This window comes from Hyperoodon ampullatus (assembly GCF_949752795.1).
Source record: "Hyperoodon ampullatus genome assembly, chromosome: 13".
NCBI classification, from domain to species: Eukaryota; Metazoa; Chordata; class Mammalia; order Artiodactyla; family Ziphiidae; genus Hyperoodon; species Hyperoodon ampullatus.
The window spans coordinates 23735026-23879204 of NC_136926.1; the positions used below are offsets into that span (position 1 = coordinate 23735026).

General features: G+C 40.7%; 1 protein-coding gene and 1 long non-coding RNA gene across 2 annotated transcripts; both read left to right on the plus strand.

Moving 5' to 3' along the window:
- Positions 1–52174: 52174 nt before the first annotated feature.
- MTMR3 (myotubularin related protein 3) lies at positions 52175–109501 on the plus strand. The gene is made up of 19 exons (XM_079716970.1): positions 52175–52186; positions 61807–61892; positions 66919–67008; positions 67437–67553; positions 75223–75305; positions 77553–77719; positions 84445–84541; positions 87085–87198; positions 92059–92264; positions 92800–92931; positions 93921–94032; positions 97005–97200; positions 97998–98183; positions 100789–100959; positions 102182–102327; positions 103094–104510; positions 105607–105717; positions 106189–106277; positions 108902–109501. Exons 2-19 carry the CDS (start codon positions 61890–61892, stop codon positions 109071–109073), a joined length of 3609 nt encoding a protein of 1202 aa, XP_079573096.1. The 5' UTR covers positions 52175–52186; positions 61807–61889; the 3' UTR covers positions 109074–109501.
- A 7671-nt stretch (positions 109502–117172) lies between these two features.
- LOC307061705 lies at positions 117173–121214 on the plus strand. The gene is made up of 3 exons (XR_013811198.1): positions 117173–117291; positions 120484–120548; positions 120772–121214. It is a non-coding gene; the product is annotated as an uncharacterized lncRNA (long non-coding RNA).
- Positions 121215–144179: the final 22965 nt, after the last annotated feature.

The following is a 144179-nucleotide window of genomic DNA, read 5'->3' on the forward strand; positions in this document are numbered from 1 at the left end:
ATATGTGTATACCTCTGACTTTTTTTTCTGCTAAGTGCGGGGGGAAAAAGCATCACTGAGGTATAATTTGCACAAAATTTCACTTTTTTTTTTTTTCCCGTGCCAAGCAGTGTATGGGATCTTAGTTCTCCCACCAGGGATTGAACCCACGCCCCCTGCAGTGAAGCCTGGAGTCTTAACCACTGAACCGCCAGGGAATTCCCCAAATTCACTCATTTTTAACTATGTAGTTTGAGTTTTTAAAATTGTATAAGGTCATATAAATACTCCTATTCTTATCACCCCAAAAGGTTTGGATCACTTTCCTTCCCCCATCCCTGCCTGTGGCAGTTACTGATAACTTTCTATAACCATAGTTTTGCCTTTATTCTAAAATGTCATATAAATGGAATCATACAATACATACTATTTTGTGTCTGCCCTCTTTTTTTTTTTAATCAATTTATTTTTGGCTGTGTTGGGTCTTCGTTGCTGCCCGAAGGCTTTCTCTAGTTGTGATGAGCGGGGGCTGCTCTTCATTGAGGTGCATGGGCTTCTCATCACGGTGGCTTCTCTAGGTACGGGGGCTTCAGTAGTTGTGGCTTGCAGGCTCTAGAGCACAGGTTTGGTAGTTGTGGCACACGGGCTTAGTTGCTCCGCGGCACGTGGGATCTTCCTGGGCCAGGGCTTGAACCCGTGTGCCCTGCATTGGCAGGCGGATTCTTAACCACTGCGCCACCAGGGAAGCCCTTGTCTGCCCTCTTTGACTTAACATAATGCTTTGAGATTCATTCCTGTTGTTAAAAGTAGTAGTAGGTTGTATTTAATTGTAGTATTCCATTATATGGATATTCCATAGTTTCTTTATTCACTAGTTGATGGATATTTGGGTTTCTAGTTTGTAGCTGTAATGAATAAAGTTCCTTATAAATATATGTATACAGGTCTTTGGGCATTTGTTTTAATTTCTCTCAGTTAAATACCTAGAAGTGGAAATTGGAGTTATGTAGTAAATGTATGTTTATAACTTTATAAGAAACTGCCCAACTATTTTCCAAAGTGACTATACTGTTTTGTATTCCTACCAGCAATGTATGAGAATTCCAGGTGTTCCACATCCTTGTTAACACTTGGTATAGTCAGTCTTTATTTAGCCATTCTTGTGGGTCTGTAGTGATATATTACTGTAGTTTTACTTTGTAATTTCCAGATGATTAACATTGATCATCTTTTTGTGTGCTTATTTGCTATTCATTTACCTTCTTTGAAGTGTTCTTTAAAATCTTTTGCCCAGGGGCTTCCCTGGTGGCGCAGTGTTTGAGGGTGCACCTGCCTATGCAGGGGACGTGGGTTCGTGCCCCGGTCCGGGAGGATCCCACGTGCCGCGGAGCCACTCGGCCCGTGAGCCATGGCCGCTGAGCCTGTGCGTCCGGAGCCTGTGCTCCGCAACGGGAGAGGCCACAGCGGTGAGAGGCCCGCATACCGCAAAAAAAAAAAAAAAAAAAAAAAATCTTTTGCCCAGTTGAAAAATCAGGTTGTTTTTTAAGTTGCAAGAGTTCTTTATGTTTTCTGGATATGAGCCCTTTATTACAGGTTTTGCAAATCATGTTTTGCAAATATGTTCTCATAGTTTGTGGGGTTAGCCTTTTCATTTTCTTAACGGTATCTTTCAAAGTTTGAAAAATTTAATTTTTATGAAGTCCAAGTTACTGATCTGTTATTTCTTTTATAGTTAATGTTCTTTATATCTTATCTAAGGAATCTTCTGTAAGCCTAAGGTCACTGATATTTTCTTAAATTTTTCTTTTGCAAGTTTGTGGTTTTACATTTGGTTCTGTGAAACACTTCAAGTTAAAGTCTGTTTAATGAATGAGATAAGGGTTGAGGTTCATCATTTTGTATATAGATATCTAAAATTTCCTCTAAGCAATGCTGTAGCTGCATCCCACAAATTGATATACTATGTACTACCATTCAGTTTGAAATATTTTCTAATTTCTCTTGTAATTTTTTTTTGCTATGGATTATTTGGAAGTATGTTGTTCAGTTAACAGATATTTGGAGTTTTAGTTATCTTATTGTTACTGAATTCTAATTTAATACTGTTGTGATCAGAGAACATACTGTATAGGATTTCAGTCTTTTGAATTTGAGGTTTGTTTTGTGGTGAGGCACATGATGGTAAATATTGTATATGTCCTGAGAAGAATGTGTATCCTGCAGGTAGACATCAGTTATTGGTTGATAGCATTATTAGTCTTGTATACACTTATATATTGTTTTGTTCTACTTGTTCTATCAGTTACTGAAAGAGGAGTGCTAAAATCTCAAACTACAATTATGGATTCAGTTCTGTCAGTTTTTGCCTCATGTTTTTTGAAGTTCTGTTTTTAGGTGCATATATATTTTAGGGTTGTTATGTGTTCTCAGTAAACTCGCCCTTTTATCATAATGACTTGTCCTACTTTATCTTGGTAATATTTGCTCTTCCCAAGGCAACTTTGACATGAATATGGATAGCTCTTGTAGCTTTCTTAGGACTAGACTGGTATTTGAATGGTGTATCTTTTTCCATCCTTTACTTTCAACCTGTCTTTGTCTTTATATTTACAGTGTGTTTCTTATAGTTAGCACGTAGTTAGATCTTGATTTTTTAAATTTAGTCTGACAGTCTCTGCCTTTTAAATGGTATCTTTTAAAAAGTCTGTTAACATTTAAGTATTGATATGGTTAGGTTTAAGTCTACCAGCTTGCTCCTTGTTTTCTGTTGTGGGGATCCACTCGGACCTCTAGAATTGATATATGATTATTTTAAACTAAAGGCATTTGATATTCAACAATTCAGAAGGAAGCCTTCCTGGAACTTCCCTTTTCTCAAAGCAGAAACTTCTGGAGTGAGGCTCCCATAAGTCTCCTCTCCAGAGAAATTTATGGCCATGAAGAAAAAATGGCTAAGACCACTTACACCTGCATAAACATTACGACAAACTTTCTTCTGTTTATTCCTCTAGAAATCCATTTGTTGTTCCCCATAGAAGCCTTTTCATCTCCTACCTTTTCTATTAAATTAGGTATATAAGCCTCCATCTTTAGCTGTTTAAAGAGCCACTTCTTTTGTGCATTTTTCATATGCATATGAATAAACCTAGTTTTTTCCCCTTGTTAATCTGTTTCAGTTTAATTTGCTGGCCTCCAGTATGAAACTTAAGAGTAGAGGAAGTTTTTCCTCCTTGACACTCTTCACCCCATCTTTTCTTTTTTTTTTGCGGTACGCGGGCCTCTCACTGTTGTGGTCTCTCCCGTTGTGGAGCACAGGCTCCGGACGCGCAGGCTCAGCGGCCATGGCTCATGGGCCTAGCCGCACCGCGGCATGTGGGATCTTCCCGGACCGGGGCACGAACCCGTGTGCATCGGCAGGCGGACTCTCAACCACTGCGCCACCACGGAAGCCCCACCCCATCTGTTCTTTATTTTTATTGCCATTTTTTGGGTTAAGTATTTTGTAATATTTAACTTATCTCTTATTTTAGTATATTAACTGTGCTTATTTTTCTTCCTATTTAGGGTTTACAATAAGCCCCTTTAACTTACCACAGTCTACCTTCAAATAATGTTATATATACCATTTGATGTATAATATGAGAGCTGTTTGGTAGTGTACCTCCATTTTCCCTTCCTTCTGTCCTTTGTGTTATTGTTATACATTTAGCTTCTAGATATGTTATAAAACCCATAATTCACTGTTATATTTGCTTTAAAGAGTCAACTGTTTTTTTAAAGAAGAAAAGATAATTTATACTTATCCGAATTCCTCAAAATTTGTTTTTATTTAAAGCTTTGTTAGGGTGGGCCAAGAGAAGTCTTTGCCCTAGGGCTAGTTTAGCTCTGCCTGTAAGGTTTCAACTGAATGCTGGAGTATTTAGTAATATCTCTTCACTCTGGTTGAGGTTGGTTAGAACCCCACATCTGTGTAAAATAAACTCCAGTACTTGTTCGGACGTAGTTGTTCATTACCCAGTGATTCTTCTTTGCCCAACTTCGTGGAATCTCATTCTATGCATGTACAGCTTAGTTCAGTAAAGACAGAAGCTCAGTGAATATAGCCAGTATTTTATAATAACTTTATATGGAGTATAATGTATGAAAATATTGAATCACTATGTTGTACACCTGAAATTAATATAATGTATAGTCAACTATATTTAAAAAAAAGGATACCTCAAATTACAGCTGTCTCAGACTTTTGAAACTCATAATTGAGTTTCTGATTGGATTTCTACTGTGCTTGGATTTCCGCTTTTTGGCCAGGGTGTGCAAAGTACTTTGAGGCAAAAAGCTTGGGCAGTCAGAGGTCTGAGGTAGTTTATTTCCCTTCTCTCAGGGATTGAAGTTCTGTGCTGTCTGTTGTTGATCGTCCAAGAATTTTGGTTTATATATTTTGTCTACTGTTCTAGTTGGTTATGGTGGGAGGGCTAGTCCCAAACCATTTACTCCATCATGACCAGACTAATATTTTAGAAATGCAAGATTCTGCATGATAAAAGTTCTTATAGCCTTTAAATAATGTATTGCATTTTGCAGGCAATCTTTTGCAGCAGCTTTCCTGGCTTAGCCAGTATCCATGTTGTAATTACACATTAAAGAATTTTATGTAAATTAAGAAATGTTTGGCCTTTATAGTAAGATTGTAAATAGTACCCTGGATCTACCAATTGCCTCCTAATGCCTACAGTTGATAGCTGGAACTGTCTCATTGGCCACTGCAACGACAGTAGTTTGAGCTTTGAGGTATAATGTCACTAATCAATGACAGTTTATTCTGTTCTTGTTTTATAATATCCCAACATCTTTAGAAAGGATTTTGTATTGGCTTCCACCAGCTGGTATTCATTAGAATATGGAAATAACTCAAACAAGAGGACTAGCCTCTTAAAAACCCACTTTACTTTTTTTTTTTTTTTTTTTTTTTTTTAATTTATTGCGGTACGCGGGCCTCTCACTGCTGTGGCCTCTCCCGTTGCGGAGCACAGGCTCCGGACGTGCATGCTCAGCGGCCATGGCTCACGGGCCCAGCCGCTCCGCAGCATGTGGGATCTTCCCGGACCGGGGCACGAACCTGCGTCCCCTGCATCGGCAGGCGGACTCTCAACCACTGCGCCACCAGGGAAGCCCTTAGAAACCCACTTTAATGTTAGAGGAGGAAAGATGATTCTCAGTGGCTGTTTTTTCACATGAAGGTGGCATTACATTTTCATATTTATTGCTTAAGGAAAAAATTATGTGGCCAAAGATTATCTCTTATAGTTTGGTCATTATCTAGGACTGCGGACTTCAGTTTTGTTTTCTTAGTAATATTATTCTCTACTTCCTCATCATCTAAGAGAAGACCCTTCATATAAGATTTAAAAAATCATACTGGGATTTGCATTAAAAGTTGCATTGTATACCTAGTAGACTTTATAGTCATAATGTGTAATTTTCCCCTACTAAATAGGGCCATCTTCATTCACCAGAACCTTTATTTCACTGGAACAAGTCTTTGTGCCAGTTTTGGCACCACTCAAGGAATAGTGGCAGCCTTTAAATATTGACAAAAGATGTCAAATAATTTCCTGTCATTTTATTGTCGTTATTACTACTGGGTAAAAGATAAAAAGTTATAAAAATATTGTGCATTTATTTAATACATGTTTTTGCTTTCCTTTTACAGTTTTTAAAGTCTTGGTAAAAAGTGATTTTTGGGGTAAATTGACATACTGTGTCTATGATATATATGGATAGTAAGATCCTCGTGTAGCTTGAAGACAGCTTATGGAGTAAATAATATTTGCTAACAATTAAATGGGATTTGAATAACTGGCAAGGGATCATTTGATACAGGGAGGTTGCTTATTTATCTTGAAATTGTATAATACTTTTTCTCATCTGAAATCATCAAATGTCTTATGTGGCTAATGCAGACAGTTTAAGTGTTTAATTTAGCAAAGATTAGTAACTGCTGGTGTTACCTGGCTTGAGATGACCTTGAAGGAAGTGTTGGGAGCATGATCTGTACTGGACTGTTGAGAACTTTCTTTAGAGATACATACATAGTTCTTTCTTACACTGATCTCCCAGTGTATGCCAGAATAAGGTCTTACTTCTTGATGTATTGAAAAATAAGTCCATGATGTTAAGCAAGCATCTTTACATTGGTCATATAATTTAAAATAACTTCCATGTGGTCTAGTTAATTTTGAACTTTAAGTTTTGCATTTTGGTAGCAGATAGGAGCTCTCTGAAGCATTTTCTCTGCCTTGAAACATCTTCCTGTTTATTATCTTTGCCTATTTCCTTTACAGGATTTGGCTTAGGTTTATTAATATAATAAATATTTACCAAGTGCCACCTATTTACTAGACACTGTTATGCTCTAGGCCTGTGGATGCAGTGGGGAACAAGATTACTTGGTGTCTGACCTCATTCAGTTTGTAGCCTGTAAAGGAAAAGGAATAGGAGTTGGGGAATTACTTATGTATATGTCTTTTTTTTTTTTTTAATAAAATGGGCAAACTATGCTGAATGGTTAAGATAGTCTTCTGCTTTGTTTTGGTACATTGGGAGTTTCACCAGAATCTGTCTCAATCAACTGTTAATTTAAAGGGACTATATCATGTCATATGTTAAGAGTAAAGTGAACTTTACCTAAAATGATGCTGTTGGTTGTGGATTCTAAAAGGTAGAGGTACACAATATTATTTGCTTTTAAGAATACAAAGAAAGGATTGTCGGTTTGTACAGTATTATTTCTTTCCTTCCCACAGGAGACATTTTAGTATCAGCCTAAAATCTAAAATTATAGCTCTTAAAGTTTTGGGGAAGCGTATTATATGACTACATAGTTTTGCTAGTAGTCACTGGGTGATTAATTAAGTTTTCCTCATTTTATGCTTCCAGTCCTTTTTCTTTTCTAGGGGGGAAAACAGTTTTCTCTAGGTCCCACCTCTTCCCAATTCTTGTAGCATGGCATATTTTTATTCTTTATACCAAAAGTGTACATATTTAAGAGTGAATGATATTCTGTCATGCCATGGATTTCTCACTGACACGTTTGGTGAAGTGGTTTTTAAACTGCCCAATTTTATGTACGTTGACAGCAAAAGCTAGCCAAGAAAGGAAGAAAGGAAGTTTTTATCAAGAGGTTAATAAAATTATTGTTGTAAAACAGTGATATACGCCCAGTAAGAAATTTGGCTCTTGAAGTATAATAAGTGTTTCTGGATTACTAGTTTATATTGACGTTTGGACATGTTTCCAATTCTGGTTTTAATCTGTAGGAAATATTTTTCTAGATTAAACTCAACCCAGTATAATTACGTTTATAATTTATTTTAGATATCTAACTTTATTAGGCTACTGATTGATAACTTTATGTGTGCATTTTATTTCACCTGTGCTTTTCTTATTCTTAAGATTTAGGTAATTTGCTTTAAAAAAATTAGATGACTCAGGAGGGGGTGAGGGAGAGAGGGATGGACTGGGAGTTTGGGGTTAGTAGATGCAAACTATTATATTTAGGATGGATAAACAACAAGGTCCTACTGTATAGTGCAGGGAACTATTTCCAATCTCCTGGGATAAACTGTAATGGAAAAGAATATAAAAAAAGAATATATACGTGTATAACTGAGTCACTTGGCTGCACAGCAGAAATTAGCACAACACTGTAAATCAACTATACTCAATAAAAACACTCAAAAAAATTAAATGCATGAGAACACTAAAAAAATTAGACAACTCAGGAATTCACTAGTTATTCCTTATTTAAAAAATTATTAGATCACATATGCTCATTGACTCATTTCTGCTAATTAAATCATCTGTAATAGGCTAGAGAAAAGAACATTTTGTTGGAGTCTTACTATGTAAAAACTAAGCCATCAGTAAATTCATGGCTAAGATTAAGACTTTAGGAATACAAGGTTCTTAAGTTGAAGTCTGAATATGGGCATTTAGCAAACAGTATTCTTGCTAAATTTGTCTATTCAGTTTTGGTTCCTGCTAGTATTTAGAATATTTGAATATTGTGTTATATTCATTTGGATATTTATTTTTGCATCTATGTAACAAAAAGGAAGTGGTTGGTATTTAAACTTTTTGAATGGTAGGAAAAGGATCTTAGAGGCAAAGGAAATCATTTCAAGACCAGTGTTGTACACCTACTATGAACAAAATTTTTTTTAACTTTATGTATAAATAATTCTCTAGCATAGAGATTGTTCAAGCTTTGATACAAGGCACAGTTAGTAATTGCATTTGGCCTAAAGATTGATGCTGACCAAAAGTTAAACCTTGTGAGTTTTGCTTCTTCTAATTTTTTTTTGCTTCTTGATATTCTTTGAAAATATATGAATGACTACTTAATTTCTTCAGCATTTACTAAATTTTGTTTAAAGACTTAAAAAAGCTTACAAGTTTAATATGTCAGAGTTAAAACAAAAACTCCGCAGGGTTTTGTGTGTGGATTTTTTGCTGGGGTGGGGGGATGGGTTGTCCTCTTGTAATGCTGCAATAAGTTAATGAACATCCTGTTAATATTTTGGGGGATTTCTTTTACGGGAGCTTAGGATTTTTTTTAACATTTTAATTCATAGTTCATTATTTTCTGAAATTCTTATTTCACTTTACTACTTTTACTATATATGTGCATATATATAATTTTATTGTGGTAAAATATACATAACATGAAATTTACCATTATAGATGTACCATTCTGTGACATTTAGTACAATCACATTGTTGTGCAACTATCACCTGTATCCATTTCCAGAACTTTTTCATCTTCCTCAGCGGAAACTCTACGCATTAAATACAAACTTCTCATTCATCCCTCTCTTCAGTCCCTAGCAACCACCATTCTGCTTTTTATCTTCCTGAATTTGACTACCTTAAGTACCCCATAAGTAGAATCATACAATATTTGTTCTTTTGTGACTGGCTTATTTCACTTAGCATAAAATCATTGGTTTATCCATGTGGTAGCATATGTGAGAATTTCCTTCCTTTTAAAAGCTGAATAGTACTTCACTGTACGTATATACTACATTTTGTTTATCCATTCATCCATCTGTGGATACGTAGGTTGCTTCCACCTTTTGGCTATTGTGAATAATTCTGCTATGGACATGGGTATACAAATACCTGTTCAAGTCCCTGCTTTTACTTCTTTTGCGTATGTACCCAGAGGTGGAATTGCTGGATCATATGATAATTTTTTTTTTTAAATAAATTTATTATTTATTTTTGGCTGTGCCGGGTCTTTGTTTCTGCGCGAGGGCTTTCTCTAGTTGTGGCAAGCGGGGGCCACTTTTCATCGTGGTGCGCGGGCCTCTCACTGTCGCGGCCTCTTTGTTGGAGAGCACAGGCTCCAGACGTGCAGGCTCAGTAGTTGTGGCTCACGGGTCCAGCTGCTCCGCGGCACGTGGGATCTTCCCAGACCAGGGCTCAAACCCGTGTCCCCTGCACTGGCAGGCAGATTCTCAACCACTGCGCCACCAGGGAAGCCCCCATATGATAATTTTATGTTTAGTTTTTTGAGGAATTGCCATACTGTTTTCCACAGTGGCTGCACCATTTTACATGCCCACCAGCAATGCACAATTTCTAATACATCGTAATACTTTATGAATTTATTTTTTTGTTTTAAACAATAGCTATTTTAATGGGTGTGAAATAGTATCTCATTGTGGATTTGATTTGCATTTCCCTAATGACTAGTGATGTTGAGCATCTTTTCGTGTGCTTACTGGCCCTTTGTATGCCTTCTTTGGTTTGGAACAAAGTCTAAGTCTTTAGTAGCCACAAAATACCTTAGAATGGGTGCCTTAAACAACAAAAATTTATGTTCCCACAGTTCTGGAGGCTGCTAAGTCCTAGATCATGGTTATAGCAAGATTCAGTTTTTGGTGAGGGCTCTCTTCCTTGTTTTCAGAAGAGCACTTTTTCTTCATATGGCCTTTCCTCTGAGCCATATGAAGGATGGAGGGAGCTCTCTGGTGTCCTTCTTATAAGGATATTAACCCTATTGGATCAGAGCCCCACCCACCCCTTATGACTTCATTTAACCTTAATTGCTTTTGTAAAGGTTCTTTCTCCAAATACAGTCACTTTGGGGATTAGGCTTCCACATTGTAATTTTGAGGGGACACAGACATTCAGTTCATAACAAAGTATTTTGCCCATTAGAAATTATTTTTGGTTGTTGTTGAATGTAGGAGTTAAAAAATACATATGTATATGTACACACAGACTAGATATTAATCCCTTATCACAAATGTTATTTGCAAATATTTTGTCTCATTCTGTGGGCTGCCTTTGTACTCTTTGCATCAAAGGACATTATCAACAAACGATTTTCATTTTGATCAAGTGCACTTTGTTAATTTTTTTACTTGTTGCCTGTGCCTTTGATGTTATATCCAGGAAATCATTGCCAAATGCAATGTCATAAAAATTTCTTCCTGTGTTTTCTTCTAAGAGTTTTATGGTTTTAGCTCTTTGATCCATTTTGAGTTAAATTTTCTATATAAAGGGTCCAACTTTATTCTTTTGTATGTGAATATCCAGTTTTCCCAGGACCATTTGTTGAAAAGACTGGGTTTCCTGTTGAATGGTCTTGGTACCTTATGTGCCCCATATATGCAAGGTTTTATTTCTGAGTTCTCTGTTCTAGTCCATTGGTCTTTATGCTAGCACCACACTGTTTTGATTACCATAACTTGGTAGTAAATTTTGAAATCAGGAAGTGTGAGTGTTGTTCATCTTTTTTCCAAGATTGTTTTGTCTGTTCATGGTACTTTGAAATTCCACATGAGTTTTAGGATGAATTTTCCTATTTCTGCAAAAAACATCATTGGGATTTTGATAGAGATTGAGTTGAATCTGTAGATCACTTTAGGTAGTATTGACATCTTCACAGTGTTCAGCATTCCAATCCATGAACACATGATATCTTTCATTTATTTGTGTTGTCTTTAATTTCTTTTAGCCCTGTTTTTGTAGTTTTTAGTGTACACGTCTTTTGCTTCCTTGGTTACATTTATTCCTAAGTATTCTTTTTGATGCTATTGTATGTAGAATTGTTTTTTTAATTTCGTCTTTGGGTTGTTCATTGTTATGTATTCTATGTCTTTATAAATTTATTTATTTATTTTTGGCTGCGTTGGGTCTTTGTTGCTGCGTGCAGGCTTTCTCTAGTTGCAGTGAGCGGGAGCTACTTTTCCCTGCGGTGCATGGGCTTCTCATTGCGGTGGCTTCTCGTTGGGGAGCATGGGCTCTAGGCACACGGGCTTCAGTCGTTGTGGCACGTGGGGTCTAGAGTGCAGGCTCAGTAGTTGTGGCACACGGGCTTAGTTGCTCTGCGGCATGTGGAATCTTCCCGGACCAGGGATCAAACCCATACCCCTGCATTGACAGGTGGATTCTCAACCACTGCACCACCAGGGAAGTCCCTGTATTTTATTTTTGTGTTTTGGACCAAGAATATAAATTTCTAGCTTTCCTAGCTGGTAACTAACTTGGTTATCCATACTGATGTTCGTAATTGATTTGGTAGTCTTAACAGTTTTTAAAAATGTTTGGATGAGGGGTTCCCTGGTGGTGCAGTGGTTGAGAATCCGCCTGCCAATGCAGGGGACATGGGTTCAATTTCTGGTCCGGGGAGATCCCACATGCCATGGAACAACTAAGCCCATGCGCCACAACTACTGAGCCTGAGTTCTAGAGCCCATGAGCCACAACTACTGAGCCCGCGTGCCACAACTACTGAACCCTGCGCACCTAGAGCCTGTGCTCCGCAACGAGAAGCCACCGCAATGAGAAGCCCGCCCACTGCAATGAAGAGTAGCCCCCGGCTCATCGCAGCTAGAGAAAGCCCGCCCACAGCAACGAAGACGCAACACAGCCAAAAGTAAATAAATAGAGTAAATTTAAAAATGTTTGGATGAAATAATTTGGAAAGCAATTTTTCTTCAATTTCTTTTGATGCCAGTAGTAATTTGTGTGCGCTTTGTTCTGAATATTAGGGTAGTAGCTTGGGAGTGGCCTGAGCCTTGGAGATAAGGTGATTAAAATTAAGAGTAATTGTAGTGAATAATTCCAGACACATCTTTTTTTTTTTTTTTTTTTTTTTTTTGCGGTACGCGGGCCTCTCACTGTTGTGGCCTCTCCCATTGCGGAGCACAGGCTCCGGACGCGCAGGCTTAGCGGCCATGGCTCATGGGCCCAGCTGCTCTGTGGCATGTGGGATCTTCCTGGACCGGGGCACGAACCTGTGTCCCCTGCATCGGCAGGCAGACTCTCAACCACTGCGCCACCAGGGAAGCCCCCAGACACATCTTAAAGGGTAAATCTTGTGATGGTTAGTTTTGTATGTTAACTTGACTGGGCCCAGGGGTGCCCAGATTAAACATTTTTTCTGGGTGTATCTGTGAGGGTGTTTCTGTATACGGTTAGTGTTTGAATAGGTGGACCTAGTAGATTGCCCTACCCCCCACCCCCAGTGTGGGTGGGCATCATCCAGTCCTTTGAGGGCCTAACTAGAACAAAAAGGTGGGGGAAGAAGGAATTTGCCTGTTTTTGCTTCCTGCCTGTCTGCATGAGCTGGGACATTGGTCTTCTGCCCTTGGACTGGGATTTACACCATCAACTCTCCTGGTTCTCTGGCCTTTGGACTTGGATTGAAATTATACTGCTGGCTTTCTTGGGTCTCCAACTTGCAGATGGCAGATCATGGGACTTCTCATCTGCTTTAATCCTGTGAGCTAATACCTCATAATAAATCTCTTCATATATGTAATTTATTGGTTCTGTTTCTCTGGAGAACTCCAGCTAGTACAAATCCCATTTTTTTAAAAAGTAACCAAGGAGTAAGAGTGGAAACATATTATGTTCCTTTTTGATTTCCTTTTTTTTTAAAAAAAATGACAGCTTTGTTTAGATAATTCACATACCATAAAATTCACCCTTTTAAAGTGTACAGTTCAATAAATTTTAGTGTATTCATGGAGTTCTGTGGTTATCACCACTAATTTAAAAATGTTCTCAGCACCTCCAAAAGATACCTCATACCCTTTAGCAGTTCCTCTCCTTTCCCACCTCTTTTCAGTTGCTGGCAAGTACTAGTTGACTTTATTTCTGTGAATTTGCTTACTCTGGATATTGTATATAAATGGATTTATATGTGGCCTTTGTGTTTTACTTCTTTCACTCAGAGTAATGTTTTTAAGGTTCATCCATGTTGTAGCATGTATTAGTACTGTGTTCCTTTTCATGCCTGAATAATATTCTATTGTGTGGATAATACATTTTGTTTATCCATTCATCCATCAATGGACATTGGGTTGTTTGTACTTTTTCACTATTATGAATACTGCTATTATGAACATTTATGTGTAGGTTTTTGTGTGGACACATATTTTCAGTTCTTTAGGGTATGCTCCTAGGAGTGAAATTGCTGAGCCATATAGTAACTATAGGTTTAGCTTTTTAAAGAACTGCCAGACTATTTTGAACAGTGACTGTGCCATTTCACATTTGTACCATCAGTATTTTAGGGTTCCAGTATCACCACATCCTTAACAATACTTGTTGTTACCTGTCTAGCCATCCTTAGGGGGTTTGAAATGGTATATATTGTGGTTTTGATTTGCATTTTTCTAATGACTAATGATGCTGAGCATCTTTTCATGTGCTTATTGGCCATTTGTATATCTTCTTTGGAGAAATGTTTATTCAGATCATTTGCCCATCTTAAAGTTTATTATTTTTAAAATTGTTGAGCAGCATTCTTTATATATTCTGGATACAAGTTCCTAATCAGATATATAATTTGCAAAAATTTTCTCCCATTCTGTGGATTGTCTTTTCTTTTTCTTGATGGTGTTCTTTGAAGTACAAATATGCTTAATTTTGATGAAATCCCATTTACCTATTTTTTTTCCTTTGGTTACGTATGGCATTGGTTTTTTATCGAAGAAGCCATTGCATAATGCAAAATCATGAGGGTTTTACTCCTTAGTTGTAGAAGTTTGATAGCTTTATTTCTGACATTTAGTCTGTGATCAATTTTGAGTTAATTTTTGCATATGGTTGTGAGGTAGGGTTCCAGCTCGATTCTTTTGTACATGGATATTCAGTTGTCCTACCACCATTTGTTGAAAACAGTCTTCTTTCCCGATTGATATGTTATGGCATCTTTGTCAAAAAATCAGTTGACCGTATGTGTCTGGGTTTATTTGTGGACCTGTATTTCTATGACATTGATTTACATGTTTATTCTTAAGTTAGTGCCACATTGTTTTGATTACCCTCGCTTTGTAGTAAGTCTTGAAATTGAGAAGTGTGAGTCCTTCAACTTTTATCCCTTTTTTCAAGATTATTTTAGTTATTCTGGGTCCCTGGCATTTCCTTATAAGTGTTAGGATCAGCTTGTTACTGTATGCAAAAAAGCCAACTGAGGGGCTTCCCAGGTGGCGCAGTGGTTGAGGGTCCACCTGCCGATGCAGGGGACACGGGTTCGTGCCCCGGTCCGGGAAGATCCCACATGCCGTGGAGCGGCTGGGCCCGTGAGCCATGGCCGCTGAGCCTGCGCGTCCGGAACCTGTGCTCCGCAACGGGAGAGACCACAGCAGTGAGAGGCCCGCGTACTGCAAAAAAAAAAAAAGCCAACTGATATTTTTAGAGGGATTTCATTGAATCTGTAGATCAGTATGTGAGTAGTATTGCCATCTTAACAAATTAAATCTTTAGATCCATGAACATGGTGGGATGTCTTTGTATTTGCTTAGGTCATCTTTAATGTCTTTCAATGGTGTTTTGTAGTTTTGAAGTTATTTGTCCTAAATTCTTTTTTTCATTTTCTGTTCTAGATTTTGAAGTGTATTAAAGGGTAAAGTTCATCCTTAGTGGTGGTAGTTTATTAGAAAGAAAATTTGAGTATCGCTGTATTTTCCAAAGCAGCATGTGATATGATGCATGCAGTAGGCAACAGCAACACGTGTAAAATGATAGTGATATTTCTCAGATGAGATCATTTAAGGGGTGAAACGTATTAATTTCTTGTTTGCCTCAGTGCCTTCCAAAATAAGATTTCAGTACTCAAGTAGGTGAATAAATTCTCCTTGTAAAATATTAAAACATTGGGGCTTCCCTGGTGGCGCAGTGGTTGAGAGTCCGCCTGCCGATGCAGGGGACACGGGTTCGTGCCCCAGTCCGGGAAGATCCCACATGCCACAGAACGGCTGGGCCCGTGAGCCATGGCCGCTGAGCCTGCGCGTCCGGAGACTGTGCTCCGCAATGGGAGAGGCCACAACAGTGAGAGGCCCACGTACCGCAAAAAAAAAAAAAAAAAAAAAAAAAAAAAAATATTAAAACATTAACGATAAGACTAAAATTACCTTAACCATCTTTTTCAATACTGTTTTTTTCTCATTTTCTCTACACATAAGCCACTGTAATTAGTTTTGTTTTTTTCTTCCAGGCTTTTTCCTTCATGCCTTTGTGTATATATGTACCCCTAAATAATATATATAATAATAATATATACCATTATAATATATATAATAATATTATATACCAAATAATATTATATACCAATAATATATATACCATTCTTTTTTTTCAATTTTATTTTAAATTTTTATGGTAGACAATAATCATTTGCCCATCTGAGGCCAATAGTCTTGATTAAAAAATCACAAAGTTGTATAAATGTTCTCTTCCTTCTCAAAAACCATGTTCATTTTCTCTCCATGAAACAGGGCTGCCTGGAAAGCCTTGAACCACAGTGTAACCCACAGAGCTTAACTTTGGCTCATCAAAGCAGTGTCACAGCTGTTCCAAGAGGAGGCATTTCTTCTCTGGAAGTATGAAGCCAGTGATTAGTATACACAAATCAGCTTTTGCCACCACTGTCATTGGCTGAGGACAGCAGTAGGTTCATATGAAATCATTATTTTTGTTAGAAAGTGATGGAGCGAGCATAATTCCTAGTAAATTTCATGATTTTTCTGCCAGAATACTGAGGTGAATGACCTTGAAGTCCAGTTTCTTCATAAGCGTCTTTACCCAGTGATGATAATAATTTCCCTGGGAATTGGGGTTCTCCTCTGCTCTCAGCAGATCCTGGGCAAACCAAGTAACCTCACTGATGCCTCAGCTTCCATATCTTGCTCTTGAAAGATTCACAGGCACAAGAAGGAACCAAGCTGTGGGCAGAGGGGGTAGGGAGGAGGCACGAGTCCAGACTCAAGTTTCTTCCCTCATTTCATAATATATTGTACATTTCTCTCTATATCTTACATTTTCCTCAGTAATATGTCTTAGAGACATTTGCTTAAATATTATATAACATTCCCTAATATGAACATTGCTTTGTTTTTATTACCTGTTGCAGTGAAGATTTTTCTTACATTTCTGTCAGTGCACATGTGACTACTTCTCTGAAGTATACTAAGAGAAATAGAGTTGCTGGGTTATATGATATACATACCTGTAGTTTTAACACACTGCCAAAATGCTCTTCAAAGTAGCTATAATAATTTTACTTCTATCAAAAGTGTATGCAAGCAGTCATTTTCTATGCACATTCCAGTATTTGAAATTAAACAGTATCTTTTTGCAAATCTTACAGATGGAAAGTAGTTATTGTCATTGTTTTCATTTGTATTTTTCTGATTATTTGAGGTTGACCATACTTTCATATGTGTGTTGAACGTTTGCATTTCTTCTGTGATTTCCCATTATCGTTTGTCTGATTTTTTCAGTTGGGATTTTTTTCCTCTCTCATGGATTATAGGAGGTTTTTAAAAGAATATGCTCAATTCCTTTCAGATTATTGCAATCTGATCTTCCTTTTACCATAGATTAGTTTTACAGAATTTAATATAAATGGTCATTCCCAGACCTTTTATGTGGACTTCTGAGCTTATTATATTCAGTTTGTTATAAGAAAGGGAACTTAAAAAATTGAGTTGTTGGCTAAAACATTTTGAATTAGAGTTGAGTGGTTTCCAAATAGTGACTTGGGAACTTTACTTCACTGTTTAATTAGAAAAAAATTTTGTTTTAAATTCTATAGTGGAAACACTGACACAACAAGGTTAACAGTACTCGAATCTCTGAAATGAGATATAGCCCAGTGGAAGGAAGATAGCAGTAGCTGATCTACCCCTATCTGTTTCCATACTTGCCTCTTAAATGTTAGTTTCATGGTACTCTTTACCATTACATACATTGATTTTGGTTTATATTGTCTTGTACACGCAGAGATTGTTTTGATAAAGGACAACATCCAGAGTGATAGTGTTTTAGTTTTTGCCAAAGCTATATTTAAAAAAAATAATTTTTATTCCCATAGTCCCCCCAAAAGCGGAAAAAACCTCCAAGTTTATTTTTTTAAGCAGACTAAGTCAGTAGAGGGGAGGATGTCTAACCTGATTTCTAGCCTTTTTGTAACGCAGTTAATGTTACAGATTCATCAAGATTTCATGTTATTTGGTGGGAACTCCTGACAGCCAGCTCTTCTTTCTTCCTTGCTTGTGCCTTGATCTCATTGCACACCTTCTACTTAAAGTTCTGCAGTGGTTATTCTTTTAAAAAATACCCATCTCAGAGCTCTGCTCATGTTAACTAAGATTACAGGGACTGGTTAATAAATCTGAATGCCAGTGCAATATATGTCAGTCTGTTGCATTGTAGGTTTGTATTTAAGCTGAGAACTTCTCTGTTCTCTGAAAGCACTTCTTGTTTTAACTTAAAAAAATTGAGATATGATATACATATAATAAAGTGTAGTAACCTTAAAGTTTGACAACTTTTTAACCTATGTAACTATACCCAGATTGAGATGAACATTTACAGCTCTCCTCCATTAAGACTCTCTCCCACCCTTTCCCAGTCAATACGTACCCTAAAGAGATAATCACAATTTTGACTTCTGTTACTATAGTGCCTTTGCTTTTGTGTTTAGTTCCATGGTAACAGTTCTTTTTTAAATGTTCCTTTTTTTGGTTGTGAATTTAATAGAACACTGGAGTGGCATACCTAACCTATTAGTAAAGTTATAATCAGAGATTGCTTGGAAGGCATGGAAGTAAGCAAGGTGAATTGTATGATTCAGATGATTAATAGTATCATTCTAGGGTAGTCTTATGCAGCCTTCCTCATGGTCAATATACTTTACAACCTCCTTTTTCATTTTGATTTTTTTTATAATAAGGAGAATAAAGAATGATGAATGTTCATGTACCTACAGACTAATTTAACAATATTAATCTTTATCATATTTATGTCAGACTTAACACATTTTTTGCTTTGATATTATTTCAAATTTAAGAAAATCTACAGAAGTAATATGAGGAATTTACCAATGCCCTTCACCAATTGTTTATATTTTGTTTCTTATGCTTTATAATTCTCCATTTTTTTTTTAACCATTTGAGGGTAAGCTGGAGGTGCTGTGCCCCTATGTGTCTTTAGAGTTTATTTCTTAAGAATAGGGTAAGGAACATTCTCTTGTATAACCACAGAGCAATCCTTTATGGGTTCTTATAGTTTAATTTTGAGGATAATTTTATATCTGAGTTCTTGCATACACCTCTTAGTTGGCAAAATATTCACGTTTCCTCAGGTTCCTATATCATCAGAATTTTTAGTATATTTTTAAGTGTCTTATAACTAAATGCAGTTGTTGTTTGTTTTGCTGTTGGTTAAGACATTTTGACATTTGAGAATTAAAATACATCTTGCTGACTTCTGCTTGTATTTCATTGTGTTGTCACCAGGTGTACTGTATTCCAGTATCTTCACATAATTTTTGAACCGAGAGGTGCTAATCAGACTTCAGTCTGTCAGTGTCCATTGCACATTCATACCATAAAGTATCAAAGATGATACTATAAACCCAACAGAGCATTTTTTATTTTCCCTTACCACCAGCTCCCACAGAGGTGATGTACTTATGCTTGTCTGAGCCACATTTATTCTCCTCCTTGTTCTCCTTATATAATAGTACACACTTTTAGGGCAGTTGATTTGTGGATAAAGACATTTCCGTTGTTTATAAAATTTATGGAAGTGAGTAAATTTGCTTGTGAAAATTAAGCTCTGGACACTATAGGTCTTGGCATACATCTAACCAACTGAGCAACTATCTGTGTTGGAGTACTTGAAGAAGGTGGTGGTTTCCCTCATGCCCTGTTTGGATAGTCTGGATAATTTTTCTTTTATACATGTAACGTCTGGAATTTTCTCTTGTTTTATTTGCATGTTAAAATCTATAATATACTTTTTTTCCTTAGTACCTAAGTTTCAGTATTTTATTATACATTGTTATATTGGTAGAATTTGAAAAATCCTATCATTGTTTTAGGGGAAAACTCGATTCGGGTGATCATTCACATCATGGTGAGGTGTCTACTCTGGTATTTTAGAATCTAGAAATGTACTAGCTCTTTGACCTTGGGCAAATTACTTAATCTTAGGGAGACTTGGAGTACTCTCTCTGAAATAGGGATGAGCAACCTATGAAGATTAAATGGGATAGTGTATGAAAAGTACATTGGCACATAGTTCAGTAAATACAAGCTCTTAAATATAAAGATAATGGTGTTTATTCAGAGTTTGGTTTTGTTTAACAAAATAATAAAATATCCCTTTACACTAGTTTTACTAAGCCTATATTATCCTATTATAGTGTTAAAACAGAGCTCTGGGGGCTTTCCTGGTGGTCCAGTGGCTAAGCCTCGGTGCTCGCAATGCAGGGGGCCCAGGTTCGATCCCTGGCCAGGGAACTAGATCCCACAACTAAAAGATCCCGCACGTGGCAATGAAGATCCCTCGTGCTGCAACTAAGACCCGGAGCAGCCAAATAAATAAATAATAAAATAAATAAATTTTTTTTAAAAAAGAGCTCTGTATGCAGTATTTTAACTGTGGTTCTCTTGTGAACAGCGTAATGGATACTTCTGTATTGAAGACCTTTTAAGAGTTTTTTATGTATATTAATTCTCCAATAATTCATGAGTTTGGTCAGGGGAGGTAATTAAATTTTTTTGAGAGCTCAAGAATGATAACCAGAGTGTGTGGTGTAACTAGTTATTGATACGTATCAGGACGTTAGTGATAAAGCTACTATGTATGTGATTACTAAGTGCCAGGTACACTTCTAATTGCTTCTGTATATTAGATCATTTAATCCTTAATACTCTGATACATTGTTGCCATCAGAAGCTTGTTAATGAAGAGTGACCTGTTGAAGATTACAGAACTACCTGAATTCGGTTTTGAGGCAAGGTCAGGCTGACTCTAAAGCTGTGCAAGAATGCCTAAAAACTAACACTGTAATGCTAGTGTATGTTTTTTTTTTTTTTTTTTTTGTGGTACGCGGGCCTCTCACTGTCGTGGCCTCTCCCGTTGCGGAGCACAGGCTCCGGACGCGCAGGCTCAGCGGCCATGGCTCATGGGCCCAGCCGCTCCGCGGCATATGGGATCCTCCCAGACCGGGGCACGAACCCGTATCCCCTGCATCGGCAGGCGGACTCTCAACCACTGCGCCACCAGGGAGGCCCTAGTGTATGTTTTAAATTCTATTTATTTGTTTGTTTATTTATTTATGGTTGTGTTGGGTCTTCGTTGCTGTGCGCAGGCTTTCTCTAGTTGTGGCGAGCGGGGCTACTCTTCGGTGCGGTGTGCGGGCTTCTCATTGTGGTGGCTTCAGTAGTTGTGGCTCGCAGGCTCTAGAGCACAGGCTCAGTAGTTGTGGTGCACGGGCTTACTTGCTCATGGCATGTGGGATCTTTGCGGACCAGGGCTCAAACCTGTGTCGCTTGTATTGGCAGGCGGATTCTTCACCACTGCTCCACCAGGGAAGTCCCTGTTTTTAATTCTTAAACATTAACATTCCCCCTGGAGGCTTTGTTTAAAACAGGAGACACTGAAGAGATATTACACAGTAAAAGGGGAAATCATATCCCTTCACTCTGCCACAAGCTGTTGTAGGAAGTAGAACAAAGGAAGGAAAGCAGGAGCTTTAGTGTTAAATATGGACTTTTACAAAAGAATTTGCCTTTCCGATTAGGTTTATTGTCTGGTTGATAATCCTTTCTCCCTTGTACCCTTTCCAGGGAGAAGTTTAGAAGCAGTAGACAAAACCACCTGTCCACTCTGAAACTCCTTAGATGGGTTTGCATCTCTTCCTATTCTATAGTCTACAATTATAATTTGGAACAAAATTAGATTTAAGAATAAAAGATTCTTCTATGGTTTTGTTATAGTACTGACCTTAACACCCTAATAAATTTTCTTTGAAAATCAGATAATTTGGGTATGCTTCGGAACTTTTAGGTAGTTGTAGTCTGATTAATACACTGATCACATGGACCAAATTCTCTAATCCGGTCAGTTTTTTGCTTCTTTGCCCTTACATTTGCTCTATTGTGCTGGTGCCCATAACAACACAAGCTTACAGCCCAGTGATGCAGGGCAAGTAGACTTCCTTCCTACCCTGAAGTTTTTTCCTGTACTAGATGCCAGCCCTGAGGATGGTGAGCCTGGGAGTTTAATGGAAAAACCTTATTTCCTGACTTTCTCCCATTAGATTAGATTGTCTCAGTGCTGAAGTAAAAAGTGGGTAGAAAGCAGTGCCTGGCTTGAGGATATTTAATAAATGTTCAGCTTTAAAGTGAATGGATTTGTTGCTTTAACATCTCAGAAAATGTCAGTGGCTTGAATGTTGGGTTGGCTAAAAAGTTGGTTTGGGTTTTTCCATAAGATGTTATGGAAAAACCTGAACGAACTTTTTGGCCAACCCAATACTATTGAATAATAATCTGTAGTGGAACATTATTTAGTGACACCAAGTTTTCAATTTAATAGTCATTTATTTGCCTTGGTAAATTCTCTGTATTTTCCCATATTCTCCAAAACTTGCTTCTCTTCAGTTTTCTCAGTTAATTTCTTTAAATAGAATATAAAATTGTAACATATAAAAAATGACCCCCTTCATCCTTTCCATTTGAGTTTTTAAATGCTTATTTTTTTTGATATAACCGACTTGGCTAAAAGACATCCTGGATGATTTGATTTTTTGGATTTTAAAGGCTTATATTTTGCCCCTTTTCCAGAACCTTTTGTCAAGCATCCGCTTCTACAGCTGAAAAAACTTAAGATACTTCTTGATAAGTATCTTAAGTAAGGATTAAGCTTCCTTATTATGTAACTTCTTATTCTCTATGTTACCCTTTTAGTCATTTCTACTAATTTTTCAGCTTCACTGTATTTTCTCTTCTAACTCATTTGGACTTGGGATTTTTAATACCCTTATCAGCAGGGCTGAATCTTTTTTTTTTCTGAGGAGAATGCTGGCACTTTAAATGGTTATAAAAATTAGATGTTTGAGTGCCTACTGAATGCCAAGATATCCTTTTCTGGAGACTTCTTTCTTAACCACACACTGTTTACCTTTGATCACAGCATTCTTTAGGCTCAGGAGCTGCTTGCTCTCTCTTCTTTTTGTGCCTGTTTACCTTTTCTTTCTTAAAAGTTTGAAGACTTTTTTTTTTAATACTAGTTTTTAGAATATAAAGTTTGATGAATAATAGCACTACATATAATTTTGGAGTCCCAATGAAGTACACATCAAAATGCATTTCATAAATGTGTATAAAAGGATCTAAAATCATTGAATGATGGAATAAACTTCCCAAAGCCTGTTTTTTTTTAGTTATGATGCTTCAGTAGGTACAGACGTTTTGAAATCTGAGTCTCTGATTTGGAACCATATATACACTTCTGGTCATAATGAGAAAAAAGAGTTTTATTGATTTGTGAGCCCAGAAGTAAATTTTTCTTGGTCACTAGAGTACTGGTGTTTGTAAATTCTTTTCCGTTTTTCCCATAGAATCCTAGCACAGGACTGGATATGTAGTTGGCAGGGTCTCTTTTTCAAAAATTAAAAATTTCAGAATGGCTACAACAGAGCATTAAACCAAGTGTGGAGTCCCATGTGACTGCACAGGTTGCACACCCATGAAGCTGGCCCTGTCCTGGCTAACGTGTTCAGTTCTTCAACAGATGACTTAGAAAAACTGTACATTTCCTAATTTTGGGGCATAATTGTATGTTTTACTATCTTCATTCGAAGGAAACATGTCTGTACTGTCAGTAGAATCTAAAATATCTTGAACTGGTTTACATTAGTTTTATTTTCTAATGTAAGATCTGGTTGAGGAGTGTTACAACTCAAATTTTTATTACAGGTTTAAATAAAATAAAAAACACAAAAGACTAAGCATCTGAAAGATGGGAAAGGGACTTAATTGGAGCTGAGAGTTTATTCAGACATTGAGATCTTATAGAGAGAGACTTGAAATGGATGGTCCTGGGTTGTGACTTGAAGTCATGTGCTTATCTTACTCTTGAGATAACCTTATAAACCATTTCAGGCATGCTAATTGAGGTTAGCTAAAACTACTTTTAGCAAAAGCCATATGGTGCTTTTCCTAATGAGCTAAATCGAGCCTTAAAATCCAAAGATACAGTTTTTTGTTTTTTGTTTTTTGGGGTTTTTTTTGCAGTATGCAGGCCTCTCACTGTTGTGGCCTCTCCCATTGCGGAGCACAGGCTCCGGACGCGCAGGCTCAGCGGCCATGGCTCACGGGCCCAGCCACTCCGCGGCATGTGGGATCTTCCCGGACCGGGGCATGAACCCGTATCCCCTGCATCGGCAGGCGGACTCTCAACCACTGCGCCACCAGGGAAGCCCCAAAGATACAGTTTTTTAATGAAATCACTTGAAGGTTTCAAGGTAGACATTATTCTGGGATGATTATGTGTGTGGTGGTATTACTTGGCTATTTTATACAGAAGATTAACAATTGATGTGGACTTTCAGATGATGCTGTACTATTGATAATAATATTGTATTTTAACAGGTGAAAAACTTGATGGGAGTTGAAACTAGAACCCCCTTTTTCTTCTAAGTAGGAAATTGGAACATTCTCAAAGATCCAACATTTCTTGTTTTTTCTTTTATTGTTCCTTGTTGCCAGTAGGCTAGTGAGTAGTTAAACAATTTCTTTGACAAAAGCTGCAAGGTAACTGACTGAAGCCATCATATAACACATGCCTTTGATCATGTCATGAACTTTTTTTTTTGAATTTATTTTTTTATACAGCAGGTTCCTATTAGTTATCCATTTTATACATATTAGTGTATATATATCAATCCCAATCTCCCAATTCATCACACCAGCCCTCCTCCCCCCCGCCACGTCCCCCCTTGGTGTCCATACGTTCGTTCTCTCTGTCTTTGTCTCTATTTCTGCCTTGCAGGCAGGTTCATATGTACCATTTTTCTAGATTCCACATATATGTGTTAATATACGATATTTGTTTTTCTCTTTCTGATTTACTTCACTCTGTATGACAGTCTCTAGATCCATCCAGGTCTCTACAAATGACCCAATTTCGTTCGATTTTGTGGCTGAGTAATATTCTGTTGTGTATATATGCCACATCTTCTTTATCCATTCATCTGTCGATGGACATTTAGGTGGCTTCCATGTCCTGGCTACTGTAAATAGACCTGCAGTGAACATTGTGGTACATGACTCTTTTTTTTTTTTTTTTTTTGCTGTACGCGGGCCTCTCACGGTTGTGGCCTCTCCCGTTGCGGAGCACCGGCTCCGGACGTGCAGGCTCAGCGGCCATAGCTCACGGGCCCAGCCGCTCCGCGGCATGTGGGATCTTCCTGGACCGGGGCACGAACCCGCGTCCCCTGCATCGGCAGGTGGACTCTGAACCACTGCGCCACCAGGGAAGCCCCATGACTCTTTTTGAATTACGGTTTTCTCGGGGTATATGCCCAGTAGTGAGATTGCTGGGTCATATGGTAGTTCTATTTTTAGTTTTTTAAGGAACCTCCATACTGTCCTCCATAATGGCTGTATCAATTTACATTCCCACCAACAGTGCAAGAGGGTTCCCTTTTCTCCACACCTTCTCCAGCATTTGTTGTTTGTAGATTTTCTGATGATGCCCATTCTAACTGGTGTGAGGTGATACCTCACTGTAGTTTTGATTTGCATTTCTCTAATAATTAGTGATGTTGAGCAGCTTTTCATGTGCTTCTTGGCCATGTCTTCTTTGGAGAAATGTCTCTTTAGGTCTTCTGCCCATTGTTTGATTGTATTGTTTGTTTTTTTAATACTGAGCTGCATGAGCTGTTTATATATTTTGGAGATTAATTCTTTGTCCGTTGATTCGTTTGCAAATATTTTCTCCCACTCTGAGGGTTGTCTTTTCGTCTTATTTGTAGTTTCCTTTGCTGTGCAAAAGCTTTTAAGTTTCATTAGGTCCCATTTGTTTATTTTTGTTTTCATTTCCATTACTCTAGGAGGTGGACCAAAAAAGGTCTTGCTGTGATTTATGTCAAAGAGTGTTCTTCCTATGTTTTGCTCTAAGAGTTTTATAGTGTCCAGTCTTACATTTAGGTCTCTAATCCATTTTGAGCTTATTTTTGTTTATGGTGTTAGGGAGTGTTCTAATTTCATTTTTTTACATGTTTTCCCAGTACCACTTATTGAAGAGACTGTCTTTTCTCCATTGTATATCCTTGCCTCCTTTGTCATAGATTAGTGGATCATAGGTGCGTGGGTTTATCTCTGGGCTTTCTGTCCTGTTCCATTGATGTATATTTCTGTTCTTGTGCCAGTACCATGTTGTCTTGATTACTGTAGCTTTATAGTATAGTCTGAAGTTAGGGAGTCTGATTCCTCCAGATCGGTTTTTTCCCTCAGGACTGCTTTGGCTATTCAGGGTCTTTTGTGTCTCCATACAGATTTTAAGATTTTTTGTTGTAGTTTTGTAAAAAAAAATGCCATTGGTATTTTGATAGGGATTGCATTGAATCTGTAGATTGCTTTGGGCAGTATAGTCATTTTCACAGTATTGATTCCTCCAATCCAAGAACATGGTATATCTCTTCATCTGTATCATCTTCAATTTCTTTTCTCAGTGTCTTACAGTTTTCTGCATACAGGTCTTTTGTCTCCCTAGGTAGGTTTATTCCTAGGTATTTTATTCTTTTTGTTGCAGTGGTAAATGGGAGTGTTTCCTTAATTTTTCTTTCAGCTTTTTCATCATTAGTGTATAGGAATGCAAGAGATTTCTGTGCATTAATTTTGTATCCTGCAGCTTTATCACATTCATTGATTAGCTGTAGTAGTTTTGTGGTGGCATATTTAGGATTCTCTGTAGTATCATCATCTGCAAGCAGTGACAGTTTTACTTCTTCTTTTCCAATTTGTATTCCTTTTATTTCTTTTTCTTCTCTGATTGCTGTGGCTGGGACTTCCAAAACTATGTTGAATAATAATGGTGAGAGTGGACATCCTTGTCTTGTTCCTGATCTTAGAGGAAATGCTTTCAGTTTTTCACCATTGAGAATGATGTTTGCTGTGGGTTTGTCGTATATGGCCTTTATTATGTTGAGGTAGGTTCCCTCTATGCCCACTTTCTGGAGAGTTTTTATCGTAAATGGGTGTTGAATTTTGTCAACAGCTTTTTCTGCATCTGTTGAGATGATCATATGGTTTTTCTCCTTCAATTTGTTAATATGGTGTATCACATTGATTGATTTGCGTATACTGAAGAATCCTTGCATCCCTGGGATAAATCCCACTTGATCATGGTGTATGATCCTTTTAATGTGTTGTTGGATTCTGTTTGCTAGTATTTTGTTGAGGATTTTTGCATCTATATTCATCAGTGATATTGGTCTGTAATTTTCTTTTTTTGTAGTATCTTTGTCTGGTTTTGGTATCAGGGTGATGGTGGCCTCATAGAATGAGTTTGGGAGTGTTCCTTCCTCTGCAATTTTTTGGAAGAGTTTGAGAAGGATGGGTGTTAGCTCTTCTCTAAATGTTTGATAGAATTCACCTGTGAAGCCATCTGGTCCTGGACTGTTCTTTGTTGGAAGATTTTTTTTTTTCCCCAGTATGTGGGCCTCTCACTGTTGTGGCCTCTCCTGTTGCGGAGCACAGGCTCCGGACGCGCAGGCCCAGCGGCCATGGCTCACGGGCCCAGCCGCTCCACGGCATGTGGGATCTTCCCGGACCGGGGCACGAACCTGTGTCCCCTGCATTGGCAGGCGGACTCTCAACCACTGCGCCACCAGGGAAGCCCTGTTGGAAGATTTTTAATCACAGTTTCAGTTTCATTACTTGTGATTGGTCTGTTCATATTTTCTGTTTTCCTGGTTCAGTCCTGGAAGGTTATACCTTTTTAAGAATTTGTCCATTTCTTCCAGGTTGTCCATTTTATTGGCATAGATTTGCTTGTAGTAGTCTCTTAGGATGCTTTTTATTTTGCTGTGTCTGTTGTAACTTCTCCTTTTTCATTTCTAATTTTATTGATTTGAGTCCTCCCTCTTTTTCTTGGTGAGTCTGGCTGATGGTTTATCAATTTTGTTTATCTTCTCAAAGAACCAGCTTTTAGTTTTATTGATGTTTGCTATTGTTTTCTTTGTTTCTGTTTTATTTATTTCTGCTCTGATCTTTATGATTTTTTTCCATCTACTAACTTTGGGTTTTGTTTGTTTTTCTTTCTCTAGTTCCTGTAGGTGTAAGATTAGATTGTTTATTTGATATTTTTCTTGTTTCTTGAGGTAGGCTTGTATTGCTATAAGCTTCCCTCTTAAAACTGCTTTTGCTGCATCCCATAGGTTTTTTTTGTTTGTTTGCTTGTTTGTTTGTTTTTTTTGCCATACACGGGCCTCTCACTGTTGTGGCCTCTCCCGTTGCAGAGCACAGGCTCCGGACACGCAGGCTTAGCGGCCATGGCTCACGGGCCCAGACGCTCCGCGGCATGTGGGATCTTCCTGGACTGGGGCATGAACCTGTGTCCCCTGCATTGGCAGGTGGACTCTCAACCACTGCGCCACCAGGGAAGCCCTGTTTTTTTTAAAATTAATTGCTTAATTAATTTGTTTTTGGCTGTGTTGGGTCTTCATTTCTGTGCGAGGGCTTTCTCCAGTTGCAGTGAGCGGGGGCCACTCTTCATCACGGTGCGCGGGCCTCTCGCTGTCGCGGCCTCTTCCGTTGCGTAGCACAGGCTCCAGATGCGCAGGCTCAGTAGTTGTGGCTCACGGGCTTAGTTGCTCTGCGGTATGTGGGATCTTCCCAGACAATGGCTCAAACCCGTGTCCCCTCCATTGGCAGGCAGATTCTTAACCACTGCGCCACCAGGGAAGCCCCATCCCATAGGTTTTTTTTTTTTTTTTTTGCGGTACGCGGGCCTCTCACTGTTGTGGCCTCTCCCGCTGCAGAGCACAGGCTCCGGACGCGCAGGCCCAGCGGCCATGGCCCACGGGCCCAGCCGCTCCGCGGCACGTGGGACCTTCCCAGACTGGGGCACGAACCCATGTCCCCTGCATCGGCAGGCAGACCCTCAACCACTGCGCCACCAGGGAAGCCCCCCATCCCATAGGTTTTGATCATTGTGTTTTCACTGTAATTTGTCTCTAGATATTTTTTTATTTCCTCTTTGATTTCTTTAGTGATCTCTTGGTTATTTAGAAACGTATTGTTTATCTTCCATGTGTTTGTGTTTTTTATGTTTTTTTTCCTGTAACTGGTTTCTAATCTTATAGCGTTGTGGTCAGAAAAGATGCTTGATATGATTTCAGTTTTCTTAAATTTACCAAGGCTTGATTTGTGCCCTAAGAGATGTGATCTATCCTGGAGAATGTTCTGTGCGCACTTGAGAAAAAAGTGTAATCTGCTGTTTTTGGATGGAATGTCCTATAAATATCAATTAAATTTATCTGGTCTGTTGTTACATTTAAAGCTTGTATTTCCTTATTTCTTTTGTGTCTGGATGATCTGTCCATTGGTATAAGTGAGGTGTTAAAGTCCCCTACTATTATTGTGTTACTGTTGATTTCCTCTTTTTTTTTTTTTTTTTTTTTTTTTTTGCAGTACGCGGGCCTCTCACTGTTGTGGCCTCTCCCGTTGTGGAGCACAGGCTGCGGACGCGCAGCCTCAGCGGCCATGGCTCACGGGCCTAACCGCTCCACGGCATGTGGGATCTTCCCAGACCGGGGCATGAACCCGTGTCCCCTGCATCGGCAGGCGGACTCTCAACCGCTGCGCCACGATTTCCTCTTTTATAGCTGTTAGTAGTTGCCTTATGTATTGAGGTGCTCCTGTGTTGGGTGCATATATGTTTGTAATTGTGATATCTTCTTCTTGGATTGATCCCTTGATCATTATGTAGTGTCCTTCCTTGTCTCTTGTAACATTCTTTATTTTAAAGTCTATTTTATCTGATATGAGTATTGTTACTCCAGCTTTCTCTTCATTTCCATTTGCATGGAATATCTTTTTCCATCCCCTCACTTACAGTCTTTATGTGTCCCTAGGTCTGAAATAGGTCTCTTGTAGACAGCATATATATGAGTCTTCTTTTTGTATCCATTCAGTGAGCCTGTGTCTTTTGGTTGGAGCATTTAATCCAGTCACGTTTAAGGTAATTATCGATATGTATGTTCCTATTACCATTTTCTTAATTGTTATGGGTTTGTTTTTGTAAGTCCTTTTCTTCTCTTGTGTTTCCCACTTAGAGAAGTTCCTTTAGCATTTATTGTAGAGCTGGTTTGGTGGTGCTGAATTCTCTTAGCTTTTGCTTGTCTGTAAAGCTTTTGATTTCTCCATTGAATCTGAATGAGATCCTTGCCAGGTAGAGTAATCTTGGTTGTAGGTTCTTCCCTTTCATCACTTTAAATATATCATGCCACTCCCTTCTGGCTTGTAGAGTTTCTGCTGAGAAATCTGATGTTAACCTTATGGGAGTTCCCTTGTATGTTATTTGTTGTTTTTCCCTTGTTGCTTTCAATACTTTTTTTGTCTTTAATTTTTGTCAGTTTGATTACTATGTGTCTCGGCGTGTTTCTCCTTGGGTTTATCCTGCCTGGGACTCTCTGTGCTTCCTGGACTTGGGTGACTATTTCCTTTCCCGTGTTAGGGAAGTTTTCGACTATAATCTCTTCAAGTGTTTTCCTGTGTCCTTTCTCTCTCTTCTCCTTCTGGGACCCCTATAATGTGAATGTTGTTGCATTTATTGTCCCAGAGGTCTCTTAGGCTGTCTTCATTTCTTTTCATTCTTTTTTCTTTATTCTGTTCCACAGCAGTGACTTCCACCATTCTGTCTTCCAGGTCACTTATCTGTTCTTCTGCCTCAGTTATCTGCTATTGATTCCTTCTCATGTATTTTTCATTTCAGTTGCTGTATTGTTCATCTCTATTTGTTCTTTAATTTTTCTAGGTGTTCTTCAGTTCTTCTAGGTCTTTGTTAAATATTTCTTGCATCTTCTCAATCTTTGCCTCCATTCTTTTTCCAGGGTCCTGGATCATCTTCACTATCATTATTCTGAATTCTTTTTCTGGAAGGTTGCCTATCTCCACTTCATTTAGTTGTTTTTCTGGGGTTTTATCTTGTTCCTTCGTCTGGTACATAGCCCTCTGTCATTTCATCTTGTCTATCTTTCTGTGAATGTGGTTTTTGTTCCACAGGCTGCAGGGTTGTAGTTCTTCAATCATGTCAAGAACTTTATCTCCTTGGAGACGAGTTTACTTCATGGAAATTTTAGTACCTTAGAAGACACCTTGGACTTTACCCAAAACACTACTCACCTGTAAATGTATGCTTTTTGGTTATAGGGGGGATCAGGAGTTCATATGCATACCCTCAGAAAGAGAGAGTCTGGTGACATTGGGAGGGTGATGCATATGATCTCATTGTACAACCTTTTCTAAAGACAGTATACTACTTTTGGATGGGGGTTAGAGACTGCTTTAGGATACTATTTTAGGATTTTTTTTAAGTTAAAATAGAATTTATTTAGTGAAATACACAGATGGAAATGTGCGGTTTGTTTCAGTAAGTATTTATAGCTGTGAAGCCACTGCCTCAATCCTGATATAGAACTTATACATTGCATTAGAAAGTTTTCTCTTGCCCCTTTCTGGTTATTTCCCTGTCTCCTGCCCAAACTACTGTTCTTGTTTCTGTCACTACAGATTAGTTTTATCTGTATTTGAACTTCATTTAAATGGAATCGTGTAGTATTCTTCTGTAACTTGCTGCTTTGAGTCAACATAATACTTCTGAGATTCATCCCTGTTGCTGCGAGTATCGGTAGTTCATTTATTGCTGAGTAGTATTCCATTGTAGAAATACACTACAGTTTATCTGATGACCTGTTACTGAACATTATGAGTTCTTTCTAGTTTGGGGCTATTATGAGTACAGTTGCTGTGAATATCTGTGTCCAAGTCTTTTTGTGATCATGTGTTTTCCCTTCTCTTGGGTTAATACCAAGGAATGAAATTGTTGGGCCATAGGACAGATGTACTTTTAACTTAATAAGCAATTGCCAAACTGTCCTCCAAAGTGGTAATGTCAGTTTACATTTCCATGAGCCATGTATGAGTTCCAGATACTCAACATCTTAGCCAGCATTTGTTCTTGTCAGTCTCTTTAGTTACTTACTGGGTGTGAAAGGTTATCTTATTGTGGTGGTTTTTTTTTTTTTTTTTTTTTTTTTTTTGCGGTACGCGGGCCTCTCACTGTTGTGGCCTCTCCCGTTGCAGAGCACAGGCTCCGGACGCGCAGGCCCAGCGGCTGTGGCTCACAGGCCCAGCCGCTCCGCGGCATGTGGGATCTTCCCGGACCAGGGCACAAACCCGTGTCCCCTGCATCAGCAGGTGGACTCTCAACCACTGCACCACCAGGGAAGCCCTTATTGTGGTGTTTTCACATGCTTTTTGCTGATGACTGACAATGCACATTTTTTAATGTGTTTATTGGCCAGTTGTATATCTTTTGTGGGATTTCTATTAAAATCTTTAGCCCATTGAAATTTTTTTGTTATTGATTTTTTGGGAACACTTCTTATATTGAAATATGACAGAGTGCATGAGATGTAATTGTACAGTGTAATGAGTGATTATAAAGTGAACATTCATTTCACTACTATCCAGGTTAAGAAATAGAATACCAGCCCCCCAAAAGGCTGTCCAGGTCTCTGTTCCTTCTAATGCTTATCCCTTTCCTTCCTTCTTAGAAATAACTAATCACTCTCCTGGCCTTTATGGTAATCACTGTATGGCTTTTATTTGTATTGTTATCCACGTATACATTCATAAACAATAGTTTTTGCCTGTCTTTGAATGGAATCGTACTGTACACATTTTCTGTCTTGCTTCTCTTGCACATTCCTATGTGTTGTGTGTTGATCTAGTTCGTTTTTATTGCTGGTATATTGTACAGATATGCTACAAACTATCCATTTTATTGTTGCTGGACAAGTGGGTTGTTTCTAGGTTTGGACTACTATGAACAATGCTGCTGTGAATATTCTTAAACATTTCTTTTGGCGCAGTATCTGCATTCTAGGGTTTATTCCTAGGAGCACAATTTCCAGGCCACAGGGTATGCATATCTTCGACTTGAATGCCATGTTGTTTTCTAAGTGGTTTATCAATTCATATTTCCATTAGTAATGAATGAGAGTTCTTGTTCCATATCCTCATCAACACTTGATATTGTCAGTGTTTTCAGTTTTCAAAACCTGGGAGGTGTTTAGTAGTATCTTGTGGTTCTAATTTGAATTTCCCTGATGATTGTTTTTGAGCATCTTTGCCTATGTTTATTGGCAATTTGGATTTCCTCTGCAATTGCTTATTCAAGTCTTTCATCCATTTTTCTAGTGGATTATTTGTCTTATTTAAAAAAATACTAATTTGTAGTTCTTTGTATATTCTGGATACCTTGTTGGTTAAGTTTGGGCAAATACTTTTGTCCATTTATTTGCCTTTGTTTTCACTGTCTTTATGATCTGACTAATAGAAATTCTTAACTTTAATGTAGTCAAATTTAGTTTTTTTGCTTTATGGTTACTTTTTATGTCTTATTTTAAAAGTCTTTCCATACCTAGAGATCATAAAAATATTTTCTTAAGCAGTTTTTGAAAGCTTTATACTTTTGCCTTTCACAGTTTTGTCCGTAACTCACTTGATGTTGCTTATAGTGTATGAAATAGGGGCCAATTTCATTTTTTTTCCATGTGGATATCAATTGTCCCAGCATACTTTATTGAAAGGCCGGTCCTTCCCCTACTGTTTTATATTATCTCTTTTCATAAATCAGGTGTCCATTATATGTAGATATGTTTCTTGGCTCCCTGTTCTGTTCCATTGGTCTCTCCCTGTGACAGTGCCACACCATCTTTAGCTAGTATGGTCTGATCTTCATATCTGTCTTATTGAATCTTCACATCTTGATTCCTCTCCCCCTTTGAAGGGCATTTTAGCTATTCTTGAACTTTCATGATTTCAGAATCATTTTATCATCTCCTTCATAAGAAAAGAAAAGAAAAACACCTGCTAATATTTTGATTGGGATTGTATTGTATTATCAGTTCAAATTGAGAGAACTGATAATTTACAGACTTTGTAATTTATTGTGGTGGTCTTTACTGTCTTTCAGTACCTCCTCATAATCTATCTTCATTGAATTTAGTCCTGGGTGCTTGATAGTTTTTGATGCTGTTATACATACATTGTCTCTTTTCTCTAAATTTTTTTCTAACCTACAGTCTTGCTAAATCTTTGTAATCCTTTGCTTTTATATATTTCTACATTATGTTATTAGGTTTATATAATACAGAATCATTGTTTTCCTAATTTGAACATTTTATCATTATGAAAGGTTTTATTTCTAGTAATGCTTCTTGCCTTAAAGTCCTTTTTTTTTTGTATAAGTATAGCCAAACCAGTTTTTCCTTTGTTAATACTTGCTTGACATGTTTCTTCATAATCTGTTTTCCAATTTTTTTGTTTCCTTAAATTTTCAGTTGTGTGTTTCTAACAGTGTGTAGTTGGATTTTTTTTTTTTTTTCGGCCGAGCCGAGTGGCTTGAGGGATCTTAGTTCCCCAACCAGGGATTGAACCCAGGCCACCACAGCGAAAGTGCTGAGTCCTAACCACTGGACCACCAGGGAATTCCCTTGTAGTTGGAGTTTTAAATTTGGGGGCTGCTGGGACAGTACAGCTCAGTCTGTCTTCAGTTTTAGCAAGTTATTCTGGGGAAACAAGATGGTAGATTGTTTTCTTTAGATGGTGGTAGTAAAGTGACGTTCATTGAGGAGCAAGTTCATTGTTAGGATTTTTAGCTAGTGTGACAAAGGCAGAATACTCCATTAGTAGTAGAACTGTTGAATGTTAGTCAGCTGATTAGTTATTTTTCTTTCTGATAAAACTTTATTTGCAGTAAGTCTATATAAATGCTTTATCACAGAACATAAAAATTAGCTGTAACTGCATTTTTTTAATTGCCATTTTTAATTGGTATAGTTCTGATTTAAGCTTTTCTCACTTTTGAAATGTTTACTTTTATCTCAGTTACAATGAATGAAGTATAAATTGTCCTCATTGCTGAAATCACTGCTGTCTTTGATTTATATTAAAAGCAGATCTCACCATAAAGTAAATATAAGCTCTACATTAATTTATTTCTGGAAATGAATTAATTATTATTTAAGAAAATATTTGACTTAATATTCATAAATTGAATGTTTTACTTATTCTTTAAAGCTGTAATTTGAGTATAATAGTTTGATTACTTAGAAATTTTTTAATTTCCAATGTTAGTGTGAAAGAAAAAACATGGTATGGTTTATATTATGTGAAAAATTAATTCAAATGAGTATTTTTGTCAAGAAATCTATAAAACTTTAAAACTAAATTTTAGTATGCAGTGTCTAATAGTATCCTTTGTTCAGCTGATACAAGAAACAGTAAACAGAATGATTTATATTTGAGTTAAAGTAATGCCCTATGTAAAAAAAACAAAAACAACTCTGATATACATTATTCAATTATGATTTTACTAAGGAAATAAGGCTGAATGTTTGAATCACGTGATTTTGTTATCAGGACTCTGGGTTGCTGGTGATAGAAACTGAATTAGAGCTTAAATGAACGACGAGAAGGGGTGGCTTTATTGGCAGAACACTGGAGCGGCTCACATAATTGAAGAACTGTGGCAGGCAGCTTGGGGACTTTGAGGACTGGAAGTGGGGGTAGAGTGTCTCAAGTATTCTAGCTTTGCATCTCTCTGGGCATTGGTGTGGGATCCTTTCACGTTTCTCCTGGTTCATAGCTGCACAGTCCAAAGTCTCTTCTTAGTGTCTCAGTAATATTTTTCATGGTGCCCATAGGCCAAAAAAATAACTAACAGTTCCATTTATAAAGTGGTTAGGGCCAAACATCCTAAGTATTTATTTCCTAACAATTTAGTTATTTGAAAAGTTGATACATGCAATTTGAAAGAGAACGTTTTAATTTCCATATATATGCACGTTGGATACTGCACAGATTCTCAAGCCTTAGAATCAGATCAGACATTACACCTCTGTTTCCTGTTCCACACTGATTGTTACATGGTGCTTGTTTTTTATCATAGCAACTGCTAAAACTCCTGCTTCTTAAAGAAATGTCACTGAAAGGAATGTTCTGTGAGTTAATGTTGAAATTATGAATGATCTCAGATAGTCGTTTGTGTGGTCCACTAGATGTCAGTTATTGCCATTTCCCTTAAAAACTAGAAATAGTCCTGTAGGGACCCTGTGAACTTACTGTGGTAGGCCCAGGGTGACTCGGTGTACAGTGAGGGGACTGAGTCTAGTAGAAGAGAAGGATTCTCATTGGTTCCCCCTTGGTTCATGTGGTTGAGGGAATAGGCTATGACTTGGTTAACCTGGGTTACTCACCCAACTCCTATGCTTAGAAGGGCATAATATTCCATTGTATGGGTATATCAGTTTACCTATTTCCAGTTGTTTAAAAATTGTAAACAGGGTGTAAATTAACATCTTGTATATCTGTGACTATTTCTATAGCATATAGATTCTATTAAGTCTCACCTAACACTTAAACTTGAAAAAAGTTTTATGGATTTGAAAACATGATTATTTGTGCTTTAAAATTATCTGGGTAATTGAGGATCAGAGACCTAAACCTAAGAGCTAAAACTATAACACTCTTAGAAGAAAATGTAGGGGAAAAATCTCATGACGTTGCATCTGGCACTGATTTCTTGGATATGACATCAAAAACACAGGCAATAGAAGAAAGAAATAGAATACACCATCAAGAGAGTGAAAGGCAACCCAAAGAATGACAGAAAATATTTGCAAGTCATGTCTGATAAAGGATTAATATCTAGATATATAAAGAACCACAATGCAACACCAAAAAACAACCCAACTAAAAATGGGCAAAGGACTTGAATAGACATTTCTTCAAACAAGTTATACAGATGGCCAGTAAGCATGTGAAAAGAGGATCGGTATCACTGATCATTAGGGAACTGCAAATCAGAACCACGGGATACCACTTCACACCCATTAGGATGGCTATTGTCAAAAAGTGGAACAGTGTTGATGAGGATATGGAGAAATTAGAATCCTGGTGTATTGCTGATAGGAATGTAAAATGGTACAGCTGCTGTGGGAAACAATGTGGTGGTTCCTTAAAAAATTAAACACAGAATTACCATGTGATCCAACAATTCCATTCCTTGGGTATCTAGCCAAAAGAAGTGAAATCAGGGACTCTTAACAGATTTGTACATCAGTGTTCATAGCAGCACTATTCACAGTAGCCAAAAGGTAGCAACAACCTAAATGTCCATCAGTAGATGAATGTATAAACAAAATGTGGTACATATAGTCATCCCTCGGTATCCATGGGGGATTGGTTCCAGGACCCTGTGGTGAATACAAAAATCCAAGGATGCTGAAATCCCTTGTATAAAATGGCATAGTATTTGGCATAGTATTTGCGTATAACATACACACATCCTCTGGTATGGTTTAAATTGCTTCTCGATTACTTGTAACACCTAATATATATAATGTAAATGCTATGTAAATACAATGTAAATGCTGTATAGTTTCTGGCAGGTGCAAATTTTTTTGCTTTTTGGAACTTCCTGGATTTTTTTCCACCTGAATATTTTTGATCTGCAGTTTGTTGAATATGCTGATGGGGAACTTGAGGATATGTAGAATCTACTGTACATACAATGAAGTATATTTGGCCTTAAAAAGGAAGTTTGGGATGATAAAGTTCTGGAAATGGATAGTAGTGGTGATTGCACAACAGTGTGATATACTTAAGGCCATTGGATTGTACACTTAAAATGGTTAAAATTGCAAATATTATATATTTTGTACCACAGTAAAAATAACCCTGAAAAAACTACCTTAAATTTGTACTTTGTTATATTTCAACTATACCTTAATAAAGCTAAACAAAATCTTGGAATAATCTAAAAAATTTGTGAAGACTTTAAAGATGATGAAACAATAAACTGCATAGTTTTGAAAGACAATTTGTTCTACAAAGTATTATTCTTATGGAGGCAGATCTGTTTAACAGAGGCAAGAAACTGATATATTTTAACTTTAAAAAAATTTTATTAATTTATTTTTGGCTGCGTTGGGTCTTCGTTGCTCCGCGCGCGGGCTTTCTCTAGTTGCAGAGATCAGGGGCTACTCTTTGTTGAGGTGCACGGGCTTCTCATTGTGGTGGCTTTTCTTTGTTGTGGAGCACGGGCTCTAGGCGTGCGGGCTTCAGTAGCTGTGGCTCACGGGCTCAGTAGTTGTGGCTTGCAGGCTCTAGAGCACAGGCTCAGTAGTTGTGGTGCACAGGCTTAGTTGCTCCGTGGCACGTGGGATCTTCCCGGACCAGGGCTTAAACCCATGTCCCCTGCATTGGCAGGCGGATTATTAACCACTGCACCACCAGGGAAGTGCCGATATATTTTAACTTTAGGAAAACTTTTAATTATCCCTGGTGGCACCTTCATCCATATGGGATGAGAATATGTCTTATTGCTAAATGGTGCAGAACAGATTTGGAGGGTCATATTTTAGAGGGCCATATTTATTGTTACTGGTGGTTTGCTGTCAGAAGAGAGAGAGAACAAATTTTTTTTTTTTTATAACGGGGTTAGGATTAGGCTCTCTACTTACCATATAGGGTTCTTACTAGTGATAGAGATCAAATGGGGAGTATGCTTATTAAGTTCACAGATGACTTGTAAGCTCCTTGGAGGATAGACTTAGAGTTCAGAATTACCTTGACAAGTGAGAAGATGTTGTAAAGAATAAAGATTTTAAGGAACATGTGTCAAATAGTGTACTTTAGAGAGTGGATAATAAAACACTGATGAAAATCTGTAGTTTTGTGGGAGAATGAAACTGAATAAAACCTATACTGTTCTTTGAAAAATATAGTTGAACACGTAGTAAGTGTATAAGAAATAAACATGCTCAATATTACAGGGGTTCCTTACTTGGATACTCTTTATGAGCAGTAAAGTTAACATCAAGTTTTACTGTATTAGCGAACTTATTTAATGGAGAGGCAGTGTGGTATAGATACTTAAAATGTAAACTGTGGAGCCAGAATGCCTAGGTTTGAATTCTGGCTTCTCCACTTAGCTGGTATAAGTTTAGGAAAGTTACTTGTTTGTGTATCTTTTTTCAACTGTAAATGGTAACAATAATGGTTACTACTTTATATGTGGGGTTAATTGAGTTAGTATACATAATACTTTTAAAACAGTGCCTGACAGAGGGAAATGCTCAATAAAAGTTAACTGTTAATAAAACAAGCTTGACAGCTGGCCACTGTTGACTCATTAATAGGAGATTATACTTGTTTCGTTTGACTGTTTTCTCTCCCTGTTCTTGCTGTTACTTAAAAAATTATTTAAAATAATTTGGACTTGTTCTTCCTACACAGCATGCCAAATAGTATTTCCATATTTTTTGATGCTATAGAGTCAGCTATTCATGTGGATGCAGTACTATTCAGGTTCTTTGCCAATTATCAAAAAGCATTAAATGTATATGACGAAAAATTATCTTGGCTTCAAATTGGAAGAAACTGCTTTATTTCACCTTTGTCATTTCAAGAAAGGTTGAGAAAAGGAAAGAGGAGGAGTCCAGTTTTGGGGGTAGAAGCAAAATTATTACACAAAGAATGGGACATAAAAAGGATGCTTTAGAAGTGGCTTGATCAAGGATTCCTACTTTTATATGATGGCCTCAGAGATCAAAGAGGATTAAGACCACCTCTTTCTTGCTGTCACTTTTGTATTCCATATCTTTGTTTTGAAGCAGTATTTCTAGCTTGACAGAAATGACCCTCATTTTACACAAAAGCAGCATTCTGTTAATAGCAATTCAGGACTGATATTACAGTTGTTATCAAGTTCCTGTTTGCTTCAAGAAGATTTACATGTTAGTGAAACTATAGTTACAGTTTTCTGGTCACATATTATCTATTTTTAGTGTAATACTGGAACGTGAAAGTAGAAAGCACTCCAGTTTTCCCATGATTGTAATGAGAATTATCACCTATAGTTATCTTTAATTGCTTATGAGAAAAACTTTTATGGTATCTCAAAACTCTTAAGCTTGGGTACATATCTGAAGAAAATGAAAACATTAATTTGAAAAGATATATGCACCCTAGTGTTCATAACAGCATTATTTACCATAGCCAAGATACGGAAGCAACCTAAGCACCCATCAACAGATGAATGGATAAAGATGATGTGTATATACACAATGGAATATTACTTAGCCATGTAAAAGAATGAAATCTTGCCATTTGCAGCAGCATGGATAGACTTGGAGGGTATTGTGCTTAGTGAAATGTCAGTCAAATACTGTATGATGTCATTTATATGTGGAATCTAAAAAATTAAACATACTAGTGAATATAACAAAAAAGAAACAGACTCACAGATACAGAGAACAAACTAGTGGTTACTAGTGGGGAGAGGGGCAAGTTAGGGGTAGGGGACAAAGAGGGAGAAACTACTAAGCATAAAATAAATAAGATACAAGGATATATTGTACAAGACAGGGAACATAGCCAATATTTTATAATTATAAATGGAGTATAACCTTTAAAAATTGTGAATCACTGTGTTGTACATCTGAAACTTATATAATATTATAGATTATACCTCAGAAAACCTCTTAAGGAGAGAAATTTCATTGATCAAAACATTTTGAGTACCTCTTGAGGGAACTTGCCTCTGTGTGTTTGAGAGAGAGAGAGAGGAAAAAGGAGAAGGAAGGAGGAGGGTGAGAGAGTTGGGGGAGGGAGAGAAGTAGACCTAGGTAAAAGAGAATAAATGTTAAATCATGTGTACTTGCAAAAATGCAGTGAAAGTTTAGTGGTTTGGAATACTAGAGGAGCTCTAGGGATCTGGTTGGTGGAGAAAGGGCCAGTCTGGGTATAGGAAATAACATAAGCAATGGCAAGGAATTTGGAATGGACACAGAATGTCCTAGAGGGAAGAATAAGATTTTCATGTGGGGGAGACCTTGTCATTAAGAAGGAAGGTCCTCATTTTGGGGAGGTCTTGTTGAGAGGTATGTTTAGATCTTGACAACTACTACGATAGTATCCTGAGAATTGAGAATGTGTAGAGAATAATGGTTAACATTGCTTGGCTCAGTCAGTTAAGTGATTTCTTCTTGGTTAGCCTCAAATGCCTACGACTAAAATTTTTGCTTCAGCAAAATCACGTTACTTTTTTTATTTTGGACTTTGAAAGTTTTTAATGAATAATGGAAACTTATACATCTTTCAATCCTAAGGATTTATTCTGTATGAAGAAAGGCAGGTAGAAATGTTGGATTTATGGTAAGAACTAGAATATAGAGGTTTTAAATGGGAATGGGTGTGCTTGAAACATTTATTCAGTGGGTAGGTAATAGGAGGCTCTGGTTAATTTCTTGTATTGACCTAAATTATGCTTGTTTTTTAAATCTAGAAAACAGTTATTGAGCATGTTTCTTGTCCTCATCAGAATTAGTATTCATTGAACATTGATTAGAAAACTATTAATGTTATCTCCATTTTACAGATGAGAAGACCATATCACTTTGGGAAGTTCACTCAGTTTGGAGCCAAAATTCACATCCAAAACAGTCTGATTGCAGAACCTGTGCTCTTACCTAGTAAGCTATATCGTAATGCCTCTTGTTAAGCGGTAGTGGTAAGGCTCTTGGGTTCAGGTGTTGAGTGTTGAGTGGGAAAATCACCTATATAGATAATCACGGTCTAGACAGTTAGAAATGTAAATAATTATAATGACATGTAGTAAGTTATAAAATAGAGCTGTATTGAAACTGCACAGTGAACTCTGAAGGGAAAGTTTTCACGGTGAAATTAATGTTTTCAAGCCAAGTATTGAAGGATATGTTGGATTTATCCAAATGGATTAGGTGGTATGAGTAAATCAGGCAGAGGTAGTAGCAGTGACAAAAGCTCATGCATGAAAAATTTTAAAGAAGCCTCAAGTCGTTCATTCTGGACATGTATGCCATAGGGCATATCTTTTTTGAGCAGGGACGTTTTATGGAAATGTCTGTTGATAGGATCGATATGCCAGGTGATGTTTAAAGGGGAATTGACCAGAATCAGTTCTAAGTTCAGTTGTAACTGGTTATTTTGTTTCATAGGTAATAAGGTCTAAATAAATTTAATTCAGCAAATGTTTTGAGAACCGGTTTGCTAGACCAGTGGTGGTGGCCCTGGTGGCATGGAATGGAAAGATGGAAATTGAGCATTTCAAAGAAAGCAGTGGGAGATGGTGTCAGATTTTGTTATTGGAAAGAGTGTCAGATGGTTTCCAGTCTTGAAGACCTAGGCTGACCAAGATTCCCAATGGAATATTAAGAAAGAAGATTTGGTGGGGGAAGGGAAGGGAGGCCAGTGATGGCTTCTGTTTGGAATATGTAGAGTTGGAGGTGCTTCATTGACAGTCCAGAGGAGATCTGCTATTCTGCTCGTGTGCCAGCAATAGCAGTCAGGATTGGGGAAGCTGTGGGAGCTCTCATGTAGTAGTAGCAGAAACCTTGAGAGAGGCTATCATTTCTATGGGGTAGGACTGGATATTGTTGTTTATGGCACTGCTCAGGCCTGCTTTGAATGGTTTTCAGACTTTTAATGGATTGGAAAAATAGGTCTTATGAAGCAAAATGAGAGAATAAAGCAGCCCGAGGAAAGACAGGTAGCAGTTTGTCTTATGAAGGATTTGTATTAGCATATAGTGCAGTATAACCCAAATCTCATATTAATATATTGCCTACACGATTTTTTGCAGTATCTGTATACCAAATGATAATGCATCTTTTTTTTTTTTTTTTTTTTTTTTTGCGGTACGCAGGCCTCTCACTGTTGTGGCCTCTCCCGCTGCGGAGCTCGGGCTCCGGACGTGCAGGCTCAGCGGCCGTGGCTCACGGGCCCAGCCGCTCCGCGGCATGTGGGATCTTCCCGGACCGGGGCACGAATCCGCGTCCCCTGCATCGGCAGGTGGACTCTCAACCACTGCGCCACCAGGGAAGCCCGATAATGCACCTTAAAATCAAGTTTTTTTCTTTCTTGGTGATGTGTAAATTTAATAGTGTGCCTTGACTTCGGTGGCATCTCAGAGTCAATAGAATGCAGAATGTTTTTTCCAGTGCTCATTAGCATAAGTATATAGTTTTGTTTTTTAAAGGCCTTTGTGTTACATTTAAGTCCTCTTAAATATCACCAATGGTATGTATACCATACCATGGAAATAATTGAAAAAATACCTATATGTTGTAGAATATAGGTTTTAGGTTAGATGTTGAACAGTAAAATCAGTAGAAAATGTAAACTCTCTTCCCAAGGTTTTTATATTTCTTTGCATTTTAGCATATGTGTGTGCATTGTGTTGTCCATTCATAGGCCTGATGTTTACCAGAGAGCTTGGGTAAATGCATTATTCCTTACACCTCTTTTAGACTTCAGTTTCTTTCACAAACTATTTTCATGTTGGAAAATGCAAGAAACATGAGTGGCTCAGATTGACCTTGAAAGTGTGGTATTATTCTTAGTAGTTATGTTCACATGCTTATTGGAAACTTGAGAATTCCGGTCACTTGTCTGTGTGGATTTTTTTTTTTTTTTGGCCGCACCGCGCCACATGCAGGATCTTAGTTCCCGACCAGGGATCGAACTCCTGTCCCCTGCAGTGGAAGCTTGGAGTCCTAACCACTGGACCACCAGGGAAGTCCTAGTACTTAGGTTTTTTGATGTATAAACAATATATTTAGAATACTCAGTATGTTTAGAATAGGTTGATATAAGGCTGTATGTTTGAGCAGTTTTTCATCTTGTTTTAGAGAATATTTTACCTATATTTTTATTTATGTATTTATTTTTTAAATAAATAAATTTATTTATTTGGCTGTGTTGGGTCTTTGTTGCTGCATGTGGGCTTTTCTGTAGTTGCGGAGAGCAGGGGTGGCTACTCTTTGTTGTGGTGCGTGGGCTTCTCATTGCGGTGGCTTCTCTTGTTGCGGAGCACGGGCTCGAGCGCAGGCTTAGCAGTTGTGGCGCACGGGCTTAGTTGCTCCGTGGCAGGTGGGATCTTCCCGGACCAGGGCTCGAACCCGTGTCCCCTGCATTGGTAGGCAGATTCTTAACCACTGCGCCACCAGGGAAGTCCCTTACCTATATTTTAATGTGCTTACTATGAATATAAGTAATTTACCCAGCATGTTTTTTAAAAAAGCTCCCGCCTCCTTCCTTTTCTGATTAATGGATTAAGCAAATTGATAGCTTAAGAATTTTTAAAATTCAAGATTTGGTTTTTGTCTTCAGTTTGAACCTATGACTTGCCTTGAGGTTTTCAGAGTGGTTAATTTAAGTGCAGTTACTTAAGGACAAAGGAGAACCCTCTTTTCTTAATAAGACTTTATTTCTTATTAGCTTAGGACTTTTGCCATCCTTAAGTAAAGCATGTTCATGAATTCTGCTTTCTGACTTTAGCTGAAAATTTTTTCTTCCTGTGTTTTTTTTGTTTTTTTTTTGTTTTTTTTTTTTTTTGCGGACGCGGGCCTCTCACTGTTGTGGCCTCTCCCGTTGTGGAGCACAGGCTCTGGACGTGCAGGCTCAGCGGCCATGGCTCACGGGTCCAGCCGCTCCACGGCATGTGGGATCTTCCCGGACCGGGGCACGAACCCGTGTCCCCTACATCGGCAGGCGGAGTCTCAACCACTGCGCCACCAGGGAAGCCCCCTTGTGTATATTTTGATGGCAGTTACATGTTTCCCTCTGTTAACATGAGATAAATATTACTAGTTTAAAAGGGTGGGTCTCTTTCTGGGGATCTGTTGAATTATATTGGTCTTAAAAGGATTCTTAAGAAGATGGTCTGGTTCTGGTTAAGACGATTTCTGGTCCTTTGGCTACCTAATAATTGAGAATTGAGGAGATTATTGGGTTTTTATTGGCTTGTTTTCAAAAATATGAGTAGCCCCCTACCTAATTGCCAGAATATAAATTTTAACTAGGCTAGCAGGAAGAAGAGTGGATTCTTTTTCTTGCACATATAGCTTCTACTATTGGAATTTTGTTTCTCTTTTCTGAATGTACCTATTGGCTAGTTGGAGTTGGACAGTTTATAACTGAGATGACAGCAGTTAAAAATTTAAATCCGTTTCTTCTCTTCATTGTTAAGTTTTATGCTTAAAGGATGGATTTGGGGCTTCCCCGGTGGCGCAATGGTTGAGAGTCCGCCTGCCGATGCAGGGGACACAGGTTCGTGCCCCGGTCCGGGAATATCCCACATGCCGCGGAGCGGCTGGGCCCGTGAGCCATGGCTGCTGAGCCTGCGCGTCCGGAGCCTGTGCTCCGCAACGGGAGAGGCCACAACAGTGAGAGGCCCGCGTACTGCAAAAAAAAAAAGGATGGATTTGCATTTTCATTTAGCTTTCTGGTCCTTGTCCATTTTGATGCCAGTTACTCTGCATAAAACTAAGTGGAGTGAACCAGAATTTTTCTGAAGAATCTGTTTACAGATGGGTAGAGAAACATTAACATTCCTATATATTATTAAAAAACTGATAAGCAGTATGCAGATTAGCTAGGTTTGGGATACTGATAGCTATTTTTTGAGTGTAGTTTAATTCCAGATTTTTCCTAGAATTGGTGTTGAATATCCCAAGTACCTAGGCATAATGGGAAAACCATGTCATTTATACATGGGCATACACTTCTGACTTCCTATGGTAAGTAGACCTTCAAAGTAAGTTGCTTGTCTTTCTAGAAAAGAAACCTCTTTCAGCAGTGAGGGCGGAGGGTTGGTGTAAAAAGGGTGGGGTTTAGAGAGTCTGTTTTTGCCACTCTAGGGCAGGGTGCAGAAGCAAAGCATATTAGAATAAACACTGTAAATTTGCAGATTTCAAAATGACATTGGTATATTGAATTTTGCATAATTTTTTAGTTGTCTTTAACAAAAATAAGTTTTTGGTCTTTGCTACCTAAATGATTTCTTTTTCTGAGTACATAAGACATAGGAGCTCATAATTTAAGCCTCATTAAAAAACCTTTTGAGAACCTATTGTAAAACTGCTCGTCTTCATAGGGATTGGTCATTTAAGTGTTTTGTCCAAGAAAATGTAGTTATAATTTTATTCTTCAAACAGTAGGAGACAGGGACAGAGTGCAGTCTCATGTTGAGATAATCGTGATTTTTTAAGAGGGGCAGAAGTCATTACAGGATTACAATTAGGAAAATTTAAGTTTCCATGAAGAGGTATGCACCTCGTGATTAGGAATCTTTCTTTTTTTAAAAATAGGACATTTGACCTATGCATTGCCCATGAGAACTTTGATTTGTGACAGTAGGGGAGAAAGGAGGGGGAAACAAAATTACTTCTTTCCTCTTCATCAGAGGTTAACTGAGAGCTAGTGGCAGGACATTAATGAGCATACAAAAATTTACCTTCTCTTAATTTCCCAACAGTAGACCTTGGAATTAGTCAACGAAACAAAAGTCAGGAAACGTTTTTCCAACACTGGGGCTAGTCTTTCTGATCTTTCCATAGCAGTTATAAATATTGAACTACCTCTGGCACTTAGATGAAATGATCCTGCTTGGCTTTTAATTTAATTAATTTCTAGTGCTTTGAATGCCTGGATTTTCTATCTCGATAACCGAGACTTAAGTATTTGGTTTCTGTTAAGAGTTTTTTTTCTTAGGAGATAGGGAACATTTCTTCATTTACCATGGTGAATCTAAATGCTGTCTTATAAAATTAGATTTAAAATCCTTAATTTCAGTAGTAAAATGATACCTGCCTTGTGACTTTTCATGGAGGATATAGAGTCAGAAAATAACGTTGCAAATTACTCATAGAAATTCCTTATAATCCTATTAATGATTTAATATATCTGAGTTAGTAGTATGAAGTGAATGTTTTCTTTTTTTTTTTTTAATAAATAGTATTTATTTATTTATTTGGTTGCACCAGGTCTTAGTTGTGGCTTGCTGGCTCCTTAGTTGCAGCACATGGGCTCCTTAGTTGTGACAGGCGGGCTCCTTAGTTGGGGCATGTGAACTCTTTGTTGTGGCATGCATGTGGGATCTAGTTCCCTGACCAGGGATTGAACCCAGGCCCCTGGCTTTGGGAGTGTGGAGTCTTATCCACTGCGCCAGTAGGGAAGTCCCGTGAATGTTTTCTTTATAGAAGTGATTATAAGGAGCAAGTCAAAACATTAAAAAAAACCTTTTTTGAAATTATTTTTACCCTTTTTAGCAGATTGTATTATATCTTCGGTTTTAATCCTTTCTGGTCACCACCAGAAAATGTCTTCACTAAGACATCATGTATGACTTATGCTCCCCCGCCCCCCTTTTGTATAAGGATTAAGTTTAAAAGGGAAACACTTGTAAAATAAATGATTTTAAAAGGTACAAATCAAATTTGATAAAGTTGGTTTGATCACAGCTGATCTTTCTGAGAACATGGTCAGGGCTTCCTTTTGCCCACTTGAGATGTGAAAAGCAAAAAGGTGCATCTGAAGTACAGTCAGATCTTAATGTCTAAAAATACTAGAGCACAGTTTCTTTGCTTTTGACTTCTCACATTTTTGGGTCCCATTTGGAAAAGCAGCTATCAGTATTTCAGCCACTTAAATGAAGACAAATGATCTTAAGTATTGATCGCTAACCAACTGTTTGAAATTCTGTCTATTGCAGATACTCCTTTGAGGAATGTATTCAGAACTTCTCCCACATGAAAACAAAACAAAACAAAACAAAACTCCTCATAGAATGAACCACACTCTGTACCACTAATGTAGTCACAGAATTATTCAGGATTGATCTTCGGTCATTATCTGTTGAAACAGAATTTTACTTGTTAGAGTGAACATTATCATTAATGTTGCTGGTTCAAGAGACTTACTGCTAGTAAAAGGCTCTTTGATACAGAAATTTGATTATAACATGGAGTTCATCTGACTGTTTTTGACAACTTACTGGATTTTTGTTTTTCAAGAAGATGGTTGTTTTTTGCTTAGGAAATGATAATATTTTAGCTGCTTATCTGTGTCCTACAGCTGGCAGAGGAGTGCAGTACTCTGACCATGAATTTGCGTCTGGATCCCTGAAAACACACAGAACTTACTTAGTGTTTTCAAAAGAGGTAGAAAAGACATGTGGCATCTTTTTAAAAGTTTTTTTTTTGTTTTTTTTTTTAAGTAAATTACCTTGTTTGGAAAACTCACTGAGTTTTCCAGGACACTGACTCAATTTTGTATTTAGTTTCTTTCTACTTTTTTTTTTTTGAAACATGGTTCTAATAAGTAGGAGGGGAAAGTCCAACTGAGAGCATTCAGCCATACTTTTTATTTTATTTTTTAACATCTTGATTGGAGTATAATTGCTTTACAATGATGTGTTTCTGCTTTATAACAAAGTGAATCAGCTATACAGCCATACTTTTTTTTTTTTTTTTTTTTTTTTTTTTTTTTTTTTTTGGTTGTACGCGGGCCTCTCACTGTTGTGGCCTCTCCAGTTGTGGAGCACAGGCTCAGCGGCCATGGCTCACGGGCCCAGCCGCTCCACGGCATGTGGGATCTTCCTGGATCGGGGCACGAACCCATGTCCCCTGCATCGGCAGGCGGACTCTCAACCACTGCGCCACCAGGGAAGCCCTACAGCCATACTTTTTGAACTGTCTCTCGGTTTTTATTTTCATTTACAGTTGACTTCAGCAGCAAAAGTTTAGAAAACTTGAGGTTTGGTCTACTGTACAGGGAGTAAGACCAAACCACAGTAGTTTTACTCAGTTGCTAAATGCTTGGGTTTTGGGTAATACTAGTGATTAAATCATCTCCCACCATGGAATAATCTCCCCAACATGCCATAGAATCCTAGTTTGGGAAGGTCATATCATCCATCAGATATCCGAAAAGTTACTAGGCATAAATGAGGAAACACTAAGGGAAAAACTTGCCCAAAGTCGTAGCAGTTGTAAAGTCACTTCTTAAAATTTAACATCTCTGAATTACTTTATGACCTCCACACTCAAGTTTTGCTGTCAGTGTTTCTTACTATGCAGTGCATGTGCAAGAAAAGCCATTTCTTTCACATACAGTGAAAATAAAAGATTCCTTTAAAATTACTCAGTGTTGCCTTCTTAAAGTTTTGAACCCTCAGTCATTCCTGTATTTGAAAGTGAGACAGGGCTGTAAAAAAAATACTTCATAGGGTGGAATAGGGAGTGTGGGAGGGAGACGCAAGAGGGAGGGGATATGGGAATATATGTATATGTATAGCGGATTAGCTTTGTTATAAAGCAGAAACTAACACACCATTGTAAAGCAATTATACTCCAATAAAGATGTTAAAAACAAACAAAAACTCCATTGTTCTTTTGAAGTTAAAATGTACCCTAGGCAAAAAAGTGCTGCTTTAACCACCCTTCTCCACCCTGGACAACCCCCCCCCACACACACACACACATTTTTAGGAGGCCTGGCCTGAGTCTCTTAGGTTTTTCCTTGTGAATTTGGTTTGACCTAATTAGTTTTTGTAGTTTGGATTCACGTATTATATAAATGGCCCAAATTGGTGTGCCTCTTTGTTGAAGCTGATCTAGTAGGTGGCATACACATAATAACAAACTATTCCATGTAGGTGTCCCTCCATGCCCTTCCTCTTAATCAGTATCTCATTGTCTTCCAGTAAGACATTGACTGTGCTTTGCAGATGCACAGTAATATCTAGTATTTTAGTATTTAATAATCAAGTATGTTTTTATTCTCTTTAGGGTTTCCTCTTGAAATAGATAAAATTCTATCCATAGTATAATACATGATTGTAAAAAAATTTACCTTTTTTGGATAACTGCAAATTCTTTTTTTTTCTTTTAACACTATCCCCCAGATGGAACTTAAGGGTGACCATAGTTAACCTTTGCCCCACACTGCTGCCCTGGCTGGCTGTTCATTAGTGTTTTATGTGTTTAAGAATCCCATGTTATTAGACACTTTAGGTAATTGCTTAGATTTAACGTAACCACTTTACATTCTACCTCTTCAAATATATGACTGTTCAAGGTCATCCAAACATAACTGTTCCTACTCGGATGTGTACATAAGTGGTATCACAGGGTATCATCTGGCTTCATGAGAAGGTAGCTTGTGGCACCAAAGAGCTTCTTTCAGACTTACTTCTACATGGCCTTTAACTGGCAAATAGTCCTAAGAGGCATGGGCAGTTTTTAAAATTTTGTTGGCAGTGTTTCACAATGGCATACTTGTTTCCAACTAAGTAGATGTTTGGTTGTGGTTAAGAGGAGTCATTGCTGGCATTGAAGCAGACCTGCCTGAACCTTTTTGTTGAATCTTCTGTTGTTTGGTCTATGTCTTGGAGCTTTACACCTGTGGAAACTATACAGAAACACTTTTGTATTAATGGACTTATATCTTTGACAGAATAAATTACCAAGTAATTTCTAAAACATGTCAGATGATCCTTGTAGTAGATGTAGTGATTTCTTTGAAGTGAATGTAACACCATCAATTCATTCTTACCCCTAGACTTAACCTGTCTCTTGAATTTAATCCCATTTCACCCCTAATTACTGGCTGGACATACATCTACTTGGGAGACCACCTTTAAAGTCAGTGTATCATATCTCGTGTTGCTTCCTTGGAATCTACCCTTCATTTCTTAACAATACCATTCTTTTTCTACTCACCACAGGCCTTAGAGTTTTGCAGTTATCTTTGACAACTTTCTCTGCCCCCTTTTTTCCATTCCTAATCAACTACCAAGCTCAGGCAATTAATGCTTTCACTCATTTTGGTGTCTTCTTCTGCATTTTTACTATGGTTGAGATACTGGGCCCTTAGCAGTTCATATCTGCACTACTAGTCTAGGAACATCCTAAGTGACTTTTCCCCTCCAAACCATCCTACTTGCTGCTTTTTAATACCACCATTTTCATGTTGTTATTCTCCTGCTCATAAAGCGTTTGGTTTAGTGCCATCGAATGAAATCTAGATTCCTTAGCCTGGCATTCAAGGCCCACAGTGTGTCCTATCTTTTTAGTCTTATTTTCCTGAACATGATTGGTATTCTGACCCATTCTTTATTTCTCAAAAATGTGCTTTCTTCCCACTGTGGTATTAATAGTCATCCTTACTTGGCTTCCATCCCCTCTTTCTCTTTATTTAAATTCCACCTAATCTGTAGGACTCAAGTTGAAGTTCTCTACCTCCTGTGAAGCTTCCCTGGGGTTGTCTCTCCTCTGAACTCTGAGTACTTGCATGTCATTGGACAGTTAACCATGTAGTACTCTGATACTTCTTGGGTTACAGTGAACTATGTCTCATCATTTTCTGCATTTAATACCTAAGTGAAATGTGCCTTCATATATTGTTTTATCTGGTTCTTCTTTTAACAGCTAAGGACAAAGAGACCCAGTATCTGTTCTTTTTAACAAATGTTTTCTTATTATCCTAAATAAAATTCATAGATGATATAATGTACCTACAGCCATAGTTTTAAAAAAATCAACAATAACCTTACTATAGTATAAAGGAAAAATGAAAAAAATTTGTAACTTGTATTTCAGTTTTCAAATACTCAGCAAAAATTATACTCTAGAAAGAAAAGTTCTTACAGATTTAAAACCCCTGAACTTCCTGCTGTACTGTGTTGTACCTCCTTAAACAACTTAACAGGACCAATCTTGATACTAACACGATTTGTATCTGAAGTTGCAAGTTATGAATAGCCTTAGTTCCTTTCCCATACAGCATGTGGTCAATACAGCCCAGCCTGTATTAAACTAAAATTAAATTTTACAAAATTTAAATTAAAAGTTACTGGGAGACAAAAATACTACTTGTAAAATGGTTAAAACACTTTATTATTACATATTTACCCTCCTCTTATATGGTTCTTACTTGTTTAAAAAATGGTTCCAGAGGTTATGGCAATAATGTGATATGTTGACTGACTCTTTAATTTTAGGACTTTGATATTTTGTACAGTCTTGTTCATATATGTGACTTTATGTCACATAAACAGCTCAAAAGGATGAGTTGCCTGCAAATTCTGAGAGAAGTCTTTACAAAGGAATCAGGTTGATAAGGTCTTTTATCTCTAAAGGTCAGATTGTTGCCTGGTTGTGACAAGAATTCTTTGTGTTTAGACTATACTCCTGCCTCTCTGATTTTTTTCTTACATAAAAAAGACCCCTTGATAGAAGCCAATTATGTGTACAAATTAAGCTACCAAGTCCAAACCTAGATCTCCTGTGATCTTCTTAGTTGTTTAAAGTACTTGTTCCTTTAGTGGCAAAGGTTTACCTGAGAAGCCATCAGAAATGATGCTAGATTGATAGAGAAAAACTCTTAAAGAGGAGTATTTATAGGTTCTTGGAAAGTTCTATCTGTGCAGTTCTGTAATTTCTAAAAGCGTGCTAAGGCCTGACTTGGCCCGTTTTGCACAATTAAACATTCTAAAACCTGTGGTTGACTAAATAGTTTACATTGTAACAATTTAAAAAATAATGTATTGTCATGGCATTCTAACTTGTAGAGAAAAGTCTTGTGGGGAGATCTAAGTGGCTTAACTTGATTCTTAGGATATTTGTCATTGTAAAACTACTGGTTTTTCTTTCGCAGATTTTCTTGTGAAACGTTCCAGTAGAAAAAGTTCTTGGGACGAACTTCATTTGGTAAGTTTGTCCCCTACCTCCTGCCCCCTACTGTACTCTCTGCTGTTCTGAGGCAGCAAAAGGTAATTTGTAGATGAATTTTGGGGGCCTGTTTTGTCTTTGGACATAATTATTTAGGTGAACCCTTGTATGTTCACTTTAATGTTAAATCTCAATATTTGGTGGTTTGGTTTTTTTTTTCCCCGTTAGGACTCAAGCCAGATTACTTTTCCCATATATAATTGTGCCATAGTATAATATACTATGCCTAGAAACTTGTATTTAAGTTGAGATTAAATGAGTTGTGGCCCTAATTTTTTGTTTAAAATGGTTCTTAACATGATGTTCTTTTAAATGGAAACTTGATTCTTACTTTGAGTTTTCTTAAATTGTTAAATCTGTGTGAAAATCGAGGCCTCATTACTAGCATTAGTGGTACTAATGTGACGTTCTACTAGAAAATAACTTCTAAAAAATTTGTTAGTCCTGCCCCCAGTGTGGATGTTAATCCCTGTCCTGTCCTTTTTTTCATAGACCTGTGTGGATCTGTTATTACCTAAGTCTTTATTACTTCCTCTTTTTTCTGCCATCTGTTTAATGGAGGAAATTATTATCTAAGTTTATTGAAAAGAGAAGTTGCTGTTTTGTTTTTAAGTTTCTGGATCCAAATCATTCCCTTGTTCCAGAACCTTTAGCTTGGCATTGCCTCCAGATTAAGGATCAAGCTCCTTAGCATGGCATTTTAGGCTCTTTATAAGTGAGCTTTAAGCACATCTACTGCAACTAGGCACTCATTTCCTCCATACATCTAGAACGTCTTTTGCTGTAGCCACCCTGACCTACTTACTGTCCCTCAAATACTGTCCAATATCTTGCCTTTTTTTTGGTCTCATTCTTTGCTTGTGCTGTTCCTGTCCCCACTTTGTCTCAAAATCTGTCTGGTTCAGCCATTAAAAGTGTGAGTGTTCCACAAAGCCTTACTTGAGTGCCCAGTTCAGAATCCATTTCTCTGTCTTTTGCATCCCCATGGTATTATATTTCTACATCTGTCATCACACTCTGCCTTATTAGTTATGTTTGTCACTCCACAGGATTGTGAACATCTTGAAGGCAAGAACTATCTTCATGTTTGAATTTTCAGATCACACAAACGTTCCCTGAGTCCTGGGATACTAGTGTCTTCTCAGTATAATTTCATTTTAATTAGGATTTTTGTTTTGTTGTGTGTGTTTGGTTAAGAATAAGGGAGAAGAATTAGATTCTTTTGTTCTAGTAGAGAAGAATTAGATTCTTTTGTTCTAGTAGAGATTAGTTATCATCTTGTTGATTCCGGATACTGTTTTTTTCCTTTCCATATAGGAAGGATTTATATAGTACATATAATGTGTCCTTGTAGTCCAAGTTGCTCAGTATCTCACTTGGCTGAGTTATTGTTGGCAAGTGTGAGTTTTAGTTACTGATTAAGGAATTGAGTAATTTCTTGTTAACAGGTGCCTGAAAGAATGAGATTCCATGTTAAGTAGGAAGATAAATGTCTTACTTCGGTAAAGATTTCTCAGAAGTCACATTCTGAGACTGACACTGGAGACCAGTGAAGCCTGCAGATCCCAACTGTCAAATTCTCATACATACATTAAGAAAAGAGAAATCATTTGACTTTGCTTCAAATAAGAATTTTACCCTTCATTTGGCCTAGCAGGGTGCATATTAGACCTTTGGAGAGGAAATGTAATCCTAATGTATTACTTGACTCTTCAGTGTTTAATTTTTTTAATTTTTAAAATATTTATTTATTTATTTATTTTTGGCTGCGTTGGGTGGGTCTTCGTTGCTGTGCACAGGCTTTCTTTAGTTCTGTTAGGCGGGGGCTACTCTTCTTTGCAGCGTGCAGGCTTCTCATTGAGGTGGCTTCTCGTTGCGGAGCCCGGGCTCTAGGTGCCTGGGCTCAGTAGTTGTGGCTCATGGGCTTAGTTGCTCCGCGGCATGTGGGATCTTCCCGGACCAGGGCTCAAACCCGTGTCCCTTGCATTGGCAGGCGGATTCTTAACCACCACGCCACTAGGGAAGCCTGATGTTAGATTATTAAATTAATTTTGATACCAGGAAACATATTATTGGAATTAATATAATGTGGGTTCCAAATTAAAAGACTGAAGAAAGATGACAGCTAGATCCAATGTGATCCTAGACTGGATCCTTTTATAGAGGGGGGAAAAATCTCTGTAAAGGATGGAATTGGTTGACCAAATTGGAATATAAAAAGTAGATTAAAGTACTATATCAGTGTCAAGTTTCCTGAATTTGAAAACTAGTTCTGTGGTTATATAAGAGATTATTTTTGTTCTTATAAAGTATATATTGAAGTAGTAAGGGGTAAAGAAGTAGCATGACTTGCCTTAAAGGTCCCAAAGGTCATAGAGTTTAGTGAATGGCAGACTCAGGACTCTTGTCTCTTCTGCCCTCAGAACCATTGCTTTACATCCCTGATTATTTTTTTTGATGGCTTTATCTTCACACTCTGTCTTAGGTCAAGTGAAAAGCTTTTATGCAATATTATTTTGAATTTCCTTTTTAAAAATATCTTTGTGGAAAAGTTTATTTTTCTAATTACAAGGGTAAAGTAATTCTAAAAGTGTAAAAACAAAGTCCCTATTGCCACTTTCTTCCTTAGAGTGGTAACCATTGTTAACAATCATTATATCATTTTTCTGTACATGTACAAACATGTTTCTGGATTAATACAAATAATGCTTATACGTATTTTTATTTTAACCTTTCAAATTACAGAACATTAGGACTTCTACCAAGTTGTTGACTGAGTTAGTGAATTATAGTTTCATGAATGGAATTAGTATGTGTAGTCTTTGGCAATAATGATCCCCCCCACCAAGTGTGTATCTTTTCACCTAGTAAATTTATTTTTAAGAATCTGGGCTGCAGAAATAGTGACTTGTGCAGAGATATGGGCAAGGATGGTTATTGTGGCTATTTTGATTGTAATAGAAAAGTGAAAATAACCTAAATGTCTCAGTAATTGATGAATTGTTAGGTTATGGTGTATCAGAATATAATGGAATACTGAGCTGCCATGTTGAAAGTATGTAGTGACACAGGAAGGATTTGGTACATGGAGGGAAAATGTGCAGAACAATGAATACAGTATGATCCTCCCCCCTCATTTTTCGGGGGTAGATTATGTATGTCTTTGTATATGAATAAAGTGTCCCGGACAGAATTATAAAATATTAACAATAGTTGTTATTACATGCAGTTGAAGTGAAGGGCAGCAAAGAATGAGAAGGGAAGTTCTACTTATTTACTTAAAAAATAACAGATTTGAGATATAATTCATATATCATACTATACATTTGACCCATTAACGTATACAGTTCAGTGGTTCAGTATATTCATTGTGCTGTGCAACCATCACTGCAGTCAATTTTAGAACATTTTATTACTTCAGAAAGAAGCTTTCCATACCCTTTAGCTATCACCCCACCCTTACCTTCCACCTCACCCAGATCTAAGCAGCTGCTAATCCCCTTCCTATCTCTATTAATTTCCCTGTTCCATTTCTGTGAAGTATGATATGTGGACTTTTGTGACCAGCTTCTTTTACTTGGTATAATGTATTCAAGGTTCATCTATATTGAAGCATGTATCAGTACTTCGTTCCTTTTAATTGGCTGATTAATACTGCATTTTGGGATATACAGCATTTTGTTTATCCATTCATCTGTCAGTGGACATTTGGGTTGTTTCTGTCTTTTGACTACCTTGAATAATGCTGCTATAAACATGTGTATACGAGTTTTTCTGTAGATATGTTTTTGTCTCTCAGACAAAATTCTACTCTCTTTAGGAGTGGAATTGCTGGGTCAGGTGGTAGCTCTATGTTTAATCGTTTGAGGAACTGCTAGGCTGTTTTCCAAGGAGGCTGAACCATTTTACACTCCCACAGCAGTATCTGGGGACAGTTGCTTAGTTTTTACACCTGTATATTAAATTTTCTTAGAAGGAACATTCATTACTATTACAACTAAAAAATTAAGAAGTGTTAAATTACTTCTCTTAGGCTAACAGTAATGACTCAGTTTCTTCCTTTTGGTGATAGTATAATTACCATTCTGGAACGCAAGTTTTGCAAGTCAGTTGTTGACTATTTTTTAATGATTGGCTATATCTGCTCTTTGTAGTATTAATATTATAAGGACCTCCAGCGGCTTCGTGATTCATATTGGTTGCAGAGTTACCCATGATCTTGGCTTTTTCTTATGAACTTGGAATTCCTATAGAAAGTTTACCTTTCCTCACATGTTTAAAGCAGCACCTCTTATTTTGAACTATGTTATCTGTTTTCTTATCTCCCCTCTTGCACCATAAATTCTTTAATCTTCCTTAGCCCCCACATCTAGGCCTTTACCTATTACTGTCAGTTATACTCTAAAATAACTTATATTCTTATGCTTTTATTCCATCTGCACTGCCTCCATTCTAAATCAAGCCACCATTTTCCTCCCTGTGATTGTCTCCTGATTCTCTTTATTCTTTTTGTTCTCTAATCCATTCACCACACAGTAATCAGAATTATTTTAAAATCAAATCATATCACTCGGCTGTTTAAAATCTGTCAATGAATTTTTGACACTTGGAATATAATCTGTTGCCCTTGGAATATAATTTATACTCCTTACCATCTACATTATCCTCTTGTACATTTCTCCATCTTCAAGTTGGGCCACTCTTCTTTCTGACTCAGTACATTTTAGCTATACTGGCTTCCTCTTTTTAATCCTTCAGAAATGCCAAAGTCTTTTCCTTGTCAGGAACACATGCTGTTTTCTGTACCAGAAACTGGCCTTGCTGCACAGAGAGGCCTTTTCTGACCACCTTATCTAAAGTAGGACTCCCATACCCCCACCCTCTCAGTCTCTGTCTCAGCATCCTGTTTGTTTCCTTTATCACATTGAGCACAATTTGTAATTATAATTATTTCTTTCTGTCTTCCACACTGGGATATGAGCTCCTTAGTGCAGGAACCAGCACAGTGTCATAGTGTTTGACACGTAGTTAGTTCTCAGGTAATTGTTGATTGACCAAAGTGCAGCACACCATTTTACAATCTTTATTTGGTGTAGAAATGGAAGACATCAGGGACTTCCCTGGTGGTCCAGTGGCTAATAAGATTCTGCACTCCCAGTACAGGGGGCCCAGGTTCGATCCCTGGTCGGGGAGCTAAGATCCCACATGCCTCGCGGCCAAAAATCCAAAACATAAAACAGAAGCAATATTGTAATAAATTCAATAAAGACTTTAAGAATGGTCTACATCAAAAAAATAAAAGAAAAATAAAAACTTTGTGAAAATTTCAAATGTATAAAAGTAGAGAAAATAGGTTAATCTCCATTTACTTATCTCATTGGGCTTCAAAAACTATCAACTCATGGGCCCATCCTGTTTCATAGATATATACTCCTACTCATTCTGCCTGTTCCATGATATATTACTTCATGTGTACATATTTCAATTGTATATCTAAAAGAAACTTCTAAAAAGCCATAACCACAGAAACCTCCTAACCACTGTGACATTGTCAGTTATACAGAAAATTAATAAATAACATCAAATATTATATGGGCAGATTTCCCTAAGTGTCTCAAATTATTTTCATACTTTGAATTAGGATCCAAGCAAAGTCCATATATTGCAGTTGGTTGACATGTCACTTACATCTCTTTTTAAATCTGAGTTTTCCTTTGATCTCTTCTGTCTTGCAGTTTAAAGAATTTGGGTTATTTTTATATTTTTATAGCTTTCTCTAGACTAGATCATTATGTTCATCCTATATTTCATTAGCAGTTGTAAAATGGTGATACTTATTTGTGTCTTTCCTTGTTTGTATATTAGGTGAAATACTACCCCCATCAACTACTTGGTTGTACAGAGGTTCAGTTTATATAGGAAAAGCAAGATAAATACTAATTCTTTGCCTTTATTTACCAGTTTCAAAAATAAGAAGTTGCTTACTTAGCATCCTCCAGTGGTGACCAATGAGAGGGAGAGAGAGAAATATTATGAACTTATAATTAAACATATTGAAATTCAATACATAGCACTTATTATTTTTGTTCAAATTATTCCATTTTCACCAGTGATTCTGTTTAGATTGGCTCTGGAGTCCTTTTGTTATACCCTTAGTAGTCTTTGATAGTTTCCTTGCTTTCCAATTTAATGTTCCAGGATCAACTTACACATTTTCTGTTCTAGACCTGTAATTGGCTATTTCTCAGGAGCCTTGGCTCCTTTTGATGTGAGAATTAGTATTTAGATACCATGGTCTAGATGCTTAGAATGCTCATTGCTGCTGGGTCAGTTCCATAACTTTTTTGCAGTAAGATTATTTTTAGTATTTCATGAAGAGTTTGATTATATTCATACTCCTCATCTACACATCACATAAAACTTACCCTTTAAAAGCATACAGTTCAGGAGTTTTTAGTATGTTGTGCTAAACCACCACTAATCTGTTTTCTGTCTCTACCTAGATTTACAATTCTGGGCAATTCATATAAATGAAATTGTACAATATGGTATTTTGTGCCTGGCTTCTTTCAGTTAGTATTAAGTTTTCAGAGTTCATCCGTATTGTATCGTGTCAGTATTTTAGTCTTTTTTTATTGCTGGATAATATTCCATTGTGTGGATATACCACATTTTATTCTTTCATCATTTGATGGACATTTGGGTTGTTTCTGCTTATTGGCTATTATGAAAAATGCTGCTGTGAACATTAACACACAAGTTTTTGTGTGGATATGTTTTCAGTTCTCTTGAGTATATACCCAGGAATGAAGTTAATGACTCATCGTGACTTTTAAAGGAACTGCTAAACCATTTTCTACAGCAGTGCGTGAAGGTTTCAAATTCTCCATATTCCACTACCTTTTTTATGTTAATATCTTCATCACTGGAGTTGCACTTTGTTATCTGTTTTGAAAAACTTCAAATCCACTTCTATTTGAGTTATTTAAAATATAGCAGTTTGAATATGTATATGATACTGTCATTAGACATTTAATTCTAAAACAAATATCTTTTGCACAACATTAGGACAGTTTAAAAATAAAATTCATCCAGTAGGTGTTTCTTTTTAAAGTGATCTTTAAGAGATTTTTTTCTAATAAGTTCATACCCTCAGGAATAATTTCTTTGCCTTTCCTCCTTTCCTTTTTAATTAATTCCAACAGGTGGCCTCTTTACATACCCTTGCCACCTCATCTAAAACAGCAGTTCTTTGTTACTCCTTATCCCTAAACCCTGCTTTATTTTCTTTGTAACACTTACCAGCTACCTAATATAAAGATATCTATTTATTTGTTTCTAGTGGGGAAGGCAGGCAGTAAAATTTTTATTTTATTTCATTTTTTAAATTTATTTTTGGCTGCGTTGGGTCTTCGTTGCTGTGCGCGGGCTTTCTCTAGTTGAGATGAGCGGCTCTACTCTTTCTGTGGTGCACAGGCTTCTCATCGTGGTGGCTTCTCTTGTTGCAGAGCACAGGCTCTAGGCATCCAGGCTTCAGTAGTTGCAGCACGTGGGCTCAGTAGTTGTGGCACATGGGCTTAGTTGCTCCGTGGCATGTGGGATCTTCCTGGACTAGGGATCGAACCCGTGTCCCCTGCATTGGCAGGCAGATTCTTTCATTTATTTATTTATTTATTTAGGCTGCATTGGGTCTTCGTTGGTGTGCGCGGGCCCCCTCCAGCCGCAGCGAGCAGGGGCCACCCTGTGCCGCGGGGCGTGGGCTTCTCACTGCGGTGGTCTCTCTTGCCGTGGAGCGCAGACTCTAGGCGCACGGGCCTCAGCAGCTGCAGCACACGGGCTCAGTAGCTGTGGTGCAAGGGCCCAGCTGCCCCAAGGCACGTGGGAGCTTCCCAGACCAGGGATCGAACCCGTGTCCCCCGCAATAGCAGGCGGACTCTCAACCACTGCGCCACCAGGGAAGTCCCAGGCATTAAAATTAAGCTCCATGACTTTTTGGTTACAGTTGTCTCCCCTAGATCTAGGGCAGTGCCTGGGTTATACTAGGTGTTGAATAATTATTTATTGAAATGAATGAATAAATGAGAATTTTATGCTAATCTGTGTTCTTGAGCTAGGTTATATCACAAAGACTTGTTTTAGGTTTGAATAATGGTAAGAATGATGACTCTGACTTGATTTGTTACTAAACCACTTGGTTCTTCCTCATCCTTCTAGCCTCTGAACAATGGAGTACCCCAAACCACCACTTGGTCCTCTTAGTTTCTCCATCTGTACTTGCCCTGGAATTTACTAGCTTTAATGCCATCCACACACTTATGGCTCCCACATTTATGTTACTATCTCTAGCTTCCATCTTCTTCATCTCCAGGCTAGTTTGTTCAGCTTTTACTTGGTGTCTGTCTTCAACGGGATATCTGATAGGCATCTCAAATATAACGTGTCTAAAACGGAACCTTTGATTCCCTGTTCCCCCTCCTGTACCTCTGCACAGAGTGGATAATCCATTTTTCTTAATGTTTTCCCTCATCAGTAAATGGGAAATCCTTGCTTCTAGATGCTGAAGCCAGAAAGTGTGACTTCTTTTATTTAATGAATTAGTTCAAATCCTGTGGGTGGTAATTTCAAAATATATCCAGAATCCAGCAGTGTCTCACCATTTCCATCACTACTTCTTATGGTGATTATTTCCTTCTGACAGGTCTTCCTGTTTCCTCCTATGCTCCCTCAGCTCCCCCAACAATCTAGTCTGTTCCCACCCTATAGCCAGAGCCATCCTTTAAGTCACCTCATGTCGCTCCTGTGTTCATAACTGCACAAGGCTCCACATGTTCTGGGCCCTGCTACTTCTTTGATGTCCTCTGTTCCCTCACTTTCACTGCTCACAAAGAGTTTACTTTGAATATTGAATCCCAGACTGCCTAAAATATCCTATATTCATGGAAGTTTAGTGAACTAGAAATGCTGGCTTTGCATGAAATGTATCTATTTTTTTTAAAAAAAGCTACTTATTAGAGATGATAGTGTTCTTACTAGCCTGTCTTTGAGTTTCTTGTTAGGTATTCCTCCCCCACTCTTATACTTGTTTCTGAAAACCAAGTAAAGGTATTAGTGCAGTTTATGTGAGTTTTCAGTGAGCATAGGATATTGGGGCAAAAGGCAGTTTTTTCATATTCTTTTACTAAGCCAGTTTGGTTCCCACAGATGGGGGGATACATTTTGAATTTACACATAACCACAAAAACATACTGTAATATTACAAGAATGTTGTGTTTGCATTTGCAGGTCAGTTTTAGTTATTGCTTTATTATTTTCATCTAAGGTTTATAATATTTTTTGTATTGCTATCAACATTAAGAACATGAGCCTTTGCTACTTTTTTGCTCAAATAGTTTACGACCAGGAGGATTTTCACAAGGGAGTTAAGGAGTTTGGATTTGACTAGTGGGGATTGGCTGGGTGATATTCATCTTTTCCTTGGCTGACTGGTCAGGTCTTTAGGTCCTTGTGTATGCAGTTTCTTTAATTAGGGTATGGCCAAACAGGACGGGGTGTGTGTGTGGGAATTGCCAATTTTGTCCTTGTTTTTTTTCTTTTTCAAGATCCAGGCATAAAGGAAAGAAAAGCCTTGCCAAGATACTGAAGAAAGGACGGGGATCTCTCCTCCTAATCTGGGCCTCCTGTCATGGTAAGTTAAGAAAATTGAACTTGAACTCTGTCCTGACAATTAAGTGAATACTAATAAGTTCAGTTACCCATTTTTGTTATTGTGAGAAATCATTTCACTTTTTCTTTCCCAGAACTCTCTTGTCTATTTTCTTTTATTGTTTACTTAGTAGTAATAATTTTAGAATATTCTAGTGTCTTAGAGCAGTTTTGCTTCTATTAATTTTAATCCTGTGAGTCACATATTGTCTCTTTTCAGTCAGATAGTAAATGGAGTCAAGACTAAAACCCATGTTTCTTGCACTACAGGGTTCTTATTCCTTTTCTAGGAAGGAAGGTATCATGAAAAGCTTTTTCTCTGTGTGTGTGTGTGTGTGTGTGTGAGAGCACGCGCATGTGTGTGTTTTCTTGTGTGTAGGAGAATTATATGGTCATACGCATATTCTTTATGAATTTACCTTTCTGGATAGAAGCAATTCCCTGTCTTCCCTGTCCTGTCTCTTTAAGGCATTATTTTTATCCCAGAGAAGATGAAGTAGCTCTGTACAGTCCCTACCTACGTCTTTGACTAAAATGAGTGTATTTCAGTGACTTGTGGCCCATTTAGGACCCAGTTCAGGCAGAGATGATGGAGCAATGAGCCAACCACATTTCTGTCAATCCTGAGAACACGTAAACCGTGCTCCAAGGCTTAAAAAAGAAATGGTCCTCTGTAATATTGTCCCGCTTCTATCTTGGTGATGTTTTCTAGAACCAAACTCTGTCTCATGCTGGTGCACAAAGAAGGAATTGAAAAGGCCATGTTAATTTCAAGCTTCATTAGGAACATGGGTGGAAAATGCTTTTCAAAATTAAAAACAAACTAAAACAAAACAGAAAAACTAGTTGTATAGAAGTGTCATATTAAAACGACGACAAAGGTAACTGCTCTCATCTTAAATCTTTGCCAGTTTTTTCTTAGTTTGTGGGCATAAGAACTTTCTAATGTATCCTGTACCCAAACACTGATGAGCTTTTCTTTAGACTATATTTTATTTTATTGGTTTTCACGAGTTTTTAATGAATTGAAAAAGTGTTTGCCTAATATTTTATGGTATGTATGCCAATGCTAATGAATAGCAAATGGTGGGCTTATGAAAGCAGCTCTGTTCTGTACTGGGGGGTTGTCCTTTACTGTGTACCACATAGCTACAACGGTGTGGTCCTCATTCTGGTGCTACTGGGGTCTCTGGTGCCCTGCAGACAGTCTTCCTGGTGCGCTCTGGAGATACTTCTGTGTGCAGTATTTGGGGAGCAGTATGACCGTGGGTCTTTTTTAAAAAATCTGTCATAAAATAGCATTATAACAAGTTTTTACAAGTACTTATTTACAACTCTTCCACCAAAACCCATGGTTGTGTTCCTTTCTAACTAGTTTATGTCCATATGTATATTTTACTTAGTTGGAATTAAAACATAATTATTTTGCTTATTTCACTAAATGAATTAAACACTTTTTCCTTCTTGACTCATTGGATTCCTAATGATTTTTTACTAGCTGCATATCATTTTGCAAGTTGTTGAGTCATTGATTTAAGTAATATTAATATTTTCTTTTGTTTTAGAATTTTGGTTCTGTGTCCTTAACCCTTATTATTATTATTTATTTATTTATTTTTTGCGGTACACGGGCCTCTCACTGTTGTGGCCTCTCCTGTTGCGGAGCACAGGCTCTGGACGTGCAGGCTCAACGGCCATGGCCCATGGGCCTAGCCGCTCTGCGGCATGTGCGATCTTCCCGGACCAGGGCACGAACCCGTGTCCCCTGCATCGGCAGGCGGACCCTCAACCACTGCGCCACCAGGGAAGCTCATTAATCCTTATTTTTTGTATAGAGAATTCAGAAGTACTGGTTTTTCTTTCTTTTTTTAGTGTATACTTCTATACTAATTTGAGTAATATCCTCATACTTTTAAAAGTTCTTAAATGAGATTGAGTTTTTTTGGGGAGGTTAAGCATTAGGAAGATGTTTTCATGTTTCATTATGGAAAATCTCAAGCCTGTGCAAATCGAGAATAGTATGAACCCTCATAATTGCATCAACCAGCTGCAGTAATCATCAGTTCATGGCCACACTTGTTTCTTCTGACTCCCTCACCCATACCTCTTTGTATTATTTTGAAACAGATCACAAACATTATATCAAAGGAAATTTATTTATTTATTTATTTATTTTTTTATGCGGTACGCGGGCCTTTCACTGTTGTGGCCTCTCCCATTCTGGAGCACAGGCTCCGGACGCGCAGGCTCAGCAGCCATGGCTCAGCGGCCATGGCTCACGGGCCCAGCCGCTCCGTGGCATGTGGGATCTTCCTGGACCGGGGCACGAATCCATGTCCCCTGTGTCGGCAGGCGGACTCTCAACTACTGCGCCACCAGGGAAGCCCGGGAAATTTATTTTTCATGGCCTTTAATACCAGTCTTAAGAATGATAAATTGACAGACTGACAATCACTTTAACTTTTACATTTGTCAAATGTTCCTACAGATATTTCACTCTTAAGTATAGTTTTTTTTTTATCCTGGAAAGCTGTATATAAATTCAGTTTATAGGCATTTCCACTGGTCAGCCTCTACTCGCCATGTTCTTTAAATATTTATCTCTAAGGTATAGACTTAAGTCTCTTACCTGCATAGTTTAGTGAATAGCAGAAATTAGCCTGGAACTGTGGTGACTGATCGATCCCTTTTCAAGGTTTTATAGGTGAGCCCATATGGCGCTGGTGGAGATTAACTAACACCAGATTCCACAATGCCTGGTGTTCCTCAGCAGTAGCAGGAAATTGACCATGTGGAATACATTCTCCTACTAACAAACTACTGCTTATAGCTAGCCTAGGAGAAATTTGTTTTCAAGCCTCTTATCAGGGTAACACTTGACAGACTTTTTCTTTTTTTTTTGGTTAGTTTGTTTGTTTATTTATTTATTTATGGCTGCATTGGGTCTTCATTGCTGCGCACGGGCTTTCTCTAGTTGTGGCGAACGGGGGCTACCCTTCGTTGCAGTGCATGGGCTTCTTATCACGGTGGCTTCTCTTGTTGCAGAGCACCGGCTCTAGGTGTGCAGGCTTCAGTAGCTGTGGCTTGCCGGCTCTAGAGTGCAGGCTCAGTAGTTGTGGCCCATGGGCTTAGTTGCTCCACGGCACGTGGGATCTTCCCGGACCAGGGCTTGAACCCGTGTCCCCTGCCTTGGCAGGCGGATTCTTAACCACTGCTCCACCAGGGAAGCCCCGACAGGTATCAGTTCTTTGGTTAGTTGCAGTGTGGAATCTGAAGTGAACTTTTTGTATTATGTTGAAACCATAGGTCTGTCTTGCACTTTAAATTAATCTTTTTCCATGCATAATTTTGTAACATCAAGAATAGGTCATTTAGGGGCTTCCCTGGTGGCGCAGTGGTTGAGAGTCTGCCTGCCAATGCAGGGGACACGGGTTCGTGCCCCGGTCCAGGAAGATCCCACATGCCGCGGAGTGGCTAGGCCCGTGAGCCATAGCCACTGAACCTGCGTGTCTGGAGCCTGTGCTCTGCAGCGGGAGAGGCCATAACAGTGAGAGGCCCGTGTACCGCAAAAAAAAAAAAAAAAGAATAGGTCATTTTGAAAACTATGAGGAATGAGAAAATAATGAGTAATGCAGATCTTCCAAATGTAGACATATTTCGCGGTAAAATTTCTTTAAAAAAATCACCCTTGGGGGCTTCCCTGGTGGAGCAGTGGTTAAAAATCTGCCTGCCAGTGCAGGGGATACGGGTTCGATCCCTGGTCCGGGAAGATTCCACATGCAGCGGAGCAGTTAAGCCTGTGTGTCACAACTGCTGAGCCTGTGCTCTAGAGCCAGTGAGCCAGAACTACTGAGCCCGGGTGCAATGACTACTGAAGCCCATGCGCCTAGAGCCTGTGCTCCACAACAGGAGAAGCCACCACAATGAGAAGCCTGCGCACCGCAACAAAGAGTAGCCCCCACTCTCCGCAACTAGAGAGAAAGCCCGCATGCAGCAACGCAGACAAAAACAAACAAAAAACCTTGAGTATTGTTTGTTTATAGATAGGATTTTTCTTTCTTTGAGATTAAAAAATTGTTAAAAGTGTGATAAGTAGAATGTGTAGAAATGTCCACTAGTGGTTGTAATTCTTACTGGTGCTGTCAGTTTAACATGATATGGTTTTGCTTATATAAAATTTGCTGTGTAAACAGATTCCATCATAATTTACAGTCAGACTTTCCAACAGATTGCTTTTTCCCCCTGGTCTTCCTATACCATAAAAATTCATAATGTAAAAGGCTACTTTTTAATATAAATTATAATTAGTTCAATTCACGTGCCATTTAGATTATAATTTATTGCTTCTTTGAAATTGCCTTAATAGAAATAAATCTAATTTGTAATATAAAGCAGATTATGCTGGGGGTAGTGGTTCACACATGTTTTCAGTTTGAGAATTCACTTCTTAAGTTTACATTAAAAAGAAAAAATCTTTCTGTTATGGAAAGTTCACATATAACCAAAGGAGACACAATGGTATAGTGAACTCTCACTTAAAAGTTGCATGAATTATCCCTCATGGACAGTTCTGTTTCATTTATGCCCCATTCCCTTCCCTCTCCAATTATTTTGAAGCAAATTCCAGACGTGAGTCACATCATTTCATTTTTATATAATGCAGAATGTATCTTTCAAAAATAAGAATTAAAGGTTATAACTTAAGAGAAAAAAGCCACTGTATCTTGGTTTCTCTTAAAAGTAATATACTAACAACTTATTAGTGCTTAATAGAAATGTTCTTAACTTCTTTGACTTTTTTTTTTTTTGGCATTGGTGTGTTCTCCATCTAAAGGCGCCTAATGTATTAGATGGAACACTTTTGGGGGTGAGTATTTTTTCATTGAGCTTTCTGCCAGTCCACCTTGGTCACTGGACTCTCACTGTTATTATGCTCCTAGACATGGCAGAAAAACCCAATATGGATGAGTAGGAGCTTTGAAATTATTTAAACATTTGGGTTTTTCCAGGATGAAGAGACTCGGCACAGCCTTGAGTGCATCCAGGCCAATCAGATCTTTCCCAGGAAGCAGCTGATCCGGGAGGATGAGAATCTTCAGGTAATTTCAGGCCACTTTTGATTGTGAAATAAGTATTAAGCATCATAGTAACAATGTAGCAGAGCTAATGGATTCAAGTAATGTACTATATATAGGAAAATATGTATTAGAAAAATATATTTTTTCCTGAGCCATACACATAATAGAAATTTAAGCTGGAAAACATCTCTCCTGTTAGAAAGACTTTTTTTCCTGAGAATTCACTGAGATGATCATCTCTGTGTCATTCCTTCTGTAGTCTAGAATATGAATAACTAGGTTTTATGAATCTTGAATCATGTGGGTATAAACCCATCCTTTTTAGGTCCCTTACCCATTTATGTACTGTTTTTGAGTGACAGTGTTTATCGTCCATTCACCCGACCCGTGTTTGAACACTTTGCTTTACTGCTTCAAAACTCTGAAGGGTTTCTTCTTCCATTTTGAAGGTTCCTTTCCTTGAACTTCATGGAGAAAGCACAGAGTATGTGGGCCGTGCTGAGGATGCCATCATTGCCCTTTCTAATTACAGACTTCACATCAAGTTCAAGGAGTCTCTGGTTAATGTAAGTGTTTCTCAACTGTTCTCCCACTAAAGTAGATGGAGAAAGGAAGTATTCCAATAAAAAAACTTGTTAATGTTCTCAAAGAGAGGAGAGTTATATGGGGTTTGGTTTGAAAACCTTGTGTGCTCTGCTTTTCTCTCACTTAATTTAAGCACTCAGGGACACTAGGTTAGCAAGCAACTCTTGTGCTTGATTTAAAATGATACATGTAGTTGTCAGCTAAGGTGTCCATTGTCTACTAACACTGCAGTAGGTAATGCTGTACCATTAAGCTTTGTAAGGGTGCAAAGGCTGTGTAGGCTTTTATTCCTCAATTTTTAGTAGCTGCTGACTGCCTCAGTTGAGAGAATTTCCTTGACCTTAATGTCAAATGTTGAGTTGTACTTTGAGCTCAGTGCAGGCTTCTGTTATAGGATGAAGTTATTCTAATGGCTCCTTAGTGGTGTAAGTATAGATGTTAAGTACAATGTGTATTTGCATAATGGACTATACATTGCTGAAGAGAAGGAAGGCTTTCACTTTTTGAGTGCATTTACCCTTTTCAGTTATTAGTGTATTCCCAGTGAACTGGTTCTTCCAGCACACTTGCCATCATTAATAGTTTTCAATAAACGTGCCTTTTACCACAAAAATGTGAAGGTTCATGTATTTCAACCAAATGAATGCCTTCTTCCTTCCTCACTGGAAGGAGGCTTTTTGCACTTTGGTTCTGGCACAAAGAAGTGTATTATGACATCTTGTAAAAGCTCAGGACTGGACTTTCATTCAGATTGTGTGTTTTGGGGTTCATTTTGGGATTCTTAGAAAAAGTTTACTCAGCCATCCAGAAGTTACCCAATTCCTTCATCATATTTTTCCCTTGTCAAGACTCAAATGGCTGACATTTTCTTTGTGGTTGGCATTTATTATTTTAGTATTTATTATTATTCTTTGTAGTTAAGCATTTACATCCAGGAATCATTGTGGCCTGAATTCCTTCTGGTTTCTAGATTTGGGCTATGATCATATCTGTTATGTTAGTTTTCTGCCTATCAGCTAAAAATACACTGGATTCATCAAGGAAAGAGGCATGTTGTGCTTTCTTACCATATAGTACTGTATTCAGAAGGGCCCATTTGGAATTGGGTGGCTGTGATAGGAGGGGACAGGATTGAATCTCCTATAACATTCCAGCAACCAGAGGTTTCCTACCAGCTGCTGTGGAAATAATGACAGTAATAATTAGTAGAATTGCCCAATTTAATTTTGTGTTTAAACTGTGTTTAAATGTCTAGAATTGATAAAATTGTAATTAAATTGCATGTGGAGATAATTTAGTTTCATATCATTGCATTTTTCCATACAGTCCTCTGTCTCTCAGCTTTTTGGTTTATGGCGAAGTATTTCAGAGACTATTTTTAGATCTATTTGGGAATATGGTCTATTGGAGAGAAAGCATGGATTTGATCATGTCATTCACCAGCCTGAAGCCCTTCAGTGTTTCTTAACTACTTCTAAGATGAAATTACTTAGCATTGTATGATCCTTGGTCCCTGACAGCTTTTCTGTATCCCTCTTTTCCCCCTTCTTCCCTTTGTATTGGTAAAACCACCCTCCTAGGAATCTCAGACATAATTTACACCTCTGAGTTCTCTCTTCTCCTACCCAGGGAACTTCTCTTCATCTGTCAAAACCCAGTTCAGGTGATAAATTCTTCTGTGAAGCCTTTCTCAATCCCAGTTCCCTCCCTGACAGTTTATTACCCTCTCTTCTGGCTTTTTCTGTATCTTGAACATACCTTTACAACATTTACCAGATACGCTGTAATTTTTTGTTTATTCATCTTTGTATCTTCAGGATCCAGCGTGTTTACTGGTGCCATGGTATTCAGTAAAAACTAAAGTGAATTGAAGTTAATAGGGGTTTGAAATTGATATTAGACCATTTTTAAACCTCCTTTAGGTTTAAAGTTCATTTTAAAACATACTTCTGTGTAAATATGCCTGTGTCATCTTGTCTCTTAACAGTAGCTGTATGAGTAGCTTGTCTACTGGAATTGTTGGTCCCCCATTGTGCTTAAGAAAACTTACCCCGTTCTTACTTTTGACTCATTTCTTCACCTAAAAGTGCTTTCCATTTAGCATTATAACCCTCTAAGGCATAGAGCCTGCATGTCACATTTTAAAAAGCCCAAGATAATGGTTTTGCACAGAAGAATTGTTGTGCAAAAGTATTTTGGCGTTGCAGTGACTTTAAACATTTCAGGTTGAGAGCGACTAGGACTTCTTCATACAAGTACGTTAATCACATCACAGTTAGTGCTAAGGTTCCTAAAACCTGTGGTTACTCCCGGAAACAATGGCTCCTCCTACACTAGGTCCTCCCTCAGCAGATGAGTATTTCAGTAAAATCTGTGAGATTAAGAGACCCCCCCCCTTTAAAGGTCATTATATCTAAATCAAACATAAATCAACCATCACCCAGATGTGCCAGTATATATTGTGGCATGCTCCAGTTTGCATCATTTTGTATGCTTTTGAATCAACACATTTAGCACTTCAGAGAATGACTTACTGACAAGCTTTCAATAGCTACCTGATAATCATATATTCTCTGTTAATTTCACAGCAGCGCTGAGATACATCATTACTTTAATGCACACACATTCACTGGATATCAAGTTTCCAGTTTCTAGGGTAAAGAACCTCTAGTACAGTTCAGTTGTAGCATTTAAGGTATGAATTGCTCCTATTCTGTGCGTTTCCCAAACTATATTTTTATATATGTACAGGTATTTGCTTAACTAATTTATAAACAAGTAAGTGTTCAAGTGGAGTTCATGAAATTTTTAAACAATTCTTGTTGTGTAATTCAATAGACCGCCTCTCAATCTGCTGCTTCTGCAATCCCAGTAAGTAGCATGAGAATTCTAGGCGGTTGTTGCACCTGTGCTTGGAACAAACTGGTTTTGAGTGTCAGATGCTCACCTTGCAAATCAGCAAAGTGTGTCATCTCTGCATGAGTCCCTTCCCTCATATTAGACAAAGTTCTAGTGGTTTCCTATATGAGGACAATTTGTGGGGTGGGGATAAAGCCACACAGTTTAAACATAAGCGGGTGGAATTGTGACCTTCAAAAAATGTAAACTGAATTTCAACCAGAAATAATTTGTAAAGTCAATGTGAGTATTTAAAAGGACATTAAAACTCCATTTCCAGACTGCTGTGTTAATGCTTCTTAGGAACAAGCTGGAAGTATACTTGGAAACACTTCCCTTAGCATTTTCCTAGATTCTTTCCATTGCCTAACTATTGTACATCAAAAATCTTCATTCCCCAAGCATCAATAGGAGGTTATTGTTAACAATGCACTTTGGCCTTAGCATTCATAAATCAGAAGAGCTTCTGAAACCAGTGCTGGAAGAGTATCTTGTAAATACCACAGGTGAGCAATAAAGAGTTTGGGTCTTTAACCTGTGACAGTCTTCTTCCTCTGACTGGTTTTTAAGTCATAGAGTTAGAGCCCAGATATTCCAATGTGTTACAGATTTTAGGTTAAGACTCATTACATTATTTTTTACTCTGCTATTGCCAGTTTTACTTCACATGTGTATGCAAGATTAGTACTTCCCATTCATGCTATAAAAAGGGCATTTGTTTTTAAAAGGTATACATTATCCCACTTTTAAATTCTGGTGCTTAAAAAATAATTCACACACACACCCCCACCCACCCAGAATGAATTATGGTAAATATAGTAGGATGTGATGATATAAAATTCCCTCTGGAATGAGACAGTACTGTGGGTCTTTTATACTTATGCATGTCTATTAAATTTTTAAACTGCCGCTCTTCTGCTTTTTTGGATTGATGCTCTTATGAGTTTTGGTATACATGATATAACTTTTGACCTTTTGAGGAATTGATTAACAGCACTGAGTGTGTTTGATGTATTTTGAGCATGAGTTTGGTGGGTTTTATAAGAGGAAAAGCACTGTGATGGGAGATAGAATTGCCTGGCAGGTAGAAGGCAGAGGAGAAAAGAGCAAAAAGAAAATGAGTTGCTACAAAACACTGAACCAGTGGGTAAGAGAGGATTTGAATGTGACTTTAGATTTCTTCGAATTGCCTCTAAGGAATCTTGGTTTACATTCTGTTTTCCTCTTGAAGATCCCTGGTGAAGAGGCTACTACTTAATTGTGAAAGAAAAACTAAAGTAGAGCTCACACAGAAGGGAAGGGCATCTTAGAGGAAGAAAGAAGGGAGTACCATATGTAATGGAAGGACCCTGAGCTAGAGGACAGCCATGGATTCTGGTCCTGACTTGCCACTAGCTTTAGTGTAGTGGCTTAACCTTCCTGGGCTATAAAATGGTCTGGCTCTTGTGTCTGTAATTCTTTGTTATAAGGTTGAATATTGGGTATGTCTAGTTACGGAAATGGTAAGAGATCCTCCTAATATATGATGAAAGTTGAGAAACCTAAATCAGTGGACTTGCCTTTAAAAAAGTAGAGAACCTTATGTTTTGGTTGGATGTATGAAGAGGAAAAGAAGCCTATCTCTGGCTTTTTAGAAGAGGAGGCAGTCTGGGGGCAGGGGTGCATTGAAGAGTAACACTGAGGTGAAAGGGGAAGAAAAAAGGGAGATACTCATTTGATATAAAATCAGGTATTTCCCTTTTAGGTCCTTATTCTTGCTGCATATTAAACTTCCTTGCATGTGACAATCTGCATGATCATTAAAATCTGTTTTCTGTGTCTATGACTTGAGTACACATGGTTGTTTCTGGTGACTTGCTAGTATCTGTATACTAGCAACCAACATTTTTATCCTTATTCCTTAAATTTTCAGTGTTAAAATACATGAAAGTTTGTATATTGAAAGCATTTAGGTAGCATATGTTTTGCATGCTCTGAGGTGTTGCATATTTGTATTTTGGAAGTCTGGACATAGGCTCTTGGGCTCTAGTCCAATAGTAGGGATGTAAAACTTACCTGTTCTTTGTAGCAAAATAGCACAGACTGGTCCACTCCCTCCAGCAGCTGCTAATAGCGTTAGTTGGTTTTCAAGTTTTCTAGCTATAAGGAAAGGTGATAGAAGGGGATCTGGGATGCGGGTGACTGCTGAGAGAGCACGTGGATTTGTAAAGCTCACTCTCACTCTACCCCAGACTCTTCCCATTCCCTGTCCCTGGGACTTCCTAAGTTGTGACCATCCGAGGTTGAGAAAGCAAAGGCTTGTGTCATGTAGGAAGGTTGGAAGGTTGTCCAAGGAAGTCAGGAAGCATGCAAAATTTTGGCTGGTAAAATTTTAGAAAATTGAGATAAGAACTCAGGCCTCTTAATTGCCACTCTGGCAGCTCTTTTTTGTTTGTTTGTTTGTTTGTTTTGTTTGTGGGGTGGGGGGAGAAGGGGGTTGTAGGTTTAAAAACAAAGAAACCCAACATGAGTCTGTTATAGGATACCCAGAGGACTGGCCTGAGAACACATCAGTGTTCTCTTCTGATCTCTTAATCTCCTATTACTTCTTCACAATTTATCCCCACCGATACATTGTTGGTTTTTTTTTTTTCCTTCTTAGACGTACAGGTCTTGAAAGAATTTTTAGCTGCATCAACTCCAGTTTCTCACAGCACCTTGGGGTTAAGGAGTTAAACAAAAACAGAGGGCCAAAGCTCCTTTTTTTTTCTCAGAACACAGGCAAGAATTCTTAGTCTTTCTCTTACTTCTGGTCCTATTACAAGTGTAAGGGAATTTTGTTGATTAATCAGGAAGGCTCGGGCTTCCCTGGTGGCGCAGTGGTTGAGAGTCCGCCTGCCGATGCAGGGGACACGGGTTCGTGCCCCGGTCCGGGAGGATCCCATGTGCCGCAGAGCGGCTGGGCCCGTGAGCCATGGCTGCTGAGCCTGCGCGTCCGGAGCCTGTGCTCCGCAACGGGAGAGGCCACAGCAGTGAGAGGCCCACGTACTGCAAAAAAAAAAAAAAAAAAAAAGAAGGCTCTAGTCCTGAGGTAGAACTCCCAGCCATTACCTGAGTAATATTATTTTGCTTTCTTCCCCTTTTTAATCCCTGCCCCAGTTTGTTTGTTTATTTGTTTGTCTAAGATGTCCGGCATTGGGCTTCTTTTTGATCTCCACATCCTTGTTCTGAGAGTTCTCAGCTGACTCTGGCAACTGCATGGTGGGGCAGCGTTTGCCAGAAGCCTGTTTCTGAAACTGGTTCAGCTAACAGGAGGGCCACCCCGTGCAGGCAGGACTCTCTTGTTTCTGTCTGTTGGAAGAGACTGCCTCCTTCTCATGCAAAATATGAATTGTTGGAATGCTCCTTGCAACTCCCAGAGCCACATTTTGGTTGGGCTTGATACAGTGTGAAAAGACCCTTTTCCAATGAGTGAGAGTATCTACTATTATTTTTACCAGGCTCTCTTTAGAAGTTTTGGAAATTGCTTTTTGAAGCCAGGGGTTGAATCAGGATAAGATGAGGGACAGAGGGAGGATTCTAACAACCGCTTAAGGATTTGTCACCCTGTTCAGATGCTTTCCCTCCTGTCTGCCTGCCTTCTTTGATCCCTCTCCACTGTCATACTTATCCTGTGTTCAGTAGTCTGCTGACCAGATTGGCAGGGAAAGAACCATCCCAGCTTACTCATACCTTGAGCCCCACTTGGCAAACAGGGCTCCTCAGCTTGTCTTTTTCTTTTTTTTGGCTGCGTTGGGTCTTCGTCGCTGAACGTGGGCTTTCTTTTCTCAAGTCGTGGAGAGCGGGGGCTACTCTTCGTTGCAGTGCGTGGGCTTCTCATTGCGGTGACTTCTCTTGTGGCAGAACATGGGCTCTAGGCGCACGGGCTTCAGTACTTGTAGCACGCTGGTTCAGTAGTTGTGGCTCATGGGCTGTAGAGTGCAGGCTCAGTAGTTGTGGTGCATGGGCTTAGTTGCTCTGTGGCATGTGGGATCTTCCTGGACCAGGGCTTGAACCTGTGTCCCCTGCATTGGTAGGCAGATTCTTAACCACTGTGCCACCAGGGAAGTCCCCTCGGCTTGTCTTTTGAAGCAAATTAGACCTAGCTAATTAGGCCACTGTGAGACCTGCTCCCTTCTCCTCGATACCTAGTCTACTGAGCAGAGAGCCTGACCCACAGCTCTGTCTACTCTCTTGTCTTTTTTTGTGCAACCTGCAGGCAGTTCAGACCTCCAGTCTTTTTCAAGATTCTCCTTTGCTGACACAAAGCCACAAGCCCACCTTGTCATTTGGGGCAAGTGACAACTGTAGTCCCACTAGCCTCTTGATCTGCAGCTCTTTTCTGTCAACAAGACAGGATAACTGTTCTGGTTCCCTTTAGCTTCTGTGTCATCACAAATCACAGCTAGCTCTAACCTTGTAAAGTAGTACTTTGAGAGATGAGTTTGAAAGTTTGTTGCCAGAAAGATGGCGTATTTCCCTGTTCTTCCAGATGTGGTGCCTCCTCTTTGTTAGCTTTGTGCTATGACATGACTTGAGGGCGCTGATTAGAGGTTGAGAAAGGGAAACCCTAAATCACCCAGGAAATCACTTGAGCGCTATTGATTTAGGTGAATATGCAGTTCTGTGCTTCTTTTTCCTGCAGAGCTTTCTAATCACTCTTGTTGGACACACTGAAGAACTGCAGGGTCAATACCTTTTTGACTAAGGGAACTTCATCTTTTTTAATTGCAGGTTCCATTACAGCTTATAGAAAGTGTTGAATGCCGAGATATATTTCAGCTTCATTTGACTTGCAAAGACTGCAAAGTTATCAGGTATGTGACGAGTTTATGCTATTGTTTCGTGTGGAAAATACTTCTTAAAGGATGGATTCATGATTTGATAACAGAAAAACAGCTTTTGAGGGTCAGCCTAGTTAGTATTTTCGGAGTAGTTAGTCCCTGAAATGTTTTATCTTTAGCCTACTTTTCTATTGGAAAGGTGTTTTTTATTTTTTATTTGGACATGATTTTAAATTTACAAAACAGGTGCAAACATAAAAATAGTAAAGAGCACTAGTATTGTTAACATTTTACCCTATTTGCTTTATCGTTTGCAGGGGGCGTGTGTGTGTGTGTGTGTGTGTGTGTACGCGCACGCGTGCGTGCATGCGCTAGTGTGTGAAATTCTTGTTCTGAACGATTTGACAGTAAGTTACATAATCATGGCTCTTTGCCCTGAAATACTTAAGTGTGCTTTCTTAAGAATAGGGGTATTTTCTTACATAACCCACAGTATCATTGTCAACTTCACAATTTTACACTCATAATACTTTTTATCCAATCTACTCTCCATGTTCCAGTTTGTCAGTTGACTTAATAATGCCCTTTATAGCATTCCCCCTACCTCGTTCAGAACAGGATTCAGTCAAGGTCACATATTACATTTAGTTGCCGTGATTCTATAGCTTTCTTTAATCTGAAATGTTTTCTACCACCTTTCTTTATCTTTTATGACATTAACGTTTTGAAGAAAAAATCTTTTATTGTAATAGAAAGTTTCTTATTTTGTGTCCAGTGTTTCCTTGTGATTAAATTGAGGTTGTGCGTTCTCAGCTGAATACTGTACGTATGAGGCTGTGTCCTTTTCAGGAGATTGTATTACAGCTGGAGGCAAACAATGTCCATCTGTCCCTTGCTGATCACTCTTGTCAAGGAGTCACCCGCTTTCTGTGTAATTTCTATATTTTCTCCCTTGCAACTAATCCACAGTCTGGGAGGCACTTTAAGACACTAGAAATGTCCTGCTTCTCATCACATTTCTCCAGTGTTGGCTTTATCTGATCTAGTCTTTACTATAATGGTTGAAAAGTGATGCCTAAAATGCATTTTAAATTTAGTAGCTCTACCAGTTTTTAATTCCCCAAGTTTTTACTTTATTTCTTTGATCTATTCTGGAGTGCCAGTAAACATTGTGTGTGGGCATATTGATGAGCCACACTGATTGGGACAAGGGAGAGGTTTAAGTGACCTCCTTGTTTTTTTTTTTTTTTTTTTTTTAATTTTTTTTGGAGTATAGTTGATTCCTTCTTGGTTTTAAGGTAAATATTTAAGTTGCTTTTTAGCCATTGAGATTTGGCTTGCTTTTGATAGATACTAGTTATAACTCACAGTTTTAAAAGGTTGCTTATTAATTACTCAATTTTAGATACTGCATTTAAAAATATAAAGTATTTTTTACACTAATTATTTTAACCTCCTAGTTATATATACTGAAAATTGCACTTGATAATAGAATTGTTTTGTTCTCTACATGGTAACATCTGAAAGTTTCAGTGTAATGTATCTTATTTTCGATTTAAAGTTGCTGATTTATTCTAATTGCTAAATAGATAAATTTTGAAATTATTCCCTAATTGGCTAAAAGTACTGTGAACTATGTTTGAGCTTGCTGTAATAATGTCATAACAAAACAAAAAGAACTTCTTTAAACATATTCTTTGAGAAGGACAACCATAAAGCTTTGGTGGAAGAAGTGGAATAAAACCCCATTCCTGGAAGAGAATGACTGCCATTTTACTTTAATAATTGTCAGTCTCAGAAGAGATTTTATTAGTCTAAAAAAATAGGTTTTCCACATGTCCAGCTTTCTTCTTGACATTTAGCACCATTGGCTAAAATTTGTTGGACATATTTTGTCATTATAAATCATAAACATTAGACCACCTCTAGTGCTTTTTTTTTTTTTTTTTTTTTTTTTTTTTGCGGTACGCGGGCCTCTCTCTGTTGTGGCCTCTCCCGTTGTGGAGCACAGGCTCCGGACGCACAGGCTCAGCAGCCATGGCTCACAGGCCCAGCCGCTCCACGGCATGTGGGATCCTCCTGGACCGGGGCACGAACCCATGTCCCCTGCATCAGCAGGCGGACTCTCAACCACTGCGCCACCAGGGAAGCCCCTTCTAGTGCTTTTTTGACTGTAGTTATCATTTCACTGTGAGTAGGCACTCTTGAAATGGTGGCTACCCTTAGGTTTCATTGTCAGCTGTCTTCTGATTACATTTGTACTTGTTTGGCTTTACAAAGGTGTCAGTTCTCAACCTTTGAGCAGTGTCAAGAGTGGCTGAAGAGACTGAACAATGCAATCCGACCACCTGCTAAAATAGAAGATCTCTTCTCATTTGCATACCACGCTTGGTGCATGGAGGTCTACGCCAGTGAAAAAGAGCAACATGGAGACCTGTGCAGGCCAGGTAGGCCTTTCTAAAACGTGCAGATGGTGACTTTATTGAAATACTGCTTGAGATATCCATAACATGAAATGGGACTCGTAAGCATTCATGTATTTAATCAGTATACTTTTCATGGAGCATGTAGCATTTGCCCATCATTCTTCTAAGCTCAATGGAAGATGTTTCCTACCTTTCAGGGGGAAGGAAAGAACACTAGACTTGGCATCACAATTTACTGGGCCTGACTAAAAACACCTAGGGTATGGGTGTTAGGGAAGCCCAGTGGAAGGGAGCCACGAGCGCTATATACATGTTTGCGAAGAATGCACATTTGAAGTGGCTTTTGAGTAGGCTTTGAAGGTTGAATAAGAGTTCATTGATAACAGACTGGGGAAAAGAACTTTAGACAGAGCAAGTAGCATGAACAAAGGTACAGAAGTGTGAGGTTAGGCCACAGAATAATGGATTACAAAATGACTTTTTGCTGTCTTTGAATTTCAAGTCATAGATTACCTTTTGTCACCCCTTTCATCTCACAGATGATGAAACAGGTCCAGAGAGGCCAGGTGACTTTTCTCAGGACAAAAAAAGAAGTTGGGCCTATATTGGAACCCAGGCTTCCTGACTCCTCATGAAATCTTTGTCACACTCACTGTCTTTCTCCCTCAAAAATGGCATTGACGAAGTTCATGCTGTTTCTGTGTGTAGTTTTCTATAAATTGTATGTTGCCGTAAATAGAACTTTGCTGGTCCAGCACCGAATCTTTAACGTGTCCAGCTTGGAAGCAATGTCTTGAATTCCTAAGCAGTGAAACGTTGTGAGCTTCCTTCCAATAAAGTTTACTCTAGAGACTTTTTCCTTTAAACCTCAATTTTCAGTCCTGAACCTTCAATATTAACAATTCTGCCCTGGGTTGTTTTAAACATTGGAGGCTAATCTAGCATGCTTGGATCCCTTTGTTTCCTGGCTCATTCACTGGTTAAAGCTTTTGGTTCATATATTTAATTAAATTATAGCAAACACAAACATATTTTTAAAGATCCTTTAATATGTACTTTTGTTTGACCCTCATGACCTTGTCAAACAGGCAGGATAGGCTGGTGTTTCTGTTTTGGGAGCCAAAGAAACGGAGTCTCAGAGTAAAACCTGTTGCCAAGTCCCACTGCTAGGCAGTGACAGAGCCAGGACTTGAACCCAGTTCTCAGCTATTGGGAGCTGACTGTATGGGGTGCTGTGGATACAGAGATGAAAAACAGAGGCACCTGCCCTTGTGGAGCCTCAGGGAAAGCCCTAGGAATCCAAGCTTCCCACAAGCCTGGTCAGCCAATGGAACCCAAAGTCGTTCAGAAGAGTCACCCACACCAACCTTGGAAGGTGACGAGAATGTGCCTTAGCTGTCTCTCACTTCACTCCCTTTATCCGTTGCATCTTTCTTTTTCCTTCTTTATATGAGATGCCATTGTATTTTAATTTCTTTGTTTATGGCTCTTTTCAAGTTTTTTTAGTTTTTAAAAAAGTAACGTTTACATGCAATGAGATGCACAAATCTTACATGTATATTTGCTAAGTTTTTAGCCATTATATCTTATTTATTAGATTTTTAATCTCTACCATCTCCTAGGATAATGAAGTTATTGAGTGTATCTTGCTGTATTATGTTATATAAGAACTTTGATATAAGAACTCTTAACTCCAAAAGGCATTCCCTAGTTTTGGGTTGCCAGTGTTTAGTTAACAAGGCTTGAATTTCTCCTAACCTGTTTCTCTCACAACCACAGACTGAAAATTCCTCATCTTTAGATGATTCCTTATTCCCTTGATAATTTAGTTTCTTTAGGATTTGAGTCAACTCTTAGAATATTCCTAAGATGTGTCAGATCAAAACTTCACTCCTGTCTATTAATTATAGATGGCTTTGTTCTGAGCTGAGATGACTTTGGTCCCCAGGTCTTTCCCTTCTTGAAGATATTTGGTATTCGTTGGCCACCAGGACATCCAATTTCCTGTCTTTTCATGGGTTTGTGATGGATGGAGGCATTTGGGGGTTAGAATACTGATTTAGGAACTAGAAAACCTGAATTCAAACCTGTACTCTACCATTTAATTTTAAAAATTAATACTGGGCAAGCCATTTATCCTCTCTGTACTTCAGTTTCTTTTGTTCTTCAAAGTGAGACATTTTTCTTCTTCCTGCCCAAGCTGATCTGGATATTCTGAAGATCAAATCTGTTAATGCTGGAGAGTTCAATTCAGTAAATGTTTGAGTGCCTCCTATGTGCCATGCTTGTGAATACATTTTGGAAATTATGAATATACAAGACGGTGCCATTGTAACTGATTGGAACTTTATGAATAAAGGTTGTATTTTCTTTTCAATATATACATTCCACACTGAAGTCAACCTGCTACAACTCACATGCAATCTTACTGTACTTCAGTGACTTGGTTTGAGTGTGTGTATATATGTATGGCTTTTTCCTTTTATATATTTTCACAGTGGAGTACAGAGGAAAACCTGCTTTTAAAAAATACTGTGGTTTGAGAGTCCGCCTGCCGATGCAGGGGACACGGGTTCGTGCCCCGGTCCGGGAAGATCCCACATGACGTGGAGCGGCTGGGCCCGTGAGCCATGGCCGCTGAGCCTGTGCGTCCGGAGCCTGTGCTCTGCAACGGGAGAGGCCACAGCAGTGAGAGGCCTGCGTACCGCAAAAAAAAAAAAAAAAAAAAAACTGTGGTGGCACTTTTTTTTTTTTTTTTTTTTTTTTGCGGTATGCGGGCCTCTCACTGCTGTGGCCTCTCCCGTTGCGGAGCACAGGCTCCGGACGCACAGGCTCAGCGGCCATGGCTCACGGGCCCAGCCGCTCCGCGGCATGTGAAATCTTCCCGGACCGGGGCACGAACCTGTGTCCCCTGCATCGGCAGGCGGACTCTCAACCACTGCGCCACCAGGGAAGCCCCTGTGGTGGCATTTTTAAAGCCAGCCAGCCTAGTTCTTCCGTCTCCACCCGATGTCATTGAGTGTTGGTGGTGGCTACAGCATTACTTTCCAATTACGAGCAGACCAGAAAACGACATTCTTATAAATCATCTTTCTGTGAGACGGCACTTGAGATATTTCAGAGTCATGCCATTCTGTAATCTGCCCCAACACATAAGACCACGAGCATAGACTCTGAAGGGTGGAAGTTAGTTTAGTCTTTCAGAAGTTAATAAAACCTTTTATGGATTCTTCTCTGCCTAGCCTGTTAAGAGTAGAATGTGTCAGAGAGGGGGGAAATGGGCAAATTACATCATTACCCTGTATTCATATAAATCGTAGTTTCTGACTGTTGAACCTGTGATAGTTAAGCCAGCCATACTGTGGCCACAGCTCTAAGTCTTAATCTGCTTTGGAGGAAGTCACCACATTGCTGTTGGAGTTCATTGTAAAACTCTTGACTCTGCTCTTAGCCCCATTTCAAACTTTAAATAAGAATGAGGGCTTCCCTGGTGGCGCAGTGGTTGGGAGTCAGCCTGCCAATGCAGGGGATAAGGGTTCGTGCCCCGGTCTGGGAAGATCCCACATGCCGCGGAGCGGCTGGGCCCGTGAGCCACGGCCGCTGAGCCTGCAAGTCCGGAGCCTGTGCTCTGCAATGGGAGAGGCCACAACAGCGAGAGGCCCACATACTGCAAAAAAAACAAAGACAAAAACAAAAAAACAAACAAAAAAATGAACAGGAGAAAATTAAAAAAAAAAAAGAATGGACTAAAGCTTAAAGCTTCTCTCCCATATGCTCAACATCCTTCTCATTTTAGCTGCCTTCTTGGTGACTGTTCTGTACTTCAGCATTAATCTGGAGTCCTGACAGATGACTGGGCAATTCAGTTGCTATTTTAGTAGCATCAGACCCACATCTCTGACCTCTCTTCTATGATATACCCATTAAGCACATTTTGATTAACTATGAATAGCATGACTCTGGGTCATACACTGTTGTGCAGCTGCCTGTTTCGTATAAAGTAAAAGCCCTTGTCAGCAGAGTCCGTTTTCTGAGTTTAAATGCAGTCCAGTAAGTGTACATCTAGACGACTGCACTGGGACCTTTGTTCATAGAAAAGAAGGATTCTTCCCTCCGTATTTGAAAATCTGGGCGGGCTAGTTCTCACCTTCTCTGACTCTGATACTGTTCTTCCTCACTATCCCAGGCCTTTAAGTTGTGTATAATTGTAGGCTTGAATACTCAGAATCACCGGGAAGCTAGACTTTTGGGGGGAAATTTTTTTTAGACTGCTGGTTGACACTGTGGTTATGATAGAGGGATTTACTGCTTTAAAATTTTTTCATTCCCATTAAAATAAGAATTGCTACACTGTTTGTGGTATAAGAAATACAAAATGTTAAAAAGGGACAGATCCTCATTTGGGGATGGGGGAGGCACACAGGAAGGGTTGAAATGGAAATACAAAGCTAAACAAATAAATTGGGGTATTACAGCATATCTAATGTTGAATCAATGGAGACATGAGAATTCTGAGAGGGGAGTTCTTAAGGGAAATCCAGCAATATATGTGCTTGGCATGCACTTTTCTGGCAGAATAAACACAAGTGAACTTATAACACAATTTAGCAAAAGCCAGTTGAATTACTCATGTATGTAAGGTCTGCTGCTAAATTTTTTTTTCAAGCAGTGGTTTTCAAACTAGGTTGTGATCCACCAGTAGGTCATGAAATCAAAGTTTTAAGAAATGAAATATGAAATGAAAATTCAGGATAGAAAATATCAATGTATCACACACATAGCAAGGGTGGGTATTTTGTGAAACTTAAAAAATAAATATGTCGTATTGAATTGTGATGTAAAACATTCTTATTGTGGGTTGTGATGGTCAGTTTCAAAGTTGAAGTTGATGAAGTCACTGCTTTGGAGGATACAAAGATAATTAAAACTCTTCGCAAGGAACTTGAAACAACAGATTTTCTGTGCTCACTACTCAGTATATATTTCTTGTGTGTAGCTCAGAATTTCATGCTGGGGATGGTAATTCTAAGCCCTTTCTTGGGCAATTGTTCTATGTAGAAAACTGCCTGAGGAGGAGGGGAAGGAGGTGGGAGAGGAGGAGGAGGAGGTTCTTGTTATTTTGCCAGTGATTATTTTAAAGTTATAGAAGATCCTATTTAGAGTATGTTTAAGATAGAGGTACTAATGTAAATGACCATTAATTAAAATACCTTTACCTTTTGCAAAGACTTGGAGCTGTATCCCAGGTTGGGGAAAATCTTGTCATTAATTAATGAACTTGGAAGTTGCCATAGTTCTTACAGCTTTTATATTGGGATTAAAAGTGAAAGATTCCCTGTGTAGAATTATTGATGGTCACCATTCCTTGCAATTTGTAGACAGCGCTCCAATACAGGTAGCTTTTTCCTATTTGGAAGATTATATTGCTTTTAAAACTTTTCCAAAATGGGATAGATTCAGTTGATTATTTCTTCCTGCATCTCTGAACCTCACCTTTTTATAGCTCTCCTTCAGGAAACATATAATACTTAGTTTAAGCTCAAGAAAAGCAGTTTAAATGGGAAGTAGTTTTATAGACTTGTCCTTCATTCAAGTAATTGCTATTTCGTATTCTGAAGCTATTCTCCCAGGGAGAGCAAAGCTTTGATCACCAGTGCTGGCTGTTTTATGCTTTTGTTACTGTAGTTTCTCCCAGCCCCCACCAGTATTTATTTTACAACCTATAATACTGTATGTTAGAGATACTGCTTAATGGTTTGTTTTGTTGTTTATTTGTTTTTTATAAAATTACTGCTCTAGGACTGTTTTCAAGGAAGGAAGTTATTTCAGATTTAATGACTTTTATGTTCGGTTCATTTCTGCCTTTGTTGCTCGCTGTCTTGAAGAAGCAGCCAAATTCATTAGGGCAAATGTAGGCAGGTTATACTTGTTTGGGTGGGTGTTCTTACAAATGCTCAGCACTGTAGTTACTAGTGTGATGTTTCTTGAGATTCCTGGGTACTGGCAGTTAAAAGTCCCATGATCTTTTAACTGCAATTCTGTAATCTGTAAGGTTCTGAAAATCAAAAGATTTTTATTTTATTTGGTAGTTTGACTTGATCTGAACTATTTGTTGCTTTATTTATCTCATTTAGTGTGAATTATCCATGCATTTCACTGTAATGATGTTAACGTTTGGTTAATGCTGTTGATATCATTAACCCAGTATTATTATACATGCACACCTTAAAATCCAGAAAATTCAGGTTCTGAAATCTGGCCCAAAGTGTTTCTCATGAGGAGTTATAGGTCTGTGCTGCCATTCTTGATGAACTTGTTGATTTTATTTCTTATGTATACCATCAGTCTCAGTGTGGAAATGGGAAAGTAGCCAGTATAGGGATAAGAACATGGGTTTTGAGATGAGACAGACCTGCCATAATAATCACCTCAGTCTCAGTTTTGTCCTCTGTAAAATGAGCCCAATGATACTACTCTCAAATTTGATAGTAGTGATTAGATAATATTCTTTTTTTGTTTTTTAGTTTATTTTAAATTGAAGAGATAATACTAATTTTTAATTAAAATCAAAATTAATTTCCTCATTTCTTCTTATAGTCTTATTCTGGCAGGAGATTTTTTTAAACTAAATATGTTATTTATACAATACCTTTTTAAACATAACTGAGCAGGGTAGCAATGCTTTCATTCCACCTGTTGTGGAAAATCGTATTCATTTCGTCCTTTCTCCTATCTGTGGTTCCTAGGGGAACACGTAACATCACGGTTTAAAAACGAAGTGGAGCGGATGGGTTTTGATATGAACAACGCCTGGAGGATTTCCAACATCAATGAAAAGTACAAGTGAGTTGTATTTGATCCCTGTGGACTGTGTTTCATGGCCCCTGCCTTTGCAAGAAACCCCAGTTCTCATGTGGCAGAACATTTGAATTTAGACTTCTTCTTTGAAATGGAGTTTTATTTATTAAATCTAAATGCCTCATCTTCAGTGTACTTCTGGGCCTTCTGTTCCCATTGCTATCACTGGAGTGGAAAGAGATCCTTACTTATAGTAGGATCCTGGAACCTTCCTTTCTGTCCCCTCCTATTCTTCCTGGCATATGCATGTCTAGATAATATTGTGCTTACCTGTAGACAGGGAGTTTCTATTGTTCTCATCACTGCTTGACATCACATTAGAGATAAGATTAGTGATCTCAGAAGCAGTGATAAAACACTTAGGAGTTGGTTTTTACTGTAATTTTACTCCAGATCCTATGAAATAGGCTACCGTATTATTCTCTAATTTGTTGATCTAAAACTAATGTCACAGCTATGATCGCTTAACCATTAAATGTTAATGTAACCATTATTAAATATTTCCCATTACCTATTTCCCTAAACGGTATAAGAACTTTGGTAGGGGAGGGCAGTTAACTACTGTGATTTTGGTGATCCAAATTTCTATAAAACAAAAGAAAATTGTCCAGAATTTTAAAATTAACATATCCTTCTCCTCTTAAGTTTCCCTGCAGCAGTTGGAGGCCTTAATCACTCTGTTGTCCTTCCAGCTGCCTCAAATTGTGATAGGTATTTTCCTGAACTGTTTGTGGGTAGCCACAGGAGCATTTCATTTTTTGTTGGAAAAACAACAGCTAATTACTACGCACAGCTCTTAACATGGACCTTGGCCAAGGAGGTGGTGTGAAGAATCAGGAGCTACAGACATGTCATACTTTTGCCTGTTCTCAATGACAGGTCACATTAGAGAATTGAGGTGGAGAGAGGAGGGGCGTCCTCAGGGAGCCTGAGGCTGCCACAGGCTTTGCTCACATGTAACCCACCTTTCCTATACTGGAAACTGCTTATCTACAAGTGAGAAGCTCATACGTGCTGAAGAGCTGACTACTAGGTAATGTAATCCTTAGAGAACAAGGAATATAGTGATGCAGAATATTGGGTGAAGTAAAACAAAACCTGAATTAAGCTAAGCTTGTTGAGAAAAAATTTTTGAGTTCAAAAGCTAGTGGTTTTCAGAAATCTTTTTAATATGGATTTTAAAAATTAACTTCTTTGAGTCCACTATTTCCACTTCAGAACCAGCCTTTAGGACATTGAAAAGTTCTTCGTACTACAAAGGAAGAATAAGTGCCAAATTTACTCTTAAGTTTAAAAGAAGATAAAAGGAACAAGACTCACGGTTAGAGTGTTAATTTATAATCTGTGTCCTAGGTTATTTTTAGGAGTTTGTAGATAGGTATTAAGAAGTTTGTGGAGCTACTTTTGGTCAGTCTCCCTTCTCCTGGTTAGGCTTTTGAATTCCTGATACTTAATCTGGAAATTGAGAATAAGAGAGAGAGATTTAGTGCAGAATGATCAGAACCCTCAATTCCTAAGCAGTTTGTATTTTTCTGCCTCTTCCCCTAATGCATAGAGTAGGTAGGGCATGGTGGTAGAGATGGTGGTAGTGGAGGACGAGGAGCAGTTTGTATATTTTTGGATTTGGATTAAATGTCTTATTGCCTTCACTATTGAGAAGGAATATTGGGTTTCCCAGAGAGAGACATGTCTTGTAAGTAAAAAACCTATCAGAAATAATGCTTTCTAGGGCACCAGCTTGACTAGTATGTGCCTACTAGTATTTTCCCTAATGAAAACAGCTTTTCTTATGCAACATGGTAAATCAACTATAATATAAAATAAAAGTTAAATTTTAAAAAGAGAAAAACAGCTTTTTCCCCTTGAGTGTAGTTTATTCTGAAGTATGTTTATAGAAATTATGATTAATAGCATATTCACATTACTAACTTGGCTTAATGGAGCTACGATTATGTATGCAGATGGGGCTTACCCATAGTGCTCTATCTGTATACCCACGGCTGCACCTGTTACCTATAATTAGGACACCCTGTTTGGTTCACATCAAAGAATATGTTAGTAATCCTATGATGTCTCTGGAAACTTGAAATTGTGGGCTCTTGCCCTTCTTCTCATGTTTCCCTGAAAGACTGAGGGTCTGGTAGAGGTAACACAGACTTCCACCTCTGCAGTTGGACTGGGCATTTGTGTAGTTAGAAATGACCCACATATTGGTTACAACAGTTACAGTGGAGTAACTGCCTCTCAACTCCCCTTTTTACATTGATAGTTAAGATCACCAGATTTCCAAAAGGCAGCATCAAGTGGAACAATCCAAGATAGTATCATTTGACATATACATAAGTAAACACTTAAGGCAACCCATTCTGCTGAGCAGGCCAAGACTCAGGTAATGCTCCTCATTGCCTTTTTACTGGCTCTGGGGTAGCTTGATCGACATCCTTCTGCTGGCTCACTCATGTCTCTCCCTCTTCTCCCCTCCCTCTCTGTCTTCTTCCCTTCTCCCTCTTCCTCACCTTCCCTGTTAGGCTGTGTGGTAGCTATCCACAGGAGCTCATAGTGCCTGCTTGGATCACTGACAAAGAACTAGAAAGTGTCGCAAGCTTCAGGTCCTGGAAGCGCATCCCCGCCGTCGTCTACAGGTAAGTAAGCCTGGCCAGACCCAGCTTGGTCTGGTGCTACTGCCCACTGCATGTGGTCTGCTGCCTCTCTTGCTGCTAACCTGGGGGTGGTGGTGGGGGGTGGTCAGGGAACTTTCCAGGTTATTCTGTACTTCCTTATTGCTGAAGCTGCTCGTCCAGTCATATACCAGTAATTCATCTGGAACACTACCTGATGATTCAGTTGACACTGAAAAGAAAATTTTAATAGAAAAGTGGCTGGACTTGCTATTTTAAGATCCTTCTGACATTCTGTGGGAAGATAATGTGCTCATTGCATTTAGCTTCAGATGTTGGCCTTTGGATTAAGAGAGATGAACCCTAGAAAGTACAAATTGGGAGTGTAGATTTGAGTCATTTGTGATTGTCTTTGTGGTTGAAACTTTGACACATGGAAGGAGGTCTGCTTTGAGAGGGAGCATTTAGAGAAGAAGGCTAGGGCTTGGCTGGATAGATGCTATCAGAGATCAAAGGAGGGAGAGTCAAGGGAGGCAGGTCCTAGAAAGGGGTGGTGGTGTGGTGACGAGCACAGATTTTATTTTATTTTATTTTATTTATTTATTTATTTTTTTGTGGTACGTGGGCCTCTCACTGTCGTGGCCTCTCCCGTTGCGGAGCACAGGCTCCGGACGCGCAGGCTCAGCGGCCATGGCTCACGGGCCCAGCCGCTCCGCGGCATATGGGATCCTCCCAGACCGGGGCACGAACCCGTATCCCCTGCATCGGCAGGCGGACTCTCAACCACTGCGCCACCAGGGAGGCCCAAGCACAGATTTTAGAATTCAGGTCTTCTCTCTGACACGCCTTGCTGTGGCACCTTGAGTAAGTCCCCTAACTGACCTCAGCCTGTTCCCAGTTAGTAAAATGGGAATGATGTTCTTACTTCACAGGTATGCTGCGACATCTGAATGAAGCACTGGGCTTCCTAAGCAATGTCTGGAGTAGGTTGTATTCCTGGGGGCTGCTTTTATAATTCAGTGACTAGCTAGCTCAGTTCTCACAGAATCATGTTAAATTTTTAAGAAGTCATTCCCTCTTATTTTGGAACAGTTTCAGATGTCCTTGTAATATCACATTCTCCATTTCATTTTTCCAGTTTGCAGAAATTATGGACTCTCCTTGAATTCGGGCCAAACCAGTGAGGTTTAGTTAGAAACTCATGCCAGGAGGCAGTCCATTGAAATACTGAGGTTGTAAGAAGGGGTTTATTTCCTTGTGGAATTCCCACTGAGGTAAGCAGCTTGTTTAGCCCATGGAAGGCAGATTCTGATGCCCACACTGAAGAGGGAGAGATGGAAAAGTACGTATTTGCTTCTGTCCCAGTGGAACCCATTAAGTTTTCAGCCTCAGTTTTCATCACCGTTTTCAGACACTCCTAGAAAAGTAGGTCACCAAATTTACCTATCACTCAAGTGGTAAGGATGACACAGGAATTAGAGAGAGCAGTGAAAGCTGAAAGGATTAATGAGTCTTATCAGTGATCGGCCCAGCTCAAATAGGGAAAGCAGCCAGCTGCTGCTCTGCGGACAGCAGCTGTGTTAGATCAGCAGCCCTGGCATTTGTGAGGTTTGCTGACTTTGAGCATAAGGGGAAAGGATTCTCATTCTCAAAGTAAGGGTCTTTTGGTGAATTCTCCCTGTTGGTAGAGAGGCCTAAAAGTGTAGGCTGAAGAAAAACTTAGAGTAAACATGGGAAGCTTCTTTCCCCTTCCAAAGTTTATTCCAGAGGGCATAAGCTTCCCTAGCTCAGGTGGCAGGATGCTTCTGAATCCAACATGTGTTTACTGAATGTAGTTGTCTGTAAATTGCAGTAATGACTCCTGAGGTTGCTAGCAGCAGTTACTTGACAGCACCATGCTGAACCAGCACCTGATTTAGTGCTTTCTCCTATGGTGATGAGAGAGTGCTTAATTGGATTTATTATTGAAGACAGATTGCTTTAACACAGAAAGATGGTGCGAAGGGCGCCCATCTGTAGTGCAATTCACAGCTCTCGCCCTTTGTGCATTGAGTGATTGTTAGAAACTTCTAGTCATTTAGGGAGTTGATTAATACTAACTTAAGGATAGTTTAAACATTTGTATCTTTCTATATAAAATTGAAGCATTTAGTGTTTAGTAGGGGACTCATACATTGGACATCTTAATTTTTATGTTTCCTTGTTCTATTTGTAAAATGATGAAAATGCTCTTTAGTGATTTTTAGCTGTAGTGTTTTCGTTCTCTTTCATGCAATCTAAAGCATTTAGAAGACTGCAGAAAACTTCACTGCTTATTGCAGCAGTTCAGTTGCAATCTAGCTATTATAATACTATGGCCCTTAGGCAATTCCCTGGCAGTCCAGTGGTTAGGTAGGACTCCTGCTTCCACTGCAGGGGACACAGATTCGATCCCTGGTGGGGAAAGTAAGATCCTGCATGCCGCGTGGTGCGGCCAAAAAAAAAATAATGTGGCCCTTAAAAGCCAAGACCCAGGCTGACGAGTGCCATCTACTGTTCCTCTCCAGCATTGCTGGGAAAGATTTCAGAAGAAAAGGATGTGCAGGAAAGGCCCTGCCAGCCTGTCCTGTAAAGGGTTTGCTGTCAATCAGCTCATTGGTTACTCAGCACCTATTATAATATGCTAGGAGGCATTTTAAGAATCAGTGAGGTTTTATTTATAGTTTGGCTCCATTCAGCAGGTGACCCAATTGAATGTGTTGGCAATACACAAGTACTTTCCATTATTTGTCTCCTAATGAGGGAGGATTTAAAAACTACAAGCAAACTGATGGTTCCAGTGGAATTTGATTATTGCCACATTTAATTTATTGCTTATGAGTTTTAGGATTGAAAACAAAAATCCTTCTCACGTTGTTCCTTGAACAAGATAAATAGATTCAATAGTCTGTTTGTTAAAAATCCATCTGTGCCCTACATGTGTTATATGTGTGTATGAATATATGTTTAGAAACAATTTTAATGGGAGTAAAAGACATTGACAGTTCTCTCTAGGATATAGAATTGGGAGACATTAAAATTTTTTGCTTACTAGCTTTTATATTATACTCATTTATTTTTAAAGTGAACTGATTACCTCTATAACTTCTAAAAACAGCTTTATTGAGATGTCACATACAATTCACCCTTTTAATGTGTATAGCTCAGTGATTTTTTTTCTAGTATATTCACAGTGTTGTGCAACCATCACTACAATTATTTTAGTACATTCTCACCACCCCAGAAAGAAACCCCAGACCCATTAGTAGCCACTCCCCATTCCCTCCCCAAGCTCCTTAGCTCTGGGTTATCATTAAATCTACATTCTGTCTCTATAGATTTACCTATTCTGGACACTATATAAATGGAATCATAGTATGTGGTCTTTCATAACTGACTTCTTTCACTTAGGAGCAATAACATACTCAAGGTTCATCCGTGTTGTAACATGTATTAGAACTTGATTCCTTTTCATTGCCAAATAATATTACCTTTATAACTTTTTAGTTGCTGAAATTGCCTAACTAAAATTCCTAATGAGGAAAAGCTTGAGTTTTTAGAGCATCTTAAGGTAGACTATGAGTATGATTTCTGGTCTTATTTCTTTCTTTTTTTTTTTTTTGCGGTACGCGGGCCTCTCACTGTTGTGGCCTCTCCCGTTGCGGAGCACAGGCTCCGGACGCGCAGTCTCAGCGGCCATGGCTCACGGGCCCAGCCGCTCCACGGCATGTGGGATCTTCCCGGACCGGGGCATGAACCCGCATCCCCCGCATCGGCAGGCGGACTCTCAACCACTGCACCACCAGGGAAGCCCTGGTCTTATTTCTTGATAAAGGATCTTATCAGAGTATGGCTTATTGATGTCTATGCTATTCATTTCCTTCTAATAGTTTACAGAAGGGTGGCTGGCTCATTGAGCTATCTGCCTATAGTAAGAGCAGTTGTGATTCATGAAATGTCAGGAGGTTTTGTAAAGCAGTCCACTATGGGCCAGGTAAGTATTTCAGTCCCACGTGTGGGATCTTGTTTTGAAAAGAATCCTCAAGCCAGCCCCAAGTGTACAGTTGTCCCTCGGAAGTCAGTGAGGAAACAAATGTTTGTCAGCATCTATTATGCTAGGATATTCAGGTGTAGTATTAAAAAGGAGAGATTAATACTTCATTATTAAGTGTGGTATTTGTAGTTTATTTTTTAACTGATTTTCCAAAAATAAATTTAAATATTCAAGTATTTTCTTTATGAATATTAATTTTTCTCTGACAATACACTTTTAAATACACTTTTATCATTTTGTTGGTTATTCTACAAAGGTCTCTAAGATGGTTTGATAATCAAGAAAGATGCAGATAGGTTTTGTTATTTTTTATTTTTTATTATTATTATTATTATTTTAAATATTTATTTGGCTGTGCCAGGTCTTGTTTGTGGCATGCAGGCTCTTTTAGTTGTGGCATGTGGGATCTAGTTCCCTGACCAGGGATCGATCCCGGGCCCCCTGCATTGGGAGCACGGAGTCTTAACCGCTGGACCACCAGGGAAGTCCCTAATTCTTACTTATTTATTTTTTGTCTGCACTGCACGGCATGTGGGATCTTAGTTCCCTGACCAGGGATCGAATCCGTGTCCCCTGTAGTGGAAGTGTGGAGTCTCAACCACTGGACCGTCAGGGAAGTCCGGGGGTTTTGTTATTCTTGTTGCTGTATAAGACTTCTGCCCTGAGAGGACTTGAAGCTAACCCATCACTTACCTTCAGTCAAGCTGTTCATTAAGGCATTTAAAATCTACTATCTCACTTTTTGTATGAGCACAGAGCATCTGAATGGGGCCACTGGGATGGGTACAGTTGTTGTCTTGCTCCCCGCACAGGCACCAGAGCAATGGAGCTGTCATTGCCCGCTGTGGACAGCCGGAGGTCAGCTGGTGGGGCTGGCGAAATGCTGATGATGAGCACCTGGTGCAGTCAGTAGCCAAAGCTTGTGCCTCCGACTCCCGATCCAGTGGCAGCAAGCTGTCAACTAGGAACAGTCCCCGAGACTTCCCCAATGCAGGAGACCTTTCTGATGTGGAGTTTGGTAAGGTGCTCCCTGGGCCTCTGGCAGCAGTTTTTATAGCATCTGAGAACCTTTTCTTGAAATGGCCTTCTTCTTATAAGACACAGAATTTGTTTCATAGGAGAGAGAGAGTGAAGCATCAGTTGATGGGATTGTTTGAGGAGTCATGGATCTTGGCAAAAACCAGAAGACCCTCTGTTTCAGACTTGGTTTAAGTGGACTAGAGTGTTTGTTGTCTTTCTTGCCATCGTGACAAGATGGAATATATATGTGATAGGGGACCTGCAGTGTCTCCAGACCATGGGGGAAAACACCAGGATTATGTTGTAGTCATTCTAGGACTACAGATGTAGAAATGCGGTATAGGAGATTGTAGGCAAAATAGAAAACAAACTAGAGAGAGAAGTCCTATTGTATTAATGTAGTTTTGCTTAGGTGGATTTCACTTAATCGAGTTTTTTGGGTACTGTAATAAGTGCCTGTAGTTCTTATTTTGCGACAATTCTGGGAGAGACAGGTTCATTTAGTTTTTCCTTCCTGCTCCTGATGTCCCTAGATTCTTCTCTGTCAAATGCTTCAGGAGCAGAGAGTTTGGCTGTCCAACCACAGAAGCTTTTGATCTTGGATGCACGCTCCTATGCAGCAGCTGTGGCGAACCGAGCCAAAGGAGGAGGCTGTGAATGCCCAGGTGAGGTGCACAGTGCTTTCGTCCCTGACCCTCTGTCCCTGTGAGTCCACCCCATGCCCAGCTGGGTCTTAGTTCTCAATTTGAAGGGAATGGAAAGCCATGTTCCTCATCCTGTCTTGAGACAGCCAGAGCTCCTTCTTGGATTCTTAATACTGTATGCTCTTTTTAAGGGAGAAATGGAGGAGGAGGTGCAGTGAAACCAAAGAATCTTCCTTCCCTGTGCCAACTTTTAGGTGATAAGGAAAGTAAATCCTCTCCCATAATAAGACCTGTTATGTTTGGAAACTTCTTTAGCAGCTCAATTTCTCAGCCTTCTAAACGCTTTTTTTGTGTTTGACAGTGGGTATGCTCATTACTAGCCTCACAGAAAACTCCTCACATGACTTTTACTTAGAAAACATGGGGTAGAAATTGAAGCAGCAAATACAAAACTCTAGCAAAGTGCCTCAGTCTTGACCTCTAACACCCCTACTGTTTGAACGCTGGCTTTCTCCAGGGAAGGACCTGTTAGGTGCCAGTTGTGTGCTGTTGGAGCAGGTAGAGGCACTGAGCTCCTTTTTCAGATGTGAGCTAAGCTGGAATCTAAAAGCAGTTGTACCAAGGTGAAATTTGAATGCAGAAATGCATGGTTCTGCTACGTTCTTTTCCAAGAGATTCCAGAGATGCAAGTTAGGAGAGGCCCAAGAAGTAAACCTGGGGTAAGGTGGAAGTATACACATCTTTTTTAAAAAAAATAACAGCTTCTATTTTATATCAGTATCTTCTTCACAAATCTAACCTTCCTTTTTGAAAAGACAGCTAAAAATCAAGGACTCATAATAAAGTCCTCTCATAATAAAGGACTGAACTAATAGGCATCAAAACATTGGCATTTCATGAGTCGGCAGCTACAGTGGGTTTGTTTTATAGCCAGTTTGCTCCTTTTAAATTTGGCCATTTGGACTTTAAATTCAACATGTTTGTGTTCTCTTTGTTGTTATTCTCTCCAGAGTATTACCCGAACTGTGAAGTTGTTTTTATGGGGATGGCAAATATTCATTCAATTCGGAGGAGTTTTCAGTCTCTGCGATTGCTGTGCACACAGATGCCAGATCCGGGAAAGTAAGACCTTGGCTTTGGCTTTAAGTTTGCACTGATTTTTTTTTTTTTTTTAATGAGTTTGAAGGTGTCTTTCTATTTTTTGGTAAATTTCAGTTTAACTTTCAGAGTCCATGGTTATTCTTACTCCTGTGTTAGGAGCATGCAGCACAAAGGAGGAGCTGGAAGAAAAATCTAGCACTTTGAAAGGTTTAAAATGTGCAGCGAAGAACAGATCTCAGCCCTCAGAATGGAAGCATTGCCTTCTTATTTTTCCTGGGCCCTCTTCCACATGTTTTTGACTCAGAGTAACTTAATTCTTTGTTTTCTGACATACTGTAGTGACACTTAACTTGCTATGAACTGGAATGTTTTACCGTGAAGAATAAAAATTTATTCATTATGTTCTGAAAAGGGTTAAAAATTCTTTAAACTTGCCAGTAGGTCAGTTCCTTTTACATTTGCTTCTGATTTCTAAACTACCATCTTACTTACTAAGAACATTACTGTGATTTTTATTGCTTATTAAAAATGAATGGCTGGCATTTGCTGTGAGGAAGGTGAAATAACACTCCTCCCCCCAAGGGAACTGTTTGAATACAAGATAAATTAGGAGGAATGCTCTGTAAAACAAATATGGACAGATAAATATTTCAAAGCCCCTGTTTTACTGTTTCAGGAAGCCAGAAATGGTGCCAGAGAAGACAGAATTTTCTCTGTTCTGGTGTTTGTGCTAGGTCCCATAGCTGTTTCCCTGGGTTCTGTTCAATAGATCTCATGATTGCATCAATTTTGCAGCATTGTTTGATTTATTAAATCAAATGGCTGCCTGAACCACTTGTACTAACTCCTGGTAGCAAATGATTAAATTCATCACAGTTGCAGTCAGCCCAGAGGGTGAAGCAGTTGTCCTTGGAAATGAGATCGCTGCCCTGCTTTGGGGATTAGCAACTTGCATCTGCTATACGTATTCAGAACCTAGCTAGTAGTACTCTTTCCTAAAGGAAGGGGAGGGCATAGAAAGAGCCTGGCTGAGGATTCAGGAGATCTGCCACTAATTGACTGTGTGACTTAGGCCAGTGGCTTAATTCCTGTGGTTATCAGTTTTTCCTGTCTATAAAATAAAAGGGATAGAGTCAGTACTACCTGATCTCTAATATCTTCCATAAGTTAAAATTCTTTCTTAAAAAGCTGTTTTTTAAACTCTGAGTCAAGAAGATGTAATTAGCCCTTGCTTGGTCCAAATGAATGTCAGGGAGGAGGAGGGAGGTTGTAAAGGAAGAAGGAAATGCTTTGTCTGTCTTTGGCAGCAAATCATAATGCAGTACTGAAGCTTCCCTTGTGGATAAAAAGCTATGGCAGAGGCGGGACCAGCTTATAAGCGAGCCTCCTGACACTTGTTTGCAGCTGTAGAGGGCTACAGCATGCTTAGGTTGCTACCTCAGCTTTTGAGAATAGGACAAGGGAGACTGGAGTCTCAGCACACCTCCTCCGTTGGCAGATTTTGGAGTGCAGCTTCTGTGTTAGGCATGGATGGATGACACCAAGTGGTATGTAAGAATGATTCAGTCAGGTTCAAGAGAACCAGGTTCTCATTTACTGTTTCTCCAGGGGCCAGGAGATAAATTAGTATTTGTTCTCCTAAGCCTCATCTTTTATTTTTTTTCAAGACTGTGTGAGAAATGAGAATAAGTAATCAATCCACCAGCAAAAAATGTTTCTCAGGTATTTAGTAGGACATAGAAGGTCTTGAGATAGAATTTTTATCCACGTTTTAAAAAGTAGGAACCTTCAGTGTGTGCTAGGCACTGCACAAGGAGGGTATAGCTGTGCCTGAGACACAGTGTCTGCCCACTGAGGAGTCAGAGTCTGGTTGGTATAACAAGCAAATCCATGTGAAGCCAGTGCTTATGCAGTACATTCTGGTGTTTGTTTGCCTGGAAAGACCCTCTCTTTGGACTATTCCAAAAATTCATACTCATTCCCCAAGGTTTAATAAGCCTTTATAGGCTAGTCTTGGCAAAAGCCTTCTCATAGTCCCCTGACAGAAGTATTTATTCTCTCCTCAAACTCAGAGTTTGAAGGACTAGACTGTGGTCTTAACTACAAATCTGATCACATTTTGGAGAAATTGGAGCTTCTTTGGGGGGTTGGGGAGTAGAATTCATGACAGGGCACAAGAAATAAAATGTCAACACAGTTAAAAAACCATTTGTGATCAGCTTGTGATTATTCCCAAGGGGCCATTCTTGGGATCTGATACTTCCTGAAGGCCTTTCAAAAGGTTTTTAGATCCCTGCTGAATCTAGTCTGTACTAAGCCCAGCAACTGTGTAGCCACAGGCGTACTAATTTGTGTGAGTCTAAATCATTAGTTTGGGCCCATCCAGTTTTAATCCATAGACATTCAAGACTTGATCAGTGGTAGGTGTTGGGGTGTGGGTAGTAAGCGATGTTGTCTGCACTGTTGTTGGATGTGGCATCTAGCTTGTATCTTATTACAGACATACTTATATTTGATTTTTCTTTACCTTTTTTTTTGAGAACTTGCTGGGCAGAGTTGCTGATCATTAAATATAAATATTTTCTCTTTTCCATCTCAGTGGCTGTGTTTTTTGTTTTTTTTTTTTTTTTGGTTTTTTTGGAAAAGATTCCAGGAAGAGCTACTTTTCTTATACTGGGTAGATACACCTATTATGGACTAAAAAATATTAAATATTAATTCTCTCTGGGAAATTAGCTGTAAGATTTTTGGAACAGAAGGTGGCCCTGTTAATTACTGTCCTATTTCTAAGGCTTTCCTCTATTGCATGGTAGGGCTTGGGTTTCATTCTTGTACATGCTTTGTAAACACAGAGATTTTCTGTTTGTTTTGGCAGTGTTTTATTTGGAAGGAAAAGTCTTTGGGAATTGCTTTTTAATATGACTGGTATTTGGCATGACCCAGTATATCATAAAAATCAGCATTTCCTATCCCCTTCTGTTTTATTTTTGTAGTTGGCTCTCAGCTCTTGAAAGTACAAAATGGCTCCATCACCTGTCTGTGCTTCTGAAGTCAGCACTTCTGGTAGTGCATGCTGTGGATCGTGATCAACGACCAGTGCTAGCACACTGCTCGGATGGCTGGGACCGCACCCCCCAGATTGTGGCATTGGCTAAGCTCTTGCTGGACCCTTATTACCGAACTATAGAGGTAGGATTTGACACTTCAGGATGAATGGGGGAAACCTTGGAGGGTTTTATGATCAGTTTTGATTGAGGTGGCTAGGTCCAGTGAAAGTGAAATTTCTTTAGTTTTGAATCATTGCTCCTTTATCTTGAGCTAAATTGTTGTGGTACATACCACAGTGCTTGTGCCTCTTAAAAGGGGGTAGATTGTGGATAACAAGGTATTGAGAATACAGACATGTTTTCCTTTGCAGAGTATCTACTTGGATACCCCAGGAAAGTGGGGCTTCTATAGAAGGATCTTGACATGCTTATTATGGTAATGGGTCTGAATATCACCACAATGTTCTGTGGAGAAAGAACCCTATTGTGAAATAATCACCTATTGGGTTAAAGATATAAGAAAAACCATAAAGGTACCCTAAAATATATGTAAATCTGGGATGGGGAAAGATTTTACAAACATGACTTTGTAAGGATACCATGAAAGACAGAAATTAAAAAATAAAAAAGAAATTAAGGGGGAAAAAAAGTATGACTTTTTTATAGTGAATGAAGGGTTAAAAATATAAATAGTCTCAACAAAGACTTAGATAAATGCTTAGTTACCACCCTTTTGATGATTATGCAATGGAGTTGAGGGAATCGGGACACTGCCCTAAGCCTGTGTCCCATCCTTTGGCCGTGGGGCTGGGTTAGAGGCTCCTGGTGGGCTTAGTGGGAGGGCGTTAAAAGGGATCACTGTTGGTGACATTAGGCTCAGGACAGTTACAGTTTGGATAGACAAGCACAAATGGGTCTCTCCTGGGTGCTTCCCCGCAGGGTTTCCAGGTCCTCGTGGAGATGGAGTGGCTGGATTTTGGCCACAAGTTTGCTGACCGGTGTGGTCATGGGGAGAACTCGGATGATCTGAACGAGCGTTGCCCAGTGTTTTTACAGTGGCTTGACTGTGTTCATCAGCTTCAGAGGCAATTTCCGTGCTCTTTTGAGTTCAATGAAGCATTCCTTGTGAGTTTGGGCTTGTGATTCTTCGTTTTGGGGACCTTCTAAATTCATAGGGGTATCAATGCAAATGTTAGTGGGCCAGTTTTCACATGAAACTGCATCCTTTCTAGAATTTGAGGGGTCATTCTTCCATTTTTAATTAAAAAACAATAGTAATAAACAGGTATTTGTTTATTTTGTGAATCCATGTGTACTAAGTTTACATAAACTTTGAGTTCTTCTAAACATAACTTTTAAAATGGATGATAAAAGCACTAAACAGTAGTTAGAAATAGAAACAATAGATTTTCATCTGCTCCCTCCAGTCCATCTACCAACCCCCCTGCGTCTGTCCCACACTCTCTGCTCCCTGTCCTTTGTAGGAGGATGTACTGTCCTTGCCCTCTTCCAGCCCCTCCTCCACTTGTGCACCAGCTTCCACCCCGCTCCTTTGCTCAGCTTCATGGCTTCAGCATTTCTCCTCCCTGCCCTCTGCATCAGCCTATTTTCCTTTTTACCAGATCATTGCCATCAGCATACAAGCATGGTATAGTGCCTCCTATTTCATCAAAACCGTTTCTGGGCCCTGCATCCCCCTCTAGCTATTATCTCATTTTTCATATCTCATTTCTTCACAGCAGAGCTCCTCAAGTCTTGACATTTACTCTCTCAAACGCTTCTCCTCCCATTCTCTTTTAAACCTGGCCCAGTCAGGTGTTCACTCCACCACTTTACCAGAGCTGCTCTTGTTAAGGTCACCAGTGACCTTCACATTTGTAATCCAGTGATCAGTTTTCAATCACCCTTCTTTTTTTTAATGCAGTGTAAGTGATAGATAACATTATATTAGTTTTAGGTGTACAACAGTGATTTGATATTTGTATATATTGCTAAAAGATTAACACAAAATTCTAGTTAACATCTGTTACCATACATAGTTATGAAGTTTTTTTTGTGTGATGAGAACTTTTAAGATGTCCTCTCCTGGCAACTTTCAAATATATAGTACAGTATTACTAACTTACAGTCACCCTGCTGTACATCACATCCCACGACTTACTTATTTTATAACTGGAAGTTTGTACCTTTTGACTGCCTTCATCTTCTTTGATCCATCATTAAAATTTGGCACAATTTAATCACTCCTTTCTTGAAACACTTTCTTCAGTTGACTTCCAGCACACCGTCTTAGTTCTCCGCTTCACCAACTGGTCCTTTCTGTCTCCTTTGCTGGTTCCTCCTTCCCTCCCCACTCGTGAATGCTGGGAATGCTGAGCCTCCTCCTCTAGGGATTTCATCCAGTTTGTTGGCTGTAATTGCTCTCTGTGATTCCCACATGTATACGTCTTCAGCTCAGATCTCTCTCTCCACTTAACTCCAGGCTCTCATCCACTTGTGACTACTCAGTATCTCCACTTGGATGTCTTAATGGTATTTCAAGCTTAACATGTTGAGAACTTAGTTCTTGATTTCCATGTGTCTCCACCCCAAAACTTATCTTCCAGAAGTCTTCCATCTCACCAAATGGCAACTCAAACCTTCGATTCATTTAGGGCAAAAACTTTTATGTCATCCTCAACTCTCCTTTCTTTCATATTCCATATTCAGTCTGTCAGCAGATTCTGCAGCTCTGCTTTAAAAATATATCTAAAACCTGATAACTTATTGCTACCTGTGCTGTTCCCAGCACTAGTCTAAGCCACCACATCTCCTGCCCCAATTCCCGAGTCAGTCTAGCAACCTGAGGAATCCTTCTAAAACATGATACAGACCGTATCATTCCTCTGTCAAGAAACCTCCAATGACTCTGCTTTTCACACAGAATAAAAGTCACAGTCCTTAAAGTGGCCTGCAAGGCCCTCCTCCAAGGCTCTCTCCACAGTCCTTAAAATGGCCTGCAAGCCTGTCCAGACTCATTTCCTCCCATCCTCCGCCTCATGCAATGTCTGTCAGTTCCTCAGAAGTTGCAATCCTCAAGTGCTCACCTCAAGGCCATTGTGCTGGCGGTTGCCTCTGCCTGGAGCAGCCTCCTCTCCCACCCCCGGCTGGTATGATCTGCTCTCTCATTTCCATCAGGTCTCTGGAGGCCAGTGAGCCTTCTCACGCTGCCCTGCATGTGCTCTGGCCCTCTTACCTTGCCTTATTGTTGTCCATAGCACTGGTCACCCCTCCCCCTACAGCCAGAGCGAGCTCTACCAGGGCAGGAGAGCCGTCTTCTCACTGTTGCCTGTCAAGCACCCACAGAAACGTTTGGGGTATGTGAGATGCTCAATAGCAACTTGCTGAATGAAAAGCTGTTTAGAAGTTCAGACTTGGGTTGCACACTGACCTGCTCCTATGCCCAGTTTATATGGGTAGCCGTTAACTTGGGACCTTGGAGACTGTTTACAAGGGAGGCCAAGAGGATGGGGGTGCCAACACCCTGTCTTTGCTTTTTTGACTCAGGAGTGATGGTGGCTGGGGTTATGAGGAGTCTGCGATTGAGTGGCTTACTTGGGTCCCCCATCCTTACCAAGCGTGAACTGAAGTGCACATCAGGGGTGTTGGGGAAGGTGGCTTAGCTGGGCTGACCTTCCCCCAGAAAATGTGTACCCATTGCTTGATTTTGCCTCATATTGGACTCCCATAGGTGAAACTGGTGCAGCATACCTATTCCTGCCTGTTTGGAACATTCCTGTGCAACAACGCCAAGGAGAGAGGGGAAAAACATACTCAGGAACGGACATGTTCTGTGTGGTCGCTGCTTCGGGCGGGCAACAAGGCTTTCAAAAACCTCCTGTATTCCTCTCAGTCAGAAGCCGTATGTATTCTTCAGTCTTTTCTCCCTCATCAGCAGAATGAATGTGGGGATGGGGACATATGGGATCTTTTTTGAAAAGTGACTGTTTTCTCGAAGGCATCTCAGTTGTCTCTGGATGGAGTAGCTCCATTTTTTCCCAACCACTCTGTCCTGAGAAAGGCCTGTTTTCTGGTTATTCTGCCCTGCTTCTGACTGCTCTTTGTTCAGGGTGGTTTGATTTAACAGACATCTCTACTTTGCCACTCTAGACATGAATCTTTTCTGGCACCTCCGCCAGAGCTTAACTTATTTCTAGCATGTTCTGTCTAACAAGTGGAGGAGGCACTTAAGTTGTTCCCTGGATGCCCCTGATAGCTCAGAAGGAGCTGCAGGCCCCCAGCACCCTTCCAGTGTCAACAGGCAATGATACCCATTGCGGCATCTGTCTCAGCAGAAAACTGTGTGTGACACTAGCAGTGTGTCTGTGTTATCCTCTGCTCACATGGAGAACTGGCAGGCCCTTTAAGACTTTGTTCCTCAAAGGAACACTTTCTGTTAAGCAGAGAAAAGGAGGCACTTATATCTGTGCATTGGTACACAGTAATGTACACAGTAATGTTCCTTTTGTCAGAATGCATCTTAAATTCTAAAGTCACAAGGAAGCTAATCAGAGGTTACATTGATTTGCTGGACTATTAATTAATAAACCTCTCACTACAGTTAAGTAGTCCAAGGAAAGATTGAAGCTAGCTGCTTCTCTCTCTCCTGTGCCTGCTGGGGAAGTAACAGTACAGAAGAAAATTCCCTCCTTTTCACTTGATTAATTTAGATGATCCTATAAAACAGGTTTGATAATGTTTTCTGAAGCCAAGCTTTTGTACTAGGGAACTAACTATCACCATCTAGCAGAATGACTCATTTTCTTGTGCAGTAAAAGCGACAAATTAGGTTGAGAAAAGCCAGTCATTCAATAAAGGTGACCTAAGAAACAACGAATGAGAAATGGATTTAAAGAATTTTTTTTAGATTTTCATTCCCACAGAGGCTGTCAGGTGAAAAATGTCCCGTCTACCCACCACCCCCCGTGATAGAGCTGCATCCACTCATGCTAAATGCCCCTTAGAGATTATGCAGGACTGCTGGGCGTTCCTGCTTGGTGCTTGCTTCTTCACCCTCATTTCAAGACATTTCTAACAGACTTGTTGGAAGTTGTTTAAACCTGTGTCCACCGCTCTCTCTTCAGGTGCTGTACCCTGTGTGCCACGTGCGTAACCTGATGCTGTGGAGTGCAGTGTACCTGCCCTGCCCATCCCCGTCCACCCCCGTGGACGACAGCTGTGCACCATACCCAGCCCCTGGCACCAGTCCTGATGATCCACCTCTGAGTCGGTGAGCCTGGGGCTGATGCCAAGACTGCAGGTCCTTTGTGGATGTACTCCTGTGTTGGGATGCATCCAGGGATGGTTGGAGATCATGACATTGTCTGGTTCCACACATCTTTCTTAGATCTCTGAAGTTTTCTTAGGGAAGGTATAAGGGTTTTGGGCTATAAGGCTGTAAGAGCCTTGTTTCCTGTAGAGTACTGGGCCCTGTTGCTACATCACTCTCTTGCATGCACCAAGCAGTTCCTCAGTGATGGAGCATATCCTCTGGGTTCCTTGTGACCCTCTGGCTGGAGTTTCAGCCACTGCCCTGTGCTCCTGCCTCCCTGCTGTGACTTCCCGTCCTGGGCTTGAAAGACAGATGCAGTCAGATGATAGACAGTCTGGCTTTGAGACATATGAATTAGCTTTATTGAATTCAGACTGATGAATAATAATTTAAAATATTGTAATATCAGAAGATCAGCAGTGCTACTTTCCTCTGCCACTAACTGAGAAACAGCAGTATCATGAAGAATATCTTTTAAAAATAGCATTTGCTATTAGCTTATTTGTATGTGTTGGGCATGGGGTAGGGATGGTGCCAGAGGAATAGAAGTACTCATCCTGGAGCTCTGCCTTCCTGCAGTCTGAGCCTTACTCCAGATGCGCCATGGCTCCTTGAGTAGCCATGATGGAGCCGTTTATGAAATGACTGCCTGTTAAAACCTGTTGTCTCCTACTTCCCTGTGAACAACCTCATATCCTCATTTCCCCCAAACTCCTTCCTTTAGGCTACCAAAGACTAGATCATTTGACAATCTGACCACAGCCTGCGAGAACACAGTGCCTCTAGCCAGCCGGCGCAGCAGTGACCCAAGCCTGAATGAGAAGTGGCAGGAGCACCATCGCTCGCTGGAACTGAGCACTCTGGCTGGTCCTGGAGAGGAGCTTCTGGATCCTGACAGCCTGGGGAAGCCAGCCAAAGTGCTGGGTGGTGCCGAGCTGTCTGTTGCAGCTGGAGTAGCTGAGGGGCAGATGGAGAATATCCTGCAAGAGGCCACCAAAGAGGAGAGTGGGGTAGAGGAGCCTGCCCACAGGGGGATGCAGGAGGTCAAAGAGGAGGCTCTTCTAGAAGAGGGGAGCAGGGGGAAGACCCCTGAGTGCCCAGCCATTGTGCTTCATCAAGAGCCAGAACTGGGTGATGCTGCTCTAAGGAGCCACCATCCAGGCACCAGCCTTCCTGTGCTCTCACAGGGTATTCCTGAGCAGCAGGGTGGGCACAGTATTCTCCCCAGTTCTCTCCAGGAGCCCCCCCGGGGAGAGGATGCCCAGGAGGTCCCTGTGGAACAGTCTCGAATAGGAGCTATCACACAGGACAGGGAGGAGGCAGTCCTTCCAATCTCAGTAGATGTGAAAGTCGGCTCTGGTACCTCACAGTCAAGTTCTCTGCCCTCCCAAGTTTCATTTGAGACCAGAGGACCAAACACGGATAGTTCCATGGACATGTTAGTGGAAGATAAAGTGAAGTCAGAAAGTGGTCCCCAAGGCCATGATAGACCTTGCTTACCTGCCAGGGTAAGCACTGACAGGTTCAGTGGCAAGGAGGAGCTTCCTCAAGCCATGGAGCCCAGGCCTTCAGAGAGGAGCCTGGCTGAGAGGCCCCAAGTGGGATCTCTGGTGTATAGGACTTCCCCCAGCAGCACCCAGAGCCCAGCACATTCTCCTTGTGCCTTGCCTTTAGCCGAATGTAAAGAGGGGCTTGTGTGCAATGGTGCTCCAGAGACTGAAAATAAGGCCTCAGAGCAGCTCCCAGGGCATAGTACCCTCCAGAAGTACCCTACCCCCAATGGGCACTGCACCAATGGGGAGACTGGTAGGAGCAAGGACTCACTGAGCCGCCAGCTGTCTGCCACAAGCTGCAGCTCTGCCCACTTACACTCGAGGAACTTGCACCACAAGTGGCTGCACAGCCACTCGGGGAGGGCGTCTGCAACTGGCAGCCCTGACCAGCCTTCCCGCAGCCACCTGGACGACGACGGCATGCCTCTGTACACGGACACTATCCAACAGCGCCTGCGTCAGATTGAGTCGGGCCACCAGCAGGAAGTGGAGACCTTGAAGAAACAAGTGCAGGAGCTGAGGAGTCGCCTGGAGAGCCAATACCTGACCAGCTCCCTACGCTTCAATGGGGACTTTGGGGATGAAGTGGTAAGTACACCATGGTGCCTTCATAGCTGCACAAGGAGACAGGGCACACTGAGCTGGGGCACCCTTTGTACAGATTTCTGAAAGAACTGGAAAGTTCCAGAATTGAGAGAGGCTGGAGATCAGCCTCAGCCAGGTGATTGGCAGTGTTCTTCTTTTTCTTTCCTGTCTTGCTTACTTTCCACAAGTATCCTGTCTAGACAGAATAAGGAAGAGAGTTAGCACTCACTATGTGGTTGGTCAGTTCTCTTTGGAGAGAGGATCATGCCTTGAGAAAAGCGTGAACTCCTGGGCAGAATAACATTTGTAGGGCAATGTCAAATATTCCTGTGAAATCATAGTGCCTGTCCTACCCCAGTAGCTAGTGAACAATTAGCTGCTGCACCCCACCCCCAACCCCCAAACATAACATGGGCTGTAGCTGTGAAGGTTTAGTTCTTTTTAAACAGATATCTGTACCTACCTTGTGGCAGGTGATGGCAGTAGAAATGGGGAGAGGTAGCACTGATGGAGCCTGGTGACTGGAGTGGTGGTACCTGAGGGGAGGTTCTCAGGGAGGCAGTCTCGACGTGATTAAGGACAAGTGTGAGTCTGGCTCTGAAGCAGTCAGCGTACATTAAAGGCGGGCTCATCCAATGACTTTCACTTCAAACTGACTTGGTTTTTCCTTTATACTAATGATGGTTTCTCATTTTCCCAAAGAGTCCTTCAGAGAAAGGACATGCCCAAAGCACTTAGTTTCATCACACACATGTAAGTGGCAGGGTTGGACTGACAGGCCCCTTGGAGCAGCTGACACTGAGTTCCCACTTCATCCTGGTCATTTCTGCCCTACTCACTTCCTGGAACCCGAGGCCTGTCTTTCCACTCCAGAATCCCTGCACATAACCTTAGATCTGTGTATCTCTCTTCCAGCTGAGCTCAGCCCTGTCTCTGAACCTGCTCAACCCAATTCTTGATGGCTGAGGCAGCTAGAGATTCAGCAGCCCTAACACCCAGGCCCGCCCAAAGTCCTCAGTGCTCCCTTCTTTGCCAAGCCCTTTCTTCTTCTGGGAGGAGACCAGGTTCATTCTGTTCAGCTGTGTTTGTTTGCCAACAGACTTCAATTCCTGACTCGGAAAGCATTCTGGATCAGAACTGTTTGTCTCGCTGCAGCACAGAGATTTTCTCTGAAGCCAGCTGGGAGCAGGTGGATAAACAGGACACGGAGGTACAGGCTCAGCCCCTGTTCTGAGTGCCACCCATGCAACTGTTCTGCAGTTCTTCTCTACCCCCATCATCCATTCCCCCTGCCCCTGGCTAAGGAATGACCACACAGCACACTTAGCCTTGAGCCTCTCTGAATCTCAGCACCTGTGAATTCCCATCAAGCCTAGAATTTCTCAGCAAGGGAGATGCAGCAGGCCAGCCCTCTCCTCATTGCGTCTATGAACTGGAGCCTTGCCAGCTCTCACAGCGACCCAGGGTGCTATTGCCTGCCACTTGATCTCAGGGGAGTTTGAAGTCCCCTCCAGGGAAACGATTTGGACGCCTTTCTTGTACTGCTGACATCAGACCTGATGGGCTGGTGCCACTGGAGCCAGTGTGGTCCTTGTGACTCTTGCTGCCCCCAGCATGGCTCTGTTGGCTCCGGCTGGATGGCCCATCTCCTGTCACTAACCTGGCCTCATCCGTTTTACAGATGACCCGTTGGCTCCCTGACCACCTGGCCGCCCACTGCTATGCATGCGACAGCGCCTTCTGGCTTGCCAGCAGGAAGCACCACTGCAGGTGCCACTGGGAGGGTGGGGTGGGGTGGGTGGGGGTGTAGAGGCTGAGATTTGGTCCACAGATCCTGCAGATTTGAAAGATGCAGGCAGCTGGCTGGCAGTGTTTTGAGGCAGACCCCAGGGTCTTCAGGACCCTGACTCACCTTTTGTGTCTCTGAAATTGGTGTTTGCAGAACTGCACTGGGTGTCTTTCTTCCATTTTAGAGTGATTGTAAGTTTTGAAAATGATGTCCCTTTTTTATTTTGCTTCCTGGATTGGTGGAGCAACTGCCACCACCACCCACACCGCCATTTCTTATTCCTAGAATACAGTTTCTTCCGATTCAGCATGGCTGCTGTGAGCAAAGACGGTTTTCCTGCTGTGGGCAGGGAACTTCGTGTTCCTACTCCTTAACCCCCGCTCCCTGACCGCATACTTATTGGTTGGAGGACTAGTGGGAATAGCTTAGGGTATAGTCTTCAATCCATAAGGCTCCTGACTTCTTTCTTCCTTCTGGGTTGGGGTAGTGAGTGGCTAGGGATGCTTTGCCCCAGCTGGGGTGGTGACTGGAGGATGTTCAGTGTTCTTGGGGTAGGGATTTTATCTGAACTGTGACATAGCCCACCCACATGAATGGACCTCGATTGAAAATGGAACCACACCTCTTTGTCTAGTGATGATGCTTCTAAGACTGTATATCTCCCCAAGCTCACCCCAAGCCCAAATGTCTTTAGTTGGCTTCTTCTCTGAGCTCTTTCTCCCCTCCTTGCAGGGACATTGACCGTGTTGATCAAACGTGGTGAGCATTTGCAACAACCTGTCTGTGATTTCTGCACACCTACAGTAACTTCTCCACACTAACGCTACCATTTCCCCCTCTCTGCACTCATTGGGATGAAGCTTGGGGCAGGAGTGCAGGCAGGCAAGCAGGTGGGCTTGGGTGGGGTGGGGGGACCACAGCAGCTGGCTGAGGAGACCATTACAGCTGAGTCAGGTTGCAGCCGTGGTTGCCCCTGCTGACTGCATAGGTCAGCCGAGCCATCTTGCTTATGGCAAGAAGCGGTGCTTCAGCAGGGGCTGGTCTTGTGGAATAGCCAGTTGAGGGGTTTTAGAGCTATTTCTTTTGGGTCAGATGCCGGTGACTTTCAAGTCAAACAGCATGACTGCTTTTTTTTTTCTTAAGGAAAAAAAAAAGAGCCCAGGACTGAACAGAGGTGGTCTTTCCAGAGAACTGTTAGCGCTGAAGACTTAAGGGAAAACTCCACTTAGGGTCTATCAGGATCCCCTGAAAGAAGTCAGATAGAAAAGCTTAATTCATCAAATACATGTCAGGCCTTTAAGCTGAATTCCAGAAGGTATGTTAAATAAATGTACACATCCAGAAGTAGATTTAGGTAATTTTTCTCTATAACCACAGTTGTTGCTGACTCATGCTTTTCAGAAACAGAGTTGTGAAGTACTCACTGCATTCTAGAAGATGAAGTCCTGTGTTTGTTTTAGTTCTGTCTTTTCATTGCTCCTTGTCTAGCCTTTTCCTTTTGTGGTGGTATTTTGTTGCCAAAGGGTATTCAGTATTCTCTCTTCTGTGCTTAAGTGGTCCTTAATCCAGCAGTGGGTTTCCTTTCTGAGGAGCATAAATGAAAAGGTAGTGAGTGATACTGGCTGAGGAGGAGGATTTCCTTTTAGATGCTTGCCCCAAGTCTTTGGCAGGCTGCATCAGACTCTTCCGAGTCTCCTATTCTAGGGCCTCCCCAGAGTGGGGTGGGGTTGTAAGGTGAGCAGAAACTCATCCTCTGCCAGTTCCCTTTCCTGGTAGTCGTGAAGGGCATCAGTTTGCGTGTGCAGACTTTTGCTGCACAGGCGCTCAGAGCTGGGCTTTCAAATGGAGGAGTGGAGAGAGGCCGGGGACCTGGGTGCAGTCAGGCCTTCAGGTAGAGCTGATATTCCCTGGAGATGCATGGGGGCAGGGGAGTGACCCAGTGTCAACTCATCCTTGTCTAATAGGGTGTGTGTGTGCACCTGCGTTCACCTGTGCTCTTGTCTTTTCACCCTGAGCATGTGTCACTGGTTGCTTGTCTCCTGGCTTCGCATGCTGGCAGCAATAGCAGTCCTAGATGGCAGCAGTCAATTCTTCGTGTTGTTGCCTCTGAGCCTTTGGGCAAGGCTCCTCACTCCCCAGCTGGGCTGGTAGTTTCTCTCATCTGATTAGCTCAGAGGCAGTTCCATTGGACTCTGGCCTCTCTATGATCATAAGCTACACAGAGGCCATTGCCCAGGTGGGTGTGGCCACGGGGTTTTCCTGGGCCAAGACTTGGCCATTGAGCTAGCAGCTGCCTTCTGCCCTGGGCTCATTTGTTCTCATGGATCTCTCTTGAGCAGCATCTACCTGACACCTTGTAACCTTGAGCCATAGTGGTGAGGCAACCAGGGTCCTTGGCCTTAAAGTGAAAGTGGTGTGCGATTGTGCTAGGGAGCAGTCCCCTCCCTTCCTGGCTTCTTCGTGGGTTTAGACAAACGAGTGTTTGATATTAGAGGAATCTCCGGCATATCTGAATCATGTACAGAGAAGCGCTGTCTTCTGAAGTTGGTTTCTCCACCCCGTGTCTGCTGACACTAATGCTGTTTTTGTTTCTGCTCATCTCAAGGAATTGTGGGAACGTATTCTGCTCCAGTTGTTGTAACCAGAAGGTTCCAGTTCCCAGCCAACAGCTCTTTGAACCTAGTCGAGTGTGCAAGTCTTGCTATAGCAGCCTGCATCCCACAAGCTCCAGCATTGACCTTGAACTGGATAAGCCCATTGCTGCCACTTCAAACTGAAGCTCAGTGACCTGGGGCGGGCAGAGTCCAAGCTGCTGTTCCTTTGACAGGCCCACGACAGCCTGGGCAGACTGAGAGGCCCATGCACTTTGGAATGGGGACATGGAAACAGCTGTGCAGAGTGATGGAAATTTGGGATGTACCACTGGATTGTAGATTGATCTCTCCCTCCCCAACCCACCCTGGCATTTGTTTTCCTCTCCATTTTCTATCCTCCCTCTGCCTCCAAAAATGAGACAAGTACCCTTTTTTTTTTTTTGGATGGAAGACCAGAGGTTGCCAGGCCCCCTGTAACTGTTGAGCTGCCTGCTGTCAGGCGATGCTGAGGGGTGCCTTCGTTCCTCAGGATGGGAGGAGGATGGTTGAGTCAGGAGTGGAGGCCTGAGAGAGAGAGCAGGGAATAAAGCCAATGCTGACGTTTGTGACCATTCCTCGTATCACTGCCACATCAGAGCTGATTGGATTGGAAAAACCTTTGCTGCTGAGGACGCCGAAAGCATCTGCTCTAAGGGCAGTGCCCCAGGTGCTCTCTCCCTTCCGAGAGGGACTGGGCTAGTCCCACCCCACAGGCAGATAAACGGGATTGGGGTTTGGAGGGAGGGGCACAGGCACATAGTAAGGGGGACCCCTTAGGCGCTCCCACCCCGTTTGGGGAAAGAAGGGGTACAGGGGTACACTTGTGAGGCAGGGAGAGGGCTGGGGATGGGTGGCTGGCTATTCTCCCCCAATGGGATTCTCTTTTTAACTTGACCCAGATTGTCTAAGGCTCCCCTCACTGTCAACAGTCTGCCTCCCCTCAGCCAGGCTGTGTGGAGCTTCCCACCCTCAGGCATAGGGTGCAGACTGGCCAGAGTGCAGTATCCTGCTGCCGTGGTCAAGGCCAAAGTATGCCCTGAGCCTGGAAGCCCCTTCCGGGGCCTGGTCCCCCAAACAATCTTTCTTCCTCATCTAGCACAGAGAAATCCAGACTCAGGGTTCCAAAAATTCCCCACTCCCAAACCAATCATGGATCTCCCCCTTTAGGGGTAGAATCAGCCTTTCAGAGTACAGTGTCTGGAGAAGGGAGCATGTCCCACAGACTCAGCCTTCCTCCGCCTCCCCTTGGAGCAGCGGAAAGGGCCCAGCGGTCCCACTGCCCTGCTCCTGTGCTGCTGGTCAGCAGTGAGGGGCCACTTGGTAACTCTGCAGGGCTCCTTAGAGAAGTGACAAAGCCCGTAGGAGATGCGAGGCACCTTTTCCTTCGTAAGCTTTGATGGGGTCCAAAAAGAGCCTTAAATCAAGAATATTTGTGGTGGAGGTGGGTATGGAGAAGAGTGGAGAGGAGTTTAGGTTTGTGCTTTGTGATCTTGGCATCCATGTTTTGTGCCTGCCCTCCCTCTCGGGGGAAGGGCCATGCTTGGCTCTGCTAAAAGCTGCTAACTGGTAACAGGGCGGATTGTGGTGGGCAGTGGGGTTGAGGCCTGGGAACTCTCCTGACCCTTTGGAAGCAATTCCCTGGCTAAAGGCAAGCTGTCTCTCAGGAAGGTGGCTCCTGTGTTGCCTGGGTGTAGATAAGACGTGGCCCAGAAGCCTTCCCTGGAGCTGTCAGTCCAGGCAAAGCCAAGAGCATCTGAGTGCGTCTCTGACTTCCAGTGGCAGGAGGTTGCTCAGAATCTGAATTTAGTGAAACAGGGTGTAAGTTCTTCGCACTCTGTGTGGTCTGGCCTTGCAGGTAGGGAGAAGTCAGTCTAACTGAAGATTGTGCAGGTCCTAGTGACAGGTGCCAAGAGGTTACGATACGGGTTTCTTGGGTCTGATGTACAGTGTGAATAAATGCTTGCAGCTCTTAGCCCTTTTTTGATCAATGAAGCACTTTTTTATTAATATTTTTCTTTGTATGTAAAGGAGGAACCATAACTCTCCGTAGCTGTATATATAACCCTTTTCTCCTAAAGAGGAGTTGGTCAGTGCTCCTATATTTTTCATTTTTTGTCAAAGCAAGAAGTAAATACTTTAGAACTGTTAAATATATAAATAAAGTGAATAAAGTTTAGTGTTCCGCATGGTAGCATTTGCTAACACGTTCTAATTCTTTTTCCCTGTGGTTTATTCCCCTTCACCCCATTTCCCTCTTACACAGAAGCAATTTGAGGTGCTGCTGAGAAAGTTGACTTTGACAAAGGAAAACTACTGATTTCTTTTCAACTCTGGACCTTGGCAAGGAGCCGCACAATACCCACACACTGCAACACATTTCCTCGACGGTTTTTGCCACTAACATCTCCAAAGCTAAAAAGGCAAAGCAGTCTGACATCTTAACAATCAGCTGTTCTTCCTTATCTGAAGAACTGAGTGTCAACAGTAATTAAAACTACCTCTGTCCTCCAGGCTCACTTTTTTTTTTTCTTGCTGTTGCTTTGATTTTAGCCAGTGCTCTGGCCCCTTAACCCCACGCAGGGAGCAACAGCTGCACCTGTAGCAGCAGGTAAGCACTGAGGCGTGCGTGCAGTGGAGACTGAAAGGATGTTTTGCGGGAGGGTGGCTAGAAAGTGCCTCTGCTCTGCCTGTCTTGGATGAGAGAATTACGGGTGGGCAGAGAGACCTTGGGCAGAAACTGAATTGGATGAGTGGATTGTGTGCCTAACTAGAGGTCTCCTTCCTCCTCCCACACAGAGGGAGGAACCTCTGCTCCTTAGATCTTCAACCAGCCGAGGAGGCCAGTAGTTTCTAGTCACTTCCGGACTAGTTCTTGTTCTTCGCGGAGGTGGATTTTCTTTCCTGTGTCACTCTTGGGCACCCTTCCCATCCTGTGGGCCTGTGGGGAACGTAACGTTATGCAGTTCTTCCTGAGGGAAGGTAGGTACTGAGTAACGCCCAGCTCTGGGGTTGCCAGCCTCACATCTGTGGTGAGTTGGGGGTTCTGATGAGTGACGTGCTCTGAGCTACCGGAGAGCCTTCCAAGGTCACTTTCTAGATGTACTCACTTTAAGTACACATGCACTTTAAAACAGCTCAGCTGGTTCCAGTCTGAGAGCTGTGTGTGCCATCTGGCAGGTGTTTGAGAACTAACTTGTCCTCTGGGAGGAGAAGGTGCCACTTCAGCTGCCTTCAGTCCATCTGGGAGCCAAGTCTGTGCTCAGACCAATTTGTAAAAACCTGAGTTGTGTCATAGCCAATGTGTGTCTACACAGAGCTCCTGTTGTGCCTGGGGCTAATGCTTAGTCCTTGGCAAGTTAAAAACACTTGCAGGATCTAGCAAGGCTGTTGGGTCCATAGAGGGGGATACTGGCGTCAGGGAAGATGAAGAGCCAGGTGCTGGTGAGACCTGCACGGTGCAAGTCAAGGCAAGGAACTGCCCTGTGGAAGAAGGCAGTATGTGAAGAAAAGCTCAGTTACCTGAGGACACAGCCAGATTTCTTCAGGCTGTCACACGGAGGTATTTGGTCTAAGCAGTGGAGTACTAACGGTGACCTTGAGATGCCAGGATGTCCTCTTCATCTCTGAATTTTTCCCCTTTCTGTACTTTGGTGTCCTTAATCCCAGTCCAAAAAATGATAGGACTGCCTTAATCCACTGAGACTTTCTAGTAAAGGTGTACAGAAAATTCTTTATTTTGCTAATATGCTCATTGTTCATTTCTGTTAGCAGGGAATAATATTCTAAGAATTAAAAAGGTACTGTGGCGGATTTAAAGGGGAATGAACAAAATGCCCCAGAGCATCTGTTAATTTCCAGCTATTAAAAAATATCAAAATGGGACTTGAGGATAAATCCTAGAATATGGTTTCAGGCCACTGTCCTTGAGACAGCTGATATACTTGGCCGCTGCACATGAGGCTGGGAGATCGTTACTGTAGCCATGACCTCTACTGATGCCTTAAGAACAAGGGCTGCTTTGAAGGTGCTGTTGCAGGACTTTTCATTTTGCTGGTACCTGTTCAAGTGATCTGTCTCCAGGGCTGCAGCTGTACCCACCCGACTGCATTAGCTGAGGGTAGGGCTAACAGTGAGTGAAAATGGACCTGGACTGTGGAGCAAAATGACCTGACTCTCCATTTGGAGTTTAGAAAATATGGCAGGAGTCCCAGCTGTTTAATTTCTAGTCACATTTTCTAAGAACCTTTGTTCAAAGTTGAGGTTACTGATGAGATGTCTGGAGGGCAGGACCAGAATGTGTGAGAGGCATCTAGCAGGAGTAGGTGGCTACGCTCCTAAGCCTCTGACTCTTAAACAGGAGTCTCCCTGCCCCCCGTACACAACCACACTTACACTTTGGTCCTCTCCCTTGTGTGGAGTTCATCTGCATATTTGTGCAGATACCAGCTGCCTCCCTGGTTGAACAGGGCTCTTCCAGACTAGGCAGTTGTCGGAGGCATGAGGAGGAAAGGGAAGGGGTACCCTCTGAAGTGGGAATTACAGAGTTTTTTAATGCTGCTGTTTTATTTACCACTTACTGTCTTTTTTTATCATATCGAAGTTCTTAGCTTCTCTTATAGTGCTCATAGCAGTTGCATTTCAGTTGTATTTTCAGTGAAATTTGTTTTACACTGGCATTCAAAATTGACCTTTCACTGCTTCCTGACTGATTTAAGATTTTTTTTTTTTTTAAATGCAAACTGAACCCATGAGGCTTGGATTCTGGTTAAAAACACCGTGTTGCTGCTGACAGCAGTGCCCACTATTGTAACAGCATTGATTCTGCTATAGCCTCCGTGACCATGTAAACTAAGTAAATGTCGTTTTCACACACAAACAGTTGTTCAGCCCCTTGCCACTGTGGTTCTCTAGTCAGTCTTGTGACCAGTGTTTTAGGTGCATGGGATAAAACAGCTCCACCCCTTAGTCTGTTCAAGAGACAGGGAGGAGCCTGGCCAGGAGGGGGCAGCAGGAGTCAGCATCTGTGTTTCAGAGGCCTGGGACTTGAAATCCTGGTATTAGAGGTAGGGGGGAGGGACCTTAGATAGTGTAGTTTTGTGGTTTTCATGCTGTTCTGTGGGGAGTGAGCCTTCAGTCACATTCAGTATTAGGCTTCCAAGTAAGATGTGATGTGATGTGAAGAAAGGTTTCGATGATTAAAATTAAAGTCTGAAATCATTGATTTAATCCAACCTCCTGATTTTTTTTTATTTTTTATTTTTTTACAGTAGGTCCTTGTTGGTTATCTGTTTCAAATGTACATACTGCTATATTTAAATCCCAAATTCCCAATCTATCCTCCCCCCCACCTTTCCCCCAAGTTCATTCTCTAAGTCTGTGAGACTGTTTGTTTTGTAAATAAGTTCATTTGTATCTTTTTTTAGATTCCACGTAATATCATGATATTTGTCTTTCTCTGACTTACTTCACCTAGTATGATAATCTCCAGGCCCATCTATGTTGCTGCAAATGGCATCATTTCATTCTTTTTAATTGACTAACATTCTGTTGTACCACATCTTCTTTATCCACTCATCAGTCGATGGACATTCAGGTTGCTTCCATGTCTTGGCTATTGTTCACAGTGCTGCAACGCAACGGACACTGGGGTGCTTGTATCCTTTCGAACCATGTTTTTCTCTGGATATGAGCCCAGGAGTGGGATTGCTAGATCATGTGGTAGCTGTTATTAGTTTAAGGAACCTCCATACTGTTCTCCATAGTGGCTGTACCAATGTATATTCCCACCAGCAGTATAGGAGGGTTCCCTTTTCTCCACACCCTCTCCATCATTTATTGTTTGTAGATTTTTTGATGATGGCCATTCTGTTCAGTGTGAGGTGATATCTCATTGTAGTTTTGATTTGCATTTCTCTAATAATTAGCAGTGTTGAGCATCTTTCCATGTGCCTTTGGCCATCTGTATGTCTTCTTTGGAGACATGTCTGTTTAGGTCTTCTGCCTATTTTTTGATTGGGTTGTTTGCTTTTTTTTTTTTGACATTGAGCTGCATGAGCTGTTTGTATATTTTGGAGGCTAATTCCTCGTCAGTCGCACTGTTTGCGAATATTTTCTCCCATTCTTTGGGTTGTCTTTTTGTTTGTGGTTTCCTTTGTTGTGTAAAAGCTTTTGAGTTTAATTAGGTCCCGTTTATTTTTCTTTTTATTTCCATTACTCTGGGAGACGAACTGAAAAAGATATTGATGCAATTTATGTCAGTGTATTCTACCTATGTTTTCCTCTAAGAGTTTTATAGTATCCGGTCTTACATTTAGGTCTTTAATCCATTTTGAGTTTGTGATATTTTGTTGAGAAAACCAAGTTTCAGGGAGCAGCAAAGATTCATCCACGGTTACCAGTGAATAAACAGAAGAATTTGAATAAGAAACATTCTCGGGCCTCCCTGGTGGCGCAGTGGTTGGGAGTCCGCCTGCCGATGCAGGGGATACGGGTTCGTGCCCCGGTCTGGGAGGATCCCATATGCCGCGGAGTGGCTGGGCCCGTGAGCCATGGCTGCTGGGCCTGCGCATCCGGAGCCTGTGCTCCGCAGCGGGAGAGGCCGCAGCAGTGAGAGGCCCGCGTACCACCAAAAAAAAAAAAAAAAAAAAAAAAAAAAAAAAAAAAAGAAACATTCTCTCCTGCCCCCTTCCCCTCAGTGCTCTTGGGTTTCCAGAAAGCAGCCTTAGATAAATAGTTGCTCTAACCTGGTTCTCTTTGAGTTAGCCAAAGCAGAAATCTTGGAGAAGAGCTTAGTAGTCACTACCAGAAGGCTTAAACTGTGAGCCCTCCTCTCCCTGGTAACCAAAATCAAAAGGCTTTGATATTGTAATGCAGTATTTTTGTTTTTCTTTTAAACCTTTCATGTACATAAAAAGTGTTAATAGCATGAACTAAGTTCAAGTCATGTCTTAAACTAGTGGGGTGGCAAGGGTGGTGGGGGGAGCATTTTTGACTAGTGCAAATGGGTTAGTTGTAAGCTATCTCAGTGTCCAATTTATATCCGATTTTGTTTGGGTATGGTATGGAGGAAAAAAATCCTGATTTTTATCTGTATAAGTGGAAGTAGTCGTAGGTTGTCTGCAATCTCTAGTTATGGACAAAACTGAAGTAGATACTTGAAAAAAGATCAAGAGGAATATCCAATACCTGCTTTCAGCCCTTATCCTCCATACATCAGGTAAGAAACACACAAAGGTTATAATCACTAAAACTGTACTATCGTGAGAGCCATAGCACTGAGTTGCAGCTGGGTGTGGCGATCCCAGCACCAGGCTTGCACCTTCTGCATCAGCGACCCCTGAGAAGCCCACACGAGCACAATAATGGAGGCCTTACCTGAGGTCTCAGGCAGCCTAAGCAACGCATGTTTTACATCCGAGTGTACGTGTTATGGACGACTTTTAATATTTAAGATGACACTTGAAGCGAATGTTTGCAGGGAACCTCTGAAGCACTGCCACAAGAGCCAGTTTCAAAACCACTCGATTGGTGGAAAGAATCTGGGGTTTCTGAGCCCACAAACTTGGGCTGGAATCCAGCCCCGCAGCACCAGCTGAGTTGCCCGTGGGTGGTGAGGAACTGAGCGTTTCCTTATCTAGAGCAGAGCGCTGGCCACAAAGAGGGGGTTGACAGTGAGCGCCTAGAAAGTGCTCCCCTTTCCACGGCCCATGAAATGAGGTGACATTTCTGTCTCTGGCTGCTGGTGGACAGTCTGAATGGTCAGAGCCAGACAGGGCTTCTGTCCCACCATGTATTAAAACTAGAAGATGACTGGCCCTGCCCTGGGTCTTCCACCTTACAGAGGTAACATTCTGATCTGAGTTAAAATAAATTGCAAGTTTGTCAAAGACTTTAAAGTTCATATATGAACTGAAAATATATTTTTTTAATGGATGCAAGTCTGCAGGTGCACTGCTGCTTTAAAATCCTATAAAAGCAATGGGAAAGGGGGCCAAGAGAAAGAAGTTGCTTGTTGGGGTGGCGTCTAAGAACTCTGAGTCCTGTGGAGACTGATGTGGCCTCGCTTTGCTGAACAGGTGATGAATTTTAGGTTTCTGGCTGAAGACTGACCAAGCCCTAAGATATGCAGACCAGCCAGCTCTCCAGGCTGAGGAGCAGGGGAGGTAGAGCGAGGTGGGCCTTACCTCTGCACAGCATGGATGTCTGAGGCCTGGGCCAGGTTGTGTTCACTACCTGGCAAGTGAGCCCAAGGCTGGAAAAGGAGTGAAGACCTTGCCTTCAGCTCATCCTCCTTTCATCTCCAATGCCAAAGGAGCCCACGGTGGATGAACATATTAGGGCTTCGTCATCCAAATTAAAACATGTGAGTTAATTATAAATGGTTCCCCTACTGTACTTTGCCCATTGGAAAATCAGTCCCTAGAACTAGAGGTTCTTTCAAGTCACCCAGAAGATTCTGGTACTCACTGGCACATACTCTATACTGGGGTGGCTCCCAATTTTGAAGTCCCTGTCAGCCCTTGGGACCTGACCTGGGTAGCATAATTCTTTCTATTCTTTCATTTGAGTTGATAAACCAGCCAACTGCTGCCTCAGACTTCTGCCCCCCAACACGTTCTCGGGTGTCCCCAAGGACTATCCATATCTGCTGGCTCTTCTGCCTCTGCAGTTGGCCTTCGAGGCTGCACCAGACCATCCTTTCCCTGTGCCTATGTTAGTATTGGTGTTCCTGAGGTTCAGTTCTCTGCCCTCCTTCCACACATGCTTCCCTGGAAATTTATAAATCAGGGTACTTAAAATGGAGACACTTTATTAACAACAGTTCCATATGAGTCTCTGCCAGAAATGCAGCGAAGTCATCCTTCCCCAGGGGCTTGGAGAAACTGCTAAGGCATCAGGTATGCCCACCTGAGCCAGTGTGCAAGGCCACCTCACATGCATACCCTTCCATCCACCCTATGCAGCTCTGAGGCGTTAACTTGGGGACTGGTTCTCATGGGCCTGAGGACTGCTTGCCCAGTCTTGTCAGTTGAAAGGAGGGCTGAACCAAAAGACCTGCAGCACGGGCCTTGCCTTTTGTCCTCTGCGTGCAGAATCTAAAGTGCTAGGATGTCAGCATTTCCTTCCCAGTCAGCCTGGAGCAGGTGTGAACACTGATGTCACTTTGCCATCCTCTCTCCCAAGCCCAGCCAAGCCCAGCTAGGAAGTTAACCTCCTCTTTCCAGACTGTAGTTGAATTCCTCCCCAAGGCAGGTGTCAAGGCAACTCTTAGCCCAAGAAGCCAGAGCTGGGTGTCTGCCTAGGCACATGCCTGTGTGTGCATAGCTCTGTGCTGCCCTGACCCGGAGATTGTGGGACCTGTGTTCTAGCCCCTTCATTGATGATTTAGGGTGTAGCCTTGACCACTCTACTCTGCTTTAATTTCTCCTCTATGGGGAAGTTTGTCCAGTCAACCCACAAAGCTGTTGAGGATCCAATGAGGAAATAGATCATGTTTTACAAAGTCTAGTTGCCCTGCAGCATGAGGGGTAGCATCCTGCAAAGCCCGCACTTGAACTTCTGCTCTGCCTGAGGCCCCCACCTTACCTGCTTTCACACGTCGTCCAGAGTTGGAAGTGGCAGGAACCCTTCTTGTTTCCCAGGCAGCCATACTGCTCCAAGGCAAGAGAACTTCGCTTCTCACCTGTACCTGCTCAGCTGGAGGGAGGAGGGAAACATGTCAGGTCTTTCAGGGGTGATAGGGACTCCCGGCCATCTCCAGCCAAGATGGTCCCCAAGGTGAAATACTTAAGTGGGTGGAGTGTTACCAGGGACAGGTTCTCGGGGTGGGAGCTCTGCCCGGGGCTGCTGGGAGTCTCCGAGAGGTGGGCTCCACAGGGTGGCCTCGCTTCCAGGGCAGGTGAGGGCAAGCAGCCGTGCTGGCCCCTTCCCTTCGGGGCTCTGCCACCTTACCTCCATTCTAGTCAGTGTCTGGATGGCAGGGGTGATCCCTGAACTTCCCAAACACAAATCTCTTGATGTCTGCCCATCCTGAGAAAGGAGAGGCACCAGAGGTGACTCCCCAGCCAGTTTGTGGTGTTGCCTCTGTCCCTCTAGGGCAATATTTTGCTATCAGCTGCCCTGCCTGGCTTTCTCTCTAGGCATGCAGAGCTGGCCCTGCACCCCATGGGGAGCAGAGAAGTGGGCTCAGGCAGCAGGTCCAGAAGGTGGAGGAGTTGAACTCCTGCCTGCTAAACCACATGACCGTGGCCTTCAGCAGGCAGAACACTTGCCCTCAGAGGGGAATTGCACTCCTCTAGTCTCTTGAGTAGGTGCAAACTTTCAAAGGAGCCCTCTGGCACCCTTTCCTCCATGGTGCCGTCAGCCCCACTCTGTATTTCCACAGCCCTATCTGACCTGGGGGTCCCTCTCACCTGCCCTGCCCCCATGCCCAGAGCTCCTCCTGCCTCTCCCCCTCCTTTCCCTTCTGCTCCAAACTCCCCTTGCCTCTGCAAGTCATCCAGGACAGCCTCACACTAAGATAATAAAATACACAAGCCAGAAACAGCACAAATGTCCATCAACAGGGCAAGGGATAAACAGTTTGTGAAACATTCATCTACAAGATCTAACACAGCAATGAATGAATAAACTAGTTACACATACACACAAATGAATCTCACATAATACTGAATAGAAAAAAGAACAAAATTATGTGCTGTATGATTCCATTCTTTAAAAGTTCAAAACCAGGCAAAAGTATTATTTCAGATGCCAAGGTATGGTAACTACGGAAAGCCAGGGCCTTGGTCATCTCTAGGGGTTGGAGCGAGCAGGTTGGGCTTCCAGAGTGCTGGAGATGCTTTAGGTACTGATTAGAGTAGTGGGTTTCATGAATGCTCATCTGGTAACTCATCAGCCTCTACAGATTTTTTTTTTAATTTTTTTAACATCTTTATTGGAGTATAAACTACAGAGTTTTAATGTACTTTTCTACGTATATGTTATTTCACAAAGTTCAGAAAACAAAAAACCCAGCCCCTCCACCTTGGGCTTCTCAGGGCATCAGCCCCTTGGTGTGCATACCTCTCATGCAATTGATTGGCCTCAGTGGGGAATATCTAGTGGGGAACTCTCAAGGCCTGAGGAGAAAGGGGTTGGCCCAACTACTCAGGTGGCCCTGGGTCAAAGAATGGGGGCCACCTTCATTCCTTCTCCAGGGGGGTGGTCCTGCCCATAGTGCTGTCCCTTCCTTGCCCCAGCCTCACTGCATTCCCAGAGAAGTTTGTGTTGATCTGGAGCACTGGCTTGGTTAGGCTGGCCTTGAATGGGCCTTATCTGACCTAGGTCTACTCATGAATGGGATCTGCTATGATGAGTTGCCCCAGTGCCCTAGGTTTAACTTATATTGGGTAGGATGCTCTTGGTTTCCATTGTTTGTTTATATAATGTGGTCATCTGCCCACTTACCTGGAGTTGGTGGGGGGACATTACAGAGACCTCATGGCTGGGAACCTTTGATTATATACAGGGATACCAGTCAAATAACAAAATATGAATTCCTACTTTATGTCAGGCACCTCAGTAGGCAGAGAAAGCCAGAATCCTGTGCTCATGGAGAAGACTGTCGACAAAAGACAGGTAAGTGTGATGAATGCTGCAGAGCAGTCTGGGGATCTGTGGAAACTTGCAGCAAGTCAGCAGAGGGGTTCCGAGGGAAGTAATATATAAACTAAGGCCTGAGGAATGAAGAGGGAAAGGGACAAGAAGCTAATTCATTGAGCATGTACTGTGTGCTAAGCCACTTTCGTCATTTCATTTAGTCCAGACAACAACCCTTTGTATTATTATTCCCATTTTACAGATGAAGAAACTGAGGCTCAGAAAGGTGAAGAGCCCTATCCAAGGTCACTCAGCTAACATGTGGCAGAATGAGGACTTGAACTCTAGTCTGCATGATTCAAAAGCCAGGCAGTGAGGAGGCTGCTGTCAGTCATGGCAAGAAGTGGTGGTGGCATCATTGGATACAGAGGTAGATGTGCAGGCTCAAGAAGGACCCTGAAGAGAGAACTAACAGGATTCAGTGAGCACTGTTGAGGCAAAGGCGGAGGAGGAACCAGACTCCAGGTTTCTGCCTGGATCAACTGGATGGACAGTGATCCATCCAGTTGGATCATTTACTAAGATGGAGAATGGGGAGGAGTAGGTTTAGGGGGAAAAATCATCTAAATTTGATATTCTACTTCAGTTAAAAAACGAAAAAAGATTGGTTGATTAAATGAAAATAAAACACGGATAATTCCATTCTAGAAACTCCCTCTCTTCATGCCTCCTCAATCCCAGTGTTTTCTACACTCATTTGTTGCCCCTTCCTTCTAGTTTTCTAAAGCACCCCAATTCCTTTCTGATCTGTGGGCCCTCTAATAACCAAACCCCAAGCAGATCAGAACTGGGAGAACCACCAAGAGAACGCTGTCCTTGGCCACACCGTCTGCTCCCTCAGCAGTGGCCCTCTGGCCACCCCATGCTTTGTCCAGGTCTCCTGACGCTCCCTCCTCTGCAGAGGCTCTCTGCCAGGGGAGGAGCTGCTCCTATGCCTGAGCTCCTCGTGGTGGAGTTCCCCCCCCACCCCCGCATCCTCCTAGTGCCTAGAACATTTGGTGTGTGCACCGCCTCTGCAGTCACACAGGGCCCCGCACTCAGAAGGACCTTGCCCTCGGTTTAATGCACTTCTATTGCAGTTTCGAAATTCCTACTATATTTAACAAGAGGCCCCATATTTTCATTTTGGACTGGGCCCTGCAAATTCTGTAGCTGGTCCTGTCCATGCGTCTGCATTGTAATGATGCAAGACACTGAGTGGTAGCCTTTCCCATCTGTGGGGATGAACCTCTTTTCCATCTAGGAAGACCCACTGTTTTAAATCAGGGGGAAATAAAGCAAAAAAGAGCTCACTTCGTTTCTATGAAATAGTTTTTTGTGCAGTTTTATGTTCCTTCATGGGTAATAACTCAGGAGGGAACCTTGGGAATAGAATACAGAAGTAACAAATTATGGGCCATTAACTGTGGTTAATTGTTTCTTTATAGCTTAGAGTGGAGGCACGTTTGGATTGCTTTGGCACTCACAGTTACAAGTAGGGAAGGCGGTCTACTTAAATATAACCTAGGAGGACTTCCCTGGTGGTCCAGTGGTTAAGAATCTGCCTTCCAATGCAGGGGACATAGGTTCGATCCCTGGTCGGGGAACTAATATCCCACATGCTGCGGGGCAACTAAAGCCCGTGTGGCGCAACTACTGAGCATGTGAGCCACAACTAGAGAGGCCCATGAGCCACAACTACAGAGCCTGTGTGCCATAACTAGAGAGAAGCCTGCATGCTGCAACTAAGACCCAACACAGCCAAAAATAAAATAAATAAAAATAAATAAAACCTAGGGCCCCTCAGGAGGTGGAGGGAGAGGCAGCTGAGTGATGACCCCAACTTTGCTTCCGAAGCCAAAACTGCCATCAAGGACTCACCTCCAGTTAAAGTATTTCTCTCACAAGCCTCATTACTGAGTAACTATGGACCCCTTACCTGAGATCCTCTCAGCTCTGCAGGTGTGGAGGTGGTCTACGTGCTGTCTGGGCATCCTGCTGCAGCAGCCTTTGGGGTGTAACTCATACTTGTCCCCAGTTAGTTGGTGTCATCTGCCACTCAGGCTCCAAACAGCTGCAGAAGATCCTTGCTCACTTTAGTAAACACCTGTTTTAAAAAAAAATTGAACTCAAAAAATGTTTGGAGGGCTTCCCTGGTGGCGCAGTGGCTGAGAGTCTGCCTGCCGATGCAGGGGACACGGGTTCGTGACCCGGTCTGGGAAGATCCCACATGCCGCAGAGCGGCTAGGCCCCTGAGCCATGGCCGCTGAGCCTGCGCGTCCGGAGCCTGTGCTCCGCAACGGGAGAGGCCACAACAGTGAGAGGCCCGCGTACCGCAAAAAAAGAAAAAAAAAAAAAAAAAATGTTTGGACTCCTTGCTAAAGAAAGGTGCAGAAATGCTCCGCCGGCTATCGTCATAGGCTTTCCCGTCCTAACGAGCTAATGGATGAAGCACTCAGACCGCTGAGTGAGAAGTCCTCCAGTGTCGTTCACCTACAGTAGTAACACCAAAGACTTCAAGCACAGCACACAGAAAATAAAATCCACCCCCAATTCCTTTCCTCAGAGACATAGCCAGTATCAATCCAAACTGACTGTTGAAGGCTTTTTGGAATGTACTAGGTCATCCCATTTACACTGTTGAGCTGATCATATAATTCAGCTGTCCTGCCCTGGAAGCTTGGCTGACCTCCTTTGATTCACAAAATACAACCCAGATTCCTTGGTCTGACTGACATCAGCTGGCCTACCAGGCATACTCAGCTATTCTTGACCCCATGGACTTTCTCCCCTTAACTATTCTCATCTGTTTCCTCTCCCTCAACTTTCATATTTCTATTATTGAGTGCCTGTCCTGTCTAGGTCTGGGGGACACAAAAGGAGGAAAACAGGCACAGTCCCTAGCCTGGGCTTTCAGTCTAGTGAATCCATGAATTATGCAAACCTTCATAGCAAACGGTGAGGAGGACTGTGAAGGAAAGTGGTGGGGCTCTGAGCACCCCATCAGGGGTTTGGTCTAGTTTGGGCATCTGGAAAGGTTTCCTTGAGCAGTGTGATTTCTGTGGAAAGACAGAGGTAGTAACTAGGCACCAACCAGGGTGCGGGGAGGCTGAGAGGAGGGCACACTCAAGGCCAGGTCAGCAGGGCAGTGGTCTCGGAAGCAAGGCCCTTTAGAGGGAAGCACTGAAAGGCCAGTGGGGCTGGTGTGCAGGGGGCACGGGGGTGTGAGCTCGGGTCAGATAAGCTGAGCCTGAGGTTGAAGAGTGAGGTCTTTGTCCCCAGAGCCGCGGGAAGCCTCTGAAGGATTTTCAGTAGGGGGAACACCAGAGCTGTGTTTTTAAGAGCCTTCTGGAGGAGGTACAGGGCCATCGTGCTCCGGGTGAGAAGGGAGCAGCAGTGCAATAAAGAAAAGTGTCTGGACTGCAGAGAGGGGAGAAGCACATAGGAAGGACAACAGTGTCACCTGCTGAGGGTGTGTGTGTCCCGGGGAAGTCGGGGGGTTAGTTCTGAAGAAGGCTCTCCAAATGTCGTGCTCAGAGGGAAGTGGGGACTGGGGTTGGACGTGTGAGAGTCGAGGCAGAGCGATGGAACGGAAGCAGTGGATGGGAAGGAGTTCCACCCGAGAGAGAACAGGCGGCCAAGGACTGAGCTAAAGGCCAGGGAGAAGAAATGAGCTGCCAAAGGGGGCAGGAAGGAAAAGAAAAAGGAAAACGAAGGCAACATGGTGCCAAACAATAGGGAAGAAAGTATTTCAGGAAGCACCAGTCCTGAAGGATAAATAAAAGCCAGCCTCACGGAGAGAAGGGGAAAAGAAGGGCAGAGAGAAGAAGAATCACAGTCCAGAAGGCAGCGCGCCCTGAGTTCTGGGAGCTGGAGCTCGGATGCAGGCGGAACTGGAAGGGGGAGAGGAGGTGTGAAGGCAGGTGGATCAAGAGCGGCCTCAGTAAGGAGTTTGGACACAATCCTGAGGGTCAGCGGAGAGTTTGGTTTTGCCTGTCTTTTTAATTAGAAACAAAATGCATGCTCCTTGTAAATAAAATAAGACGACCACCCGCCACCAAAACGAGCTCTAGCAACAAAGAAATGTATATGTTAACAAGTGAAAGTTCCTCTGCCAAATCCCCCCTCCTCAGCTAGCACATTGGTGTTATAATTCCAGACCTCTTCCTGCCACTCACAAACTTCATTAGTTTTGTGAAAACAGGATTATGCTACCTATAATTTCTGCAGCTTCCCTTACTGAATTAGTAATCTTGAGTTTCCTTCTGGGTGGTTACACGCAGATGTGCCCACCGGTTTGAATGGCTGTACAGTCCTCCACAGCCCAGATATACTTGTATCCTAGGATGCTGACTTATTTTCTTGAACCTAAAATGGCTACTGAAGTGCCTAAGGAGAGGAGTATTCCCTAGGGGCACTAAGTCCCAGTCTGGTTCTGCCACTAAGTACCTAGCTCTGGGGAGGGCACAGCCCCTACTGGGCCTCAGTTTCCTCATCCACTGTGTGCCAGGCACTATTATCTCATAAAACACGAGTGTTAATACTTCTCATCGATGAAAGACTTTAGGTAGAGGAATGTAATGATCAGATTTGTGCTTCATAAAGATCACTCGGGCTGCAGTATGAAAAATTATTTGCTCTTCCTTCTCATCCATATTTGTAAAAAAAAAACCTTACCAATCTTTCAAGGCCTAGTTCAGATTTTCCCTCTTCCAGAAGTTTCCTCTCCATCATGCCCTACCTCCTCTTAACTGGAATTCTCCTCTACCTGGTTCTCCCCCTAAAACATAAAACCCCTTGAAATTGAGAATCATATTTTTCATCCTCACATGCTCCACAGGAATAGGTAGGTCTATACGAGGACTTAATAAATCTTTGCAGAACTGTCCATGCACTAAAAAAATCATTTTGGTGGGACAAAAGAAGGAATAAATGAGCCACTCAATACCTGTTTGGGACTGAAGCCTTCATTTGATAAGGAGTTTATCCACAAGCCTCAAGATGTGTATGATTAAGCACTGCAGGAGGTATTTTCCTGGCTCTGAAAGGGTCTGACCTGCCCTGCCTGGAGTGCTGATGTTGAATAAGACTGTCTGGGAAAGAGGCACTAAGGCCAGCCTGGTTTATGGTCACAGGGCTTTAATAATATCCTGCAACTCTGAAGCCTGAGAGCTTCCTTTTCACCTTGTACAATACATTGAGAGCTTTGCCTTCACTGGACTATTGCTATATAGGAATGAGTGACAGTGACTTGCCTTTTCTTTTCTTTTGAAAGTTTTGCCCATTAAATACATTTTTCTTAGATCCATGCAGTTTAGAATTATGGAAATAAAAAGCTTATATTGAACACCTATTCTGTGCTTGAAGATCAGTTCTTCTGTTTCATAATTTTAAATAACTCAGTATTAAAAACAAATAAACAAACAGGACCTAATCAAACTTACAAGCTTTTGCACACCAAAGGAAACCATAAACAAAATGAAGACAACCCAATGAATGGAAGAAAATATTTGCAAATGAAGCGACTAACAAGGGATTAATCTCCAAAATATACAAACAGCTCATGCAGCTCAATATCAAAAAAACAAACAACCCAATCAAAAAATGGGCAGAAGATCTAAATAGACATTTCTCCAAGGAAGACATACAGATGGCCAAGAGGTACATGAAAAGATGCTCAACATCGCTAATTATTAGAGAAAAGCAAATCAAAACTACAATGAGGTACCACCTCACACTGGTCAGAATGGCCATGATTAAAAAGTCTACAAATAAGAAATGCTGGAGAGGGTGTAGAGAAAAGGGAACTCTCTTACACTGTTGGTGGGAATGTAAACTGGTACAGCCACTATGGAGAACAGTATGACGGTTCCTTAAAAAATTGAAAAGAGTTGCCATATGATCTAGCAATCTCACTCCTGGGCATATATCTGGAGAAAAACGTAATTTGAAAAGATACATGCACCCCAATGTTCATTGCAGCAGTATTTACAATAGCCAATACATGGAAGCAACCTAAATGTCCATCAGCAGAGGAATGGATAAAGAAGATGTACATATATACAATGGAATATTACTCAGCCATAAGAAAGAGTGAAATGCCATTTGCAGCAACATGGATGGACCTAGAGATTATCATACTAAGTGAAGTCAGACAGAGAAAGACAAATATCCTATGATATCACTTATGCGTGGGATCAAAAAAATGATACAAATGAACTTATTTACAAAACAGAAACTTATTCACAGACTTCAAAAACAAACTTATGGTTACCAAAGGGGAAAGGTGGGGAGAGGAATAATTTAGGAGTTTGGGATTAACATATACACACTACTATATGTAAAATAATCAACAAGGACCTATTGTATAGCACAGGGAACTCTACTCAATAATGTGTAATAACCTGTATGGGAAAAGAATCTGAAAAAGAATGGATATATGCATATGCATAGCTGAATCACTTTGTACACCTGAAACTAACACATTGTAAATCAGCTATACTCTAATATAAAATAAAAAGTAAATTAAAAAAATAACATAGATAAAAAGTCATCTACACAAAATATCATCTAAGGAAAGGCTGGAAATTTTCTGCGACTTCTATAGAGTCTATAACCAAGAACAATAAGCCTAAATAATCCAGAGATTTCTGGATTTAATTTAAAAAAGAATTTCACTGGGTATAAGTTAAAAATTATTCTGAAAACAGGTACCTGTCTCTGGGAGTGTGGTAGGGTCAGGGATTCACTGAGAAGGACCACAAGAAAAACTCTGGAGTGACAGTCATATTTTACAATTCTATATGGGATACACGTGAACATATTTGTCAAAACTCACCAAATGGTGTACTTACAATTTGTCCACTTCACTGTACATGAATTTTTTTAAATGAAAGCAGCCTTTGTCTTCTAGAGAGCTCATTCTCCTGACAGGACTTATTTTTTTTAAGACAATATTTTTTTAGAGCAGTTTTTTTGTTTTTAATTAATTAATTAATTAATTTATTTATTTTTGGCTGCATTGGGTCTTTGTTGCTGCGTGCCGGCTTTCTCTAGTTGCAGTGAGTGGGGGCGACTCTTCGTTGCAGTGCACGGGCTTCTCATTGCAGTGGCTTCTCTTGTTGTGGAGCACAGGCTGTAGGTGCACGGGCTTCAGTAGTTGTGGCGCATTGGCTCAGTAGTTGTGGTGTGTGGTCTCCAGGGCACGTGGGCCCAGTAGTTGTGGCTCATGGGCTCTAGAGCACAGGCTCAATAGTTGTGGCTTACAGGTTTAGCTGCTCTGCAGCCTGTGGGGTCTTCCTGGACCAGGGATCGAACCCACGTCCCCTGCATTGGCAGGCGGATTCTTACCCACTGCGCCACCAGGGAAGTACCTAGAGCAGTTTTAGGTTCACAGCAAAATTGAGAAGAACTGACAGAGATTTCCCATATATTCCCTACCCCCACATATGCTCAGCCTGCCCCATTATCAACATCACTCACTAGAGTAGTACATTTGTTATAACTGATGAACCTACATTGACATATCATAATTGCCCTAAGTCTATGGTTTACATTAGGGTTTACTTTTGGTTTTGTATATTCTATGGGTTTGGGCAAATATATAATGACATACCAGGATTGTAGTATCATACAGAACAGTTTCACCATGCTGAAAATCCTCTGTGCTTTGCCTATTCATCCTTCCCTCCCCTCTAACCTCTGGCAACCACTAATCTTTTTACTATCTCCATAGCTTTGCGTTTTCCAGAATTATCATACTGTTGGAATCATACAGTATGTAGCCTTTTCAGACTGGCTTCTTTCACTTAGTAATATGCATTTAAGGTTCATTTTTTTTTTCATGGCTTGAAATGCATTTCTTTTTAGTGCTGAAAAATAATCCATTGTCTGTAGGTACCACAGTTCATTTACCCATTCATTTACTGAAGGGCATCTTGGTTGCTTCCAAGTTTTGGCAATTATGAATAAAGCTGCTATAAATATCCGTGTGCAGGTTTTTATGTGGACACAGTTTTCAGCTCCTTTGGGTAAACCATATATGAAGTTTATCTGAAAAAAAACCAACCCTCTACACAAACATTAAATTCTAGTTAAACGTATGCATGCTGAAGCATTAAGGAGTGTAGTGTATTTATGTCTGCAACTTACTTTGAAATGCATAAAAAATCATTTATGGATGGATAGAGGGATGGATAGGTAGACAGATATATGATAAAGCAATATAGTAAAATGTAAATTGTAAAATCTAGATGATGAGTATATTGGTTTTTTACCATAAAATTCTTTCAACTCTCTTGTATGTTTGAAATTTTTCATTAAAAAACGTTGGAAAAAATTATTCTGAAGTGTATGTCTTACTCTTACATTAGATGCATCTCAGAAAGCCAACCAGTACCTACAGTCATCTGGCTGTACCCAGCAGCTCTAAACTATAACTAAAGACACACTAAGAAGGCAAGAGTGCCAAGTCAAGGTCCTTAAGGCAGTCCTGCCTCTGGAAAGGACAGTGATGTGAATTGGTGTGAGACAGCTGAGGTTACTAAGTCACTAACCAAGGTGCTTCCTATACAGTCATAGGGGTGACCTGTGAGTTGAGAGATGAAACAAAAACTAATTCTAGCAGCAACTTATGATGATAATTATGCTAAGAGGGTGGATAATGATCAAAGTCAGCCCCTGCCATGCTCATGTGTCCTATTGTTAACATCTACCTGCTTGCTGGAATATAGCCTCCACTACAGAGAGGACCAGGGCCAAGAGGAAGAGAAGTCCTCATCTCCAAACTTATTGGACCTGGAAAATGTAGGGGAGGCAGGGGTAGAACTGTGGAAAATGAGAAAGATACTAAGGAATCTGTGTAATAAATAGCTAACATGAACCCCATTCTAAACTTGGATATTACATTTCTCTTCTAGCAACATGCTAAAAAGGCAGCAAAGGAGGGTGGGTCAGAGCAGCAGTTCCCAAAGTATAATATAGGGTACTCTAGGGTCTCTGAGACTTCCAGAGAATCATGAGGTCAAAACTATTTTTATAAGTTTCATTTGTCTTTTCACTTGCCTTCTCCTGTAAGTGTACAGTAGAGTTTCCAAAGGCTGCATAACATGATATTTTAACACATTAAATGCAGAAGCAGGTTTGAGAATCCAGCTGTCTTTTTTCCAGCTGTCTTCTTTTAGTCAGATGTTAAAGAAATTTGCAAAAATGTAAAACAATGCCACTCCTCTAATTTTTTGTTTTAGAAAATAGTTATTTTTCATAAAGACATTATGCATGTTAATGTGTAGTAGGTTTTTTATTTTTTAATTAAAAATGAGTTAATACTTCAAAGTTTCACAATTTCAATTTCTAATATAAAATTTGATAGATATAACACATAAAGGCTCTTTGGAGGTCCTTTTATGTAAAGTTTTACTGTTGTATAATTTACATACAGTACACAAATCTTAAACATTCAGCTCAATTCATTTTTACATATGTATACACCATGTAACCTCCACCACATTCAAGTTATAGGCCATTTCCATCATCATGGAAGGACTCACCAATCCACCAGAGGTCACCATTATTCTGATTTCTGTCATCATAGATTAGTTTTGCTTGTTCTTAACTTCATATGAATGGAATCATAATATGTATACTTTTGTGCCTGGCTTTTTTCTCTCAGCATAGCATTCTTGAGATTCATACATGTCATTCTGTGTATTAATAGTCTGTTCATTTTTATTATTGCCAGTAATATTCCATTGTACAACTATATCACATATTGTTTTCTTTTCCTGTTTGATAGACATTTGGATTTTGTCCAGTTTTTGACTATTATGAATAAAGCTGCTATGAACATTCTTGTACAAGTCTTTGGTGGCCATATGAATTAATTTTTCTTGAGCGTATGCCGGGATGTGGAATTGTTGGGTTCCACAGTAGGTCTATGTTTGGCTTTATTAGAAGCTGCCAAATCATAATGGATAAGAATTTCAGTTACTCCACATCCTCAGCAACACTTGATAATGAAAGTTTAAAAATTTTTTATCCATTCTGCTAAATGTGTTATTATGGTTTTAATTTGCATTTCTTTGATATTATTCTGAGTTCCTTTTAATACATTAATTGGTCATTTGAATATCCTCTTTCATGAAATGCTTGTTCAAATCTTTTGTTCATTTTAAAAAGACAAATACTATATCACTTATATGTGGAATCCAAAAAATGATACAAATGAACTTCTTTACAAAACAGAAATAGACTCGCAGACATAGAATAAACTTATGGTTACCAAAGGGGATAGGAAGGGGTGGGGAGAGATAAATTAGGAGTTTGGGATTAACAGATACACATTACTATATATAAAATAAACAACAAGGACCTACTGTATAGCATAGGGGAGTATAATCAATATCTTAAAATAACCTATAATGGGAAATAATCTAAAAAAGGATATATGTGTGTATATGTATATATGTATGCACATACACACACACACCCACACACACACAGATAACTGAATCAATTTGCTGTATACCTGAAATTAATACAACAATGTAAATTAACTATACTTCAATTTTTAAAAAAACCCTCTACCTCAAACCCTAAAGAAAAAAAAAGACGAATAGGAAAAAAATTAGCTTATTGATTTGTAGAAGTTCTTTGTATAGCTGGCCTATTTACTTTCTTTTTTTTTTTTTTTTTTTTTTTTGCGGTATGCGGGCCTCTCACTGTTGTGGCCTCTCCCATTGCGGAGCACAGGCTCTGGACGCGTGGGCTCAGCAGCCATGGCTCACGGGCCTAGCCGCTCGGCGGCATGTGGGATCTTCCCAGACCGGGGCACGAACCCGTGTCCCCTGCATCAGCAGGCGGACTCTCAACCACTGCGCCACCAGGGAAGCCCCTATTACTTTCTTAATGATGTGTTTTGATGATCAGATGTTCTAATTTAAGTCAAATTTATCAATCTTTCTTATTTGGTTTAGTGTGTTTTGTGATCTGATTAAAAACTTTATTTACCACAATACCAGGAAAATATTCTCCTATGCTTTTATTTGGAAGTTTGACTGTTTTAGCTTTTGATTTTAGGTCTATGATATACTTAACAAATTTTTGTGTTTGAGTTAAGGGTCAGGCTTTACTTTTCTCCATACACACAATTAGTTGTTCCAAAATCATTCCCCCATGTAATTACAGTGGCACCTTTGATGTAAATTAAGAAAACATACATCTGTGGGTCTATTTACGGATTCTTTGTTCTGTTCCAGTGGTACATTTATCTATCCTTGCTCCAAAAGTACTCTGTGTTAATTACAGTAGTTTTGTAGTAAATGTTGAAATATGCTGGTTAAGTCTTCCAACTTTGTTTGAGAACCAGTAATTTTTTTATTAAAAATGTTTTTCTTTATCAACATTTCTTAGATATTCTAGGGCCTTTGTATGTCCATATACATTTTGGCTCAGTCATTTTTTCAGAATATAAGGGGGTCCTGAGACCAAAAACTCTGAGAGCTGCTAACTGAAAGTATGGACTCAAATGCTGGAAGCCCAGGATCACATCTCAGTTTTTGCCATCTATTAGTTGTGGGAACTTGGCAAAGAATTTAATTTTTCCATGTCTCTGTTTCATCACCTGTAAGTTGGGACAACAATAGTGTCTATAATATAGGGTTGTGTCCATCAAATGTTAAACATTATCTGAATGTTTTTGTGTTTGTTAAAATAAATGGGGCAGGTACACTGAATTTTTTTTTTAAGAGTATGAAGTCAAAAACAAAACCTAAAGAATCAGAAGGAAATATGTAACCTTTTGACAATCTCAGGGTACTTAGTTAGAATCCAGTTGTATCAGCTTCATATAAAAATAAAAATATACAACACAACTGTACAAAATCTATGGGATGCAGCAAAAGCAGTTCTTAGAGGTAAGTTCATAGTGATACAGGCCTTCCTCAAAAAAACCAAGAAAAATCTCAAATAAACAACCTAACCTACCACCTAAAAGAATTAGAAAAAGAAGAACAAACAAAACCTAAAGTCAGTAGAAGAAACGAAATAATAAAGATCAGAGAGAAATAAATAAAAGAGATTAAAAAGCAACAGAAAAATCAATAAAACCAAGAGCTGGTTCTTCAAAAGGGTAAACAAAATTGACAAACCTCTGGGTAGGCTCACCAAGAAGAAAAGAGAGGACCCAAATAAAATAAGAAATGAAAGAGGAGAAATAATAAAGAATACCATAGACATAAAAAAAACCCATAAGAGGGGGCTTCCCTGGTGGCGCAGTGGTTGAGAATCTTCCTGCTAATGCAGGGGACACGGGTTCGAGCCCTGGTCTGGGAGGATCCCACATGCTGTGGAGCAGCTAGGCCCGTGAGCCACAACTACTGAGCCTGCGTGTCTGGAGCCTGTGCTCCACAACAACAGAGGCCACGATAGTGAGAGGCCCACGCACCGTGATGAAGAGTGGCCCCCGCTTGCCACAACTAGAGAAAGCCCTCGCATAGAAACGAAGACCCAACACAGCAAAAATAAATAAATTAATTTTAAAAAAACCCATAAGAGAATACTATGAACAATTATATGCCAACAAATTGGACAACCTAGAAGAAATGGACAAGTTTCTAGAAACATACAGCCCACCAAACCTGAATCAAGAAACAGAAATTGAACAGACTGATCACTAGAAGTGAAATAGAATCTGTAATTAAAAAAAACAAAAACAAAATCCAAAAAACTCCCTACAAACAAAAGTCCAGGACCAGATGGCTTCACTGGGGAATTCTTCCAAACATACGAATAAGAACTTATACTGATCCTTCTCAAACTCTTCCAAAAGACTGAAGAGGAGGGAATACTCCCAAAGTCATTCTATGAAGCCACTATCACCCTGGTATCAAAACCAGACAAACACCAAAAAAGAAAATTACAGGCCAATATCAGCAAATCTGTATCTGTATTGATGACTATATTAATCTATTATCTATGAATATATTGATCTATAGCTATATACTGATATCTATATCTATATTTGATAAACATAAATGCAAAAATTCTCAACAAAATATTAGTAAACACAATCTGACAACACATGAAAAAGGATCATACACCACAATCAAGTTGCATTCATCCCAGGGTCACAAGGATGGTAAAACATACACAAATCAATCAATGTGATACACCACATCAACAAAAGAGAAGAAAAAAACCACGTGGTGATCTCAACAGATACAGGAAAAGCATTTGATAAAATTTAACATCCATTATGATAAAAACTCTTACCAAAGTGGGTATAGAGGGAACATATCTCAACATGATAAAAGCTATTTATGACAAACCCATAGCCAACATAAAACTCAATGGTAAAAAGCTGAAAGAAAGCCTTCCCACTAAAATCTGGAACAAGACAAGGATGCCCAATCTCACCACTTCTTTTCAACATGGTATTGGAAGTCCTAGCCACAGCAACCAGACAAGAAAAAGAAATAAAAGGTATCCAAATTGGAAGAGAAGAGGTAAAATTGTCCTTATATGCAGATGACATGATACTATATATAGGAAACCATACAGACTCCACACAAAAACTACTAGAACTGATTAAAAAAAAATTCAGCAAGGTAGCAGAATACAAGATTAACATACAGAAACCTGTTGCATTTCTTTACACTAACAATGCAATATCAGAAAGTAAAAAAAAAAAAAATCACATTTAAAATCGCATCAAAAAACCCCCCAAAAAACAAAAATCTTGGGAATAAACCTGATCAAGGAAGTGAAAGACTTATATGCCAAGAACTATAAAACACTGATAATGGAAACTGAAGGTGATTCAAATAAATGGAAAGATAGCCCATGCTCTTGGACTGGAAGAATTAATATTGTTAAAATGGCCATACTACTAAAAGCAATCTACAGATTTAACATGATCCCTATCAAATTACCCATGACATTCTTCACAGAATGTGAAAATCCTAAAATTTATATGGAACCATAAAAGACCCAGAATTGCCAAAGCAGTCCTGAGGAAACAGAACAAAGCGAAGGCATAACCCTCCCAGACTTCCGACAATACTACAAAGCCACAGTAATCAAAACTGCATGGTATTGGCAAAAAAAAAAAACAGACACACGGATCAATGGAACAAAATAGAGAGCCCAGAAATAAACGCACACACCTATGGTCAATTGATCTTCGACAAATGAGGCAAGAATATACAATGGAGAAAAGACAATCTCTTCAGCAAGTGGTGTTGGGCTAGCTGGACAGCCACATGTAAATCAGTGAACTAAGAACACACCCTCACACCATACACAAAAATAAACTCAAAATGTCTTAAAGACTTAAATATAAGACAAGACACCATAAAACTTCTAGAAGAGAACAAAGGCAAAACACTCTCTGACATAAATCATATAAATGTTTTCTTAGGTCAGTCTCCCAAGGCAATAGAAATAAAAGCAAAACTAAACAAATGGGACCTAATCAAATTTATAAGCTTTTGCACAGCAAAGGAAACCATACACAAAATGAAAAGACAACCTACAAATTGGGAGAAAATATTTGCAAATGATGTAACTGATAAGGGCTTAATTTCCAAATTATACAAACAGCTCATACAATTCAATAACAAAAAAACAAACAACCCAATCAAAAAAATGGGCAGAAGACCTAAATAAACATTTCTCCAAAGAAGACATACAGATGGCCAACAGGCACAGGAAAAAATGCTCATCATCACTAATTATTAGAGAAATGCACATCAAAACTACAATGAGGTACCACCGCACACTGGTCATGGCCATCATTAAAAAGTCTACAAAAAAGAAATGCTGGAGAGGATGTAGAGAAAAGGGAACTCTCTTACCCTGTTGGTGGGAAGGTAAACTGGTGCAGCCACTATGGAGAACAGTATGGAGGTTCCTTAAAAAACTAAAAATAGAGTTGCCATATGATTCAGCAATTCCACTCTTGGGCATATACCCAGACAAAACTATAATTCGAAAAGATACCCCTATGTTCGTAGCAGCACTATTTACAATAGCCAAGACATGGAAACAACCTAAATGTCCAACGACAGATGAATGGAAAAAGAAGGTGTGGTATATATGTATAATGGAATACTACTCAGCCATAAAAAAGAATGAAATAAAGTTGTTTGCAGCAACATGGATGGACCTAGAGATTATCATACTAAGTGAAGTAAGTCAGACAAAGACAAATACCATATGATATCACTTACATCTGGAATCTAAAATACAACACAAATGAACATATCTATGAAACAGAAACAGACTCACAGACATAGAGAACAGACCACTTGTGGTTGTTGAATGGGGGATGAGGGAGAGAAGTATTGGGAGTTTGGGATTAGCAGATGCAAACTATTATATATAGGATGGATAAACAACAAGGTCCTACTGTACAGCACAGGGAACTATATTCAATATCCTGTAATAAAGCATAATGAAAAAGAATATATATGTATAACTGAGTTACTCTGCTGTATAGCAGAAATTAACACAACATTGTAAATCAACTGTACTTCAATAAAAGTTTTTTAAAAATAACAGAAAGCAATGTGGGAAATTCACATATACATGGAAATCACACAACAGACTCCAAAATAACCAATAGGTTGAAGAAGAAATCACAGGAAAATTAGGAAATACTTTGAGATAAATGAAAACAAGAACACAATGTATCAAAAGTTACAATGCAGCTAAAGCTTAGAGGGAAATTTATAGCTATAAATGCTGTATTAAAAAAGAAAGGGCTTCCCTGGTGGCGCAGTGGTTGGGAGTCCGCCTGCCGATGCAGGGGACACGGGTTCATGCCCCGGTCCAGGAGGATCCCACATGCTGCAGAGCGGCTGGGCCCGTGAGCCATGGCCGCTGAGCCTGCGCGTCCAGAGCCTGTGCTCCGCAGCGGGAGAGGCTGCGGCAGTGAGAGGCCCGTGTACCGCAAAAAAAAAAAAAAAGAAAGACCTCAAATTAATTACCTAACTGCACACCTTAAGAAACTAAAAAAAAAAAAAAAAAAGATGTGCAAACTAAACCTATAGGAAGCAGAAGGAAGGAAACAATACAGATTCAAGCAGAAATAAATGAAGTAGAGAACAGAAAAACAATAGAAAAATCAATGAAATAAAAAGTAGATTCTTTGAAAAGATCAACAAACTTGACAAACCATTAGCTGGAAAGGCCAAGAAAAAAAGAGAAAAGACTCAAATTACTAAAATCTGGAATGAAAGAGGGATGTTATAATCACTCTTATATCAATAAAAAGGGTTATAAGGGAATTTTATGAACAAACGTATGCCAACAAATTAGATAACCTAGATGAAATGGAAATATTTCTATAAAGACACAAACTACTGAAATGGACTCAAGAAGAAAAAGAAAGTCTGAATAGGTCTGTAACAAGCAAAAGGATTGAATCAGTAATCAAAACTTCCCACAAAGAAAAGCCCAGAACCAGAGAGCTTCACTGTTGAATTCTACCAAACACATAAACAAGAATTCACAAACTTTTTTTTTTTTTTTTAACATTTATTTATTTATTTTTGGCTGCACAGGGTCTTAGCTGCAGCATGTGGATCTTCGTTGCAGCATGCAGGATCTTTAGTTGCGGCACACGAACTCTTAGTTGCAGCATGTGGGATCTAGTTCCCTGACCAGGGATCAAACCCAGGCCCTCTGTATTGGCAGCATGGAGTCTTAGCCACTGGACCACCAGGGAAGTCCCTTACAAACTCTTCTTTAAAAAAATAATAAAAGGAAAGAGAATATTGCCCAACTCATTCTATGAGGCCAGTATCACCCTGATACCAAAACCAAATTTAAAAATACCACAAGGGGGACTTCCCTGGTGGTCCAGTGGGTAAGACTCCACACTCCCAAAGCAGGGGGTCCCAGGTTCGATCCCTGGTTGGGGAACTAGATCCCACATGCATGCCACAACTAAGAGTCCGTGTGCCGCAACTAAGACCCTGAGCAGCATGCATAAATAAATATTTAAAAAATAAAAAAATAAAAATATCACAAGGAAAGAAAACTACAGATCAATATTCCTCATGAATTTAGATGTAAAAATCCTTAAAACATACTAGCAAACTGAATCCAGCAACAGATACAAAGGATTATGCACCGTGACCAAATGGAATTTATCCTGAGATTGCAAGTTTGGTTCAATATATGAAAATCAATTTAATACATATTAAAAGAATAAAGGACAAAACCATATGATTGTCTTAATATATGTATAAAAAGCATGAATACAATATGTGTATAAGATCAAACACCCTTTCATGCTAAAAACATTCAACTAATTAGGAAAAGAAGGCAATTCCATCAACCTGATAAAGGGCATCTATGAAAAAACCCCAGTGAACATCATACCTGATGGTGAAAGAGTGGATGCTTTCCCCTAAGATCAGGAACAAGACAAAGATATCCACTCCTCCCAGTTCTAGTCAACATAGTACTGGAGATTCTAGCCGGGCAATCAGGCAAGAAAAAGAAAGAAAAGATACCCAGATTAGAAAGGAAGAAGTAAAACCAGCTCTATTTGCAATGACACGTAGAAAATCCACACACACACACACACACACACACACACACACACACACACAAAAACTATGAGAATTAATAAGCTAGTTCAGCAACGCTAAAGGATATAAGATCAATACATAAAAACTAATTATCTTTCTATACACTAGCAACGAACAATCTGAAAATGAAATTAAGAAAACATCTGCATTTACATTAGCATTGTTATGGATTGAACTGTGTCCCCCAAAAGCTATATATTGAAGCCCTAATGCCCAATGTGACTTTATTTGGAAATAGGGCCTTTAAGGAAGTAATTAAGGTTAAACGAGGTCATAAGAATGAGGCTCTAATCTGACAGGATTAATGTACTTATAAGAAGAAGAGACACCAGAGATCTCAATCTTTCCACATATGCACAGAGGAAAATGCATGTGAAGATACAGGGAGAAGGTGGCTATCTGCAAGCCAAAAAGAGGTCTCACCAGTAAGCATCCCTGCTGGCACCCTGACCTTGGGATTTCAGTCTCCAGAACTGTGAAAAAATTAATTTATGTTGTTTAAGTCAACTAGTCTATGGTTTTTCCGCTATGGAGGCCCAAGCAAACTAATAGAAGCATGAAAAAGAATAAAAAACTTAGGAATAAGTTTAACAAAGAAGTGCAAGACTTGTACAACAAAAACTACTCATGTCATTGAAAGAAATTAAAGATCTAAATGAATGGAATGATATCCGTGTTCATGAATCAACATTTTTAATGTTATTAAAATGGCAATACTCCCCAATCTACAGATTCAGTGCAATCCCTATCAAAACCCCAGTTGCCTTTTTTGCAGGAATTGACAAGTTGATCCTAAAATTAATGCAAGGGACCCAGAATAGCCAAAACAATCTTGAAAAAGAACAAAATTGGAAGATTCACACTTCTCTGATCTCAAAACTTAATAGAAGGTTACAGTAATCAAGACAGTGTGGTAGTGACAAAAGGACAGAAATATATATAAATAGAAATATGGGTATGTAAATAAACCCTCACAATTGATGGTCAATTGATTTTTTTTTTTTTTTTTTTTTTTTTGCGGTACGCGGGCCCCTCACTGTTGTGGCCTCTCCCGTTGCAGAGCACAGGCTCCGGACGCACAGGCTCAGCGGCCATGGCTCACGGGCCCAGCCGCTCCGCGGCATGTGGGATCTTCCTGGACCGGGGCATGAACCCGTGTCCCCTGCATTGGCAGGCAGACTCTCAACCACTGCACCACCAGGGAAGCCCGGTCAATTGACTTTTAACAAAGGTAACAAGACAATTCAACGGGAGAAAGAATAGTCTTTTCAACAAATTTGTGCTTGGATAAGTGAATAGTCACATACAAAAGAATGAAGTTGGATCCCTACCTCACGTAATATATGAAAATTAACTCGAAATGGACTGAAGATCTAAATGTAAGTATAAAATTCTTAGTAAAAAACCACAGACATAAATCGTTGTGACCTTGGATTGGCAATGATTTCCTAGATAGGAGGGCAAAAGCACAAGCAACAAGAGAAGAAATAAATTAGATTTCATCAAAATTAAAACCTTTTGTGATTTGAAGGACACCATCAAGAAAGTGAAGACAACCCACAGAATGGGAGAAGATATTTGAAAATCATATCTTTTAAAGGACTTGTATCCAGAATATGTAAAGGCTTACAACCACAATTAAAAAAAAAATTTTTTTTTTTTTTTTTTTTGCGGTACGTGGGTCTCTCACCGCTGCGGCGGGTTCTCCACATCCTTGCCTTATCCTTTCCATCTCCCCAACCCTTTTTTGTTTGTTTGAAGCTATCTTAGTGGATGTGAAATGATATCTCATTGTGGTTTTGATTATTTGCATTTCCCTATTGACTAATGATGGTGAGCATCTTTTCATGTGCTATTTGGCCATTTGTATTTCTTTGGGGAAATGTCTATTCTAATCCTATGTCCATTTAAAAATTGTGTTTTTTTTTTGGGGGGGGGGCTTCCCTGGTGGCGCAGTGGTTGAGAGTCCGCCTGCCGATGCAGGGGACACGGGTTCGTTCCCCGGTCCGGGAGGATCCCACATGAGAACCCTCACACACTGTTGCTGGGAATATAAAATGGTGCAGGTGGTATGGAAACAGTTTGGCAGGTTCTCAAAAAGTTAAACATACAGTTACCATATGATCCAGTAATTCCACTCTTAGGTATATGCCCAAGAGAAATGAAAACATATATCCACACAAAAACTTGTATACACAAGTGTTCATATCAGGATTTTTTTTTTTTTTTTTTTTTGCGGTACGCGGGCCTCTCACCGCTGCGGCCTCCCCTGCTGTGGAGCACAGGCTCCGGACGCGCAGGCCCAGCGGCCACGGCTCACGGGCCCAGCCGCTCCGTGGCATGTGGGATCCTCCTGGACCGTGGCACGAACCCGTGTCCCCTGCATCGGTAGGCGGACTCCCAACCACTGCGCCACCAGGGCAGCCCCATCAGTATTATTTTTAATAGCAAAAAGGTGGTGACCCAAATGTCCATCGACTGATGAATGGATAAACAAAATGTGGTATACCCACACAGTGGAATATTATTTGGCCATAAAAAGGAATGAAGTACTGATACATGGTACCACATGGATGAATATCATACTTTTGTTTTACTAAATGAAAGATGCCAGACACAAAAGGCTATATATTGTATGATTCCATTTATGTGAAATATCCAGAACAGTCATCCACAGAGGCAGTAGATTAACAGTTGATAGGGGATAGGGGAGGGAGAAATGGGGAGTGACTGCTAATAAGCATGTGGCTTCTTTTTGGGGTGATGAAAATGTTCTGGAATTAGTGGTGATGGTTGCACAACTTTATGAATATACTAAAACCCACTGATTTGTATGCTTTAAAGTGGTGAATTTTATGTATATGTAAATAAAAAGTATATTTTAAAAAGAGAATGGTGGGAGTTCAGGCCAAGATGGTAGAGTAGGAAGACCCTGAGCTTACCTCCTCTCATGGGCACACCAAAATTACAACTATTTACAGAGCAATGATTGTTGAGGAAGACCAGAATCTAGCAGAAAAGATCTTCAACTAAAGATACAAAGAAGGAACCACAGCGAGACCGGTAGGAGGGGTGGAGCGGTACAGTCAAGCCCCACACCTCTGAGTGGGGGACCCACAAACTGGAGGATAATTACAATTGCAGAGGTTCTCACCAAGGAGCAATGAGTCTGAGCCCTATACTGGGCTCCCCAGTCCTGGGGTCCTGCACCAGGAAGACGAGTCCCCAGAACACTTGGCTTTGAAGACCAGCAGGGCTTACTTTTGGGAGACCCAGAGGACTGTGGGAAACAGAGACTCCACTTTTAAAGGGTGCACACAAAATCTCACATGCTCCAGGACCCAGGGCAGAGGCAGTGATTTAAGAGGAGCCTGGGTCAGACCCACCTGCTGATCTTGGAGAGTCTCCTGGACAGGCAGGAGGCAAACAGAGCTCACCCTGGGGACACAGACACTGGTGGTAGCCACTTCTGGGAGCTCATTCTACCATGTGGACACTGGTGCTGGCAAGTGCCATTTTGGAATCCTTCCTCTAGCCTATTAGCACTGGAACCCAGTCCTGCCCACCAGCCTGTTGGCACCAGCACCCTCAGACCAAGCAACTAGCCAGGCAGGGACACAGTTCCACTCACCAGCAGGCAGGCTGCCTTAAGACCTCCTGAGCCCAAAACTGCCCCAGGATAAGGCCCTGTCCACCAGAGGGCCCAGGACCCAGCCCCCAACACCAGTGCACAGGCACTAACCATGGGGACCCCCAGAGTCCTGCAGTCAGAGACCCCAGGACCCAGCTCCACCCACTAGTGGGCAGGCACCAGCCCTAGGACCCTCTGGGCCCTGGCCCCACCCACCCACCAGCAGGCCAACATACCAACTCCAGGGCCCCCAGGATCCTGCAGCCAGAGACCCTGGTACCCAGCTCTGCCCACCAGCAGGTAGGCACCAGCCCCAGTATCCTCAGCCCTGATCACCAGAGGACTGGCACTAGCCTGGGAGCAGCCTCACACATCAGTGGGCAGGCACCAGCCACAGGACACCCCTGGGCCCCTGCCATACCACGAGTGGGTAGACACCAGCCTCAGGACTGCCACAGCCCTGCAGCCTGCCAAGGCAGGACCCAGCCCACCTTTCAGCAGGCCAGCACCAGCCCTGGGACCCCGTGGGCCCCAGCCCTGTCCACTAGCAGTCCAACACCAGCTCTGAGACACCTTGGGCCCCTTAGCCAGACACCCTGGGATCTGGTCCCACCCACCAGCAGGCCAATACAAGGCTTGGGACACCCCAGATCCTGAAGCCAGCTGTGTCAGGAAATGGCCCATGTCTACCAGCAGACCAACACCAGCTCCAGGATCCCCAGGGCCCTGTATCCAGAGATCCTGAGAACTGGCTCTGCCTACCAGTGAGCCAGCACTAGCCCCAGTAACCGCTGGGCCTTGGCCACACCCATCAGCAGTTCAACACCTGCTCTGGGACCCCTGGACTCTGCAGCCAGAGACCACAGGACTTGGCTCTGCCTGCCAGTGGGCAGGCACTAGGCCCAGGACGCAGCTTCACACACTGATGGGCAGGCACCAGCACTTGGATACCCTGGGCCCTGACCTCACCCAACAGCAGGTAGACACCAGCCCCAGGACCACCATACCTCCACAGCCTGTCTTGTCAGGACCCAGCCAACACACCAGCAGGCCAGCCCCAGGACACTCCATGCCCTGGGACCCCCTGCACACTGCCCTGCCCACTGGCAGGTCAACCCCAGCTCTGGAACACCTTGGGTCCCTCAGCCAGCAGCCCTGGAATCCAACCCCACCCACCAGCAGGCCAACACCAACTCCAAGATAGCTTGGTCTCATCAGCTAGCTACCCCAGGATCCAGCCCCACTCACCACTGCACCAGAACCAGCTTTGGGACACCTCAAACCCACAGCCAGCCATGCAGGAACTGAATCCACCTACCAGTAGACCAACACTAGATCCAGGAACCCTGGCCCCACAACTAACCATCCCAGAACCTGGCTCTGTCCATCAGTGTGCCAGCACTAGCCCCGGGACCCCCCAGGGCTCTGCAGCCAGCTGCCTCATGACCTGGTCCTGCCAACCAGTGACCAGCAGCCTCCTCACCGGGCAGGGCCTAGCAACCCAGCTGGACCAGGGACAAGCCACACCTACCAGACTGCCCACAGTAGTCAGCCTACCATAACAGAAGGACCTATGCAGCCCACATGGGGGCACCCCTAGAGCACATAGGTCTGGTGACCAGAGGGGAGTGCACTGCTGGGACATATAGGATGTCTCCTACAAAAGGCCACTTTTCCAAACTTGGGAAACATAACCAACTTACCAGAGACATAGAAATAAAAACAGCAAATTAGGAAAAATGAGGCAACACAGGAACATGTTCCAAACGAAGGAACATGATAAAACCCAGAAGAACTAATTGAAATGGAGATAGGCAATCTACCTCATAAAGAGTTCAAGGTAATGATCATAAAGAATTCAGAAGAAGAATGGATGAACACAGTAAGAAGATGAACAAAGAGAAGATACAAAGAAGAACAAAATAGAGCTGAAGAATACAATAGCTGAAATTAAAAATACACTAAAAGGAATCAACAGTAGATTAGAAGATACAGAAGAATGGATCAGTGGAAATCACTGAAGCTGAACAGAGAAAAGAACAAAAAGAAATGAGGACAGTTTAAGAGACCTCTGGGACAACATCAAGCATACTAACATTTGCATTATAGGGATCCCAGAAGGAGAAGAAAGACAGAAAGGGGCAGAGAACATATTTGAAGACGTAAGAGCTGAAAACTTCCATAACCTGGGAAAGGAAACACATCCAGGTCCAGGAAGTACAGAGAGTCCCAAACAGGATTAACCCAAAGAGGACCACAACAAGACACACTGTAATCAAAATGGCGAAAATGAAAGATAAAGAGACTATCAAAAGCAGCAAGGGAAAAACAACAAGTTATGTACAAGGGATAAGTCTATCCGCTGAATTTTCAGCAGAAATTTCAGCATGGCATGATATATTT

Coding starts and splice junctions, on each gene's coding strand:
- MTMR3 (XM_079716970.1), top strand. Junction 92,932..93,920: donor AGGAGGCTGTGAATGCCCAG/GTGAGGTGCACA, acceptor TATTCTCTCCAG/AGTATTACCCGAACTGTGAA. Junction 97,201..97,997: donor CTTATTACCGAACTATAGAG/GTAGGATTTGAC, acceptor GCTTCCCCGCAG/GGTTTCCAGGTCCTCGTGGA.